This window comes from Rhipicephalus sanguineus, chromosome 1 (genome assembly GCF_013339695.2).
Source record: "Rhipicephalus sanguineus isolate Rsan-2018 chromosome 1, BIME_Rsan_1.4, whole genome shotgun sequence".
NCBI classification, from domain to species: Eukaryota; Metazoa; Arthropoda; class Arachnida; order Ixodida; family Ixodidae; genus Rhipicephalus; species Rhipicephalus sanguineus.
In genome coordinates, this window is record NC_051176.1 from 170,375,820 (window position 1) to 170,519,998 (window position 144,179).

Below are 144,179 nucleotides of genomic sequence, written 5' to 3' on the forward strand. Positions count from 1 at the left end.
GCGTGGCATCGTGATGCGGCCAGCGCTGCAACCACGAGCCGTCAGCAGCTCGCGCGTGCGCACATGATTCAGGAGTGTCCACTCCACGTTTTAGTATTATGGAATACCAACTAGCCCGCTCTCACACCTTGCCACACTGTGAAGGTGGGTGACCAGCGGAGATGACGGCCGCCTCTGCTCTCGTCGCCATTCTTCAAAAGCGCGCTGCTCCTCGGGCGTTCTCACAATGCGCGACCAATTCATACTTGCCACTGACGGCCGTGCCAACGCAGCACCTCAACTCGAGTGACGTGGCTAAACACGTACTGGCTGGTTTTTATCACTTTAATGCATTAGTTCCTCCATCGCTCCCTACATGGCACCAGGAGCTTTATCAGTTTAATGCTTCAAATTCGCATTTACAACATTATAGTAATAAAACTTCTGGCGCCATCTATGGAGCGTTAGAAGAACTATTGTATTAAAGTTAGTTTTTTTTTCACAGCTTTCTAGAGGGTGCTATGGGTTTTTGCATACGGACAGCGACACGAAAAAACCAAAGTGTGTCATATGCAGTTCTGCTGTAAAAATAAAGCAGGACCGAAAACGGTGTCCAATGGCGCTCCAGAAATCGTGGGAGATGTAGAGAAGGAGTATAATTATTTGCGATAACAAACGGTTAGCAGCCTGTTAAAAATATTTTTAAACGAACTTAGAACGAATGGATTTGAACTTTAGGCAGTGATGGTGGATTTCATTGAACGCTTTTTTAATGTGTAAGAACAACCCATCAACAGACATCCAAGGCCGATATTGCTAGTCATGTTAGAGTGGACAGCAAGTAGAGAGAGGTTCACGAAAAGAAAAAGAATATTTTAGAAATCCGTACTGTGTCGGTCATTAAGGAACGCCATAACGTCGGGGGGAAAACGCATCATAGAGGCTACAAGTATTTATAGGGCAGCAAAAAAGAGTCGTTTTTAAGAACTAGAATGATCTTATTCACCTTGAAATCTGCTGGCGCCGAATCAAATAAGAGACTGCTGAAAGATAGCACACAGAATAACACGATGTGCGTTTCGTGTTAACATTTTAGGACTGACTCGTGCATTCCAGTCGATGAAGTCGCTGTTAGCTCTCAATTAGTTCCAGAATAGTGCTGGGCTCGTACAATGTCCCTAGCATGAGAGGGTGATAAGTGTTGGTGAAGTGTGGAAAGGCGCTATATTCACTTTCTTTTTTAATTTTTAAATGCGGAGCATTTCTTAGTCGCACCTGCGGCGTCGGCGGCGCCGTCCACACCCCCACTGCGCATGCTCGGCTCGTCTCGTGCCGGCAGCAAGCCTCTCCTCTCCCTCCCTCTCCTCCTCCCTCCTCTCTGTCCCTCCCTCCTCTCCCTCGAACCCTGGCGGTGTGTATATAAGCGGCGGAGCGCGCGTTCGGAATTGTCAAGGGCGTCTTTACTTGGCTTTCGCTTGACTTGACGCTTTGCTTGACTCGAGTAGATGCGATGGAAGCAACAGTAACAGCGTCCCACCACTCGTTGAAGGCAACGTTACCCCACCGTCACCGTCGTCGGCGTCAACAACAGCAAGCAACGCAGAAGACAAGGCTGCGAAGAGACGAGCATACGACGCTGAACGCAAGCGTTTGAAGCGAGCTGCGGACCCGGAACTTCGTGCACGCTGGAGCCGTTCAAGTCGTACTTGGTGTGCGCATCGTGTAACAATTAAGCATTCCCAAACCATACCCAATTACGTAACATTCACGCGATACCACCACCACTCTGCGACGCATTTACTCGAGTTCCCCCCGTGGGAAGATGCGGGCGACTTTTTCTTTTTTGTAAATACCGAATTGAAAGTATGATTTAGTTTCGACGGAACTACTTTGTCAGGAACGGGAACGTCACTGTCTTTGTTGCATAGTAATGTTGTGGATTTTCCAGAATCGATGCTGATTTATCAGGTAACATGGCAGGAAGGGTAGCTAAAAAGAACAATCCTTGCGCCTTGAAATCCTACTACTCACAGGTTTTGGCAATGGAACTCTATCCTGTAGACGCGATAAACCTTGTACATTAATTGGCAATGCGAAAGAGCCTCGTTCTTGCTGTTTTAGTTAGTATTCGTGAAACCATGGCGTTCCCCGTTCCCCTGTAACAAATGCGGTATAGGGTCTGAGAATATGGGAGCATTTTATTTTTAATATCATCCAAAACTTTTTTTTTTTCACTGAGAGCATAGAAGGGTGTTCAGAGAAGACGATGCTTAAGTGCGATAGTTCATCATTGTTTGCAACGTAATTTTTCTCCTATCGCGAAGAGTTTCCTACGTTCCTGTTTTTTTTCTTCGGACCGGTTAGCTGCGCCTGATATATTCGTTGAATGACAGCTCGATCAGTAATCCCAGGTAGGAATATCAGTGGGGAAAGGTTACCCATGGTGTGGAGCAATTATACACCATCGAAAGCACTGAAACAGTGAAGGTCGGTGCAGTAGCGCGTTTAGGCATTTATTGAGCTATGAGTGATGCGCAACGACTTTTTTTGCGCCGAGTGACCATTAAGCAGCATCACCAATTTTTAGTTCGTATTTGGCAATTTTGAAATGCATGAGTGGCAATTTTTTCATGATTTCTTCTTTGTGTGGCATTCTTTTCGTCCCTTGTTTCAGCAGTTTTTTGCGCTAAAGAAGAAATTGCGAATTACCAACTGGCCCGGACATACACACTGCCAGGCAATTTTCCGTTTCATTGATTTGCCAGGCAGCCTAGTGTTTTGCGAGTACAGTCTAAAGATGATTGGACGATTTGTGGTGTATCTTTGTCACACGACAACAATGTTCACCTGGCTCACCTGCGTTTAACTCGGCGCTTGCCCCTTTATTATCGACAAGTACTGTTGATTGGGCGGGTTGGTGCACCGTATTCTTTTATTGCTTTAGCGCAACTCAGTTGCGCTAAAGAAATACAAAAATATGATGCACCAACTAGCCTAATCAGCAGAGGCTCGTCAGCTTCATTTCTGGTTCAAAGGGCCCTTTTCCTACATTTCGTCAGGACCCTTCATCATTGCTCATTGCCGCTTTAGTTTGCAAAACACGTTCACTGGGCTCCTGCGATCGTTGAAAAATAGTTCCGCATTAAAACGGGGCTCCCTCCCGTGGTTTTTACCCCATCGTCGGGGCACAATGCAAGGGTATGCAAGATCCTGAAAGTTAGCCCTCATCTTGTCGGCTGTCTCATTTCCTTCCTTGGCTATGTCGCTTTTCCGGTATGCCCAAATCGAGTTGCGCTAAAGCAATACAATAACTCTATTATCAAGAATGCCATTCCCGGTCACAGCGCGCGACATGTAATGGTGACATGTAATCGCCGGGCGCGCGGACTTAAAGCAAGGAAATGCACGCGAGATAGAGGGCGATTTTTGTTGTGTGACAAAAAGTCGCCCCAAAGCGTGCAACATTTTTCAGAGCGTATAGTCGAAGGCCAGGCTGAAAGGTGTACATTTCAGCGCACTGATATATAGACGAGTACTTCAAAGAAAAAAAAAAAAAGACGTATCTTCACTTTCGTAAAGGTACAGCTTGAGCAAGGCGATAAATCCAACTCTTCTATGGGCGACATCGTCACTAAACGTAGTTTACACGTCCTTCAGGGCGTATTTTGGACCCGCAACATGTAATCCTCATCTGGAGACAAATGGTGACTAATCCTCATCCAGTAGGCGGAACCAGCTGTAGATATGTAGACCGTGGGTATACACTGCACTCATTCCTATTTACCCGCAGCTTATTACGCGATATAGGCGATATACAAACGCACTGATTATGCATCCTTGGCTCTCTTTCACTCTTTCTTTTGCAGTTGAGGACGCTACCACTACTCGTCTCGCTGCTTCGACCTTCGCACCGACCACCCCCGCCATTTATCCCAGCTATCTCCCGCGCGAGTTTTCGCCGCTTTTCTCTCTCGCGCTGCGCGCGGGGGGAAATCACCGCCTTCAAGGCGCGTGCTCCACCGCGGCGGGACGCCTTCGAGGCACTTTGTCTCTGCCGTCGCCTCCGCACCGTGGGGCGCGAGCAAAAGGCGTCGATTGAGTCACCCTGGGCGTGCCAACGGGGGCGCGTGACTCAATAGCCAACTCATGACACGCGTCGGCGTGGCCTCCAGGGCGTTGATTCCGACGGAAGCGCGTACCCCAGGTGGTTCACTGTGCGCGCCTGTTCTCAGCGGCACCGATAACACGCACGCACTGCCCTTGCGCCCGTTGCTCACTTGGCAACTACGTGCAAGTAAAATAATGCTATATACAAGATAGGATTGTCGAAGGGGGAAGGTCGTCGTATGTTCTCTTTATGCTATGCCTGCTTCTTATTTATACGCCAGTCACTTCTTCGGCGAAATTCAGCTCAAGTATACGTAAGCAGTCCTTACGTGCCAAGTTACAGCTACCAATGGTGTTAAAGAGGAAAAAGTGTAATTAGTGGCGTCCTCACAAGAAAGACCCGCGCCGTAACTCCTTGGACCATCAATAGCGAGAAACCGGACAAATCCAGCATGAACGCGGGCGAAGCCAAGAACTCGCCATGATGTCTCTGCATTTCAGCACCGGTCAATTGCTCGCCGCGTCTCGACAGTACATAGTTACCTGACTACAAGGACCTCAGGCATAGATACACCAAGCAACACGTTAGGATCTCTCAACATTGGACAACATGTCACCAACAACGACAGCCACGCCCGCGCGACGCTGCTGTCCCACGCGAGGCCGGCATTGACCTTCGTCATCTACCCTTTCCTTTTGTAAATCCCACTCCTGTGTGTAGGCCTCTCAGGCACATATTTCTATGTAAAGACGTATACATCTTCACCACTCCTGCACGCAAGGAACTTGCCTTGCTTGTTCACCCACAAGATGCCGCACACTATAGTTGCCAAGAACGACGGCCGTCTATCGATTCGTAAAGTTATGTGTATTCTTGTAGCAAAAAGGGCGCATAAAAGCTTCTGAAGATTCCGAAAAGTTTGCGTGTATTTAGGCTGGTCGTATACGCGGTCTTAGGGTCGATTTATACGCCCCCCTCCCTTTTTTTTATTTTTTCGGAGCCCGGATAACAGAATGCTGCTTTAAATGTTTCCCCGGCGCTACAGCAACTCCCCATTTCTCTACGTGAATTTCCCCTTCGTGTGAACCATAGGTCGGCAAAAAAATTGCGTGCTCACTCAGTTTCACCCAAGAAACACATATTGCTCTGAGGGCTCACTCGGACCCAGACTCACCAAAATTTTCCTCAACCGGACTCACTCGGACTCAGACTCACAAAACTTTTTCCGAACCGGACTCACTCACACTCAAACTCATCAGCATATTACTCAGCTGGACTCCCTCACACTCAGACTCACGCCTTGATCTGAGTCTGAGTGAGCCTGTGTGAGTCGACTCATGAGTTCGATAGCGTAAAATTAGCTTTTTTGATCATGGTGTCAATGCTGTTTAACGCCAATGTCCTCACATAATCGGTGCTCTACGATATGCCTTTTGATCTTGTACCTTCAAATACGAGTTATCAGTGGTTTCAATTCAGTAAGGACATGTTTATGAAATACGCGACTCACACGAGATGTTTTTAATCAAGAACTTCCCGTGAATGAGTTTTCGGGGGAAGGTCGCGGCGACCCCCCCACCCTAACTCACGCCTCTGATCAATAAATAGTGTGTTGGCGCATGAAAGCTAGTGCGTTGAGATAAGCGTAAGCCGATATAAGGCTGATAGTAATGCTGAAGATGAGTATAGGTAGGACCATAGGTCGGCAATAAAAGCTGGAGCTCACTCAGGCTCACTCAAGAATTATATGTTGCGCTGTGGGCTCACTCGGACTGAGACTCACCAATATTTCGCTCAACCGGACTCACTCGGAATCAATCTCACGGCCCGATCTTAGTCTGAGTGAGTCGACTCATGAGTGAGTTCACCGACCTATGGTGTGAACACGAAGCTGGCATGCAAGGGTGCGAACACCCCTGCATGTACTCCCTATTGCACTCCCTATTGCATGTACTCCCTATTGCACTATGTAAATTGCTCGGAAATCTTCATAGCATAGACGACCTTCCACAAAAATCCACAAATGCAACATATCTTCTTTTCATTTAAACAATGACAAATATCATCACTACCAAAATCAACCCAAGAATGCTGACTCCGATGCAAGGCAGAGAATATATGGAACAAAATTGTGAAGGCTGGCTGACTTCAATTACAAAATTGAAAGGTGAAAAGTTTTAACTACACAAAATATGGCAATTAATACCAAAGTTATTTTGGCCAATAAAATAATCGATAATTAATAAGTGACGATTATGACCAAAATTCTAATTTCCAGCTCTTAAAGTTTGATCAGCCTAAAACATAATAGAGAGTTTGAGAATTGGGGCCCCAAAGAGCTTGGGGACCCAAGAAATTTGCGAGCCGCCAGGGCGCATGCGCAGAACCCCAGCCGGTCTTGGGCTCTTGCGCTCGCGTTGACCCAAAACCAAAAATCTAAAACTAGCGTGCGTCCCCAACGCGTCTTGGGTCGCTACACTGTAAACGAAAATTAGCCGAGATGGGAGCTTTTCCAGCATATGAGCCCCTAAAACCCCCATGCCCCAATCATTTACTCCGTGGTAGCGGGGTGAAGTCGGCACATGTCGTCGTAAAACGCCCCTTGCTTAATGAGGGAGTTTATGAACGACATGACCTTGTTAAACTCCCCACGGAGTTTTAGATCACGTGGTTAGAAACTCCCTATGGGAGGTTTAAAAAGTATTTTTGGTCGTGACGTGCGTGTCACGAGGTCAGAAACTCCCTATGGGAGTTTTAGAAACCATTTTTGGTCGTGATGTGCGTGCGTGTGTGAATGTGCGTGTGTGTACGGGCATCTGTTTGCAGCGACGATTTGCAGCGAGGATTTGCAACGGCCGGTTGGTTTGTGTAGACGTGTAGGACTATTTTCTCCACTGAACCGTTCTGGTCAGAGACAAGTTCAACTCGCGCCAGCGTCCGACCGCGAACACATCGAGCTGGCTGTCCTGTGTTTATTCTCCCGTCAAGCGGCAATGCCCATGCACACGAGTGCAAGCCTCCGACACGCCACGGATACCTCGCTTCAACGTGCCGAGTTACGAAGAACTGCGAAGAATAATTTCATCGGTAACAAAAGTAAGCTGTTGCGATCGTCAGCGGGTTGTTTCTGGAGTTTCACTGGCTAAAACTTCGAAGCAGTAAGAAGTAGGCTTCGCTACGTCGTCGGCATCAAACCGGCCGGCGGCCGGTGTGAGAGCTGCGCCGGCGACGCGCTCGCCCCGACCACCGGCAACGCTTGCTTCTCGGAGTGTCACCGAACCGATGTTTCACCGGCTGCAACTTCTAAGCGGTAAGAAGGCTTCGCTACGTCGTCGGTACCAAGCCGGCGGCGCGTAGCGAACTCGCACAGCCACACCGGTCGCCATGACCGGCCACCGGTGAAGCAAAGAATATGTTTCACAGAAAATAAAAGCTGCTGGAATGAGTAAGTTTAAATTGTCTCTTTGTGCCATGCAACCACCGTTGTCAAACGTATAGCGAGAAGGCGAGCGCCGATACGAGATAGATTGAACCAACATGCGGCCGCCGCTGCACTGCGAGCAACAGGAACCGCGACTACGAGCCGTCTCGTTCGTTGTAAGTGCATCGCTCCGTAGCTTAACGCGGATAGCGGACACCTGTTTTTTTATTGTGTGTGTAAAATAACGGCGACGAAAACTGCACAGCAGCAAGCATTTTGTGATCGCGAGCCGCCGTTCGTCGTATAGCCGTGCCGTACTCCTGCGAGAGGCCTAGCGACGCTGTCGGCAACAACGCGGTATACGTGGCGCTGAATGTTAGGCGGGTTTATAGTAAAAGACGGGTCTACCTCAGTAGTATCTATAAGCCCACCGCAAATATACACGTACGCCATGAATGTTTGGTGCATAATTACGCGGAAAAGGAGTGTCCCATCCGAGCTACATTGGAGGTCAAGATGTGGTGCCTATATATACTCGGTGACCAAAGTTTGGTTGTGAAGCGCGGGTGGCGAGCGGTTGTCAGTGTGAGTGTTGTATTACTTTGCGAATGTTGTGTGCATGTTTGTGTACGTGTGATCGAGTTTGCGTGCTTCGATGCTAATTTAATTAAAGATTCTTTGGTGCATGGTGCGACAGCGAAAAGCATTTTTTTTTTCGATGGTTAAAAAATTTACTCCCATACTTACCTGGAAAAGCTCCCCTATGGATGTAAACAAATACTCCCATCAGTCCATCCAAAACCTCCGTCCTTAAGGGGGGTAAATTTTTTACTCCCCTGGAGGGGGTATATAAAAACCCCCATCGGGGCGTGCGCTAGAGGACAAGTCCATTTACTCCCATCTCGGCTTTTTTTTGCTTAGTGTGTATCGAGACGACGCAAACGCAGCGTGGGCGACGACGTTGTATGGCCCGCACATGGTTTTAATTTCGCCACGTGTGGCGCCCCGTGCATTTGACCCAACGCAGCTTGCGTTTGACCCAATTCTCAAACTCTGCTGCTCCTCCGAACGCAAGAGCAGCCTACCCAACGGAGCTTGGGGACCCAGTCTTTTGGGTCCCCAATTCTCAAACTCTCTATTTTGTTTCGGTTCCTCTAATTTTAATTCTTTAAAGGTCGTCGCATACTTACCAACGGCATGTATACTACGTGCAGATATAAATCGTTGAATCTATCCATAGTGCGCAGGGCGGGGCACCCCCCTAGTCACCTAAGAGGGGGGGGGGGCGCAAAGTCTGCCCCATACATTGGAGGGGGGCGCTGCGATGAACCTTCGCCCTCCCCCCCCCCTGCAGAGGAATCCTGCGCACGCCTATGAATCCATGGTAATGACGCAGTATATGATTACAACATTGTTATACGTATATACTGCGCACGAAGTCGAGGGTTCGATTCCATTCCCTGTCGCAGAATGTTCATGATTAATCAACTTTTATTGAGCCCAGACTATATCGGTGGTGCACGCAGGCACCAGACTGGATGGTTCCCTAGCAGGGTGTCGGAACGAAATGTTTTTCGTTTTGGTTTTAGTTTCGTTCCACCGCAAAAAGTTCCGTTCCGTTTCCGGAACGCAAAAAAAAATGTTTCATAACGGTTCGTAACGTTTTTTTTTTCTTCAAAATTTGAAGTTAAGGTAATCATAAAAAAACATTGGATTTGTGATGTAGTTATTTGCCCTCCTCTTAGGAAAGTGAGACAAAGGTTAAAACCCGTTCTTCCTACGCTCTTCGGAGGAGCGGAAGTAACTACACCACGAATTCCTACCAACTAGCACAAACCACTATTAATTTCAAAGTCATAGCATTTATTTTCTCAAAAGACAAATGTGGTTTTTTAATGGGCTCAATGCCTTGTATCAAGGGAGTGAGCACGATCTCAGAAGCAGCACGTCGTTGAGTGTACTCTCTGATATCCGAAACCGATGTTCTGATAAAAGGATCGCCAGGCCTGCGCGGGACACGCAGCAGTCACAGCGAAAGCTGGAAGAGCGGACTTTGCAGAGCCCGTTGCAGAGTCTCTTGGGGCAACTAACACAAGTACACATGCGAGGTACCCACTACGACATAAATCATCGTAATTCTTCTGAAGTAGCGAAGTTCCCACTATGCAATTCTTCGCCATTTTTCGGAGAATCGTGGTACCTGCTACACGTCTGTAAGGCATGCGCACTTTGTGGTGTGGTTGATGATGATGAAGAATTATGGCTGAGCACTTTGCAGTGCGTGGGAGGCAATGTTGCGGAATGGTAGCCTCCATTCCATTCCAATTCCATTCCGGGGAATTAGAACTTGTCGCAATTCCATTTTTTTCAATTCCTCGGAATGAAAAAAAAAAAAAACAGCCCATTCCCACTCCGGGATGGCCGGGCAGGTAAATTCCTTTTCTGTAATTCCTCAAAGTAGGAAAGGCATCTTGATAATTTTATCGAGTTAAGAATGGGCGAGAAGGGGGGGGCGCAAAGTCAGCCCTATACATTGTAGGGGGGGCGATAGGGGGGGCGCAAAGGCAGCCGCATACATTGACATAATAGGGAGGGGGGCGCTGCGACGAACCTTCGCCCCCCCTGAAGGGGAACCCTGCGCACGCTTATGTTTGTTTGTACACTGACTTGTGCTTCGGTTTGTAGTAGGTGCGTTGCTTATAAATGTACCGTGCTTGTAATCAGCAAAGCCATTTTAAAAATACTGCTTTATTGTTAAGTGCGAGGCTCTGACTTACTAATGTTTGAAGTTTGAAAAACAGCACGTAGACGACAATGTGCTCTATTTTCGGAAAAAGACGCAATTCCATACCCATTCGATTCCGTGCAAACTGCGCTTAATTCCCTTCCCATTCCATTCCTCCAAGCGCTGTTCCCATTCCATTCCCATTCCATTCCGGGCTCGCGAAAATGTGAAATGATTTCGGAGTCATTCCAATTCTGGAGTGGCAACTCCGCAACACTGGTGGGAAGCATTAAACCAGACACTTTGCGCTATTAGCATTTTGTGATGACTGGTTGTTATTTTACTCTTCTGCCACGCTATATTACGTATGTTAACACGATTCCTTGCCCGACATGACGCCTGTATAGAGTATTTTTGCGAAGGAGTTACAAACTCCAGCATGGCACACTTTCACCCACGCAGAGGGCGCGGGTTAAAATCCCATTTGATCCTAGAAATTTGTTTCTAGTTTAATCATTTCTTATTTCACGCGATAGCGGTCAAGGACATCGGCGGAGGAGGACACTATATGGCCCCAAAATCAGCTGTTGTGATCCCTTACAGCTTTCGCTGTAACAAACTTCAGCGCCGACAATGCCCTCTCCACTTTGGCCTGCGTGACAGGTTCATAATTTATGGAACTGCACAGCGCGGAATACAGGACGAAACACTTGAAGAAGCATACACGGGCTGTGCAATACATACATTATGAATCACGACCAACTAGCCCGACTTTCCGTATTGTTGCCTGCATGACAGGCGCGCAAACGTCCACTTGCGTTAATATAAACATCTCCGGTTGCCACTGTTTTCGTTTTTCGCACAATTTCAACGTATCTTTGCTTTGGAATTCCCGCCTGAGGTATGCGCTAATACTGTACCCTGAGATATGCCCACACTGCACGAGTTCAGTTGTTCCGGATTGCGAAATTTTCTCGTGAACCGAAAAACGATTGGAAAAATTTCGGTTTCACTCCGGAACGAAATAATATATAAAGTTTCTGTTACGTTTTCGTTCCGGTCAAAAATATCGTTTTTTTCGTTTTTCGTTTTCGGTTTTCGTTCCGTTCCAACACACTGTTCCCTAGTTACGGGACCCGTATGTTCCCAGCAGCTCCTGGCCCCTGCCCGTCAGTGCGAGCTGCCATCCCATGTGGGTGGAATACAAGAACGCTCGTTTGTGTACTTATGAATCCACCAGGATGTTTCTGGGCTGTGCCTGGCAATATCCTGGCGGATTCGCCCCTCCGGCCAGCCGCTTTCGTATTCCGCGCCTCATCCGCATTTCGCCGAATGCATATCGGGCCACCTGCCTCGGGAGAACGAAAACCTCCAGAGCATCAAACGAGGCCTTTGTGGTTGAAACCTCCCTGGCGCGGGGGCGGGGCTGAGAGGAGGTGGCGCTGCGGTATAAGTGTGTCGAGGTTGTACTTACGCCGGCTGTGATAACGTCTTATGGCCGCAACTATATCGCCGCCCGTGTGACTTTTGCTGTTCATCTTGCGACATTTATAAACCTTCTAGGGCCATATTTATCGAAAGAGAACAAAAAGATCGTTGATCCCTCCGTCATAGGAATCGGAATAACACGAAAGTAAAGCGTGTCCTTACAGAAGTAACTGGATGTTTACGGTACATTGATATAAGACAGTTTTTACAATGTATATTGATGTCAGGCAGCTATAGCACCGTTTAACGTGGATGCGCCCACTATGATGATTGGTGGTAAATCTCCATCCCGACGACTAACGCCCATGTTAAATGATTAAACAAACCCTTGTGGTAGCTGTAGTAGTTAACGGTAAAAACGTAATCAGAGAACGAGGTGTGATAGCCGGAAGAGCGTCGCATATTGGACGCAGAACTTGGTCGCCATCCCGCGGCATGTTAAAATGTGATTGAACACCACAGCCGGACTAGAGGGAAACGCAAAGCGCGTCGTGCCGCCCCGGTAGCCCGGTCGCGATTTTTCTCGGGGCGAGCGCGTGAGCGGGGAACGCGGTGTTACAGCCAGGTGAGGCAGACGCACGTCGGAGAGCTATTTTTCGTTTGGACTAGCGTGATGCTATGAGCGAGGCCGACGCTTTTGCGACGCTTGGATTAAGATCGCCACCTCGCGGTGTGTTAAGGCATTGACAAAATTTAACTTCTATTGAAAACGCGCCAAATGGGACGGACGTGTAACGCGTTGCAGGTGCTAATCGCGGAGGCCACAGTAATGACGAATTACTTTACCGCTTCCAGAGGGCAACACCACCCCGCCGACCGGGAGAGTGGTAGATATAAAAGGCGCGTTTGTAAAGCTTCTAGAGTCTGCGACCGTGGCGCAGTGGATAGCGTGCGCGGCATCTGTTCTTGCGGTCCTAGCGGTCATGGGTTCGATGCCCGTTGACGGAACTTTTGCGATTTTTTCGACGTCATTTCCGTGACGGAAATACGTCACTGAAGTCTTGGTGGACCCCGGCATAAAACACTTTCGTGTTAAAAGAGCGTGAACGTGGAACAACAATAATTTATAACAGCGCTAAAAAATTTGCGCAGCTTGCACGAAGTCGCGAAAGGCTGGGTCATAGCAGAGCTGGTGGGCACATTTCAGCTTCTCTTGTTAACCATCTGTGCAGAATGCTTGGGCGTCATTGAGCGCGTGCCGGTTCGTGATGACGATAATTTTCTATCTACGACACACGGCAAACCTCGTACATAACAGCTCTGCTGTAAAATGTAGACAGCTTGCACTAAGTCGCGAAAGGCTGGGTCACAGCAGAGCTGGTGGGCACATTTCAGCTTCTCTTGTTAACCATCTGTACAGAATGCTTGGGCGACATTGAGCGCGTGCCGGTTCGTGATGACGATAATTTTCTATCTACGACACACGGCAAACCTCGAACATAACAGCTCTGCTGTAAAATGTAGACAGCTTGCACTAAGTCGCGAAAGGCTGGGTCACAGCAGAGCTGGTGGGCACATTTCAGCTTCTCTTGTTAACCATCTGTACAGAATGCTTGGGCGACATTGAGCGCGTGCCGGTTCGTGATGACGATAATTTTCTATCTACGACACACGGCAAACCTCGAACATAACAGCTCTGCTGTAAAATGTAGACAGCTTGCACTAAGTCGCGAAAGGCTGGGTCACAGCAGAGCTGGTGGGCACATTTCAGCTTCTCTTGTTAACCATCTGTACAGAATGCTTGGGCGACATTGAGCGCGTGCCGGTTCGTGATGACGATAATTTTTCTATCTACGACACACGGCAAACCTCGAACATAACAGCTCTGCTGTAAAATGTAGACAGCTTGCACTAAGTCGCGAAAGGCTGGGTCACAGCAGAGCTGGTGGGCACATTTCAGCTTCTCTTGTTAACCATCTGTACAGAATGCTTGGGCGACATTGAGCGCGTGCCGGTTCGTGATGACGATAATTTTCTATCTACGACACACGGCAAACCTCGAACATAACAGCTCTGCTGTAAAATGTAGACAGCTTGCACTAAGTCGCGAAAGGCTGGGTCACAGCAGAGCTGGTGGGCACATTTCAGCTTCTCTTGTTAACCATCTGTACAGAATGCTTGGGCGACATTGAGCGCGTGCCGGTTCGTGATGACGATAATTTTCTATCTACGACACACGGCAAACCTCGAACATAACAGCTCTGCTGTAAAATGTAGACAGCTTGCACTAAGTCGCGAAAGGCTGGGTCACAGCAGAGCTGGTGGGCACATTTCAGCTTCTCTTGTTAACCATCTGTACAGAATGCTCTGGCGGTCACTGAGCGCGAGAAAACCACGAAAATTATTTTGAAAAAAAAAAAGCCCAAATATCAAAGTCAATATGTACCGATTTTTAACTTATTGTTTAACTCAGTTTAACTTGTCTGCGGCAATAAATTGGTGAAATACAGGTATTTTGTGCGGTTTGCCATGTTCGTGATTTTTTTTCCTCCGAAGTTCTTCGACAGGTAAGGGAAATAGTATACTCGTAAGGTTGCAGTTCACTTGTTCTTTGACGGGAACAAATATTGTGGCCAGAAAGCGCACTGTTTTTCCCTAGATGCGCTCAATGTTCAGTGTTCAGCGCTCAATTGTAAATGTGATCTACTGCTGTTTTTCTATTTTTTTTGTTATTGTTGGTGCTGTTTTTGCATTTTTGCTTTCTTTTTATCTATCATGTTTTCTTGCCCACCCCTCATGTAATGTCCCTCGGGACCAGGGGCGTAGCCAAGGGGGGGGGGGGTTCGAACCGTCCCCCCCCCCCGAAAATTTTCAATTTTGCTTGCGTATATATACACGCACACATACAAATGCACGCACGAACATACATAAAGTATGGTTGAACCCCCCCCCCCCCCCCCGAAAAAAAATTTCTGGCTACGCCCCTGTTCGGGACCCTTGAGGTACTAATAAACGGATAAACGAAAATTGTGAGATTGGCGGAAAAGTGTTTTTAGCGGCCAAAATTTAGATTTTTTTCTCAGGCGAACAATTTTTTTTCACGAAACTAACTCCCAAACCATTGCTCTGGGCCTAATACCTGAATCTACAGTAAATTTCAGCAAAATCGGGAATGGTGACCGGGACCTCGTGTTCGTTCTTATCTGGACAAACCCGCCTTTCAGATGGGATTAACATACTATTTAGCAAAAAATTCATGACATTCACAAATATATTGATACGTACCTATTTGGGTTATAATATATAGTTACTAAACAAAATTGACAGCAATAAATAAATAAATAAATAAATAAATAAATAAATAAATAAAATACAGGCAGCACTGATGTTTCAACACGTACACCAGTGCTGTAGCTTGCAACATTAGTTCGGCCTATATCTGGTATAAAAATACCTGTAACGCTCCTACATCCTTGTACGCATTCATGTATTTCCTAACGGTGTAGAATAGGTGTCTTGGTAAAGTTATAATTTATTAAAAAGACAAAAGAAAAAACTGCCATACTGATCAATGTGGCAAGGGAGTTATGTACGGCGTTGTATATTCAAAGATGCAAATAATTTTGCAGTGCATCCAGTGTTGTAGGCAGAAATTTTTTCCGGGGGGCCCTTGATTTGACGTGGGGTCCGGGCAGGTAAGTGTGGTCGAGTGTCATTTTGTGTCATTTTGTGTCATTTTTACCGTATCGCGCAATGCGCGGTCTCCGACGAATGAAACACGCTTCATTGTGTGCGCGTCCTTCAATGCTCCGCGCAAAAAGAAAAAAAAAGAAAATCTGGATCTGCGCCTGCGTGCTTACACCCTTGTTTGCTCAAAGCACACTTTATAGTATTCCGTCTAATTTTAATTGAAGATGAGTAGCTAACCTAGAGGAGACTATGTCTAAAGTACCCGAGTTGTTTTAAACAAATTCATTCACCATATTTTTTTTTTTAACGCGATAGCGTTAAAGAGCTCGTATCGCAGAAATTCCGCCGTCGGCGTCGGCCTCGGCACCGTTGGTTGTGAGCGAAAAGTCATCTTGTCCGTGACCGAAAAATCGAAAAAGCTGCAAATAAAATAATAAAAAATGTTCGGTCCGAGCGAGAATCGAACCCAGGCCGTCCGCGTGCCATGCAGGTGTTCTACCGCACAGCCACGCCTCTGCTTCGAGATGTACTGAAAGTACCTTTCATGCTTCCCAAAAATACACGTCCTGTATACAGGTGTCACAGTACAAGATGTAATATCGCAGTAATATTGCGTGGTACAAGCGTACATTGCCATCGGGCGTCACACCATGTCAATATCCTAACGACTTGGTGGTTTAAAGACAGCCACCCATTACAAAAGGCACACACATTACTGCGCGTATTCGCTTAAGGCCACGTAGTGGGTGCATCGCAACTTCAAAGCTACCCATTACATAAGGCACAAACCTTATGCCATCTTCGACAAATCGCACCGGTGCGCACCGGGGCACCCAGGCGCTACGACGATTGGACGAAACGGCGCACCAGGGCGCCCCGGTGCGCACCAGTGCGGTTTGTCGAAGATGCCATTAGTGCGCGCATTCTGTTAAACACACGTAGTGTTCGAAGCGCGCACTAGGGGCAGGATATCGCTATCGCGTTCAACTCTTAAAGGCGAAGCTTAAGCGGCCCCCAATTTTTTGTTCACGATTAATCATTCAGTCGACTTTTGTGCCGTTTGGGTGGAATAAGGTTACTCCAATACACCTAACTGCATATAGTGCATTGTTATGCATTCATCAGGGCCGTAACTAAGGGGGGGTTGAGGGGATTCTGACACCCCCCGAAATTTTTTTCATGCTTTAACTTTTCGGGTGATACTAAAACACTTGCGCGCCTTTACAGCGACCACCAGTTGCCAAAGTTAGCCACTCTACACACAAAAACCCCCCGTAAAAAATTTCTGACATGATCGGAAAAAAAAAAAAAGTAAACCCTGACTTTTCTCTGTTTGCTCGCTGCCGCGCATTGAATAGTTAAAGGCTCAATGACATCTCTCGTAACATGTGTGTTGCATGGGGACGTTAAATTGCATGATTTGATGTGAATTTCACATGCGCGTCTATTGGAAGTGTTTTAGAGAGAACCTATGGCGATCTATATTTCTATCCTCACAATATTGAGGCTATGCGATAATGGAGTGCTGCTAATAATTAAGTTGTTCGTTAAATAAACGCGCTATTACACAGCGCCAAATAAAATAGGAGAGAGAGAGAGAGAGGTGGGGGTGGGGCTTGAGCGGGTGAGTGAATTGCGCTTTGCACATACACAGAGATTATGTGTACAAAAGAGTCAACAGTAATGCATGCGGCAACACATACCAGCGATGTGTCGGCTAAAATCCTGCAAATGCGCCACTGTGACTACTTTTTAAATTCGTTCATGCGAGAAAAAGTGTCACGAAATATGAGGCATTGCACATTTCCTAAACTCATAAACACCACGGAAAGGTGAACACACATTATGTGCACGAAGAGAGCTGCTTTGCAGAACTGCAGTTTCTGCGTAGTGAGATGCAAAGGTAAGCGTGGGGCGCAGGCCCGGCGTTTGAGGCCATGCCATGCGGCGACCGATGCCGCACGCGCATGCCCCCATCCCATGCTGCATCTCTCCCTAGGACGAGAGCGGTTGCCCTTCTCCTCCAGCGATCGGGTCGAGGGTATGCATTCCTGCAGCGGAGCAACCATCGTAGACATGGCGTCCGTCGGCGATTGAATGACGGCGGATCTACTCGTTGGGTCGCGTTGACTTCATTCCGGCCGCCCTGCACGATGAAGATGTAGTTGGCCAGGATCCGCCAGGACTGGGCGGAGTCGTCACCCCCGCAACCGACGTCGGGCTATGGGCGCGCAGCATGGCAAGGAAAACCGTGGAAGCGCGTCATCCGTTGGAAGTAGTAGTCACGGGAACAAGCTGACAAAACATGGCCAGAAACAAAAGGCGAAGGACATCAGGCTTTCCTCTGTGTCGGCGAACATATTCACCGAGCACAGCGGTACGTGTTTTGTTCCCCGATCAGGTAGTTGTGTTTATGCATGAACGAGTTCGGTTGTTTTCGTGGACGAAGCTTAGGCCTAGCTGTTTGACGGATAGATGTTTTTCCGTCATCTCAGTCCGTTCGTATCGAAGCTTTTGCATTTCGTGTTGCATCTTGGACTGATGTACAAGAAGTCTGTACAAACAGTACATGACTTCACTGTCCGTGGATTAGTATGGAAGGCAGTCGTGATTGAATTTCATCACATTTCCTTTTGACAACAAGTAGGGCTCGACTTGCTATCCAGCACGTCCCGGCATGTCACTGATGTCGCCGGTTAGTACTCGTAAGGCTGTTCTGGGGCTGGTTTCCATTTTAGTTCATTTGCATATGCTACTGCAGTGTTAACGGTGTCGGCAGAAGGGGTATTGGGTCTATGTAACAACTTTGTTTGGCAACACGCGCATCCATCGTAGGTGTAGCTCACTTAACTTACATCGCAGAAGAAGAAAAAACTAATAAAAATAAAGAACTTGTGCCTATAACATGTATAAGCCGCCAAGAAATAGCATTAACAAAACACCATCGCATGCTTCCTCGACTGCGCCAGACCCGCGGAAGCCGACGTGAGCAAAGTGATATGACCTCCACATAATGGTGTTTCTCTGGTACGCTGTTACAGCCTTCTCCAAGGCCTGTTGCAGAGAGCGATGGCAAGAAATCATGCCAGTAGACACGCGTGAGCAGTGCTGACATTTTTTCAGACGCATCATTAGTTCATTGCACTGTATGCTATATGCAATTCTCATTAACGTATTAGTAAACAGATGGTTTGTAAATAGCGTTGAAGCTCCCATATTTCACGACCCATCTCGGCGTACTGCTACTTAGTATCGTGAATTATTCCTTTTGTTCTTGCACAAAAAAATAAAAAAAAACGATTACGAATTTTACCTTCATACGTATATTTAAAAGTAAATTGACTACTCTTAATAGAAGCAAGCAGGCCTAATCAATAGAATTGCCAGTGGTAGTTGAAGTGGTTTATATATCAGATTAAGTTATCCTTGTACTGCATGTTTTGGCTCTTATCGATGCCTCGGTGTTGCAAATAGTGCTCTGATATATTGGCTGACTCTGTGGGGACAGTGGAATAGTAATAGTATACTAGGCTTCTTGCAAGCGACACATGTGCTTGTGGGCTCTTTGCATGTGCACATTTAAATGAAGTCTGACCCACATAGGCATACATGCAGTGCTCACAGTGCACATTTGTTTATTGTAGGTGGTTCAGGACGTCACTTAAGTTGATATAGAGCAGCCAATTCAATTTATAGGGCTCAAAATTCAGAGGCCGTTTAACAATTCTCAAGGGGGGGGGGGGGGGGGCTGAGGGGTGACCACCCTATTCCTGTCTTCCCACTTCTGATGCCGCTTATCTTAAATATAGGCCTTTTAGTCCTTGTCGCTTCTCATACTTTGTATACTTGTGTTCAGTTTGTTCGTCTTGTCAATTACATCTAACACAAAGCTCTTGCAAAGAGTGCATCCCTTAAATGGCAATGAAGGGGACTAAGTATATTTGAATCTTTTCCTACGCTCGTCTCACTTTGCACCGTTAGATACACCACGCAAATCCTGTTGAAAACCAGAGCCTGTAGCATCTTATGAGTGTATATCCATTTCTTGGGTGCTTGTGTAACTTGGAAATGCTGCCAGTGAGGCCCCCGTGTCACTCCCAAGACCCTGGTCTGAACATCTTTGTTTTGAAAGGCAGTGCAAGCCATTTAAACGGATTTTCTTGTGATGTGAAACTTGCGAAGGACGTCCTATAGTCTGTGGACTGTGGAACCTCCTCCTGTGCACTTTCCTCTTGCAACAACAATATACAGGGAATATCTTAGAAAATGGGGTATCAGTGAGGTAGAAAACATCATAGGTGCTTGTGCATGTTTTCTTGGTGTGCTAAAAAATCGGCAGTGGAATATCTTGCGTTTTGTTGTACATTGCTTCAAAATATTATTTGTGGACAATTGACAAACACCTTGTGTGTGTATGGAAACTTGATTGAAAAGTTCATGGTGACACCATATGTAACTCAAAACTGGGTTATTTATCCTGCACAGCCAACTCTATATATACACAATCACATAACATGTAAAAATGATTTACTTATGCTTTCATAGTGTGCCAACTGAGCTGTTTAGCGTGAGGTTTTGTTTCTCAAACTCATGATATAGTGTAAGTTTCTTCATAATCATTTGGCTCATAAAAAAAAGTCACAGTTTTGCCGCAAGGGCGAAGCAATGAATGCGATAGCAAGAAAAGCGGCCCGTGATGGATGCGCTGCTACGCTGCAGAAAGATCTGCCCCCCCGGCAGCAACTACCGCGCGAGCAGACAGCAGAAGGGCTAGGTTTTCCCTGTGCAAATATTATAAGAAGCGAGCGAGCTGGCCGACGACTTTTACATGCACCCATTGGCGCTCCTCGCACCATCTTGCTGGTAATGAAGAAATGCTTATAAGCGCCTGCCATCTCCGAGTCCTGCCAGCGGTAAAGGGTGTGTATATAATGCTCGCTGTTAGTTACCTGAAGGATCTGCGCTTTGTGCCGTAGTGGCTAGCGCCACGCGCTGCGGAGCGAGCAGTCGCTGGTTTGATTCTGCGCTTCGGAAGCATTTTTCTGAATTATTTTTCTTTAGGACTTTTATATATATATATATATATATATACATACTTATACATATACGGTGCATGACGGCGCGGCAAAAACCAGCGGAGACTGTCCATTTAATTGTATCGCAATAAAAGAAGTGTTACTGCCAGATGACTGCTTCAATACATTGGACCATTGCCATCATATTGGGGTGGTCTAGGAAAAACTCCATATAATGCACCTTGGGTTCCATTGGGCTGTTGGTGGAAAGGCGTGGTTGTTGTGTTATCAACCATTGGCTGTGGTTAATGCTTGGTGAAGTGGGGATGTCACAGGGTGCTGTTGCACAATATCAAGGAGGTATAGCTTCTTTTCAAGAATTGCATTGCAAACAACTGGAGATATCTGGCTAGCCTGCCTGTCTTCCTTTTGCTTTTCTGTCTCATACCTAGACTCTGTGATGCATTGGGAAAATAGTACTCTTATAGGAAGAGTAGCGTGCAAAGATACTCTTGTACTATGCTTGTGGTGCACATTATGAAACACATTTAGTCAGAGTTAATGAAGAGTCCCTCACTAATACTCCTGTCACACGGCACATGTAATGTCATTTGAAGTGAATGTGATTAGGTGTTAATGCCATTTTTGTTGCTGTTACACGGGTATAGCAAATGGGATTCACAGCTAACGGCATCGAACTCATGCACGTGACGACAGGGCGGTGGGAAAAAATTACAAAATTGATAACTTAAAGGGACCGACAAACAATTTTTATGGTGCCTGTTTTCTTTCTTTAGCGTAATGAAAAGCTTACCGTTGAGGGTGTCTAATCATGGAATGGTAACGTGGAAAACGCCGTGAAACATTTGCAATCACAATTTTTCTATCTACGGGAAATATATGCAAGTGACAACACATGCAAACAGTGAGCGTGAGAGCAGTTCGTGTTGGAGCGCGGCAGTTTGCTGCACATGCGTACACTCCGTGCACATGTGCTGTGCCTCGACATGTTCCACTGGCTACCGTGAAGGCAGCGCCGCTTCTCGCCGTGCAACTCCTTTTACATCATAAGCAGCACAAAATAGAGCGGGGATAGATAATAACGTGCATACTCTAATTTTCAGGACTAATTATGGCTCGCATAATAGCATTAGACTACATGACTATGTACAGCAAAGTGATCGATTCCATAATCCAGCTTCAAAGCTGTTCTGCTAGGCTACGCGACATACCGGTTTTTGGTTACTTTTAAACACAATCTTAAAAAATACAAATCCTATTCACAACGTGAAAAGGATGCTGGAATCTGTCGCTATATTTCACGGTCTTTTCATTTCTACCAGGATCTAATCACACATTCTGGCCAGTTGTTGGTCCCTTTAAAGCAAAATGTAATCACATTTAAGGTTCTTTTTAATGGTTGTTGTTAACTTTTTGGTAACTTTTAGACGTACGTCATGATAGTTGAAACAATTTGTGCAACTATATCCCCTTCAGCGGCGGTGGCTACGTTTGTGTATGCAACTTGTTTATGCTAGTTCTGTCAATCTGTGGCCAAAAGAAAGCAAAGTACAGTCAACCTCAAAAGTTTACAAACCACGCGAGCGCGTGCCAAACTGCATGTCCGCACCATCTACTGTCCACTGCAGCGCTGAGCAGGAAATGGGTTTTCTTGTTATTCACTGGCATATCAATTTTCTACTATCGTGCAGCGCATTGTTAGTTTGTTGTCTTCACGCAACGTGTTTATCTGTGGTACGACTGCCATGCTTCTACTTTTATAGCAGATTCACAGCTATTGCGGTGTGCCATTGGTTAGGTATTAGGTTAGGAACGGTGTGCCGTTGGTTAGGTATCACTTGGTGAGAATGATTACAACTGGTAACAGTTATGCTGATAGACTGCTCTCATGACAGAAGCACGTAGCCACGGCTGCCGAAGAGCTTTCGTGTTAAAAAGAGAAAGGTGGAAAATATTTGGGGCCATTCAGAAAAAAGCCAGGTCGTAGATTAGGGGGGGATGCGTCTTGGGCGTAGCGCTGCCGTCAATCGCTGCTGATGTGGCGGAAATGTCGCAAAGAACCTCCTCGCGTGGTCTGTAAATTTTTGTGGTTGACTGTACGTTGCTCTTTGGATGATTGAACCTTCCGCATAGTCTGTATGACTTGACTCAAGCTCAGTGTGCTGCGTATGAATGTAGCGGATCACTTTGGTGAAGGCACAACGATGTACGATGGGTCGTTTAGCGCGCCCCGTTCCAGGACCAACGTCAAAAGCACTAGTTTTCTTTTTCTCGAAATGAATACAACGAAAAAGTAATTGAGCACATGTTCAGTGCTGATGATTTCAATCTTTTTATGTCAAAATGCCACATGACTGGCTGTATAATAATTAAATATTTAATTTCATGTTCATTACAATTAATTACTGAAACTTACACAGAACAACAAATTATTTCATTTTCTTTCTTGGAATGTAATATCGTGTGCCTTGGAATTATCATATGTGAATTTGACACATTCGTAGACAGTGCATCGTAATTCGTGCGTAAAGGGGATATTTTTTCCGGAGTCCCAACTTGACGACAACGCCTCCTAACGGCCATGTTTACAAATGCTTGTCTGTTCTTTCTTCTTTTTCAATTTCTCCCATGTTTTGGTGAAGTAGTGCCGGAGTAGCTAGGTTGGAATTTCGCCTGCGATATCTATCTGCCAGCCATGGAAGTAAACTGTGCAGTTTCATCAGCGGAGAATAATAAGGATCAAAAAGTGCACTGGAGTGATGACAGATATCGACATCAATTGCGAATGCAATTTTGTATACCCATGTAGACCAGGAACGCAAGACAGCAATGAAATCCTGTATGAATGTAATCTACTGTGAATGACGTTACATGTGCTGCATAAAAGGGGTATAATAATATCTACTGTTGCTTTGGCACATTAAACCCCATTGACCCATGCAACCACTTGCCCTGTCCAACACTTTTCTGAACTGTGCTATTAGGGAGTTTTAGCTTGAACGTATACTTTGTTACCGTGTTACCGGAACTCGAGTTTCAGTAAAGTTTTTAGCTACCCAAACGTAAACCTTTACGTACATAGTAAACGTTTACGTTTGCGCAAACCACTAAATGGCGATAACTGCATTTCAACTACATGTAATTTAGATAATATTGAATTACTGTTGCGGCAAAATCATAAAAGAGGTTTTTAGCGTTTGCAGTATCCCGGTATACACAAAGGGGTGTAGCAATACCGGGTTACCGGACAATGGTGTCGACATCTTGTGACACTTTGTGCAACCACAGTCATGGACACGTTTGTTTTCGCCTAGTGTTTTTGAGGGGAAAAAATCATTAAAAAGGCAACTCATTCATAGTTATGCCGCTGCAAGGTATTTACATTGGAAGTAGAATGCTCGATGTCTCTGCAATAACAATTTTGTGCTTGCCTGGTTCACCCTGGCCCTGCTAGATGGCGCCACCTATCCAGCCTGTCAGAGGCCTTAGGCCTCTCACGTTTGCGGCTTCGGTATTCTAGGTCGCTCTTGCCTCGGTAATCTGGCTGAAAAAAGGTGATCGTAAGTGGCGCTCGCATTTTGTATTATTTTGACTCGGCGGCTGGAGTCTCCGCAAAGCAGATATCGCGAGTAGCCACGAACGAAGGTGGATTTGTGAGATAGGGCTGTAAACGTAAAGCTTAACAGGCTAGTAATTTACGTTCCATAAAGGTTCGTGCACGCGCAGAGGCCACCCGGTATCCGGTAACACGGTAACATAAAGAAGTATACGTACAAGCTAAAAGTCCCTATTATTTTCAGTGCTATTTTCGTTGAAAGGTGACGATCACTGGTGTGATTTCATTAATGCCATCATTATTTAAAGGGGTGGACCACAGTCCAGGGGGGTGATCTTGTTCGTGCTTGGCACGCGTGATTGGTTGAGGCTTGTGCGCAGGTCCCTTGTTTGTGAAGTTTATGCGAGCCTTAACCAGTCGCTTGTAGTGAAAACGAATATTCTACTATAGAATAAGTACAAGATCATGCCCCAAATCATTGAATTTTAGCAGCTATCGCTTGCATGTTGTTCCCAAATTGCTAAACACTGTTCAGAGCACTCCTTTGCTTTGTTTCATTTTTGTGGTGATTGCACCCCCAATAGACCTTGCTCAAGCACACGAGCGCCACCAACGGGCACACAAGCGCTCATGGGAAAAGTGTGTACGCCGCAGCAGTCACTGCACCGAGCGCGCAGGCCTCATGCTTTAGCTTTCCGCTTACGCCATGCCAGCACATGTCAGATCAAGTGAATGCGACAAGGTGTAACATATTACTGCGTAAATCAGTCATGAACTTCTGTGCTAACTACGATGGCCTCTCTACGATTTCTATCTGTCTAGTGTTCCCGCGTATTACTGTCAGACCTCCTGAGCGGTTCCAAAGCGTCATTATTATGATTATCATTATTATTTTGGTGCCAGCATGCCCTACAGCATAAATTAAACAAAAAGATACAACTCGGTTTCCTAGACGAATTCTATGAGTGGTCATTACAATTCGTGAATCGTAGATCCATTCGAAATGAACGCCCACCGACATTGTTGACGAGCACAGTGTCTGCCTCTGATATTTATGATTGCATGAGGCAGTAGGCACTTAGCAAAGTAAGATACATTGATTAGACAGCGTGCGCATCGCTTGTACTGCAGGTAACAAAAGAGAAGCTTTTATTGCCATTCGTTGACACTTACGGCAAATGTTATATTTTACAAACTCCGATTGCGTTTCCGCGTGTTGCCTCACATGTGACCACACTATGGATATGTATAGTCATGCTAGGAACCAATACAAAATTACCTTTTTAAGGCCATAGCGACTAAGTGCAGTTGGCACGCACAAGAGTGTTTATAAATGCTCAAGCAAAAAACTGTCTCTGGCAATACGATGTGTCTCGCTGATATCAGTACATTACAAGTAATCGTTGAATAAACCTGAATTCAATTAGATGGCCGACAACTACATCTTTAACCTACATCTATGTCTTCTAGATGTAGGTTATCCTCGCGTTGCAGTGGCCACTGTCGCTGAACGTTTAAAGAAGTCAGTTTTACTGTTGTAAGAATTCGTGGAAGTTGGAACCACTGTGATGTATTGGCAGTTCGTTTTACGGGTCGATTGATCCCAGGCACACGATATATTTGCGCAGTGGTTCGATACAAACAGTTAACATTTGAGAGTGTGTGTTTTTCTGCATCAAACGTATTTGGAATTGCCAGTGGGGCTAATCCCACGTTCTAGCGAAGCATTGTGTTCTGCTAAGGTTGATTTTTGCTTGGGGTGTGCGAATATTGGAATAGTGAGTGCACGAATTATTGAAATCACAAATGGTATATCTAGTATTCCGTTGTTAGGATATTCGATGTGGAGACTTGCACAGTGCCACAGGTCATGTGCACTGTGGATATGCTCGTGCTCGAGGTTGCCTAACGAGTGTTTCACCTCGTTTTCGGTGCAAAATAAGTGGCGAGTGCGATGTAGACGGGCTGCCCCGGCTGTGGTAGCGGACTTTATGATATGGTGCGCGGTCCTTTGTCTGTCACGTGTTATAAACTTGGAATAGGCCTCCTGTATTCTGAAAGAAAACTGGTCTTTCCAAAAGTATGGCCAAGCTAGCAGCACATGCTTCAGAGAATGTAGAAGCCAAGGTCTCGGCAGCTTCCTCAATTTCAAATAAAAGTGCAGACTTTAAGCAGATTGGTTGTTTCCATTTCAACTGAGAAGATACGAATTTAGTTATCGCTTTTTGTACTTGGAGGGTACAGCAGTATCGCTTTGGAGCATGCCAGTACTATTTAAAATGGTCAATCCAAGTGTTCGAAATCTCTTGGAAGTCTTTAGCAGTGCGAATGTAGTTGCTCCAAGGTGCTCCGAAATGCATATTTAGGTGCTCAAAACTGCTCCAAAATTGACATTTTGCTACTCCGAAAATTGCTCCAAATCTCACTTCATGAGTGGCTCCACTGATTATGGTACCAGTGGGAAGATTGCCACAAAATATTTTATTCTGGCACGATATAATCATTATAGAACAAATTGCATCGAAAACAGTGTGGAAAGTCTCGCAAAGATCACAAGTTTGCAGTGTGGTGAAACACTGCATTGACATAAGTGGTGTGTACCACACGAAATCACGCAAATATATACATGCAGGCAGTCATGCACTGCAAGTCCCCTCCATAGCATTTTCATCATCCAGGTAAAGATACACCACACTCCTCTCCCCCCCACAGCGCTTCCTCCTTGTATAGTCTTCTGACTGCGGTCTTGGAACGAAACCACTCCCATTTCACATCCACGCGGTGAGGTTGCCTGTTCTTGTTTGGGTGATGTTTTTCAAAGTTTCGGAGAACAGGCATTTTGCATTAGTATTTATCTTATTTGTTGTTTATTTCATTTCATTTACATGTACCCTCATGGCCTTCCGGCATTGCAGGGGGGTATATCAGCCACACAAAAATGCACAGTACATATATACGGTACATAAATATGGTAAAGAATTGCAGGGAAAGAACTGAGACAATAACAATAGAAATGAACCACTACATAAGAGATGATGCTGTATAAGCTTGTGTAATACCCTGTCACACAGGCACACGTGTACTCCTTTTAACTCCTCATCTTTATGTCAAAGGAGATGTGTTTCATGTCACATTGTTGCCCTTATGCTAAGGAAGCTTAATGGTGCTTTTTACTAAGGCAGTTTGGTGGTCCTCCTTGATGGCAAAGGGAGTAGTCTCGTATTTGCAACATTACTCCCTTTGCCAGTAGTCACGTGTGAGTAGCTACAGGCAAAGTAAAGTACTTACGTGTGAGTAAGCTGTAGTTATGTGAAATGCTGCAAATGCAGGTCAGCACAACAGGGCTGGGCAAAGATACTTTGAAATTGTATCGGGATACGATACAAGATACTCAGGCAAGAAGTATTTGAGATACAGATACAAGATACTATCGCGATAATTGTATCCGATACGATACTTGCCAATTGTATCTTAAGATACTTCGATACATTCGCAAGTTAGTTATTATATATCCATATGACGCAGTAGCAAACGCCAATGCACAAGATGTCTGCTTGAAGTCCCTTAAAGGGGTCATGAACCACTTTTCCAAGTAATGATCTAATGGCCTCAGTATCGGAGTGTACTGCCTCCCGAATCGATTGCAGCAAAAATTTCTCGGATCCGTCAAGAATCAGCGGAGTTACGGGGGTTTGGCGCACGCTCCCAGCGCTTTCTCTCTTTTCTCGTGCCGACGAGCGCACTGGAAGCTAGACAGGGAGGGATGGCATGGGGGAAAGAAATTACGCCAGCGCGCGTCATGAAACGCGATCGCTCTCCCGCTGTGATTCGCTTGCGCGAGTGCGGCTACCGTGTACTGAGGAGTGCGGCGCCGGCAAGTGGCGGCACCCCGCGGCAAGAAGCGCATCTGATCCGAACGCCGCTCTCGATTTACGTCGGCTATCGGCCAATAAGCATGCTATGTCACTTGCGACATACAGCGGACAGACGCCCCGCCCACCGACGAGAGTGAGAACCGGCCTCTGTTTGAAAAGAGGGTGCCTGGGGAAACGGCAACTTCGCGCTCCGCTTGTGGCCATTACGCGGCGCGGACGACTGTAATATTTGGCAGAGCAGTTCATAGCCGTGTCAGCTTTCCGCAGGATGTGTTTTTTCAATCAGCCCAAGGGGTGCTTCATGACCCCTTTAACTCTGACCAATTTTGTTTCATTTGAATGAAATGTCTTTAGTATCTTAAATGTTTTGTCCGTCTTGCTCAAAGTACATTAGTTCAATTCCTAAACAACTTACCGGGGCTCAATTCCGAAACAACTTACCGGGAAGAACTTCAATAAGAAGCCTTCGTACGAAGGTGCAAATACCGGCGTGGAGTTTAACCTTGTCTGTAAACCACCACTACGCAATACCTGATCACCAGACAGGTGTACAGCAGCAACAAAGCTGGAAGCGAGTTTTGTAACGAATGGTGTATACGTAGGGGACATAAAATCGCAATGGCTGTTCATATTCTACGTATCTGCTAGTGTAAAGCGTTCGTTATCGACTAACGTGCGATCTTTGAACAATTTTTCTTAAACAAAAGAACATCTGCAACCCGGAAACGTCTCAGACGTATTGTATTGTCACGTGGTATAGCGGCGACTAATATGGCGGCAGTCAAATTGGAGAAACGAAACTTTTTACTGAACTAACTTAAGGTAAGACAATAGAAAATTCATTGCCTATGGAAAATTGCCTGAAACGGCTCGTTGGGACGCTCATGAGAAAAGCGGAGCATTTGGTGTATATGTTTCTCGAATCCCTCATCTAAAATCTTCTCGAGGGCCCCCAAGCAACGTCTTTGAGATGGCTCCCAATAATTTCCATTATTATAAAGCAAACTCAACTTCGCTGCCTTATTAAGCGGTAAGCAGAATGTTTGGTACTCTATACTCAAGACCCGCCACGGTGGTCTAATGGTTATGGTGCTCAACTGCTGACACGAAGGTCACGGAATCAAATCCTGGCCGCGGTGGCCGCATTTTCCATGGAGGCAAAAATGCTTGAGGCCCGTGTACTTAGATTTAGGTGCACGTTAAAGAACCCCAGGTGGTCGAAATTTCCGGAGCCCTCCACGGCGTCTCTCATAATCATAACTTGGTTTTGGGACGTTAAATCTCAAATATTAATTTTACTGTATAGTACCAAAGGCACGCCCATATATTTATATATTTGTTTTAAATATCACCTTGGCAGAACAGTAAACTCAAGTGAAGTATAAATGTGTAAACAGGAGAAATAACGCAGACATTTAAAAATAACAATAAAGCTGAGAGCTTATTTTGGCAGCACGTTGCAAAAGAGATATTGCAGCGACCACACCGAAAAAAACAAAGACCTAGGTACGGAATGCAACAGAACAAGTAAGAAAGCATTAGTGCTAATAATCAAATTAGGATTTCAAAAATTCTTTGAATATATAATTAGCACGAAAAGAAATAATATGGTACACCGAGATACCTTTTGTTAGGTAAAGGTTTGTTCTATTAGATCGGGCATCGGTATCCGTGGATCTATTGTCCTTAGAACGTTATTTACATATAGGTCAATGTCATCGCATGTAAGGCAAACTTACATCCACGAGATGCTTCAAATCGCTGATGTGTGAAACCCATGAGATGCAAGGCAACTTCGTTCTTGCATACTTCAGATTTCGTTACGAAGCACCACGCAAGAGAATCATCAATTGCGACACGAAAGCGGCATAATAATTTGCGTAATAGGCGCTGCACTCATTAGAGTATGCGATGCAGGGCCGTGGCTAAGACCAAGTGTCATGGAACTGACACAACTAAAAAGAACAAAAAATCGAGAAAACAAAAGCTACATGGGCTGGACGTAGACATTCGCGCGCTTGTTTGTGTGGAGACCGCGAGCTGCCACATGACTCCACTCCACCAATAGGAATGCGCAGACGTCGTCGCCTGCCCTCAGTAGAAGACTCTGGCGGGAAAATAAAATTATGTTGCCGCCCTTAGTTTTGTTCAGGTGGCTTAGTGGCGCCAGCTTGAGAAGCAGAGTTCAGCCAGCGGTAATTGCTTCGCATAGTGGTGTTGCGATAGCGGTATCTTGTATCTTAAGATACACGATACATTATTTAATGTATCGGAAATACAGATACAGATACTCCTTTTGCGAGATGTATCGTGATACAGATACAAGATACCCGATGAGTATCTAAGATAGTATCTAAGATACATGTATCTTCGATACTGCCCAGCACTGCAGCACAATAAGGAATTCTAGTAACAGTAAATGCTGCTTTCGGTGTATAATCCATTCATAGTGTGTATTTTAAAAAACTATTTACGTGCATGAGTGCACCCACTCTACACCATGCTTTGCAAAAAACTGTCACGATGCCATTTTGAATAAGCATCTGTGTGCACTGCCATTTTTACATCTCTGCATCTCGCTGTGTTCTCATCATAGTGATGTTTATTCTACTTCAACGTTATCAGAAGTCATAGCACTAAGCAAAAGAAGTGCTTCATCGTCCTTGCCATCATACTGTTAGCAAATACAGTGCTTCTCTCTTCGCTAAACCAGTGTATGTGGTTAAGTGAACACACACACATAACAAAACAAAACTGCAGTGTTGCCAGCAACACTGTCTGTATTACTGTCAACTTGCTAATATGCACGTTTCTGTGATAAGAACCAAAACAGTGTTTAAAATTTCCATTTCAGTGAATTATAGATTTTATAAGGGAAGACTGCTGATGTAGAATGTTTTCAGCATGATTACGCAGATGCAAAATTTTGCATCCAGACAGAGGCGCCGCAGCGCATAATAGACCCCTTGCAGCTTCTCATCAGAACTAGTAAAAGTGCTGTGTGACATGGTTTCAACTCCATTGCTTTGGAACTTCTTTATGGAGTTTTACATTTATGGAGTTCAAAGAAATTTGCTGGTGCCCGTGTGACAGGAATAAGGACCACACATATCATTAAGATTTTGATGAGGTAAGGCCCTTACACTAAACTGAACCTTTTGCCCCCTTTTTTTCCGGTTATGAGCGTGCAGTTCACTGTGATCCTCCATGCCCACCAACCACCACAGAAGCAGATGTTGTCCTTTTCATTATAACTTTATTTGTTCATTTATGAATGTCAGCTAAACGGCCGGAGGGGTCCTTCAACGTGGATAGTTAAGAAAGGGCTGGCGATGTGGCTGCAGCACTGGGCATTCTGCTTTTTACTGGACTTTTGTAAAAGTAGAATTTTAGCAAGTTGCTGCAAGGAAGGAACAGATGCACTTGATAGTGACTTGTTAAATATAACTAATATACAGTTGAAACTTGATTTAACGAAGTGATGACCATGCTCAGATTATTTCGTTCAGTCGAGAAGTTTGTAAGACAGAGGATGGGATTTTTTCGGACCTTTTGAAATCTAAAATTGTAACATAGCGACGCCCAAAAGCTACCACTGCATTGTATTTGTTGCTAGGCCATGCCTGTGCATGTGAAAGGTCCACAAGAGCAGCCCAGACAAGGAGCCTCTCATGTCCGGGTGATGCAGGCCGGCTAGATGGTCACGTGAAGCTATGACAGGCTGTTAATATGCATACAAAGACAGGGAGAATGAAAGCAGCGATTGTGCGAGCAGGCTGAGCAATAAAATTGTGAAGAGTCGAACAGTGCAGTTACTACCCTTAGTGAAAATGGATTGAATACTGATAACCGTTAAAAGGCAAATCAAATTGTACAATGATTAGTAATTTTTCATTCATTAGAAAAGTTCTAAAGAACTGGGACAGTCTTATTCTATAAAAATTCTTTTGCTGATTCAGACTTGGCTAACATTTTTCCTTTATTTGATTGAAAAGAGCAGATTTAACAGAATCACTACTGCAGTCTGAGCACTAGTGTCTACTTACACTTTATCACAGACAGAAGATGTCTCTTGCCATCTGTGGCCTTGTTAAGCATTTTGCTTTGGTTAACAGGAATCAATGCTGAACACATCAGCAAATATTTTTGAAAAACAACGCTAAATAATTAAAGTCATTATTAGCACTCAGGTCAACAAAATTATCAGAGGAGCCACTCAGTTTTTTATCTGTAGTCGAGTCATCATCCACACGATCAAATTTGGGGAATGAGTAGGGATGGGCGAGTAGTGAATTTGAGGTTCGAAGCGAATCCGAAGTGAATAGTGATTTGGTCGAATAATTTCGAATTGAATAGTTCGAATAGTATTTACCGCATATTATTAAGAAAAATTAGCATTTTTCTCATGACCCTTGCACAATATTTTTAAGGATTGGAACTAGGCATGAGTGAATGTCACTTGCTTGGTTTTAAATGAAGTGGAAGCAGCCTTGAATAGTATCAAGATTTGAATAGCAGTAGGGTGCAAGTTATAAGCGGTGCAATACGTTACAATTTAAAAATTACTATACTTAGCGCATATAAGCCCATATAACACGCTTTTAAACTTAAAAAAATATGTACATTTAACCTTGAAGTGTGGCTTCGCGGCAGTGCAGATTTCCCCTGGATGGGTTGTTTCACGGCATAGCAACCAGACGCTGCAGTGAAACCACCTTTACAGGGGGTTATGTGCAGTCAAATGTATACATATATATTCGTTCATTTCGAATACTTTGAAATTTTGAATATTTGAAATGCACGAATATTCGCCCAACCCTAGAAATGAGGGGTCTGATATATTTGATGTTGCTACTGGAAGAGAAATATACACAGAAACGGCATTATGAACGATCCGAAACGGCTTCGTGTCATAAATATGCATCCTCTTCAAATTTGCACGTCCTAAAATATTTTTGTGGGTGCATGAAATGAAATGTAGTGTTACGAAGTAAAGTTTCATCTTGCATGATTTGTTTACACTCACACATACATGCATATTTTTGCAGGAGCCCTCAAATTCTTGCAGAGCTGGAAAATGTGTTCCATTGAAATTTGCTGACTAGAATTACTTATTTAAATAATTAAGTGGTTGCATAATTGCATAACATGAAGGCTAGATTGTGTATAACATTTTAAAACATGTTTTAAGAGTTTTCAGCTTGCCACATTGTAGCAATTTTTCTGCTTCAATATGTAAACAGGAATGCGAAAAGAACACGGGCATGCATGCCTTACGTAGTACACAGCAGAAGCACTTAGAAATGGTTTCAACTTTACTGGCTAAATGGCCGTCATTGTTTGCCTGAAATTGACAAGGCAACAGTGTGGAAGCTGCAGTCAAGTTTTTTTTTTTTTGTTCGTTTCAGTTCACTTGTACTCCTTATCACTCTAAGCCAGTGCACACTGATTAGCATACAGCATCGTGCTGCTGTTTACCTATTGCAGTGGTGAGCAGCTGTGCCACTGCCTTGTCGCTTTCTTGCGGCTATCAAGTTGGCCATTGAGTAGAGTTAGCCGCATGGTGAGTTTGAAAGCCCATTTGTAGTGCTACTTTTGTGTATCTTGGCCGCATTCATTCCACAGCCTTGTCCTTTCTGATCACACCTTTGAAAGCAGAAAAAAAAAAAAAACAGGATAAATGTAGTGGGCAGTGGAAACTGTTGAATGCAATGACATTTGAATTTTGCTCACTTATCCAAGTATATACTATTGATGCAGCTTCCATAGCTTGTATTTGTTTAATGGACACTTATTAAAGGCCCTCCTGGCACTGTTTGCAATGCACATTTTTATTTATTTGTCTATAGAGGCGCTCTTGCAGAGCCGTCCCTTGCCAGAGATTCCAGATGGGGATGACCCTGGGTCATTTCGAGGATTTCTGGCTGAAGGAGCCTCCCGCTGGATGTCCAAAGAAAATCTGCTGGCCCAAGAAGATGCTGACCCACACCTTTTTGTGGCCCTTTATGACTTTCAGTCAGGTGGCGAAAACCAGCTTTCTCTCAAAAAAGGTATGTGCTTGACCTTCATTTATTGTTAACTAATCAGTGCAAGAAGTCAATTGTAATAATGTATGAACAGTTAAGTTTTTTCAAGTTGCTTTACATTGCATTTAAAGGGCACTTCAACTGGTCCTAGTTTATCTTGAATGTTCAATAGCAGTTTGTAGAGTGCCCAGTCTGCATTACCTGGGCGGTATATTTTGCTTACGTCTACTTAGGACAAGTAGTGACCGCGGAGCCTAACTATGAGACCGAAGTAACTACAGAGTAAGAATGGGGCGCAGCACATTCGGCAGGCATTCTCAAATCATGAATGGTAGTTTACTGCTATTCCTCAAGAGCTGCTGCATGGTACCGGTACTTGCTTACGGAGCAGAAACCTGGAGGCTTACAATGAGGGCCAACTTAAATTGAGGATGACGCAGCGAGCAATGAATAGGAAAATGATAGGTGTAATCTTAAGGGACAAGAAGAGAGCAGAGTGGGTCAGGGAACAAACGGGTGTTAAGGACAGCTTAGTCGAAATCAAGAAGAAGAAATGGACATGGGCAGGGCATGTAGCACGTAGGCAAGATAACCACTGGTCATTAAGAGTAACAGACTGGATTCCAAGAGAAGGCAAACGTGCGAGGGGGAGACAGAAAGTTAGGTGGGCAGATGAGATTAAGAAGTTCGCGGGTAAACATAGCCGCAGCAAGCACAGGACAGGGTTGATTGGCAGAACATGGAAGAGCCTTTGCCCTGCAGTGGGTGCAGTCAGGCTGATGATGATAATAATATCTTGTTCCTGCGTGACAGATCTTAAGTAATGCACAACCTGACAGCTACAGCTTGCACTTCTTATGAAGAAACATGATTACATCATTGAACCTCCCGGTTCGAGGCTATCTGGCATCGAGAGAACTTTTGTTTTAATAGCTACAATGCTTCAGTAATGTTCTAGGGCAGCTGTACTTCTTTTCGCCAGCTCTGGGAGGTGTGACTGGCATAATGCGGTAATGTTTCACGCTCTGCTTCAACTTTTGCCCATGTCTAGGATTGTTTAGGTGTGCAACATGCCGCAGTTAGCTTTGCTTTCTCCTCTTTGTTTGCTTGGTGTGATTCTTGCTTTTCACCACAGTAATCTACTGAATGAAGTTATACGTATAGTCTGCAAGGATGGTAGGGATTTCATTTCTGCTCCTCGTGTGTGTTTCCATGGTGGCTGATATGTTTTTTCTTGTGTTGGCTTTGCAGGAGAGCAGGTGAAAGTGGTGTCATACAACCGGACGGGCGAGTGGTGTGAGGCGCAAGGCCGCTCAGGGCAGGTGGGCTGGGTACCATCCAACTATGTGACACCAGTCAACAGCTTAGAGAAGCATTCCTGGTACCATGGGCCCATCGCACGTAATGCAGCCGAGTACCTGCTCAGCAGTGGCATCAATGGCAGCTTTCTGGTGCGCGAGTCCGAGTCCAGCCCTGGCCAGCGTTCTATTTCCTTGCGCTGTGAAGGGCGAGTCTACCACTACCGCATCAACGAGGACTCTGAGGGGAAGGTGAGTGTTGTAGTTAATATGCCAGAGACCTTCTTACAGAATGCAGGGATGCAACAGCTGCGCCAGTTGCGCCAATTTGATACAATTCCTTATTTTTGCGCCAAGCTGAGCCAAAACCGTGAAATTGGTTAAAATTGCGCCATGCTGCGCCAAAATGCCCGACCAGCTTAAAATTTTCTCAGTTGCGCAAATTTGAGCGAGAAATGGAGGCCGCGTTGGTCATCTGCAGTGTGGGCATCGTCATCCAATACAGACGCGCAGACCCTAACCCTAACCCTTTGCGAAAGAAAAAAAAAAGCTGTTTCATCGCAAGGACGAAGCAATGAATGCGATAGCTACAAATTGTAATGTTGTACAAAGTGAGGCTGGCAGCAAATTCTTTGGTATCCGATCTTGTGTAACTCTACAAAACATTGGTGTAAGAGAATACGGCCGCTCCAGGGAATGATGCTCTTTCTGCACAGTGTCTTCGCATTGAGAATGCAGCACGTAGCAGGATATATGAGCCGCCCGCTGATGGCTGCTGAGTTAGCGCGCGCGCCAGTGATCGCGACCGCGGCCTTAGAATGAAAGTTCAAAGTTGCTACTCGAGCGACAGCCTCCCCGCCCCCCCCCCCCCCTATGCTTTGATGGCAGGCTTCCCGAGCGGAGTGGTGTTATCGCATGCGCCCTCCGAGCGACGGAGATGGGCTGGCTCGTTTGATATCTGCTTCAGTCGCGTTCGTCGCCCGCATTCGCGCGCTTTTACCCGCGGTAGAACATACTATGCACAGGGATATGTTATCAATTTGGACTTTACACGGGAGGTGACGGGGAAAACTCGTCGAGAGTGTCCATGTATGTATCGCAATAGAAAAGGACAGTAGTTATCAATTTTCCTGATGCTTGTTTTATTGCGTGCAGAACTCTTTTAAGCCACTTTTGCCGCAGTACACTGGTGTCCTGCAGAAAAGCATACTGAGATTTAGAACAGGCTATTAGTACTAGCTGTCAGGGACACAGCACATTTTGTTCCTTAATTACTCATACGTGCACGCGCCGTGTAATTACGAGTACTAATATGATCGCCGACGTCTATAAAATTATTGGCAATCATTTGGAGCTGCTGCGTATGGCGTTTCTGTGGCCTTGAGAAACAGTAGACAAAAGCGTATGCCAGTTTTCTTTTTTCGCTACCCCCACTTGCTCCTGCTTTACGAATCTCCCAAATTTTCATGTTGCCAGGTTCGCAGGTCCACATTAGCATTTCCAGTGCCTGTCGAATTATTCGACAGGTCCTGCAAATGCTAATGTAACTTAGTCATTGTTCGCACTGTGGGGTGGCTCAAAACACTGCTTATATTGAAATAGCGGTGTTCACGTGCACTGTGCACGAATTAGCTGATGTTGAATGGTTTTTACATATTTTTGTTTTCCTTTCTAAAGATAAGCCTTCTTTGTTATACTGCTCCAGATTTGGGATTTCGGGCTAAAAAATTCAGTTTTTTTTTCGTAACCTGCTCCAAATTTGGATTTTTGTGCTCCAAAAGCAACATTTTGCTGCTCCAAAAATTGCTCCAAATCCTATTTTGGCTGTTGCATCCCTGAGAATGGCTGAACCTGAAACCTATGAAGCAGCTTTGCAAAGCAAGGCAATGTTCTCATAGCTTCTTGCTGCTGCTGTTCAGCTGTTCTTACTGCTGCCTCGAGCCAAGCATGAAATTGGAGCCGCAGCACTGCAGTTTGAAATATTCATTGGCACATTTCCTTTTAAACAGGACCCACATGTGCAGATTTTGTTTCTGTTACAACCATTGTTGCCTCTTACCCCAGTAGTGCCCAAATTTCTGTCTTTAGGGAGCACTGCCAACCTTCATAGTGTGCCGAGGAACTCTCCTCCACTAATGTTTTCATGCATTACCTCTACTTGAATAACCTACTTCAGTCGAACCCGTTTATAACGAACTCGAAAGTATCGCGAAAAGTGGTCGCTGTATCAGTAGTTCGTTGTATATGGACTCGCACTTAGAAACGTGCGCTTAGCAGCCAAGCAGTTTTCTTTTTCTTTGCACTTTTATTAAAGTGCTAACAACCCCTTCGGTGACAAGCTAAGCCTTTTCGCGTCGTGAAGCGACGCCCGCTGCGTGCTCACGAGTGAATTAACCGTTTCACCAAAGCGCGGTACTGCCACGTGGAGCCGATCATCCCTGGCTAGTTGCGTGCAGTGCGTCACCTACTCTGCTCGCGGAGTCAGTCACTGCCGGGCCGCTTGCTGTATGCCGTATGCGCGCGCTTGTACGTTCTTCGTGCTTGCTTCACTCCGGACCGTGCACGGGTACGGCGACTAGCCTCTTCGTTCAACGCGGCGAAAACAAGCATTTTGCAAGCAACGCGCACTCTACGTCTCCGCGATGCTCTCGCGGCCCTGCACGACGATGCGCGGCGCACTTGAATCGTCACCTAGTCAAACACACAGTATACACTCGCTGTCAGTGCATCGACGTTTCTCGGTGGCTGCGCCAAGAGCGAGCTACTTTCGTTTCTACAAAGCGATGCGCACTTTAAAGCGGTCTCGCACGACGCGGCGGCGGCGAACTTGCGAACGGCAGCATGGCGCGCTCGTACCGCCGTCAATCCGCAGCGTACGGCGTACGCCACACGCACAGCCGAGCAGATTTCTACAGATGACTGTGATAAGGTTGTCGGCTATAAGTCATAATGGGACGTTCATCGACGGCCGCCACCTCGCCTTCGTTCTTTTCTGATGCTTATCCGCGAAGGTATCGCCGCAATCGCGCGGAAGTCGTAATCACCGATCGGCCGGTCTCTGCCGTTACCGAAAAGACTTACGGCACATTGTGGCGACGACGAGTTTAGGGACGCAGTGAACCTTTATGCGATGGAAAGTTATCGCGGTTATCACTTCTTGCATTTATGCCTCCTTGCGTTCCAAGGCATTGTTTGATTCATCGGAGGCGGTCGTAGCTGCAGAGAGGAAAGGTCACCGTGCGAAGGCTGACCGCAAGGCTTCATGCTGCCTACTATCTTTTTTTTTTTTTCATGACTGCCATTCTGCCACTGAAGAAAAAGGCTGGAGAGTGAGCGACCTCGCTCGTAGCGTCTGAAATCTGCGTGCGGTGCTCGCCGATCTGGGATATCTTAGTCGCGAGTAAACTGGAGCGGGGCACGCGCGAGCGCGCGCCCCTCTCACGCTTTAGAAGGCCTGTTTTAACTTTTTTTCGCTTCGTATGCGCCATACTTTTACCGCGACCGTGTCTGAAGTGTTCGTTGTAAAGTAGGAGGCCTTGAAAAATGTTCGCTATATGTGGACGCTATATGTGGACGCAGCTTCAATGGTTAGCATAGGAAAATCGTAAGTGCACCCAAATATGGTCGTTATAACCGATAGATCGTTATATATGGGATCGTTATAAGTGGGTTCGACTGTATTGCCCACCACCACAAAAGCGAACTGTCTTTTTCATAATGAATTTATTCATTCTTTTATGGAAGCCACGCAATTGCCAGTTCAGTTTCGCTATCGCTGCCATGGCGGCCTATGCTTGGTGTGCTCTCACATTTGTGGATGAAGTTATATTTCGTGCAATCTGTGGCGTTTTATTGCATTGTTATTTTAAATCTCTTAACACAGAAATCCTTTACCGTATTTACTCGAATCTAGGCCAGCCCCGATTCTAAGCAGACCCCCAAAATTCGCAAGGCCAGAAAAAAAAACCAAAAAAACTTAATCATTGTACTCGAATCTAAGCCGACCCCCCCCCCCCCCAGTTTCGCACATGGTTTTTTCGGAAAAAACATCGGCTTGATTCGAGTAAATACGGTATTTAAATATGTCGTTAATTGAAAGACATTCATTGATATTTCTGTGCGTCGATGTTTTGTTCTTTGAATTTGAGGAGGGGGAGAGGGTGGGGCTGCCAATTTGCGGGTGCATCCCTTTCACGGATGTATGTATGTGTATCATATTCACGAAATAATTTACATTTGTAACAACTTGATGGTTGCTTGGCTAAATACTTCAAATACAGTAGAATCTCGGAACCTGAAGGGACCAGGAAAATCTGTTCCATTTAACAGATTTTCGTTTACTGAGAGTCTACTGTAGTAGTTACTTTTTGTTTAGGCTGAAAGTGTTTTTCTTTTAGGACCCACTTGCAGTGCTTTTTTTTTTTGTTATTGTAAAGTTGTTGACCAGATGAAATTTTGGGATGCAGGTGTATGTCACATCAGACTGGCGATTCAACACCCTGGCTGAGTTGGTGCACCATCATTCACTGCATGCTGATGGCCTTATTACTCAGCTGCTGTACCCGGCACCTAAGCGCAACAAGCCAGCAGTGTTTGCGCTCAGTCCAGAGCCAGATGAATGGGAGATTGACAGAACCGACATAGTCATGAAGCATAGGCTAGGTGGTGGTCAATATGGGGATGTGTATGAAGCTCTCTGGAAGCGTTACAACCTTACAGTGGCGGTTAAGACACTCAAGGAGGACACCATGGCTCTCAAGGACTTCCTGGAAGAAGCGGCCATCATGAAAGAAATGAAGCACCCTAATCTTGTACAACTGATTGGTAAGCACTTGTAACCAATTGAGCAAATAGCAACTGTTTTAAGCTTATGGAGGCTGTTTGGCATCTGTATGTTTTAGATTAATTCTTATGTGCCCTTGAACCCATTGTACACAACTTCAGTGGTTTATAATAAGGAAGTTATGTCTCCTCACATTCAATTTACACAGAATTCACAATAGGGAAAAAATTAACTTGCCCTCGACTTTCGCCATCAGAAAAGTATAATGGAACATGCAGAAGAAATGTTCGGAGAATGTAAACTTATTCACAGTAAATGCCCATGCCCTCCATGGCATTCACAACCATAGGTCGGCAAGAAATGTGGAGCTCACTCAGACTTACTCACGAAACATATCTTACCCTCAGGGCTCACTCGGACTCAGACTCACCAAACTTTTCCTCATCCGGACTCACTCGGACTCAGACTCACTGTAATTTTTCTCAACCGGACTCACTCGGACTCAGACTCACCAAAATTTTATTCACTCGAACTCTCTCAGACTCAGACTCACGGCTCGATCTGAGTCTGAGTGAGTCGACTCATGAGTCCGTTAGCATTTAATTATCCTTTTTCTACCATAATGTCAATGCTCCTTAACACCAATATCTCGCATAATCGCTGCGCTACTTAGCACCTTTTGATCTCGTACCTTCAAATACGAGTTATCTGAGTTTGCAGTTCAATAAGGACCTTTTTATTAAAAGTCAGGACTCACACGAGATATTTTTATCAGTAACTTCCCGTGAAAAAGTTTGTGGGGGGAGGTCAAGGCACCTCCTCCCCCTCTCCCTCCTCAATTCACGCCTCTGATCAATAAATATTGAGCTGACGTATGAACGGTAGCGCGTTGAAGTATGCGGGAGTATAAACATGGAGCTGACATAGGGCTGACAGTGATGCTAAAGTTGAGTAGATAGGACCATAGGTCGGCAAAAAATATGGAGCTCACTCACTCACCAAAATTTTACTCAACCGGATTCACTCGGACTCAGACTCACCAAAATTTTTCCCAACCGAACACACTCGGACTCAGACTCACAAAAACTTTACTCACTCGGACTCTCTCAGACTCAGACTCACGTCTCGATCTGAGTCTGAGTGAGTCGACTCATGAGTGAGTTTGCCGACCTATGTTCACAACAACTGATATGTACTACAACCACCTTCCATTAACCTGATGGAACTATTGGGATTGATTGAAATATCCAGTGGGTTAACTTAGAAGAGGAACAAAAACAAAAGATATGCACATGCAAACAAGCCTCCCTTATTTCAGTACATTTCAACCATTTTAAATGGTACAGCTGGCCAGCATGCTTGAGCGGCGACTTTTCTGTACCTGAGCGCCATATTATTGAGCCAAGTTTTAAGCAGGGCAAGGGTAAGTGCATTCCCACAAAGCGTGCTCAGCTGGGTCCATCGTCTGCAAGGCTGTTCCTTCTTAAGGGTGTCATCCTGTATCAGCGCACTTCAAACAGGCAGTGTGAGTTGGCAAGTGGGTTTGCTTGTATTTGGTGTTCCGAATATGAACATTGCAGTAAGCAACCAAGGGAAAAAAAAATTAAGATATGCCACGCGGCCCCTATCATGAGAGGAGCCGAAGACCATAGTTCGTCTGAAGTATGGTAATATAGAGTGTCGTCCTTAAGTAGGAACAGGCTAGCAGATGATGGGCCCAGCTGAATGTGCTTTGTCATGTGGTGCTGACGCACAGAAAGGTCGCCGCTTGTGCACGCTAAGTAAAGATTTGGGCGCCTGTACATTCTACGAAATTTAGCATTTTTGACAGATGAAAGAAATCCAAGCCAGCAATACAGCCTGTGGTAATCACCAAACATTGCTCATAAAGCAGTGCACAGCCAGCTTGCCACACTCAAATTGGGTGCCAGCGGAAGGAACCGCATTAACATATGTAATGTAGCATGGTGGAAGAGTAAAATGACAACCAAGTGTCACACAACGCAAATTCTGTAACCAGGCGTCTCACAATGCGACTTGCGCAACGAGTGGGTTGTTGAATGCTTCCAACCCATTACAAAGGGCTCTGGCATGATTCCTCATCAGCCACAGAATCAACAAAGTGCACATAATGCATTACCTACATGTTTTTAGTGGGTACCACGGTTCTCTGCAGAATGACGAAAAATTCCATAGTGGCTGCTTCCCTACTTCACAAAAATTATGATGATTTATGGCGTAGTGGGTTCCTCGCAAGTGCGCTTCTATTGGTTGCTAAGGAGGCCCATAAGGCCCCCATGATCCATTTCCTCAGGGTTTCAATAAAGTCCCCCCCCCCCTCTCTCTCACACGTTAACATATGTTATATAGCGTGGTCGGGCAAGTGAAATAACGACCGGGGGTCACACAATGCGAATTACATAACTAGTGGGTCATAACTAGCTTCCAACCCATCACAAAGGGCTCAGCCATAATTCTTCATCGTCATCAGCCATCGCATCAACAAAGTGCACAAAATGCCTTACAGATGGTACCTCGCTTCTCCGAAGAATGACGAATAATGGCGTAGTGGGTACGTTGCTAGTGTATTTGTCCCAAGAGAGTTTATAACGGGCTCTAGAAGTTTCGAAGTTTCAAAGTTTATTGCCACATAGTTACAAAACATGTATACACAGCAAGGATGGTGGGATAAAAGCTGCTTATAGGCAGCTTGACTGGTCCCACCTCCCCGTACAATAACAGCAGCAACACAAACAGAATTCCCACTTGTTGCAGTATGCCCCTGACAGCAAAATTTTTGTTGGTGACTTTTTTACTGTAATTTGTAGCTTTGTGTCTGGTAATCCCTAAGTTAAATTGTAAATGCTCTAGCGTATCGTATAACTAATTCTAGCGTAGTTAATTGTGAACATTTTAGCGTCACTTCAAAACGCCCGCCTAAAAACCACAAGAAACTAGCGCCCCATGCAGGGGAGCGTCAGAGACCACGTGCACTCAAGCTGTGGTGACGTTGAAAGCGCGGTTTTCAAATCGGGGCCCCGCGTGCGGTAGAGATTGAAAGTGTGTGGGTGCCTCGGTATGGGTTAAACCTGTTAAGCGCGTGTCCCCTCACGAAAACTACCTTGAGAGCCGATAACAAAGCGAGAGGGGTGCGGAACAATAGGCCTCACCGGGTGCCAGTCGTCGTCCTCAAACCTTTGGCGATGTCCACAATACTTGCTTTACTCTATCTACGCGAGGTGCAGCCAACTCAAATGAGCACTCACGCTTACTTTTAAAACCAAATTAAGATATCTTAAAGGCAACGTTCGTCACTAATAATCAGTCAGATGTGTCCCCGTATACAGGAAAGTCAAACAACAAAAACATCTCGAGGTTTCAATTTTGGTGTCAGGGGTCCTTTAAAATAAAAATACACAAAGCAAGGAAATGCCGCTCTTCCAGCTTTCGCTGTGACTGTGCTGCGCTTTCCACACAGGCTTGGCGTTTTTTTCTTTTTCTATTAAAATACATATGTTAGTCTGGACTACTTGTGCTGTTTGAATTATTTGTGAATTCAAATGAAGAGGTTCTTAATTATTGTGATTATACTGTATAGTAGAAGAGTAAGGATGTTTGTGTACGAACTGCTGTAGTTTATGTCGCCTCCCTTATTTTCTCAATAATTCTCCTATAGGGGTGTGCACACGAGAGCCACCCTTCTACATCATCACAGAGTTCATGGCCCATGGGAACCTCTTGGAGTACCTACGCAACTGCTCACGAGAAGAAATTACAGCTGTAGTGCTAATGTACATGGCAACTCAAATTGCTTCTGCTATGTCTTACCTGGAAGCCCGAAGCTTCATTCATCGGGATTTGGCAGCACGTAACTGCCTTGTAGGAGACTGTCACCTTGTGAAAGTAAGTGCCTTATGTGTTTTTGTTTTTGTTTTTGTGTGTGTGTGTTTTCTAAATTAGTTCAGGATTATCCATACCAAAGGTCAAACTTTCTGGCCTTTGGGAACTCGAACAGCTTTTCTGGAGTGCCACAGAACTCCTACCCTCTCCCTCTTTTCACCTAGTACTGTACAGACTTACCGTACATGTTACCATGTTAACGTCGGAAAAACTTGAATTTGTTCTAGTTTGACCATATGTAAACCGGCTGCACAGCTTAGCTTTCTGGCAGATTGGACATGCACGAGTGTTGCACAGTACATCTTGCTCCATTCTCGGCCATGTCAGTGAGCAATGCTTCTGGTATATTTTTGAACCTGAAAAATGGCCAACTGTTGCACTTGTGTAGTGTACGCTTGAACCTCGTTCAAACAGAGTTCAAGTGAGAGCTTAAATCGCTTCGTTGTGGGGTTCAAGTATATTATTTTCACAAAGCGGATAACCATGATAGAGACAAAGCCCAAAGGTGCACACACTCTCTTGATAGCTTTCATTTGGATGCACTCGTAGGTCACTGGTGGCGACCTTGAACGCAGCTCCCTGATAAACTGCAACCTTTGTTCTGAGCTCTTGATGTGCTGTAGTCCAGCCCCGAAGTAGTTTCCTGTTGATTGCTGCGTGTTGTTACGCACTGTTTTTCTGGATCCACCAGTAGAGCAAATGCTTTTCTCGGACACTCCGGGGGCATGTCGGAACTTGCACTGTGCTGACAAGTTCCTACATGCCTGCACAAATTTGATAGCTTTTTACTTGAATACTATGGTGAATTGTCATAAGCTTCTGTTCATTTTCACAGAAAAGTAGGGAAAAAAAGTAGCACAGACCCCAAATAGATTCACAAGAGAACAAAAAAATGCAAAGATATTAATAGCAAGGCAATGCTAATGATGGGGAGGGCCAGTGAAGTGGTTGATTTAGTCACCCGTAGTTTTTCTGCCAATGACGGGTATATAAGATATGAACGGTCTTCGGGTACGATTAAGACTCTCTAAGTGTGACATCAAACTGTAAATGCTGTCACTGGCTCCCAGGTTCAGCAAAATTTATTTTTCCCCTTTGTTATTGAAATGATTTTTTTTTTTCCGTGTTCTCTTACTTGGACATCTCTTGGGGCACCTTCCATGTAGAAAAGAACTATTTGTCGGCGACTACTCTGTGCATAAGAGACAGAATTTCAGTATAACAATATTTGGTATAAAGAAGTAAATTGCCAATTTGACTGGCTTTGTTATAGTTTTGAGATTTAAAGGGGCCCTGCAACGCTTTTCCAAGTAATAATCAAATGACCTCGCTATCGGAGTTTGTTGCCTCACGAATCGACTGCCACAAAAATTTTTAGAATCCATCAAGTACGAGCGGAGTTACAGGGATTTGTCGCATGCCTTAAGCGCTTTCTCTCTCTCCTTTCGTACCAGCGAGCGCACTGGAAAGCCTTAGAGAAGGGGATGAGAAGGGCAGGGGTGAGACAGCTGCGCATATTGCGCACTTTTGGTACGATTCCGTTTTCCTGCACCAAGCTGCTCCAAAAGCATAAAATCACAGAAATTGCGCCAAACTGCTCCAAAACAGCCTCAAGAGTAAAACTTTTGATGCTCATGTGAGCTTCGGTGGGGAAAAAAAAAAAAACGCTGAGTTGACATGACTTTCCAAACAGCGCTAGGAATACCAAGGAAATAAGAAGTTCACAGAACACATTAGACGCGCCCAAGCGTGTTTCTTCTGTGCACCTTTCTAATGAAAGCTACCATAGCACAGCCATAATCTCCTCTGGACTGTTGTAAATACACGTGATGCCGCAAAATTGTGCTGCCGTGCCCTGAGCGTGCTGCTTACTTGCTAGGCTGTGTGTTCTGGTGCTACTGTCGCTTAGCGAAAACTACCGAGTGGCATGTGTGGCGGGGTTGAATCTCATGTTCTTTGTTGTGCTTAGCGTGTTCTTCCGGTCGCTGCGGTTTTCGTGTCGATTCTGCTGCGTGTGGTCACCTACGCACGCATTTGCCATGGGCGAGTATCCTGTTGCTTCAACGCAGCGTCAGTTAGCTTCCTGCATGTGACATGTCTCCGCGATGCTCTAGCGCATGGGTTTTCACACTGGGTTTCGTGGAACCGAGGAGTTTCGTGAAAGACGTCATAGGGTTCCGCGAGTGGCCAGAACGAATGCAACCCGCTCCCGTTTTACCCCCATCAGCAGTTAGTTTATTTACTTAGACTAGGAAGCTTGCATTGCATTTTGCACTTAACGAAGCCATCACACACCACATCCACGTGGTAGCAGTACTAAAGACTCGTCTTCTAGTGTGTGCCATGAAACTTGCACGATTTGTGGACCCGGGGCGATGGAACGCGCGGAGCGCTGGTAATTCATGCTCGTGAGTGTTCAAACCAGTTTAAACGACATTAATGGGCACTTCAGCGCTTTATTCGTAGCTCATGACGCATCGGCAATCGCGTGGCAGTTTTCATACATGGTAATATTTCGGTTTTGTAATCAAAACATGCAACGAGTGCTTTGATACACGTAAGAGGCGTCGCTTTGTGTCGGCTGTGGGCCACATGAGCATTTAGGCTTAGCTTTACGACTGGGGTAGCGGTTGACGGCCGTTTCGCTGTGAGGCTGAATATGTACTTGTCCCCCCAAGTTGCTACAAATTTGTTTTTTCAAGCTCCTAGGACGACATAATAAATGCCATTAACCGCTCCAAGTCAAGGTTCTTTTGCTCCGAAATTGAAATTTTGCTGCTCCAAAAACTGCTCCCTATTTAGTTTCAGCCGTTTCACCCCTGCAAGGGGGCAAGAAGCTACGTCCATTTGTCAGCATGCGTCATTATATTGAGCTCTTTCTTCTCTCCTTTCTTTTTTTTTTTCTTTAAATGCACAGCTCACTTTCAGTGTGATTGCGAGCGCGCGTCCGTGCACTATGCAGCTCACAATGCTCAAATCAGCCGATGGCCATGGATTTTGGGTTTCTGGCAAGGTCATTTGGGTTTATGGCATCATTTGTCGAAAGAAGACGAGCGATTTCTTGCTGACTGGGAATTATAAATTCCAGGCCGCATACTACAGTGTAATGTTTGGCTTGCATGTTCTCAGGAGCCTTGACTACTGATCGGCAGTGTTTTTTGACCATACCGAAAAAGTGTTGCAGGCCCCCTTTAATTGTACATTTTTTTTTTGTCAGAGGGCTGTGAGTGTTAAAAATATTGTCCCTGAAGCTTGTTTAGTTTCCTTTAATTGACAAAGGTGTGTGAAAGTAACAAATGACCAAAGCACATTCACATTACATGTAGTGCCATTTCTAATGCATACGTGTTACCTTCTGCATTTTCAGGTTGCTGATTTTGGCCTTGCCCGGCTGATGAGAGATGACACATACACCGCTCATGCAGGCGCTAAATTTCCTATCAAGTGGACTGCCCCTGAAGGCCTTGCCTACAACAAATTTTCTACTAAGTCAGACGTTTGGGGTAAGCCAGCAGTTTGCTTTGATTTTCGTGAGGATCTTTGTGACCATACTTCTATTGCTGATGAAATACACAGAATAACTTTTGCTTGGTGGCCATTTGTTGGAATTTTAATGGGATGGAATAAGATTTGTTCAGACCACTCGCAAGTTATTTGTGGAGTTCCTGGGATCTATGAAATGCAGTTTGAAAGCTCCTGTTTTAGATAAGTGTATTCAAAATTTTAATTAGGCTTGCTCGCTTCTTTAGTTTTGCAACTTTGGTTGTTCTTTAGTGAAGCGTTTAATTATGGAAAGGTGATCTGGTTCCACGTACAAACTTTAGTACTGGATGATTTGAACTTGTGGGCTTATGAATTATGGGCTTGTGCGAGTCTGCATTCTGGCTGCTCTGGCCTCTCACCTGACTGTTATCACTTGCGATTATGCAGCTTTTGGCATCCTGCTGTGGGAGATCGCTACTTACGGAATGTCGCCCTATCCCGGTGTGGACCTAACAGATGTTTACCACATGCTTGAGTCTGGCTATAGAATGGAGTGTCCTCCTGGTTGCCCAGCCAGAGTGTATGAGCTCATGCGTCAATGTAAGTGTTGTTTTCCAAGGCTTTTAATTTTTTGCATTGTTTTGGTGAGAAAACTTTTTCAGCTGTGAATTTACAGTTCCAAATGTTTCAAGCCCATATTAGTAAGTTACCCAACTAGTAATGGGCAAGCATGTGACATTCCCTTTCTGTGTCACTGATTCTTCAACAATGCTTCTATACAATCGGCACCTTACAGAGAGTGATTAAAGATGGGAAATGGAGGACACACCGTTCAGCACTACCAAAGCTATAGGGTGCAAGCAAGTCACATGCTTGCACAGCAAAATATAGTTCCAGATATAATTACCTTACATTTCGCAGGGTTGAGACATTTGCGCTTGTTTAGCACCTGTTACATCACATCAATGCGCGATATGTTTATTCTTCATCGCATTTACGTTGTATTTCTTTGTTGTATCTGTAACCGCCGGTAACTGTGGTTACAAATCAACATGGCAGCGCCCATGCAGACGCGACCGCCCGCTTGGCTCCGAAGTTGCGCTTGTTACTTGCCCACAGCGCAAGAAATAAATGTGAAATGAGCCATCGCTTTGTGCCATCTCACGATGAGGAGAAAGCATCAGGTATGTTTTGTCGTTACTGGCGAGATCAGACTTGTTTATCCACGCCTGCTAAGCCTATTGTGCCGAGCATTTGATAACGGTTCATGAAAATAGCGCAATGTAGTCACGAATACATTGCTTTCGAAGCGTCAGGAAATGAACGTAAAGCAGATACAAGCATCAATTTGGAACTTACGGGCCACACAGTGCACAACCATGACGTGATGAATTCGAGGCGGATGGCACCAGCGTCGATGGGTGCAGCCATGTTCTCTTTTATTGCCGTCTGCTCGCTTTACACACCTAACACGTGTGCGCAGACGCCATGGGGACGCTTAGCAGATGACGCGGCGCAGATGAATACATCGCAAGGGATTTTCGCCCTTCCTATTGTCTAAGGGGCACTGTAGCTTCCACAGTGCTGAAGGGAACTTCTGAGATGGAGTATAGTTGCCTGATGTGGCCCTTAGCTTTTGCTGCCCTGCACCAAGTTGCTGAGAGTATACAGCCAGGAGAGGCCACTCTTGTGGAGAGTAGCAATGGCGAGTGAGAAAATACTGCATAGTCATCACTGTTGCTATGTAGTGGTCTTGTTGCTGAATTTGGGGACTTTTTTATCTGTTTAGCTACAATTTTTTTTATTCAGTAACCTGCAATATTTTAGTAAATAGGTTGCCACCATAGATGACATTTCAGTGGTTTTGAAGTTGAAGGAAGTTTTACCGACGGCTTTATGACAGCTTTCAGTCTACTAAGTGTTGCGTGCAGTCTTATCGATTACCGATAACCACCCATACAAACATAGTGGCAAGCCTTCCACAATAGTTTATGCCAGGCAGAGCACAGCCTCTTGTTCCAGATGCCATATGTAGGTGCACGTCAGTTTCTTGTAGCTTTGAAGAAATCACATCAATAGCTTTGGATTTATACATGGTGGGAGCAAGAATTTCGTACGGCTATCTTAAATGTCAGCTAATACAAGAAAGAGGGAGTAGCTTAGTTGCATACCAAAAAAAAAAACACATTCCACACCGCAACCAAACTGAGGTGTAATCTCTGCTGGCACACTAATTTGATGTTAAAAAAAAAAGGAATGATGTACTGCGTGCGTATCTTGACTCCTAATTAGTAAAGGTACTGATAAATAGCAGCATTCTTGTTGCACAATGAGAGTAGACTCTTAACCAATTAGCACCCGGCGTACTTTACAAAGTACACTTCATTTTTTTGGAATTGAAAATGCACTATCCAATATTCTAATTTTTCTGATTAACATTTTTTACGCTAGAGGTTGCAGCAAGACACTCCTAATCGAACATATTGACACAGGTCCATTTTTTTCTGTGCTACGAGTTGTTAAACTTCTGGAAAACGAGCGCACGTCAAACGCTTGTGACGACTACTACGTTTTCTCAATTAATTTAAGGTTACACACTGTATATATTGAAAAAACAGATTTATTGTGCTTCAGAAAGAACAATATAATCACGGCGAAGCGCAAGAATCAGCTGTAGTGCACAGTTTTGCTCTGAGGGGTAATCAAATGTTGGTGTACTTTTCGTAGTACACTGGGCCTTTGTGAGAGCTTACATGTGCATTGCGTTGTAGGTTGCCTCAGAGATCGAACCAGGTATTTTCTTCGGAAGAGTGCCGTTTTTTCGGTCATTTGAGTCTCGGCAGACTGCAGCAGATGCCGGCAAGAATATACGAGAGCCTCTTGGTGAAGTAATTGTCAGGAGGGGGAAGACGGCTGTGCGAATGAATGCCTTCTGCCTGATGGAACGAAATAAATCTGGAAGACTGCTTCTGTTTTGATCCGGGAAACTAGTTTCTTTTCGTAAAGGGCAAAGACAATAGCATAGTTACTATGGAAATGAACTATGACACAGTCGAGGCACTACGCTCTGTAAGCAGATGATCATCAACTCAAAAGACAAACGTAGTGCCACCACGAAACATCGTCAGCAGCTAGAGAAATATTGGCATGGGAGAGATTCACCTCCACAATCAAGCTGCGTATAACTACACAATTTTCATTCGTGGGAAAAAGTGATGGAAGGCCCTATTTATGCAGATCATCAGCATTGCTGCACTGAATGCATAGAGGATCTGCCAACCTACTGGAGGTTAGCAGACCCTCTATGCGTCGACTGCTGTCATTCACCTGCATACTTGCAAGACACTACCTGTGCCGTGTACACAATAGACCTATCAAGAGGTCTTCCTTGTCCAGTGGGCCTGCTAGTCCCCTCCATCCATATGGGCATTTTCACAAGAAGATTGAAAAAGGGTTGAAGTGCACTGTCTGTAATAAATAGAAATTATGCTGCGAAAAGTATGGTGCAATGCTTTGCATGATGCGTCCCTGCTTCGACAAGTTGCATGTGCCAAAACAACTTTGGTATTAGTATGGCAAGGGCCAAGCATGCTTGCTATTCTTGTGCCGAGCCAGCCTGCATTGCTATCGCAAGAGCCCAGCGTACTTTCTAATGTACAGTATCATAACTTCTGAAGGACTAGATGTAACTCTATGAAAATTGCCAGATGTTGTTGTCTACTGTAGTTATATAAGTGCGCGAAATTTCAAATAAATTCAACAAATAGGTTTTGCTTCGGCCTTAATGGGTTAAGCATGTTGCATCTGGTTTTCTTATACAAAATTTGTAAGCATTGAACAGTGTTAAACTTTCTCATATTTGATGTTCAATTCAATATTTGGCTCTTTCTTCTTGATTTGGTTTAATTCAGAATTCACCATTCAGTACATTCACAGCCCTGCAGGATTCAAGAATACAGTCGAACCTCGCTACAACGAAACTGATGGGACCTGCGAAAAATTTCGTTGAAGCGGAAATTTCGTTGTGGCAATATCTGCCCCAGAACACTGTCACATTTGACTACACACTTCACAAACATAATTTATTTTCGAAAGAAGTCTGTCAGCTTCGTTTGCCGCCTTCCTTTGGACATCAGTGCTGTGGTGCGACGCTCGTACTCGGCCAGCAGCTGCATCGCGACGTCGTCATCGGGGGCGCCAATGAAGTTGCGAATGACATCAAATGCGTCTATCACACTCAACGCAGAAGGCAGCGCCAAAGCGTCTTGTGCGTCACTCTCATCGTCCGACGACACATCGTCATGGTGAACCTCTTCAGTTATGGCCTCGTTGGTTAGCTCTTCATGAGCAAAAACATCCGCGTCAACGGCGATACAGTGGAACCTCGTTAATGCGTACCTGCCGGGAACGCCGCATAACTACGCACTAAACGGTAGTACGCATTGACCACCAAGTACAAATTTGCATCTCCTCGCGTACGCCATCGCCGCCAGCAAAGAAATAAATACAGTGCCACAGCAAATGTTGCCTAAAGTACTCATTGCAAAGCCTTTTCTTTCTCTTTGCCAAAGTGGAGAAAAGATTCTGATACTCTCGCACGACTGTCCGATAGCGCACGGTGGCGACGCCAAGGAGCATTTCGGAACTATTACAGGGTCCGGTATACGCAGTGACCGACATAGCGACAGAACGGACAGTGTCAGCTTTCCGTGATATATGTGCGTGTGTCTGTACCGTGATCTGCTCCTAAACGAAAACTGACGCAGTTCCAGTGAAATGCGGTACGGCTGTGTGGAGCCGATCGTCTCCTGGCTAGTTGCGTGCAGCGCATCGCCTTCCCGGCTCACACCGTCACTGCAGGGCTGCTTGCTGTACCGCTTGCGCGCATTTGTCGTGGGAGTGTTCTTCGTACCCACTTCGCTCCAGACCGTGCACAGATGCGGCTAGTTGCTCGTTCGGTTGACGCAGCCATGATGAACTTCCTGCAAGCGATACGCACTTCGTGACGCTCTAGCGGTCCTGGCAGTGGACGGAAGCGCGTTTGGGTGGTCGCCCAATAAAAGTGTGCAGTATGGTTACAACAGCGCTACGCTTGCTGAGCCGTACGCTTGCGTTTAGCGTGATAGCATCAGTGCAAAGAGGTTTCGCGTCGACCGCGACCAGCAACGCTCAACTCTGCAGCAGCGAGCTGCTTTCATTTTTACAAAGTGGCGCGCGCTTGAACACAGCCCCGCACAACGACGCGGCAGGGATCGGTGGCCCAGCGCATGCAGGTTGTCGCCTATTAAAGGCGTGCAGTAGGCTTGAAGTAGTGCTGCGCCGCACGCGTGCCCGAGCAGATACTATCTGAAGATACCTATTGTGATAAGGTTGCCGGTGATAAGTCATGCTGGCGCATTCGTCAGTGGCCGCCGCCTCACCTTTGTTCTTTCCCGATGCTTACCCGCAAAGGTGTCGCTGCAATCGCGTGCAAGTCGGAATCAGTGATCGACCAATCTATGCACTTCTCGAAAAGACAGAAAACCTTTGGCGGCACATTATGGCATCCGGAAGTTCAGTGGCACAGCAAAATTTTATGCCACAAAAACTTATCGCGGTACGCAGGGCATGCACTAACCGGTTGGTGTAGGACGAAGCACTACAGCTTAAGCGGTCAACGAATGCATTAGGCTCTACGAGACTCGGTCGGGGATTCATCGCAACTACGTTTTAACCGTTAGTACGCTTAAAGCGGGTACATATTAACAAGGTTTGATTGTATATTCGTCCATGCTCACGTCTGTTGGCACATTTCCCGTGTCCCGAAGGGCTGCTGAGGCCGCAGTAGCTTCTGTTGAAGGTGGCTCCACTCTGCACCGGTTGTCATCTTCATTTGTTGACGAGTTGGCTGTCGCTTTTGCGTCGGCTTAAAGCCGGCGTGCACAAAGCAGTTTTCTATAATACTTCGCCGGGTCGCTGTTCACGCCGCAGCAACCATTTGTAGGGCCATGAATAAATCCACTTTCGTTTGGTGCCCTGTGTCCACATTCTGCAACAGTCGCTGAATGAGTCGCTGTCGATAAGTGTTTTTTATGCTGTGGATCAAAGCTGTGCAGTTAGGCGGGAAAAAGCGCAAGTCCGCATTGTCCAGCTCAACGTCATCAACATTATGAGCCGAGCAATTATCAATTAGCAAGCATACCTTGCGGTTTTGGGCCTTCAGGTCGTGGTCGAACACTTTGATCCAATCACGGAAGCACTTTGATCCAATCACGGAAGATGGCCCATGTCATCCATGATTTTCTGTTAGCCAAATACTTTACTGGCAAGCTCTTGCTGCCTTTGAAGCATCGAGGCCTCAAGTTATTGCCGATGACAAGCGGGCAGCGCTTGTCCGAGCTATCCATGTTGGTGCAGAGAAGAGTCACACGCTTTTTGCTGTGTTTGCCTCCACTGCATGGTTGGCCCTTAATATCCAGTGTCTTTTTGGGTAGCAGTTCATAAAAAAGTCCCGTCTCATCTGCATTATAAATGCCAGATGAGGCATAGTCTTTCATTATGTCCGGCAAAACAGATGACGCCCAAGTCGCTGCACCATTGGCGTCTGAAGCCCCAGACTTGCTGCACAACACTTTTCCAACGATGTCATGCCGGGCCTTGAAACGAGTCAGCCAACCAGTGCTTGCCTTAAAGCTATTGATGCCTAGAATGCAAGAATCGTTCAACGCCTTTTGTTGCAACATGCTTCCACTGATAGGCATTTTCTTGGCACACATGTCAAGGAACCACGTGAACAATGAATGCCTTCTCAAGAGCCTCGTGGGCCAATGGCGTCAACTTCTTGCGCTTTGTAGACGTCCCCAAAGAAAAGGGCACTGGTGATTGCATCCTTCGCCTTCACAATTGTGGACAGTGTGCTGTTGGAGATGCCAAATTCTGCTGCGACGTCTCCTTTTTTTCTGCCGCTTGAAGCCTCGCTGATGATTCGCGCCTTCACCTCAAGAGAAAGGAACTTGCATTTTGTCGCCATGATGTGCATAGTCCAACGAACGCGAGCGCACAGGCACAAATGACATGCTTCAGTCGCTTCGGCAGCTTCAGTCGGTTTGATGAATGCTGTGATCACATGATCTAGGATGGATACGGATTGGCTGTGGCTCTGCCTTGTCAAAGCAGGCCTGCACCTTGTTGCAAGGCAGCCAGACATATCGTCATCACCACCGCATAGTGGCACTCTCCTACGAGTTTGTTTACAGGTGGTGAAATGGTCGTGCATTTTCGGTGAAACAAACCATTGTCAATTTATGAAAAGTTACATGGTTGGCGATATGCTTACTTTATCATAAAACAAATCTTCAAGCCAAGACCTGCCGAGCGGAAGTTTCATTGACGCGAGAACAAGCTCGAAAAATGGTTCGTTGTGGCGAGAACATTGACGCATTGACTTCTATGGCAAGCTGACGAGGAATAAGAAATACTTCGTTGAAGAGGAAATTTCGTAGTGGGGTTCGACTGTACAATCATTAGAGAATGCTTGAGAGACGAAGTCGTGCTTGTTTCTGTTATTTTGGGACGTAAATACTTTCATCTACACCATATTAACATATGTTTTAGGCAGAAGTTCTTGGTCTCTTGATTTCACGTTGAAAACAGTTCTTATTTTAACTTGTTACTTCCTGTTTTGAATAGGATGTAGGTACTCCTCTCCACTTCCCAGTGTGCTTATTGTTCCTGTCTAATGTCTCTATACGCTTATAACAGGCTGGCAATGGGAGACCACGGACCGTCCAACATTCCAGGAAATACACAACACATTAGAAAACATGTTCCAGAATTCAAGCATTACTGAAGGTTAGTGCTCTGAATATTTAGTAGACTTGTGTGAATAGTAAATTTTAGATGCGAAGCGAATAGTGATTTGGTCGAATAATTTCGAATTGAATTAAATAGTATATATCGCTTATTATAAAGAAAAATGAGCATGTTTGTCATGACCCAACTAACCTGCAGAATATATTTTTAAAATTGAAACAAGGCATGCACAAATACAGTGAAATCTCAGTATAACGAACTTCAGGGGACCGCGGAAAAATGTTCGTTATTCTGAAAGGTCGTTATAGTGAAAGCCCAAAAATTTACCATAACAATAGAATTTCAGTAACGCAAACGTTCTACCTTTGCAACGGTACGTCCTTGAACTCGTTTCTCACAACAATGCACACGTGAACGTCAGACAAGGCACGTTTATTTGAAATAGTCCGTGATCGTTTTTTTGACGAGTGCAGCACAAACTCTGCGTCACGAACGATTCTAGACCGTTCGCATTTTTATCCGCCACTTCGGTCGCTGTTCCGCTTTTTTCTATGAATATGCGGAGTTTCCTCAAGTAGTCCAACGCATCTGTGGCCGACACGGACTCGTCGCGATCTTCGGGTGCTACCGTGACATCGTCCATGTCATCGCTGCAGTCCTTTAAGGCCCAACTGCATGCACGCGAGTTTTGAGCGACGGCCGACAGGATTTGCTGCCGCGGAGGGCCATCCATCGCCGTCGCTTGTCGCAGGGGTGCAATCGCGAAACGATGCTATTTCCGATTCCACACGGCTGGCTGATCGCGCTGATAACGCGGACGGACCGTCGTTCTGACCACTGGCCAAGCGCGAAAAGCACGAAAGGCATTGGAATCTGAAATAGAATCGTTCCGCAATAGCATCCCAGGTTTCTGGAAAGCCAGAAAACATCGCTTGTCGCCCGGAAGTGAGCATGACGATATCCAACAACATGGCAGCATCTCTGACCCTTGCTTCGGTTGCAATTTGCTCGTGATGCTTCCAATCGGCGCGTACTTCAAGGAATGCAAGTTATAGACTACCTTATTTACAGCCCCATCTCACGCGGAGAGCGAGGCAGCGGCCGTATTTTGTCGTTATTTATGATCGACGGTTCGTTTTGATGTTTCGGTGGTAGCTTGCTGCAGTGGTGGTAGCTTGCTGCAATGTCAACATCGTCGTCGTGTGAGGTAGCCCTTCTCCCTGCGAAGCAACGACGTGAGGCGCTGCGGCTTTTCTTAAACGTTCTAAGACAGCAAGAGGAAACGTCGAAATGCGCCTCGTGGACTAACCCCAACATAACGCAGTTTGCAAAGTGCGACGTAGCGTAGGCAGCGTACGCTTCCGGGCGCCCCATGGGATCACAGCAGATACTACTGCCGCGGTTAAACATAAGATTGCGAAAAAAGGAAGTCCCGAAACGCTTTTATGGCATCTTTATCTCAAACAAGACAATAATAAATTTGGCATGTTGTCATTCATCTACTCTGTAATTCTTTTTCGTAATTTGCCTGCGTGCGCGCAATAGTTTTCAATCGAGCAGCGCGACGGAGCCCGTTTGTCGCAGTCGCCTTCGCTCGAAAGTCACGTGCTATGCATGTGGTTGGGCCTTTACAAAACCTGATGCGTTGTCGCCTCCGCAACGAAGGGAAAAAAAAAAAAGTTCTCCGCCCGCGTCTTTCTCCTCCCGTGCCATCTCAGGTTTTAGCGGGAGGGCGTCCGCTCTTCGCGCTGCGTCGTCTGCTACCTTACAGCTCCGACTGCCATGACCGATACACTGAAATCTAAGAATCCTCGCATTTCGGGATATAAGTTCGTAGTACTGAGGTGTTGTTAAGATTACACGGGAATTAAATAACGATCGTTATTCTGAAATGTTCGTTATTCTGAAGTTCGTAGTAGTGAAATATTTTTACATTGAAACTATAAGCAGTCGGCACGGGATTTCTTAAAAGTTCGTTAATTTGAAATGTTCGTTAATGTGGTGTTCGTTGTAACGAGATTTGACTGTATCATTCTTTTTGATTCAAAGGAAGGGGAAGCAACTGCAAAATATATGACAGGGATTTCTCCCCGTCGAATTTTCTTCCCCAGCTAGGTCGCACTACACGTGCAAAGCGTCGCCATGTTGAATGCCTGAAATTTCTTTACACTCTAATCAATTCTCCCCGCCTCAACACAGACAGTTATCTTACGTTTTCCAGACCTTGACCTACGCGGAGCGACCACGCCCTTAACATAACTATTTTCACCCGCACTGACATGTTCAAATACAGCTTTTTTCCTTCAAATATAGAAGCCTGGAAATTATTGCCTGGAACTGTCCGTTCCTTATCACTTAAAAATTTCTGGAAGCCTGTTCATGAATGTTCATTTGCTGCTGTTGTTTTCTTTTCCCACTCCTGCAATAGCCTCATTGAGGCTGCAGTGTCTAAAAAAAAACAATTCAAAAATAATAGTACAGGATTTCACTTTTGGTAGAATGCAAGTGATAACCTGTAAAATATGTTACGTTTTAAAATTCACTATACTTAGAGCATATAAGGTATAACAAGCTTTTAAACTTGAAAAATTATGAATCGATGTGCGGGTAATGTGTTCATTTAACCTTGAAGTGGGGCTTTGCGGCAGTGCGGATTTTTCCTGGAAAGGTGTATTCAGTAGTTTTCAAAAGTCTTCAAAGGTCATAACACACGCTGACATAACTTCTTTCCCCTGTGCCCTTCCACCCTATGTACCTTCCATCGCGCTCATTGGGATGAGAGAAGAGAGAAAGCGCTTAAAGCGCGCTACAAATCCCTGTAACTCTAATCATTCTTGACGGATTCTAGAAAATTTTACGGCAATCGATTTATGAGGCAATAAACTCCGATGCTGGGGTCATTTGATGATTACTTAGAAAAGCATTTCAGGACTCCTTTAAAGCCAGAAAACTGGATCATAGGATAGAAACTGCCAGGAAAATTTCACATTCTGTGAAGGTGACTTGTGCTTGTCTTCATTACTTTTTTTCTCTCTGATCATCAACATAAGGGCATGCCATAATAAACCTTTATAAAGGATGAAGAATAGCGTAAGAGCATCAGAAGGAACGAGGACATGTGGACACTCTTGTGCTACTCATAATCCTTTACTATAATGTAACAACAGGCCCAATCTGCTGCTGTAGTGGGTATATGCCATATTTTTGTTTTTAGAAATCTGGTAGCATTACGTTTAGGTGCATTTCTGCTTTGAACTCTTAAAAATTGAGTGTTTTTTAGTTTGAGGGCTCACTTGATTCAAGTATATTAGTAGTCAGAGTTGTGGAATAATGAATTCGATAAAATTGAGGAGCCATTCAGTAAAGTAAAAAGTTGGGCGAGTTGGTTATTTATTCATGATGACTGAAGGGCGCGAGAAAACGGCACACAACGAACTGTGTAGTTCTTTTCGTTGTGTGCAGTTTTCTCGCGCCCCTCAGTCATCATGAGGAGCCATTCCATTCCAGAAGGTGGATGACCAGCGAAGCTGTTTTAGCACAGGGCACAGGGGCGACACGGTGAAAGCAAGTTTGGTTGAAAGGCCAGGTTGTGAACAAGCCCATCAAAAAAAAAAACACACTGACGACTACACAGGTATCAAGGTTATGAGTAGGCTTCACTGCAATACTGAATGTGGGAAAGCCAGCTTATACAGACCAAGCCTATGCCCATCCCCTTCAAGTCTGCTTCACATCTAAACACAAGTGCATTGCTGGGAATATATTTACCCAGAGGCAATATAAGCCATCATATCAAAATATGAATTCCCTTGGATGTTCATATGGTTCAGATATATTCACATTTTGTAAGCGTGGGTGTGGATCCTAGTGGTTAAGTCATTTTCCTTCAGAGTGTGGGGGCACGGGTCCGAACCCCTGCAGCAGTATCAAAATTTTTTCCACTGCAATGCATTAGTTTCCTTCGCCATTCCACAGAGGGCGCCAGGGGTTTTCCGTGCGCAGGTATACAACTGGCCTAGTTAAATACAGCTTTGCTGTACAAGAGCAGTTGTAAAATAGAGCCTTTTATGTTGTTCGCAAGGATTGGATGAGTGAGGAATGTACTTAGCTGCATTGCAACATGTGCTTCTTTTATTTATTTATTTATTTTATTTAGAGGTGGAGCGACAGCTGGAAAAGCAGTCACCAGCTATGGCATACAAAAAGCATCCAGGGAGCTCACCAACAATTGGAACCATGACTGATGATGATCAAGAAAACAAAGCGCCAGAAATAAGTAAGTTTGCTTAGTACATGTGACCACCTAGACACTTTAGATAACATTAGTGGTTTTGAAGCAGGCTTTCATTACTAAGGCATTCTAGATTACTAGCTAGCATGACCTTGTGCACAGCAAGTTACAGGAGTTCAGAAGGCATTGGGGAATACTGCAAGAGAAGTGTATTGCTGGTGTGCGTGGAGATTGCTTAGGCAGTGAAGAAGCCTTTGTTCTGGCTGCTTGCCTGCAGTGTGCACTCTGCATTAAACATGTGCACGTTGTCGCTGTTTGGCTTTTCAGATTTTGCGAAACGTAAATAGCTTTTTACGACTCCAGCATCGTGTAAACAAGTGTTTCTAGAATATGACTATGCTGTACTACATCATTTGAAATTTCATAATGATCAAGGTCGTGGACATGTTTCATTCGTCTGCCATGATGCACGTACTCACAGAGTGCATATATTGCGCTTGTGACCTTCACTCTGCTGTCAGTTTATTCACAAATTTAAATGAAGCTTTCAGACTTAATGTCCACATCTAGTGAAAACAAAAATACTGTTTGCCGCAACTGTTTTGGATGAAAGCTAGGTTGTGGATAATGTAATCATGGGTGACAACCACGCAGCTGTGAAAACGTGCACACACGGCCATAGTGTGCTGAGGGAAAACAATGCTGCTGCTTGCTGAAGCCTTTGCAGATGAAACAATGGTCACTATCAATATTAGTAGCGTCCATGCATTTTTTACAGCAGGCGCATGGCCGTCACGCACATAGTCAAAATTAAACTACTGTTTGCTGCAACTGCTGCGGATGAACCCTAGGTTGAAAACAATGCAATCATGTAGGTGGTGACCACACAGTTCTGAAGGCATGCAACCAACGCATTGTCTTATGGGTAGAGCTGTGCGAATAACAAAATTTTGAGTGTGAAGCGAATTCGAATATCAAAGTTTGTGTGCAAATCGAATTGAATTTTAAAGTCTGAGTGTGAATCGAGTAGAATATTAGTTTTGAGTGCGAATAGAATATTTTTGTAATGCTTCGAAGCGAAATTACAGAAAAGTTGCAGAGAATCCCTAAGCATATTCTTATGAGATAGCAACATGAAAGCATTTCTCTTGGATAGGTTGGTGAAGCACTGGAGAGGTGGTGTTCCCAGCTGTCTTATCAAAAATGAGGCAATGTAGAGGCCGAATTATATTTATTTACATGATTTGGTGCAACAAATGTGGTGTCAACAACACTTTACATGTGAAAGGAAAAGGCGCTAGTTCCTCAACCTCTCCTCCCCTTTCAACTTCTGTGGAGGCCCAACTGATGTGGTGGACAAGGACACACTCCCTTTGAGTCCAGAGTTCCTAATCAGCCCCATGTAGATGTCAATGTATAAGAACATCTGAAATTTCGGACGCTGAAACTCTTCAGCATCTAGTTTTTCCGACTTTCTGCCCAAATTTCAGGTCCGAAACGGCATTAAAGCCACCACCTCTGCCACGTCTATCATCTTGTTGGTTCAAACCGCCGTTCGTGCTGCCTCTTTATGCGAGACCGCTAAGTGTGCCGCGTAGATTTGTTTGTTGCCTTCACGAACGTAAGCAGCTCGCCATCGCCGCACCCGTTTGCGGTCAGGAACGGAGTGGCCATCACGAACACTTCCATGAAAAACGCATGTGCACGGTACAGCAAGTGCCCCGGCAGTGATGGCATCAGCTTAGTTGGCGATGTGCTGCACACAACTAGGAACCATCAGCTTCAGGCGGCAGCAAATGCTGCATATCGGCGGAGATTTGGTGATGCTGTGTGCATCATTTATGTGCGCACATGCATCAGGGAAAGCCGGACGAGTCGTCCGCTCTTCCGCCACAGTCTTTGTGTTCAGTGTCATCATTTCCAAACACTCCATGCGAGAGACCCGTAATTTATTTCGCTCTTTGCTGGTATTGGCGGCGCTCATCATGAGACGCAAATTTGCATTTGGCAGTTGGCACGTAGTTAAGTGAGGTTTGCGGCAGGTACCGAACGTATTCACGAGAGCCTGGGCGCGTACCAAAATGCCTGATAAGTATACTGGCAGGCATTGAAGCTATTTCGGATGTGGCTGTGGCGATTTGAATGCTTGAGCATTCCAAAAAAAGTGTGAATTCGTTTTTTCGCACTGCCCGATTTTTCGGACGATTTCACGGTCCCTAGGGAGTCTGAAAAAAAAAAAAAACTGACGTTGACGGTATTTATCTTTCGGAAGTTCGAATACTTCTAATAGACAAATTCCAGTGAGATGGAATCGAATAGCAAACACTATTAAAAAAATATTTGAGAGTTCGAATATTCATGCACCCCTACTTATGTGGTAAACGCAAATACAGTCGCCGAGCGTTTCTTCGGACTCTGTAGGAACCACCAATCGAAAGTCCGAAAAAATAGGTTCAGCAGAAGAAAGGCACCTTTACTGGCCCAGTGATCGGAAAAACTTGTCAGTGTGCATCTGCACGCATGCACGCTTACGTGCGACCAAGTCGGCCTGCATTTCAGTCAGTGTTTGGCCATCACTAAATCCGCATTTAATGGCTGTGGTGTGGGCAGCGCGTCATCATCGGAGTCACTGTCCACCAGCGCTGGTTCAAGGACCTGACGGACTATCTCATCGTCATCCAACTCGGCGAACACTCCCCCTGAGCAACTCCATATTGTGGTTGGCTGTTTTGCACCTGGTGCTTTTTCGCCGCTTTTTTCGCTGCTTTTTTCGCCATCGTCAGTGTCTTGTAGTTGTCGTGTTTCTTCATTAGTCTCGACGGCGCAGATAGAACAGGTGCCATCGGAGCCATTTCAGCAGGATCCAGGCCTGTCTCCAAGCAATAAACAAGATAGCGGCAGTGCGAGACACAGATCAGGCCTAACCACAGAAACAACTGACAACGGAAACAAGACAAAGCCTCAAGCGCCACACCGAGCTGACTCCGAGTGTGGCTTGGCTTTGCCTGCAGTTTGGCTGTAGTTGACATTCAATGGATACTTGACTGTCTAAACCCAAAATGCAACCATTACATGTAGCCGGCATACATAGCCTTCAAGATCTGCAATTGTAATTTCTGTGTGGATTTTGACACTGGCACGACTTCCAGCCATAGTCAATGCAGCCTTTCAGTGCTGGCAACCTAACAAAAACATTGTAAACATTGCCGACAGCTTGTGATGGCATTTGACGTCGCACTCAAACTCGATCAGCCAACCGGAGTCCGAAAAAATCGAACTGCACACTGTGGGGCGTTCGCATTTTTGGTCATGAGTTTACATTACTTCAGTGGAGTAAGTGGTGGTGCTGCAGAGGTGTTTGAATAAACGAGCATGTCTGAATTTTGTGGAGATAGGTTTGCGAGACGCTTACCCTACGAGGCGACCGGCAAGGGACGCGACGTTCTCCACTTCCGCAGCGAACAAAGACGCTACGGCCGGGTTCGTCGATTCTCCGGCACGGCGCAGAAAAGGCACTCGAGGCAGGAGGTCAACAAACAACACGGGTTTATTAATCCAAGATGCAGCACAGTACGACAGTCACGGGCTTGCAGGCCGTAAAGGGAACTCCGCAAGACCGATCGAGTACGCTTGCCAGCGGCGCTACGACTATCACACAAAGGGCAGCAGTCGAGCACGCGAACGAGAAGCCGCCTGCTAGAGCAGCGCGTCAACCTCTCGTGCCGGCCTGAGAGCATCTCCCGCGGGCAAGCCCGCGCCAGCCAGAAGCGAGCTCAAGGGGGAAGGGGGTTGTCACTGGCGGCCAATGAGGACAGGCGTTGCGCAGTGACGTAAGCTAGCTTGGTGGCGTGAGCATGTCAAGGCATGCCCGGACACGTGCCCGCGCGCCGGGAAGTCGACGCACGGCTCGCACCAGACAAAGAGGCCTGGCGCTGCCGATTAACGGCGGTCCCCGGCGCTCGAGCCGCGCGGGGCCAACACACGCGCTAGCTGGGGAACGAGGCGCCAAAGGGGAGGGCGCGCTCGATTCCCACAATTTTCAGCATCCAAAAAAACAGTAGGTGACTGTAAACTAGTGATGCAGAACTATCGATAGCACTAGCGATAATACCGATGGTTCAGTTACTATCGAACTAGCGATGGTAAAAAAGACTATCGATAGTGCTAAGGATAGTTAGATAGTACTGTCGATAGTATAGAATCTACCGCACGAACTCATTGCAGCATAAACTTGGTTTCCCGAATGCATGGTATATAGATAGAGCTGGAGGAGCATGTTGAAAGGCAAGAATGCTTGGCTGACACGTACAGTGAAATCTCGGTATAACGAACTTCAGGGGACCGCGAAAAATTGTTCGTTATTCTGAAAGGTCATTATAGTGAAAGCCCAAAAATTTACCATAACAATAGAATTTCAGTAACGCAAACGTCCTACCTTTGCAACGGTACGTCCTTGAACTCGTTTCTCACAACAATGCACACGTGAACGTCAGACAAGGCACGTTTATTATTTGAAATAGTCCGTGATCGTTTTTTTGACGGGTGCAGCACAAACTCTGCGTCACGAACGATTCTAGACCGTCCGCATTTTTATCCGCCGCTTCGGTCGCTGTTCCGCTTTTTTCTATGAATATGCGGAGTTTCCTCAAGTAGTCCAACGCATCTGTGGCCGACACGGACTCGCCGCGATCTTCGAGTGCTACCGTGACATCGTCGTCCATGTCATCGCTGCAATCCTTTAAGGCCCAACTGCATGCACGCGAGTTTTGAGCGACGGCCGACAGGATTTGCTGTCGCGGAGGGCCATCCATCGCCGTCGCTTGTCGCAGGGGTGCAATCGCGAAACGATGCTATTTCCGATTCCACACGGCTGGCTGATCGCGCTGATAACGCGGACGGACCGTCGTTCTGACCACTGGCCAAGCGCGAAAAGCACGAAAGGCATTGGAATCTGAAATAGAATCGTTCCGCGATAGCATCCCAGGTTTCTGGAAAGCCAGAAAACATCGCTTGTCGCCCGGAAGTGAGCATGACGATATCCAACAACATGGCAGCATCTCTGACCCTTGCTTCGGTTGCAATTTGCTCGTGATGCTTCCAATCGGCGCGTACTTCAAGGAATGCAAGTTATAGACTACCTTATTTACAGCCCCATCTCACGCGGAGAGCGAGGCAGCGGCCGTATTTTGTCGTTATTTATGATCGACGGTTCGTTTTGATCTTTCGGTGGTAGCTTGCTGCAGTGGTGGTAGCTTGCTGCAATGTCAACATCGTCGTCGTGTGAGGTAGCCCTTCTCCCTGCGAAGCAACGACGTGAGGCGCTGCGGCTTTTCTTAAACGTTCTATGACAGCAAGAGGAAACGTTGTCGAAATGCGCCTCGTGGACTAACCCAAACATAACGCAGTTTGCAAAGTGCGACGTAGCGTAGGCAGCGTACGCTTCCGGGCGCCCCATGGGATCACAGCGATACTACTGCCGCGGTTAAACATAAGATTGCGAAAAAAGGAAGTCCCGAAACGCTTTTATGGCATCTTTATCTCAAACAAGACAAAAATAAATTTGGCATGTTGTCATTCATCTACTCTGTAATTCTTTTTCGTAATTTGCCTGCGTGCGCGCAATAGTTTTCAATCGAGCAGCACGACAGCGCCCGTTTGTCGCAGTCGCCTTCGCTCGAAAGTCGCGTGCTATGCATGCGGTTGGGCCTTTACAAAACCTGATGCGTTGTCGCCTCCGCAACGAAGGGAAAAAAAAAAAAGTTCTCCGCCCGCGTCTTTCTCCTCCCGTGCCATCTCAGGTTTTAGCGGGAGGGCGTCCGCTCTTCGCGCTGCGTCGTCTGCTACCTTACAGCTCCGACTGCCATGACCGATACACTGAAATCTAAGAATCCTCGCATTTCGGGATATAAGTTCGTAGTACTGAGGCGTTGTTAAGATTACACGGGAATTAAATAACGATCGTTATTCTGAAATGTTCGTTAATCTGAAGTTCGTAGTAGTGAAATACTTTTACATTGAAACTATAAGCAGTCGGCACGGGATTTCTTAAAAGTTCGTTCATTTGAAATGTTCGTTAATGTGGTGTTCGTTGTAACGAGATTTGACTGTAATTGAGTTGAACTGTTCATCTGTATCAGAAAGGGTGCCGTTACATATGTCGGAACTACAAGGCTTCAAATTTATATTGCATTTTGTGATTTCAAAATAAAAATATCAAGTTACAACTGGGTTTTTGCATCCCAACATAAAAATATCAAGAACTAAGTTTGTTAATTGTAAGATGTGACTGGTTACTTTTGAAGGTGATTTTTTATGGACATATTCCGGCATTTCCTCTGCGGAAATAGTTTATTTCTTTTGCTGAAGTATTGCTCATAAGTTAAACGAATTGAGTATTGCTGATAGTAGGCTATCACAAATGTTTTGCCCATATCACCTGCCAACAACACCGTAATTATTCACAGCACTGTCGATAGTATTATCGGTAGTAAATAATACCGATAATACTATCGATTGCACTATTGATAATACTATTTATAGATCATCAATAGTAGTACTATCGATAGTTCCTTTACACTATCGATAATTTTGCGTCACTACTGTAAACACCAAGTCTTCTGGATTTCCTGTAATTACCATACAGTACCCAGTGATTCCACTCCCGCACCAAAGGGCGCCAAATTTTGTATTTACTGTGCCATCCTGATAATATCGATGAAATTTACGCCAAACTGCGCCAGAGTCTCTGGTTTGGGGACATCTATCACCGGCAATTGCACCGCCGGCACGTCAAAACATGTGCAGCTTGACCTTGGGGCCATCACAGTTACAACCACGAACCAAGAATTATTCCGCTGAATAAACAGCGCTCGCGCATGCTTGCCGAGTAAGCCATGACGCCATGCACGGTGCCGACGCAGCTTCTGTTCTGCAAGTTGGCTCGACAGCAAAACGCGCTCTCCGCAGAGGGTCGTGACATCTAGGCCAATCGGAGCATGAAAGTGTGGTGGCGATTCATCGGCGGACGTCGTGTGTGTTATGTCAACGCCATGTGTTGCATAGACAGGAGTGCGGCATAGCCCACGGCTGGCCGACAGAGAGGCCTAACGACGGGAGGCGCTCAGAGTAACGGGATGGTCACGAAGCATTCGGGCAAGACTGGAGAGTGTCCCCCAGCGTTTATTGCACGACATTTTAAAGGAAGGGGGCAGAGGCGATTGGCCAGCATGACACGGGTCACATGACTTAGATGGCCACGCCGGGTTGGCTCAAGAATTCAAAAAAGAGAACACCACAGAGACATCGCTCCATCCGGTGGTACTGACAGGAAACACAGTGCAAACTGGTATGTTGATGTAACACCAGAGGTCGCACAACACAACAGTCTGTTCCAGAAACGCTGCTGATAGCTCGTTTCATGCGTCGCACGGCTCGTAATGAAAGCAGTGTTCAGTAATAACTACACGCGTGCTGCTAAAGTGTCTGTCACTTCTGTTTCTGGACATCTTGGAATGAAATCTGGGATCGCTAGCAATAGATATATGGAACAATATTGAATATTCCATGCTTCGCGTATGGAAGAGCACGTGAACGGTGGGAACGCAGCTAAGATATACTTTATCCGTGGATATTCATCCAGCAGAGCTTTTTCATAATTCCTTCCACCAGCACATCTGGGTTTGTAATCACTCTGCGGTAGATACCCCCTAAAAGGCCCTGCCCTTTCGAGCTCATGAGTGCTAGGGTTCCAATTCGAATTTTTTGCTTGCTTTTTTAAAAATGTCATCTCATTAATAAAAGCATGCCTCCTGGTCGCAGCAGCCGCAATTGCGTTTTAATATTCGCAGCTTGCAGTAGCGGGACCGTCGCTGACGGCCCACGGTGAAGCGCTACGCCATGTTACATGTCCACCCCCTGCTTTCCAGGGTCAATAGGTGACGGTTAAAAAAACTGTTTTGCTTAAGGGCGAAGCAGTGAATGCAATATCAACAAACTGTATTTTTATATGAAGTAAGGCTAGCAGCTAACTCTTTTAGATACGATCTCGCGTAACTCAACAAAATGCTGGTTTAAGGGAATATGGCCGCTCCAGGAACCGAAGCGGTTTTCGTGCTGTGAGTTCTCTAAACGTGAAGTAATCGTTGAGAGCACAGCAAGTTTACGAGCCGTCTCCTGATGCCTCGAGATGCCAAAGGATGCGCCAGTGACTGCATCCTTGGAGCGATGCAGTCCCCCCTTTCCCTCCCCTGGCGTCCCTTCATGCTCCTTACGAAAGACGGGCAGGGCGCTTCCTCTGTGTTTGATGAGAAATCAACGGCAGGCCCGCACGCGGGAAGATGTTATCGCATGCGCTGTCCGTGCGACGGAGACGGCCGGCTCATTTAATCTTCGCTTGAGCCGCGTTTGTCGACAGCGCTCACGAGCTTTTACCCAAGTGTAGAATGCGTGTGGTGATGTTATCAATTTAGACTTTATATGGAACATTACGGCAATGGCAACGGCGACGGCTAAAACCCGTCGACATGTCCATATAATTGCTATCACAATAAAAGTTTTAAAAATTGAGGAGCCATTCCACCCTGTGAAGTTGATGGTAAGCGAAGCTGTTTCGCGCATGCCACAGAGGTGACATGGTGGAGGACAGTTTGGTATGAGGCTAGGTTGTTAACAGCCAGGGTATTAACGTTCAATACGCAGTATTAATGCGAAAGCCTTAGATGCTTCATCAAACAAGAAAATTGACCGGTGGTGGCGTCGATCAATTGCGTCAAAAAAATAATCACGTGATGGCGTCATCATGACGTCAGAGATCGTCAAAACTTGTGACGTCATCATGGCATCATATATCGTGATGTCACGTGATGGCGTCATCACATGACATCGTCGCTTTACACTGCTTCTGTGATCGGTGTGCCGATCATCGAGAGTGTGCAAAACCAGATGAGGTGCAGAAAGCTTGCAGAGAGGAAGGGGGAGGAACAACACATTGATCAAGAAGAAAAAGAACCTGGCTTTTGCCTTGGAGTTGTCTTAGGGGAATGCATTAGGGACAGTGTGACTCTTTGGCATGAGGCACTGTTGTACGTCACGGCGTTTGTCTAACACGTCTGCTGATAACCACATAGATGTATTTAGTGTTATTTCATAAAGTACAATTTTATTAATCCGGTATTCTGTTTATTTGCTAGTGTCGAAAATAAGCACCGAAGAGGTTAATCCAGAACACTCAACTGCATGAGCTCTTATTTTTGCATTATCGAGTGAAATATGGAGTTCTCCTGAGATGATTTTTTCCATGAAATTTGCAATGAAGTCGAAATATTTCTAGCTCTTCATAAGAGCCTCATAATAATTATGTGCTTGAATGTTAATGCGATTCGCTTCTCTAGTGCACCCCAGGATGTAAAATTAGCTGCTCCAGAGTGCTCCCAGACGCAAAATTATCTGCTCCAAAGTGCTCCAAAATGGAAATCTTGCTGCTCCAAAAATTGCTCCATATCAGAAGTCCTCGGTAGCATCACTGAGTACCTGCAGGTGACTGTGCTGCTTCATTTCATTTGGACACTGGTGCCATTCTTGCCATTTGCTATTTGCTATTCTTGCTATTTGTTGTGCTTCGGGCTCAGCATTCTTTGAGGATTGTAGGAGGGTCATTCCACGCCAACTGTCCCAACCTTGGCACTCAACCCACGAACTGACGGGCTTGGCTTTTGATGAAAAGGCTAGAAAGTTGATATTTTTGGCAATTTTTTATGTCTTGTCGATACCTGCTTCTCTTATGATACAGTCACCAACCATTCATTTGAATGCTGAAAATTCGGACATGCTCATTTATTTGGACACCTTCATAGCACTGCCACTCGTCCCATTGAAGTAATGTAAAGTCACGACCAAAAATTCGGACGCCCCCCAGTGCTCCGTTCTTTTTTTTTTGGACTCCGGCTGGCTGATCGGGTGCGCTGTCAAATGCCATGATGCGCTGTTAGCGATGTTTGCAATATTTTCGCTAGGTTGCCAGCATTGAAAGGTTGCACTGGCTATGGCTGGAGGTCGTGCCAGTGTCAAACTACACAGAAATTACGATTGCCGATCTCTAAGGCTGTGTTTGTTGGCTACACTTAATGATTGCCTTTTGACTTTAGCCGGTCAAGTATCCATAGAATGTCTCATTAGTAGCTCACCTCTGCTGCGGCTGCCCCCCAAACAAATCATCGCTGAACCACTGCCCACTGATTGAAACAGCAGCTCTTTCATCAATGATTGACACTTCAAAAATGGCATGCACAGCTTTTATGGGAGTGTCGATCATAGATGGCAAAGCCGCTATTCCAATCAGCAGCGGCACTCCTGATGGTAAAGAGCAGCTTAGCAAAAGTTGAAAAAGAAAAAAAAAACTTTTTATTTTCTTTTGTTTACTCCAAAACAAGCACGCAGAATAATTATATGCTATAGGTAGAGCGAGAAGGCAAACATAACCACACCACGGCATTGCTGATTTCTCGTTTGTCTGGGCATTACTGGTGCTGCTAGTTTCGGTTTCAATTGTAAGTCAACCCTCCAACTTCGGATTTCAAATTTAGATAGATTAAGTTGACCTACAATGGTGTAAATATGGTGCTTCATTCTGTCAGAGATACTGTTATATTCAAGTTTTTTATATCATGGTTTACCGTATTACTCGATTCTACCGCATCCTTGATTGTAAGGCTCATCTGTTTTCCGTGACCAAAAAAGAAAAAAAAGTGTGACATAAATTGTAACACGCACCCATTTTCCATGACAGAAAAAAAAAATGTCCTTTGGTGTCAACCTTCTCACATTAAGAAAAACAAATATTTAGTTTTATTGCACTACAGTTGCGATAAACAAACACACAAAAGCAAACAGTGTATCTTGCCGCAAAGATTGTCACCACTATGGTGATACGAGTCGTGTGAGGAATTGGTCGTCGTCGCTATCAACAGCCCAAAGCGTTTCATCCTCAATGCCATTCATGGCATTCAAGATACCACACTTCTTGAAGGCCTTGATGACCATGGCAGACAGAATCGTGCACCACGTATCCTTCACCCATCCAGCAAAGTCTTCCAGTGAGGCACACTTCACTGTGTTGCTGGGCGTGTGCCTGCCATTAATCAGCCAGTCTGAATTTTGTCTTTTTTCCGCTTGTTAGGCTGACATCAAGCGGTTGAAGCTGCGATGTCGTGCGGTGTCGCAAATTAGCGCGTAATAAAGTGCGCGCGAGGCCGCTTTCAGACGGCTGCGCGACAGAACGGCGCGAGCCGCGCGCCCAAGAAGCGCCAACGACGAAAAAACGAGCATCAAAAGACGCCGGCGCACCGCATCCTTTTCACCCACTCGAGCCAGAAGCAGACAACGCGATCAAACTCCCAGCAATGCCTGGAAACATCTAGAAGGAAAGGGTGACGCATCGCCGATCATGCCACCGCAGTTCGAACATACGAGAAAGCTCTCGCCCTTTCTCTAGCCTTAGCTGTACTGCACGCCGAAGAACCCTCCCGACGCTTCTAGAAACTGGGGGAGAAGGGATAAAAGCGTGCAAGCGACGACGGTCAGGGGTAGTGCAGACAGGAGACAGTCAGCGAAGGAGTGAGCGAGTCAGTCGGCCCGGTGATGGTGAAGTTATGTGAAGTGTGGCTCCGTTAGCCAAAGAAGACGTGTTTATGATGGTGTTCGGTCAGTCGATCGTCAATCTGGAAGAATTGGATAACGACGCCGCGTGAGCCGTGACAAGTTGCGACGACGGTTGAGCTACGACGATCAACGCTGGAGCTGGCGTGAGTGTTTCCTTGAAGAGAAGCATTCGATTACCGTCCAAGTATTGTGGACTGGATACGCCATTGTTTATTCAGGACTTTAATGGTCATTGAATAGTTGTAATGCATGCGATTGCATTTGTAGCGTGTGATCTGTTTGTTTAGCTCCCGTTGTGTAAACACCATCTGAATTGTATTGTGAAGTTGTAACTGGTACCAGCCGAGTGTGCATGTGTTTGTGTTATTTGTGTTGCCTTAACTGAGAATATATTTCGTTTTCGTTTGTGTTGTCGACTCTCGGCTCTGACTCGGTCTTTGGACCACAACCGGCGTTCGCTGGCGCACCAAAGGACCAACTCTAAATTGTCCGCGCTTTCGTGGTGCGTTTTCGGAGGGCCGTGACGCCAGCCCTTAGAATCCGCCCGGCGATTGCCAACCCGATTAACGGGATCTGGGACAATTATTCTGGCGTCCACGACACAGGACCTTTTTGGTGCAAAAGTGTGTCCAAAGTAGGGAGAAAGAGCCTTGAGACGTTGATAGTGCTTGCGAACGATTTTTGAGTGTTGCACCGTGTTCTCGCTAACCTGTGTGCAGAGAGTGTTTTGGTATTCGAAGTTAGGCAGAGGTTTTGTGCACGCGGCTAGGTTTTGTTTGACGGGCATCGTGGATCTCGAGAAATTAGTTGCCCTTGGTGAGAAGATGGGTCTGTCTGGGGCCGAACTACGAAAGTGGGTCAGCCAAAAGGAAAAAGAAGAAAGAGAACGAGCTAAGGAAGAAAGAGAGATGAAGGAACAACAGCTGAAAGCAGAGCTTGAAAGAGAGAAGTTGGCGGTTGAGAGGGCCAACAATGAAAGAGAAGCAGAACTTGAAAAAGAGAGGTTGGCAGCTGGGAGGGTCAAGGAAGAGAGAGCAGCAGAGCTGGAGAGAGAGAGGCTAGCGGCTGAAAGGGAGAAAGAAGAAAGAGAGGCGCAGATGGCTGAGAGAGAAAGGCAACGGCAGCACGAGATAGAACTCGAACGGCTCCGTTTGCAGCAGCGCACAGAGACTCCCGTCCAGGCTAGAGCCGAGAGCAGTGAAAGGGAAGATCATAGCTTCCGTTTGAACCCAAGCAAACTGCTTGTGGCATTTGATGAAAGGAAAGATGACCTTGATGCATACCTGCACAGGTTTGAGACTATAGCTAGAAGCCAAAATTGGCCGGAACAGCAATGGGCAACGGCTTTGAGCACTTGTTTGAGTGGAGAAGCGCTCAGTGTGTCCGGTAGGCTGACACCTACCGATGCAGCTAATTACGGAAGAGTAAAAGCTGCTTTGCTGAAGCGATTTCGATTCACCGTGGAAGGCTTCCGAGATCGGTTCCGTACAGGAAAGCCAGCTGGTGGCGAGACGGCAACGCAGTATGCCGCGCGGCTCAGCCATTATTTTGACAGGCGGATCAAACTTTCAGAGACGGCACAGGAGTACGGTGAGCTTAGAGAGCTTTTAATCAGAGAGCAATTTCTCACCAGTTGCCACCCGAGCCTGTCGCTGTATCTGAAAGAGAGGAAAGCTAAATCGCTTGGGGACATGCTTGAGTTGGCCGATCAATTCTTAGAAGCGCAAGGTGGCACGAATTTGGCCAAAGTAAAAAAGGAGGGTCACGAGGAGTCGAAGAAATCTGCACCTGAAGAAAAGAAGCATGCACCGGCGAGTGTTCCGCGATGCTTTCTGTGTAACCGAGTGGGTCATCGCGCTAGTAGTTGTCGGACCTACTTCTCACGCCCCAGTGTGATGAAGTGTTTTAAATGTGGACAAACGGGGCACAAAGCAGACGCATGTCGAAGCGATGCGAGTAAAGTCCACCAAGAGCTTGTGCGTATGCCCCGCCAAACGAGGAAGCAAAAGCGACCAATGATGAATTGGCCGAGCTGAAAAGCGGGAAGAAGATGCATTTCATTGGTGCCGCGATGACGACAGACACAACGAAAGGAATGCCGACACTTAAGGGGAAGGTTGGTGGAAAGGAAGTCGCGGTATTAAGAGATAGTGGGTGCACCACTGTTATCGTACGAAAGAAATTGGTCCGAGAGAGCGAATTCACAGGCAATACCCAACCGGTTCGCCTGCTTGATAGTTCCGTTCGAATGCTTCCTGAAGCCAAGATTGAGGTTGAGACCCCTTACTTCAGCGGGAGTGTTACTGCCCTGTGCATGGATAACCCCCTGTTCGACCTAATCGTGGGAAACATCGACGGAGCTCGAGGGCCATACGATCCTGAACCTTCGGGAGAAGCCCTGAAGATGGAGGCCTCGTCAGTTCAGGAACCGCGACAGAAAGGAACCGCGGAAGAGAACCCCAGGAAAGATGTCGCCCGAGCTCAAATGGAAGCCGAGGTGTCACTCAATGGCAACAATGAGGCACCAACGGTCGCTGTACCGCCGGTGAAGACGCGCCGAGCAGGTGACATTGCAACTGAGCGGCCACCATCATCTGCGGCTCAGAAGATGACGAAGGTGGTCGTCCAAACAAAACACCACGACGCGCAGAAATTGGCGAAGCACCGCGAACGTTCTAATAACGCGACCACGCCTTGCCGGTGTCGAATGTGTCGACGGCAGCAGAGACGCCCCCTCTGGCACCGTCAAATGGAACGGCTCGCAAGAAGAAGAGGAACAAAAAGAGAGTGAGCGAGCACCGAAAGAAGGGGTGCAAGCGTGACACAATTTAAACAGGACAGGGTGTTGGAGTTCAATTTGTTTGAATTGTTTTTGAGTTTGAATGTGTTGTATTATTATATCCTGTGGGAAGTGTGTCTGGCTAGTAAGCCCAAGTGTCGTTTGCGTAACATTGTGTGTACAATGTTATGGATATAATTGTATAAGCGTTGTAAATGAAGAGCTGTGTTTTGTGCGTTCACATTGTTTATATGAAATGTATGATAGTGTGGTGTACGTATTGTAATTGAGTTTATCTTTTGTATACGGTGACATTGAAATGCCCTGTGAATTGTATTGATATTTCTAGTGTGAATGTGACACGCATTGTGTGAAGGACTGAGTTATGGACTCTATATGTGGGACATTTCTAGTTGTGTGTATGTGCGCGCTCATTTGTGTTGTTTGAATATTATGAGGTAATATTCTTGAAGTGGGGGGCAGTGTCACAAATTAGCGCGTAATAAAGCACGCGCGAGACCGCTTTCAAACGGCTGCGCGACAGAACGGCGCGAGCCGCGCGCCCAAGAAGCGCGAACGACGAAAAAACAAGCATCAAAAGACGCCGGCGGGCCGCATCCTTCTCACCCACTCGAGCCAGAAGCAGACAACGCGATCAAACTCCCAGCAGTGCCTGGAAACATTAGAAGGAAAGGGTGACGCATCGCCGATCATGCCACCGCGGTTCGAACATACGAGAAAGCTCTCGCCCTTTCTCTAGCCTTTGCTGTACTGCACGCCGAAGAACCCTCCCGACGCTTCTAGAAACCGGGGGAGAAGGGATAAAAGCGTGCAAGCGACGACGGTCAGGGGTAGTGCAGACAGGAGATAGTCAGCGAATGAGTGAGCGAGTCAGTCGGCCCGGTGATGGTGAAGTTATGCGAAGTGTGGCTCCGTTGGCCAAAGAAGACGTGTTTATGATGGTGTTCGGTCAGTCGATCGTCAATCTGGAAGAATTGGATGACGACGACGCGTGAGCCGTGACAAGTTGCGACGACGGTTGAGTTACGACGATCAACGCTGGAGCTGGCGTGAGTGTTTCCTTGAAGAGAAGCATTCGATTACCGTCCAAGTATTGTGGACTGGATACGCCATTGTTTATTCAGGACTTTAACGGTCATTGAATAGTTGTAATGCATGCGATTGCATTTGTAGCGTGTGATCTGTTTGTTTAGCTCCCGTTGTGTAAACACCATCTGAATTGTATTGTGAAGTTGTAACTGGTACCAGCCGAGTGTGCATGTGTTTGTGTTATTTGTGTTGCCTTAACTGAGAATATATTTCGTTTTCGTTTGTGTTGTCGACTCTCGGCTCTGACTCGGTCTTTGGACCACAACCGGCGTTCGCTGGCGCACCAAAGGACCAACTCTAAATTGTCCGCGCTTTCGTGGTGCGTTTTCGGAGGGCCGTGACGCCAGCCCTTAGAATCCGCCCGGCGATTGCCAACCCGATTAACGGGAGAAATGACATGCAGCAAGCTTTTTCTTGATGCGCTTGTCAAGATGGCACCTGAACGTGTCCAGCACAGCATCGCTCGCACACCCAGACCGGCGTCAGAGTCCTCCGCCAGACGTGGTCAATCCAGTCTGCAACTATAGTCGGATACAACTTAAGAAGGCAGGAGAGGCCCCACCGAGACGACCGAAGCGCGTCAGCCAATCGCCTCCGTGGCTAAAGAAATAGCACCGCTCATGCACGCGCCGATGTTCTCCGAAGGCGGAGCCCCCGGTCGTCCCGCTCATGACGTCAGTCCCGAGTGCGCGCCCATTGGTGCAGGCTTGTGTTCATCCGCCTTTGAGGAGGAAATGCCACTGCCTTTTAAAGTTGTACCCAACTATAGGTCCGTCATCCAGCCTTTTTCGTTCACGCGCACAACCACGCCACTCAGAAAAACGACTCCTTTCGGGAGCGTCTTCCGTACAAAAATGTGGTACGGGGGAAGCTTGTGCCCATCTGAAGTGCAACAAGGCATTGCAGTCACTCTGGTTTTTTCATGGCCGAATGATAACATGCACACTTGCTTTGCCCCCTTATTTTCAACGGTTGTGGTGCCAGGCATGTCGAACTAGAGCGGCGTCTGGTCGGCATTCCCGATTTGACCAAGCTGACAGCCATTGCTGCGGTGCAAGTTCACTACGTACTTCTGAAAACTGTGCAGTTTTTTTCTTCTCACTCTTCTGGCAAGATCTTGGCATATGCCCGTGTGTGTTCGAAGGGAAACGCTTTTTTTTTTTTTTCATGAAATTTCAGAGCCAGCACCTCCTTGCTTTAAGATCACTCCGCGTTAGCCCTTTTTCGAAGGCATAACTGCATTGCCCGGACCTAGAGCAGATCGGTTGTCACGGGCTGCTGTGCCGCTCGCTGCTCAAGCACATATTTGGTGAGCAGCTCTTTGATTTCGAGGAACCGGCCCTGCTGCGGTCTACAGAAACCTTTTAGATGTGAAGCATCTTATAGCAGAGTTCAATCCGATGGTGGTGTTGGTGGTGGTGTGCGGCGTGACCACCCTTACTGCGCATGCACAAGCCTTCTCCACACACCTCCTTCCCCTCTACCCCTTTCCCATCCCCTCTCTCATTTCCCTCTCCCCTCCCTTTCCCCTGTCCCCTCTCCCATTTCCCTCTCTCCCCTCCGCTTTCACCCTCCCTCCCCTTTCATTCTATCCCCTCTCCCTCTCCCCCTTGCCTCTCCCCCCTTCCTTTTCCACCCTCCTCTGAAACGCGGGCTCTACATGCCAAAACGCTGCTTCGCATCACCGCATGGTCCCCTTTAGCGGGAGATGGTGTGATTTTTTCGTGAAGCTTTGCTGTAAAAAATCTTATTTCTGTTTGCTCCAGTCCTGCACGTACGTTTCTGAAACTTCGAACGACCATGATGTGGCATCATGGTGCATTCGTCGAGTCTTTGGAGTCTGCACTTCCATGCTGATGAAGCGAATGCAGATCGGGATGACAGGCGGTACACAAACTCCTGAGCACACGTACGGACTGTGGCACATGAAAGAAACAATGGCAGAAATGGCAGCTAGGCCTGAGGCATGTAGCAGGCAGCCATTTTTTTAAATGCCAGTGGCGATATGGTAACAGAGGGTTTTTTTTTTATAGTGGCTACATTCCTACTGAACTATGATTTATGGCATAGTGGGTATCTTGTGTACATTATGGTACTTTATGGGTACCTTATGGCATAGTCAGTACTTGTAGTAGTCGCCCAAGAGAGTTTACAACGGGGTCTGGAAACGCTGCTCCTGCAGCTTTTGCTGTGACTGCTGCATGTTCTGCACAGGCCTGGCGTTTATAAAGCAGCTTTCGTTATCATCTCACATGAATGTAATCAAGACATACTGCAGGATGACTGCAATGCTTTTAAAAGAAGGTGACTGGCTCTTAGCAACTACAGCAGACTCTCAGTAAACGGTAATCTCTTAAACGGAACTGCTGCGTAAACGGAACTGTCTATAACATTGGTTCCGTACTTGGATTCTGCAACACCTGTTCATCTCTCAGTAAACGGAACTCCTGTTAAACGGAACACATTTTCCTGGTCCCTTCAGGTTTCGTTTAACGAGAGTCTACTATATTAAATGTGATGGCAGCACCAAAGTACCTTTATTCCTTTAAATTGCACAGATGACAAGCTGTCCATTCAAAGCTGCCTGTTCTTTTGGAATTGTGAGGAAGATAACCTGGATGCTGGCACGCCCAGGTAACCAGGCTGTGGTGCCAAGCAAGCCAAGCCAAGGCCTGCTGCAGGTGAAATCGAGCACAGTACAACTGCGCCGGCCGGGTCCTCGCAGCAAGCAAGCCCCTGTTCCTCCAAAACGCACCAGCTCATTTCGTGACAGCACCTACCAAGACCGCAATCCTGATGATGAAGATGGGGATGATGAAGAACTTAACAATGGAGGCCTGGAGCGGGTGTTTGAAACAGCAGGTGACTGCAGTGGGCCTGAGGCGAAACACTCAACACCTGACACGGAGGAGTCTGAGCTGCATTCTACAACAAGTGTGCCAGACGTCTCCCAGCAGCTGCTCAACAGCAAGCCACAAAAGCTGAGGAAAGCACGCACTTATCCTCCCAACTTGCAGCCACAGAGGACTGGGAAAGATGCAAATGTTGCCTTGTCTACGAAGCAGGCCAAAAAGGTAAAACTATTCTAGCAGTGAAGGTTTCCAGTTCATTGGACTTAATTCTTTAGAAAACAGTCCTGACATGCAAGCATGCAGCAATGTCTTTTTTTCTTTTTCTTTTCTGTATTTCACTGTATTTCCTCAGGGCACAGGTAGCTCATGGAAAATATAAAAAGCCAGGGGAATAATTCAAGTGTACAGCTTGTAACTCAAACAATATTTTTTTTTTAATTTTACAATTGAAGTTAACAAAATATACAATGCCATTAAAGAATTAAAAAAAAAGCTGGCCTAACTCAAGGCTGCTATGAGCAGTTTGTCATTAGTCTCATTTACTGATGGTACCCAGTGGAACAAAGCTGGCAACAATGAACACGTCAAACGTGGAGGAATGGTGCTTAATGTTGCTGCTGCGAACCGCATCCCGAGAAGCGCGCCGACTACGATAATAAAAAACAAGGCCGACACTAGGACTTCAGGCACCTGACGAGTACACACAGTTACATATGAAGATGTTGATGTGCTATTTATGTTAATACCGTATTTTTTTGCTTATAACCCGCCCGTGCATAACCCCCAACTGCAAACCATGGAAAAATGAAAAAAGAAAAAAACATGCATATTGTCGTGAAGCCACCTTTCTTGCATTATTGTGAGGCAGTTACGTGAAGTCAACTTGTGCACTGTAAATACGGTGAATTCTTTAAAAGATTTTAATAGAATTGTGCGATATATCAAACTAATTCCTGTTTTCCTTGCGAGTTAGGAGTTTGACTGTAATGTAATCCACAGCCTTTTTGTAAGAACTCATTGTTACCTTGAGGCTATAATGTAAAATGCCAAGCAAGTGCCCCCATCCGAGCAAGCGCCCCTCTCCCTTTTTCGGGAGATCTGCAATAGGCGCCAGTGGCCAAGCAAGCGCCCTCCCCCTCCTCCCCTGCGGCCACTTTTTTTCAAGACGAGCATCGCTTGTGTAAAGAGAACCACAAGAACGAGTACAATGAACGCGTATCTAATGTTGTTTATGAAATTCCGTTGTCATGTGGCCGGTTGTTTAATGGTCATACCGGTTGCTGCTAATGGTTTGAAAGTGACGAGGGGAAATAAAAACTAAACAAAGAAAGCATTTCATTAGGAACATAGATGGGCATTTTTGTTTTTAGCGGCTCTCCCACCGCCATCTTGAATTTCGGTCCGGGACCGAGCGAGCGCCCCCCCCCCCTCCAAATCTGGTCGGATTATCCTTCACCGTAGGGGGGCCGCTTGCTCGGTATTTTACGGTAGTGAAAATGTTCTGTCAACCAAACAACCAAATGATTTATCAAACAAGCCATAAATATTAATGAAATTGGATGCTTTTTCCAGTGATTCCACTCCTGCGCCAAACTGCGCCAGAGTCTCGGGGTATCTTGGGGGTATCTATCACTGGCAATTGCACCACCGGTGCGTCAAAGCATGTGCAGCTTGGTCTTGGGGCCGCCAAAGTCGCAACCACAGACCAAGAATTAGTCCGCTGAATGAACAGCGCTCGCGTGTGTGTCCCGATTCATGACGCCATGATCGGTGCCGATGCATCTTCCAGTGTGCTAGTCGGCTCAACGGCAAAATGTGTCCTCCGCAGAAGCTAGTGACGCCTAGGCCAATTGGTAGCATGAAAGTGAGGCGGCGACTCATCGGCGGACGTCGTCTGTTCCAGAAACGCTGCTGATAGCTCGTTTCAGGAGTCGCACGGCATGTAATTGAAGCAATGTTTAGTAATAATGACACGCATGCCGCTAGAATGTCTGTCACTTCTGTTTCTGGACATCGCGGAATGAAATCGGGGAAAACTAGAGCAATGTCAAATTTTCCATACTTCACATCCATGGAAGGGCACGTTAGTGGGAACGCATTGTCACTTTTCATCAAATATACTTTATTCATGAATCTTCATCCAGGTTAGTAATCGCTCTTGCGGTAATACCCCCTGAATGGCCCTGCCCTTCTGAGCTCGTGAGTGTTAGGACCCCAATTCGAATATTTTGTTTGTTGTTTTTTTTTTTCGAATGTCATCTCATTAATAAAAGAATGCCTCCAGGTCAGAGCAGCCGCAAATCTTTTAATTTGCACTGCTGTCAGTAGCGGGCCCATCGCTGACGGCCCTGGCGTCGGAAGGCCCACTGTGAAGCGGCTACGCTATGTTATATGTCCGCCCCTCGCTTTCCAGGGTCAGTAGCTGATGGTTAAAAAAAATTAGTTTCCTTAAAGGTGAAGCAGTGAATGCGATAGCAACAAATTGTATTGTTATACGTAGTAAGGCTAGCAGCTAACTCTTTTGGATCTGATCTCGCGTAACTCAACAGAACGCAGATTTTAAAGAATACGGCTGCTTCAGAGACCGAAGTGGTTGTCGTGCTTTCAGTTCTCTATACGTGAAGTAAGCGTTGCGAGCACTGTAAGTTTACGACCAGTCTCCTGATGCCTATCGAGATAACCGCACCGCACCCTTCGAGCGAGGCAGCAACCCCTCCCCCCTCCACTCTCGTCACCCAGTGATTCCACTCCTGCGCCAACTGCGCCAAAGTGCGCCAAATTGTATTTACTGCGCCATCCTGATAATATCGACGAAATCTGCGCCAAACTGCGCCAAAGTCTCTGGTTTGGGGGCGTCTATCACCGGCAATCGCACCGCCGGCGTGCCAGAACATGTGCAGCTCGATCTTGGGGCTGCCAATAAAGTCGCAATCATGGACCAGGAATTATTCCGCTGAATAAATAGCGCTCGCGCGTGCGTTCCGAGTAAGCCACGATGCCATGCACGGTGCCGACGCAGCTTCTGTTCTGCAAGTCGGCTCGACAGCAAAACGCGCTCTCCGCAGAGGCTCGTGACGTCTAGGCCTATCGGTAGCGAGAAAGTGCGACGGCGATTCATCGGCGGACGTCGTCTGTTCCAGAAACGCTGCTGATAGCTCGTTTCAAGCGTCGCACGGCACGCAATGAAAGCAATGTTCAGTAATAACTACATGAGTGCCGCTAAAATGTCTGTCACGTCTGTTTCCGGACATCGCGGAATGAAATCTGGGATCGCTCGCAGTAGATATATGGGACAATATCGAATTTTTCTTGCTTCGCGTTTATGGAAGAGCACGGGAACGGTGGAAACGCGTTGACACTTTTCCTCAGATATACTTTATCCATGGATCTTCATCCAGAACAGCTTTTTCGTAATTCCTTCCGCCAGCACGTCCGAGTTTGTAATCACTCTGCGGTAAATACCCCCTAAAAGGCCCTGCCCTTTCGAGCTCACGTGCTAGGGTTCCAATTCGAATTTTTTGCTTGCTTTTTTTAAAATGTCATCTCATTAGTAAAATCATATCTCCTGGTCAGAGCAGCCGCAAATGCGCAGCTGTCAGTAGCGGGCCCGTCGCTGACGGCCCACAGTGAAGCGGCTACGCCATGTTACACGTCCGCCCCTCGCTTTCGGGGGTCAATAGCTAACGGTTAAAAAAACTCAGTTTCGCTTAAGAGCGAAGCAATGAATGCGATACCAAAAAATTGTATTGTGAAACCAAGTAAGACTAGCAGCTAACTCTTTTGGATCCGATCTCGCGTAACTCAACAAAACGCTGGTTTAAGGGAATATGACCCCTCCAGGAACCGAAGCGTTTTCTTGCTCTGAGTTCTCTAAACGCGAAGTAAGCGTCTGAGTTCTCTAAACGCGAAGTAAGTAAACGCAGCTAACTCTTTTGGATCCGATCTCGCGTAACGCTGGTGTAAGGGAATATGGCCCCTCGAGGAACCGAATCGTTTTCTTGCTCTGAGTTCTCTAAACACGAAGTAAGCGTTGAGAGCACAGCAAGTTTACGAGCCGTCTCCTGATGCCTCGAGATAGCACGCGCGCAAGCGACTGCGCCCTTCGAAAGATGCGGCCCCCCCCCTTCCGCTCCCCTGGCGTCCCTTCATGCTCCTTACGAAAGACGGGCGGGGCGTTTCTCTCTGTTTGATGAGCAATCGACGGCAGTCCCGCACGCGGGAAGATGTTATCTCATGCGCTGTCCGTTCGGCGGAGACGGCCGGCCGGGTAGTTTAATCTCCGCTTCAGCCGCGTTCGTCGCCAGCGCTCGCGAGCTTTTACCCGCGGCTAGAATGCGCGTGGTGATGTTATTAATTTGGACTTTATACGGAAAATTACGGCAACGGCGATGGCAAAAATCCGCCGAGAGTGTCCATATAATTCCTGTCGCAAGGGTCAATGTATGGGGCAGATTTTGCGCCCCCCCCCCCCCTCTTAGTGATTAGGAGGGGGGGTCGGCCGCCCCCCCTGTGCGCACGCCTATGCTCCTGAGATGATTTTTTCCATGAGATTTGCAATCAATCGAAATATTTCTAGCCTTCATAAGAGCCCCATAATAATACTCAGGTGCTTGAATGTTAATGCAATATGCTTCTGTATTGCACTCCAGGATGTAAGATTCGCTGCTCCAAAGTGCTCCCAGTTGCAAAATTATCTGCTCCAAAGTGCTCCAAGATGAAAATTTTGCGGCTCCAAAGTGCTCCAAAACGGAAATTTTGCTGCTCCAAAAATTGCTCCAAATCAGAAGTCCTCGGTAGCATCACTGAATGTGAGAAATCGCAAATAGCGACAGTGGTGAACGGCGAGTACCGCAGTGCAACCTAAGCACAGCAGCCACACATTGTTTGCCAGGCTTTGTCGCTCTGCACGAGAAAATGCTGGGGTGTCAATTGCGTTGGTTACACGATAGATTTTTCACCGCTCGTCGCTCTCCCGCCCGGTCTCTGGATCCGCACCGTGCGGATCATGTGGCGGATCGAGTGGCCCGCGCTACAAGCACTCGTGTAAACGGAGTAGCATGCGTTAGGCGGACAGGTGCAAAGGGCGGCGCGATAGACGCCCGCCTGAGCAGACGACAGCAACGAGCAGGGCTGTGCCAGTCAGCCAAACACCACCTGAGATAGAAGTTAAGCATCCAAATTGTGTTTCACCTTGATGCGATCACTGTCCTACGCTCTGAAGGTGGCTACGGGTAGGCGTTATAGCCATGACCGAGATTTTGTACGGACTGCCTCATGGTGCACAAAAAGAAAATTCCGCTGCAGCGGAATTTTCGTTATGTAGAAGATATCGTATCGAGTCTCTTTTGCGGAGGGTCATGAAGTAGGATGCGCGCTCAATTCAAGAGGGAGACCAGATCTGCCAGCACTGCTTCAAGACATACAAGGAGATGCAAAAAAAAGCAGATGCAATGCAAACAAAACGTGTTTTGTCCGTGGTCAGAACTGCTGCCACCAATCTACACGCAATCGATTCTTTTTAAACTCTGCATTGATCACATAAGGTTTCACAACGTACACATTTGGGCCAACAAAAACCAAACCTCTTGGCGACCGCTCTCCAGAAATTCATTTCCATTCATGAAGAGACCTTGCCTTTTATACCAATCTCTCAATTCTGGCACAGCACAACATCGTAAGATACGAATGGAGGGAATGCGTTCTTTAGCATGCAAGATATGAATTATGCCCAACTGGAATAGGTGAAAGAAAAGGAGGCTACAACTGAAAGTGCCTACTGTGATGTCTAACAGTGGCGTGAAGTCGCAAGCCACGCAAGTGCATTTAATTGGAAACATCTTTTTCTTTACAAAACAGTTCCCACTTTCCGGCAATATATCATTACTGTTGTTTAGCGAAGCTCAGAGAAGAAAAAAGACGTGTTACTGTATTTTCTTGTTACTAGAGATATCCTTTACGCAGTAGCCACCATGCTCTGGAAACACAATGTTTGGCATTTTCTGCTTTTGTTCCAATAAAAATGATGCAACATGTTTTTTCATAATATCATTCTTCAGTCCTTTGAGAACATTTTGGGGGACTTTGAACAAAATTGAGATTGGGTTTTTTTTATTATAGATTTTTTAATCGAGGAGCACTTTTCTCTTTTTGGTGTTTCGAGCATGAAAATTTACTACTTTGAAAATTATTAGAGAAATGCAAATGCAGAGGTTCATTATTCACATAGAGGCCTATTCATGCTGCAAATATGAACAAGCTAAGATGTTCACAGAAGTAGCCATAGCGTCCCAAATTTGACTGATTTTCAAAAACGCAGCGTTTTTCGTGAATTTTTAAAAATACATAATTTGCTCAGAATTCCATGAAATCATAAGAGCTATTTCCTCTTTACTTCTACTTCCGCCAAAAAGAAAGATATTTGTAATATATAGCTTCAGTAGCTGCCAGCATGATCGCGAATTTACGAAAACGCACTCTTCGTAAACTGGTCGTCGTCAACCGGCGACACTTGTCGAATTTTCCTGTTATGAAAAAAATTTTTATTTGAAAACGAACTGCGATTTCGTGCTGTGCAGACATATGTGCACAACATACAAAAATTATCAGGAAAATCGGAAACATCATATATACACACTTTTTTGATCTTTCGTGGAATCGACCATTTGAAGATTGACTTTTTTCATGCTTGCAGTGTATGCCAAGGTAAAGATAAATGTTCAGGTTGGCAAGTTAAGCATTGTTGCTAGGTTCTCATATATTCTTATAGTTATCTATTTTATTTGTTATAATGTTTAGATGCAGTTGTAGACATGAAACATGGTGATCTTTCTTTTCTACAGGTCCAAGTGGCAGCCTTGGAAGTGCAGAATGTAAAGCGTGCCATCAATAGGTATGGAACATTGCCTAAGGGAGCCCGTATTGGTGCCTATCTAGAATCATTAAGACAGCACGGATTGCACACTGGGACATCCTACCAAGAGCCTGTTGTAGAGGATGGACATGTTCACTACCAGATGGGAAATGTGCTTTCTGTTGGTACAGGAGCTCGGATGACTGCCGGGGCTGATTACGGTCACGCACGTTGCAAGGTTGGAGAGGTCACACCACCACATGCAATATTGCAGCGCCAAAAGTCTGACTTGACACACACTAAAGTGAGTGATGCTTTTGAGACTGGTTCTATTCCTGAGACAAGGAGGCCAGGGACCAAGCAAGGGCCATCTCCCAGGCTAGCAAGGCATCACAGGTTTGATGGCAAGTCTACAACACCTGGACGGGATGTGCCTAATGATGGCTTACAAGATGTAGTAAGTGAGAGTGAGGCTCAGGTGGGAGTCACACAAAAAAGGGAGTCATTTGAATCCCTTGCCTTGCAGTCACAGGATGGAAAAGTCGCACCAGCAACAGTGTCACCAGTTGCACTCTTTGGATCATCTGTTGTGCGCAGAACTCTCAAGCGTCGACCAAAGGACCGACCGCCTAGCCCTCCAAAGCACCCCCTTGTGAAGAGCGGCTCTGTTGATGACCAGCTGAGCCGTCACTCGGGAAACTCTAATGCTGCTACAAAAGCAGCTTCAGACAGTAACCAGAGCCCTGTGATGCCAGAAGCTCCTGATGGCAGCCCTATTTCTTACAGTGATGAAGGGTTCCCTCCGCCACCAGAGTTCAGTAATCCTGACCAGCAGACCCTTGAGTGCCAGGATGTTCACTCTTCACCATTAGCAGAAATATCAGCAAGGAACTCTGCTGCGCAGGTGGTATCAGAGCTGTTTGAGAACCTTAAGATGAAGGCTCGTCGAAAAGCTGCGGAAACGGGAGAAGCATGTGCTCAAACAACTGGAGATTCCTGCCGTGGAGTGAGCCCTGTTGAAAAGAATGCTACCGATGTACTAGCTAAAGCTGCCGCTCCCCAGAAAAAAGCTTCTGTAGAGGACAGCAAAAAGCGGGAGTCAGAGCGATTGCAATCGCCTACACAGCCTCTAGAGTTGTCAGCACAAGGAGAAGAAGAGAAGCGGCAAAGCTCTGGAAGCATTAGCAGCTTGAAGAAGCTTTGGGAGAAAGAGACTGGCGGTGGCAAAGTGAGCCCTAAGATTGGTGCCAAGCGGCCAGAGTCATTACGCCTATCAAAAAATGATGGGGGAGAAAGCAAAAAAGCAAGCCCTCCGTCGCCACCAACAGTTACTGCCCCACCAAGAACACCAGATGATGCTCCCGACCCCCAGCAGCAACAGCAGCAACAATTTACGTCAAAGCCTGTTGTTCCGACAAAGCCTGCCCTTAAGCCAGCCCCCAAGCTCTCCTGCAGCACAACCAACAAGTTTCTAAAGTCGTCTTCATCATCAGGCGCACCCAGCAGTCAGCCTAAACCCCCTGTGGTGCCCCGCAATCAGCCGAGCACCTCTCCTCAGTCCAAGAAAGGTGCACAAAAGGATGAGGACCGGTTGGCCGACAGCAAGAGCTCCATCCTGGAGATCTCAAGTGCACTGGAGAGTGGCATTGTGGCACTTAAGGCGGCTGTGCCAGGCTCCCTGAGCAGTGTCAGCGTAATGCAACTGTCTGACAAGGTGCAGCTCTTGTGTTCCTCCTGCAGCAGCTATGCCGAGAGTGTGCCGCCGCATGGCCGTTTCCGTTTCCGGGAGCTGTTGTCACGCCTTGAAACACAGGGCGACCAGCTGCGGACATGCTCCAGCAACAACAGCGCTGCCAGTGCCAAGCTGTTCACGGACCTGCACAACACAGTCAGGGATCTGGTGAATGTGGTGCAGCGGTGAGCTTTTGCTCGAAGCCTCTGTACATACTCTGTTTCACTGCAACTGTGATTACACTTCACGATGCTCCTCCGTTTTTTTTTTTTTTTTAATCATTCTAGTCCCTTTTAGAGACCATGTGTGTGAGGGTGCTCACCTGCATTCAAGCTCATCACGAGAACCATTGTCAGACTCCCGTGTTTGTCAGGTGACGGAAGATTGCTGAATGTCCTTTGTAGACGGAGTGAAAAATAACTCGAGTGAAAAATAACTGTTCTGGTCTTTTATCATCGGGTAATCATAGTAACTGTAATGCTGATGGTATTTATATCACTTTTTAGGATGCTGCAACTTTTTTTTTAATGAACTTGTCAGACCAAAGCCTATGACTTCAATGCTTTTATTGAAATAGCTTGTCTGTCATATTTTAATTGACTTCAAACTTCGATGAATGGACTTAGTTTTGCGTGTGTGGTGATTGTGCAATTTTCTATGCATCTGTAAATTTTTTGAGTATGGTTACTGTAACAGAAGCAGACATACCTTTTAAATTATTCAAAATAAAATAGTAAAAAAAAGTTTGTGTGTTCGTGTCCTATAGCAATATAAAATGGGGAGAGGGGGTACAAGTTTTGCCCATTCATGGCATGCAAACCCTTGTGCATATGCTAGTCACATTATCTGCCCATTTGCAGCACAACCTGAACAATGTAAATGTCATTGCAGTGCTTTGTTTGCTTGCTTGGAATTACGTTACGGAACACAGTGTTCGGGGTTTGATTTCAATAGCTGCCACTTCCCAAAGTGATGATTTACCATGTAGAGATATCTAGATCTGTTAAAAGCAACACCGTACAGATTTCTTTTTTTTGCAATTCCAGTACTCTACACCATCCCATTCTAGAGATAAAAAAAATTGCTTCTCACAGAGGCAGGAAGTTTGTGAATTAAGTGTGCAGTTTCCCAACCATTAAATAACAAGTACTTCTTGTTGCTGCTACCTGTTCCAAGGCTTGTGCTAATGTCGACTCCAAGGTGCATGGCTGAGCGCTGCCTTTAATTGGAGGCTGGGAAAATTGTATTTGCTTCCTTCAAAAACTTGCACGAGAATGCAGCTTTGCACACTATTCTTGCGTAACCACAGCCTGTGCAATGGTTGGAAGATTCATGATAAAAGAGGATAACAATATCGTAAAAGAGGATAAGCGCGCAGACACGAACACCAAAGAAGAGATCAAGACAATACAAAGGCTCAGTGTTTGTGTTGTATTGATCTAGTCTCTTGCATCCATGTATGCATGCCTTACCTTTTTCATGATGATTCTGTACCAATTAGCTCAAGTTTCTATGGTTGGAAGAATTCAAGACAGCATATCTACATCTCAGTTTCAATGCATTTTAAAGAGCTTTGAGCAGTCAAAATTATTGTTCAGGGTTTGTAGCGGTCCTTTCAGCCCTTCGAAAACCATTGAAAGCAAGCAGATATTGTCTAGAACTTGAAAGCCCTGAAAAGGAGACCCGACCTCTCAAAAATGTGTGTGTGTGTGCGTGCGTGCGTGTGTGTGCAGAGCGACCGTGCGTTCTCTTCCGGTAAAGCGCGTGCTACACGCAGTAGAGTTTTCTCGATAGAAAGCATGACATATTGCAGGATTGGACCGCTTGGTATACATTGTTCTAATGTCGTCGAGAGCGACAAGAGTCTTGAAAGCATGAAACTGCATATTCAAAGGAAATCCGCAGATGAAACCAGCGCCGAGCTGTACGCAGATTCATCATTTTTACAGCGAAGCTGTTTACATCTAGCTAAAGGTGAAATTTGGGCTAGTTAGTCTTGACTTAAGTACATAATATAGCGGAACAAGACAAGGACAGAGAAAGATTCACACAGGACGACCGCTAGACTTCAGCTGAAAATTTTACTCTGGACATGTGACATATAAGGTGTAAAAAACATCTAAACTGATAGGAACGCCACCGTTCTGCCTTCAAAGCAAGCTGCACTTGCCAAGCTACGCGTCGCGCATGCGCCCTTCCAAGTAGCCAAGCTCCTTTTTCGTAAGGGTAATTGAGGGCACACTTACACACCTACCCGTCTCCCTGTGTGTATACATGGCCTCGCAGATTTCACGTCGTATCTGGTCATGACCCCTTCCCAACACCCGACTTGCGATGCTAAGAGAGCATCGAACAGCGGTTTCATCGCTTGCCGCGGGGCCCCACTTGGCCGATCATTGTAAGCGGTGTGGGTGCGTCCCAGCATCTTTCACGGTGGCTCATCTGGCCTTGAATTTCCATCGAAAGAAACGAAACGTTTTATTTCACGCCCAGCACTTTATTTCTGAATATTTTATTTGCTCGCTTTTCTAGTTATCACCACCGCGGAAAGAGCATTGATCGTCTGGCAGTCGCTGAATAAAGGTATTTTATGGAGTCTACACAGACCCAGCCTGTTAAAGCTGCAGTTTACAACAGCGCGACCCACTTGCGTGGAATCATGGAATGAGCTCAGTACCGGAATTTACTGCTTCACGAATCGATTCCCGCACAAATTTCTCGAATCCGTCAAAAACGAGCGGAGTTACAGGGACTATCGTCTAGAGGAGCGCGCTGGAAGCTATACAGCGCGCGCGTCGACCTTGAGCAGAAATTGAGCGTGAGCGCGCGTGATTAAACGGATGAAACCAACACCCTCTAGACTCTAGAGGGTGTTGAAACGCGATCGCTCCTTCCCCTTCCCGTTGGAAATCCTGTGCGCGAGTGTGGCTGACTGTAACGTTTGCAGACTATGAAGCACAGCGTCGGCACGTGGCGACGTCAAGACGCGCATGTGATACAACACGGCCGGCCCGGCCAGATCTGAGAAAATGGAAACTTCGCGCTACGCTTCTAAACTACCCTTGCCACGCACGAGTGCACTATTTGGCTGAACAACTTTATTTATGCATGTTATTCCGTACCAGGGTGTTCCGAACTAAACTTCGCTGCCTCCGTTTTGGGACATTGCCACAGGGATGCCTTTGATGCGGTTTGTAATTTTACTCAAGCTACTCGTATCCCATTTTAATCTTTACTTTAATAAATATTCGTAAAGTAATTAAAAATTTGTTAAAGTCTAACATATCCATTCAAAATTGTTCTGGTCAGATTAATCAGCTCTCTTGTCTGCTCGAAATTGCATAATTTCGTTGATATATTAGCTGTTATTTCCTGTTTCTGATTATTTTTTAAAATAAGCATTCTTCAAGTTACCATCGAAAGGTTAGATACGCACTCTTGACCAATCCCCCAGGGTGTGTATGTGCCATAGTGTTGAGAATAGAAACAAACAAGCATGTGTGGTGACTGGTGCATATGGGTGGAACCCCTGTTCCAGGGCCTCACTGGCTTCTGCGCCTCGCCGGACCTGGTCGTGGGCTGCCAGCTGGCTTCACAAGTCCAGTTAGGAGAGTTGGGCCACATTTTGTGTAGGTGTTCTGTGGTCGCGCTGTGGTCGCGCCTCCCACGACCAATTTGCGAGTGAATCCTTGACTAGCTGTGAAATGGCGTTCGCTGGGCGCCTCTGCCATTCGTATGGGATGTGTTGGAGTATTGGTGTGTCTTCACACCAAGGGCATTTGTTTTCATGTCTGTCGGGGTACATCTTGTGTAGTATTTGCAGGTGAGGGAATTTGTTTGCCTGTAGTCGGCGCCAGTCCCGCGCCTGGCTCCTATTGAGCTTGGGATGGGGAGGAGCCTTTGATCGTCGTCCAAACCTTTGCATGTCTCGAATTTCTCGTGGCGTGTCGGGTGTGGGGACGTTCGTTAGGGCGGAGTGATCCGCCGCTCGGCCTGCCTGTCATGTCTCGAGCCAGGCGGTCCACCCGTTCGTTGCCGCCCACTCCGGCATGTGCCGAGCACCAGGTGATTCATTGGTCCTGTATGAGTTTTGGCCCAAGGATGCGCAGGACGCTGCCGGCAAAACTACGACGCCATGCTGGGCTGCGCGCGGGAGTACAAAAGATGACGTCATGCCTCGGCAGAGCATTTTTGGGGGGTCACGACTATTTAGCGCAGCTCAGAAAGGATTATGGCGGCTCCCATGGAGCTGTCTGTGAAAATGTCTATACATGGTTTGCACCTACGTCACACGACGTCACATCTCGGAGCGAGTTGCACCGGCGAGTTTCTCACTCCACTATGCTTATATGCACAGTTGTATAGGCTGCTATAATCGTAGAGACAGTTGCGGAAGAAAGAAGCAGCCCACTAGTATGAGGTTCTTTCGAATACCAAAGGTTATTGAAGGCTAGTGTGAGCGTGCGAAAATGCTCAGTGCCAACCGTCGGAGGACCTTGCTGGCGCGCCTAAGAAAACCCCAACGTTCGTGTGTGTAGCGCACTTCGTAGCAGGCAAGCGAAAAATAGTAGATATGAAGACATTAGTTAACGAGGATGCTCCTGTGTTCGTAAGAAAGCCGCCGTTCGACGAGATGAACCCAGACTGGGCGCCGTCTCTACAACTCGGCTACAGCTTCAGGCATGCAGGCGCTGCGCGACATGAGCGCGCGGAAACATCGTCACGAAAAGTGGCAAGCGGAGGCCGAACGGCGCCGAGCACAGGCCGATGCGTGTTGATGAAGCCGAATGCGGCTCGCTCTCGATTACAGACCGCATGCAGTGACAAAACCCTCAGCACTACGTTCCCACACACGTACTACATACATACATCCCTCTATGTTTATGACGAAACTGACAGCAATGGGGGACGCGCGCGATTGAAAATCGCGCTGCCGCGTGAGCATCTCGCTGCACTCGCATGAGAACTAAGCGCAAACATCACCATTTGTTGATTTAGCAGCGTTCGTGCATCGCTATTTGAGAACTCGGGGCTGGCGAATGGGTCAATTTGATGAACCATTTAACTTACCTCTGCATGCGCGATCAAATTTACGGTCGCGAAGCTCCTTTGCAGACAGGCTCTTTACCCAGCCGCTGGTGAAGTGGTTGTGCGATTCCATTGACTTATACGCCTTTATTTCGCCCACAGTAACAAGGTTAGTGCTGAAAACCAAATAGTTCACGATGCCGCCGTGCGACACTTCTGGGAAGGCAGAGATCTTCGATGTCGTGGCCGTTCCGGGTCGAAGCGTGTAGGGATCCACTTCGTCGCACAAGGATGTTCTCTGGCACAACCAGGGGCGTAGCCAAGGGGGGGGGGGGTTCAACCCCCCCCCCCCCTTCCCGAAATTTTTCAGTTTTGCTTGCGTATATAGGCATGCACACATACAAACGCACGCACGAGCGTACATAAAGTATGGTTGAACCCCCCCCCCCCCCCCCCCCCCGAAAAAAATTTCTGGCTACGCCCCTGGGCACAACCGCACCTTTTGCTCATAGCGAGTGCACGCTTGCCTTATCGGTTCTGAATAGTACGCCGCATTTAACGGCTGCCTTGTGCCAACTGGCGGCATGATGCACAATATATGGCTCGCGAAAAAGAAAGTGACCGTGGCAATGCGGCTCCGTCAGCGCCGTCGTACTGAACACTGCAGTCGTACGGCTTGTCTGTGCGACTGTTCACCAATATGGCCGCCGTAGTAGGATCGCAGCAATGGTGACGTCACGTGTAAGCCATGTATAGGCGGCATGCGTCCTGTGAGTCTGTCAGTATGTGTGCCGATTGGTCCTTTGCTTCGGCGTCTCGTATGGCTAGGGCGATAGCCGATGCCTCCGCCGTTGCGTTCCCATGTTTTTTCGCGACCGTCACGAAAGCGCGGCTCAGTGCTGTTGTGCGCGGATGAAGACTTGCGTTCGCGAAACACGTGTCCGGGTGGTCCTGCCTCCTGAGCAGAGCTGTCGCCTTGGCTCGTCTTCGTCCTGCGTGGTATTTCGGGTGCATGTTGCGTGGAATGGGATCTACATGCAGCCGTGTTCGCAGTGCGTAAGGTATAGGGGTGTGCGAATAGTGAATTTTGGAACCGAATCGAATACGAATCGAATAATGATCACACCGAATCGAATACGAATACTAATCGAATAGTTTTCGAATAGTAAGACAACCATTATCAAAACGGTCCTAGAACTCCGCAGCGTTTTTTTTTCTTTTTTTGAAAGAAATATTCACGAACTTTCACCAAAGAGCGTTGCGCTTACTTCGTTTAACAGACTCAAAATACCACAGTTATGAAATCTGAGGTAAGCTCGTATACAGCAGCGACCACAACCTTCGAAATATTTCTAACTGTAAGCTGAAATAAAGCAGTGACTGCAGATACTTTGTCGCCTGCTTTAAAATAAAACTGAGACATAAAATCTAAACAATTTTGAACCAAAGACTATGCATACAGCTAAGGCGGTAATGAAACGCATAAACCTGCCATCGCAACATGGTCCTCGGCACTGAAGGCATGTACACATCGGTGTTGAAAGCTGTATCTGCAAGAACAATTTACGCAAACACAACCCTTCCATCTATTGCAATTCATGAAGCTGAATGCAGGTGCACCTTCAGTTCTTACAAGATGAAGACAGGAACTGATTAATGCGATGCAGAGGCAGCATAGTAAAAACTGAACGAGTATGGAGCTTTCATAAAAAAAAACGCCTTCATCCGGTAATCAATATAGCGTCGGTAGTTTCGTAAAAGCTTGCGCTGCATGCATACTGGTAATTTAGTGATTAAAAGAAGAAAAATGGCCTTTAACTATTCCAAAGTTTCATTGTTTTGGGGTTCTCCCGTCGGCGCTAATTATTCGAAAAATATTCGGTATTTCGAGTATGTACTATTCGATTCGAGTACCGAATCGAATAGAATGCTATTCGATTCGTTATTCGAAATTTTCGAATATTCGCACACCCCTAGTAAGGTAGCATGTCAGCCTCGTCCCCGCGAAACTGCGGCGCAAGGGGGGAGTGCAGGCGTCTCGACAACTAGAATTACTGTATATGCTACCTTTAGGTAGCAGAGTTGCGCATCTGTTTTCCAACGCCGCTAGCAACCATGCATTGCGGAGAAGCTGACGCTCGGGCCAATTTTTGTATTTCTCGACGCCGCCGCTGCAGCTCACTCAATTAACACTAGTCATCGACAGCCAATGTTTATCGCCGGCCTTCGACACGCGAGACATGTTTATCGGCGACGCGGTAGGCATGTCGCCTGCAAAAATGGAGTGCGACTTCACCGCATAGCTGTGGTTGCTAGCCGGACCTATGCGCTACTGTGCTACCTAAAGGTAGCATATACAGTGACTCTATAGACGTCAGACTCTGGAGTTTCCAAGACATGTGGCGCCACCTGTCGGAGAAGTATTGAGTAGTGCATAGACCGACTCTCTCGCACAGTTTGCTATGGGACCAGGTGCAACTAGCGAGTGCGAAACAACGATTGAGCTTAATATCGCGTGTGTTTGCGCATTTAACACAGAACGAAAGCTGTGAATTGCTCTCCGCTAGTCGGACGCGCCACCGTACCGTCGTGAAGTTCTTGCTGGATCACTCGCCAGAACGACGGCGAAAACAGCAGCAGACGAGACCCCTCCGCACGCTACGAAGAAACGCTGCAAAAGACGCACTGTTGCGTTGTGAATTGCCACGGACGTAAAAAACTGAATAACAACGTTCAGTTTTACCGATTTCCATAGTTGTCGTACGAAGAAGAAAGGCGAGAGCGCTGGATATGGGATGCTGCGAGCGTGTTCGGTAAGCGAAGTATCCGCGTTCTCCACAGCCGGTCGCATGAGAAAGTGTGATAAAGTGGCTGTGCTGTTTTGCGTAGCCCTGATGGAGAACCATGGTAACCTTGACTATGAAGCTCAGCAGAGGCTCTGACAGCGGTGCTTGTCGTGTAACACGAAGTGGGCAGCTAGAGGCAGTCATACGCACACCGCAACGAGTTGGTCGTCACAACACGTCATCGCGGACGTACGTTTTGAAGGCTCGGAGTTCTGGTTCTAACTAGCTAACACGTGCGTCATACAAATAAATCGCAGAATGTTGGTCGTGACCACCTACAGGTTTGTTTCGCCCGTGCCCTCTGCGGTTGCCGTAGCTATCTCGGAGGCCACGGTTTTGCCTTTCGTTGTACCCCGCGAAAGTGGACGCAGGTATCCCCATTTACAGTACACACAAGCGGAAGACGACCATCAAGAGACCATTTCATGATGCGTAATAAAACAGTCCAATGCAGAGGAAGCGAGAGATGAATTAACGGAGAACGCAACTGCAAAGGCGAAATTCACCGGGCCCATTCGTCCCTGATGAACGGAGTTTTGTACCACTGATCGTAAGATGTATAGCTAAGTAAATTGATCGTGTATGTACTTTATCGCTGTGGCAAACGTATATACCCGATTTTAACGCATTTAGGCGCCAGAGAACGGATGTCGGAGGGCTTGCCTCGAATTCGATGTCGTGTGATGCTCGCTTGTACTTGCGAGTTGCAGCGCGCGGGAATAACTAAAACTTATTTTGCATTGTACTCGCAGTTCGCTTTGATCAGTTTCCTTTGTTTCTGAAGCGTGGATTGGCGGAAGAAGCTTTCCAGGTCCTTGATTTTCAGGAAACGGCGCCTCGACACCAACGAAAGAGGAGGGATATATTGTGGCCTATGCACATTCGCTTGCGGACGGCTCTCTTTGCACTACCCAGTTAGTGCCAGGGCTGCGATGAGGGCGCTGGTGGCGGTGTTTTTCGTAGCGCCGCCTGGGCAGAGTCTGACGTCTATCGACAACGTCCCTGGGGCGTCGCGTTAAGGCGCTCTCTCTGAGCGATGATCGTGGCTGCGGCGAGCTCTTCATAGGTGGTGTTCATCCCCAGCTCCAGCAGGCGTTCCGTGCTGGTGTTCTTCGGAAGGCCGAGCGACGCTTTACAGGCTATTCGAATTAATTTGTCCACCTGGTCGGTCTCGGTGCGGCGTGTGGCTTGAAAGGGTAGTGCGTAAGTCATGCGACTGATGACCATAAGGCATGCACCATTCGCAAGGTGTCTGCCTCCGTCATTACTTCTTTGCCGCGCTTGATTCTGTTGAGTCCGGTGCTGCTGCGTGCCGTGCGCTTGAGTTTGGAAAGCGGGATGTAGACGCTACACATTTCTTGCACGTGCATCTCGAGAACCCGATTATTCGGTGTCCTCTTGACGGGTTCCCCATCGAGAAAGAGTTGTAGGGTCGGTGCTCTATTTGCCTGTGTGTTCTTTGGTCTCATGGCGTCAAAAGATGGCGTCAAATGCTTTTGTAGCGTTAGCTACACTTGCCTAGCCGCAGCCGATTTCGCGTGGTTCCTCATGAGCCGTGCTGCGCATGCGCGAGGATCAGTGCGGAGCCGACATCTCACGCGCCCTCCGCCACCGCCGCGCGTGGCGCGCCGCTGCTGGTGGCGGAGAGCGGGAGGAGTGGCGTCGTAGCCGGGCAGACAGACTGGCGCCGGCGCGCGCGACTCGCCGCTGCTGCTCTGCGCATTCGAGAGGGGTGACGTCGTAGCCATGGCGCGCGCAGCTATTCGCCTTCGCTGTGCAGTCGCCGTCTGACAATGCGCTGGAGCCGCTTGATAGGGCCTCTGACTGGCGTTTGCATGTGGGTAATGCCCAAGGAGGTTTAAATAAAACTTGCTGTAGTGGAGGCCGCCTATACCTTACCAATGGGCCGCAGTGAAGCCGCGCCGCGCACGCGGCGGCCATCTTGCCATAGGCAAGAAACGGGAGCCAAAGCGCGCCCGCCGCGCTGACCGCGTCTTTCCGCCGTGGTTTTTAATGGTTATAATGGCGAACATTAAGGGAGAAGTTGTCAAGAATAAGAAGCGAAATCGCAGATAAGAATGAGGTCAGTTTTATTCTGTTTCTTTTGGCGTTTAATATTTCCTTGCAAGCATGCACACCGAAGGGCCTGTATCACTGTTTTTTTTTAATAATTATCCTCGTAAGAGCAGACCTCACTTCTCGGCATTCATTTTCCTGTTTATTTCGTTCGTCATGTGACGGAGTCTTATGCATATATGGAGTTCGGCCACTTTCTTTGAGCGGAATATAAATGTGGGTCCAAAGCACCACACTCGATATGCTCATCGAGAAGGATATATATTCGTCAAGGCTTGAAAGCCATCTCTTTTCTCAAGACAAGCTCAAAATCTCCAAAAAGAATAATTTTGGCTTTGCATGGACGTGCTTCAAGGGCATTCAGCTTGCAGTCGACATTATTTCAATAGATACAGCTTTTTCGATACTATTTCGTAGACTCAGCGGCTCTCTCTTACTCTGTCAATGAATCAATTAAAAAACGCCCAAGTGGCATACGTCATAAGTTTAAGCCAACGATCATAGTCTGTCATCATGTATTCCAGTCCCAAAGTCCGCATATCTAACCGTTTAGTCGCCCACAATCTCAACATGTTTTCTCATTTGCCATCAACAATCAAAGTACAGTAGAGTTTTTGTGCGGCATTGGGCTAGCTTTTTCGAGACAGTGACTCATATGTGAAGCCAGCATTTCCTTTGATGGAATTCTGTACACCGTTCTCGTACAGAGCGCTCTGCTAACAGTGCGCGATTAAACTTCGTGCGTATATACATACTCGTAAGCTGATGGAGAATAGAAGTGCAGCGTTAACGCAAACGCCCGCAGCTCGGATGGAATACGTGCCTTTCTGGTCTTTTCGTGCCCTAGGGGTTGCTGTATGTATGGGGGAAGGCTGCAGTGAACATCGCCCTGCCCTACTCAGACATGAGCTTTTGATCCTTGATCTCCTTTATTATTGCTTGAGGATCGAGCCTCGCTCTTTTTGGTTAGTGTGCAATTTTTCTGCTGCTGAATTTTCATCTTGAGCTGTTTTTATGTCTTCTTGGGAAAGATGAAGCATTTCTTCGTAATGCTGCCGTATAGGTGATGCAACTGTCACATCTTCAACAACTTTTTTCAATTTGAACGCATCTAACGGCCGGAGTACCCCTGGGCGATCGGTTAGGTCGCTTTATTTGCAGCTGGAAAGAGCACTGCACAGTTCAGACCTGCTGGTTTTACTCGATCGCTGCACTGCATAAAGCAAATACAAATATAACGAAAAAAATGCACGAATGTAAGAAAAAACAGGTCCTTGTATATTGCCCAAATGACGTTACTTAACCTCGTAGTTGCGAGCTACCCTTTTATAGCACGAACAGGGCAACCGATAACGAAATCTCGCTTATTTATATAATTTCAATGAATACCAAGCGGTGCGTTATTTCCCTATTCGCGCTCCGCACCAGTGGTATCAACAAGCACAAGAATGTGTATCACTGTTTTTTCCAAGTGTTTTACAAATGCGTCAAGCACAGCTAGTCGAAGAACTCCCAAGTCGCAGCCTAGTCCGGTCGAAACAATTTGGCGAAAAGTGCCTCTAACATATGCGATCTCCGTCTTTTGGCTTCCAGACTTCAGTCAAACAGTCTGCCCCGACGTGCTTCGAACATTTGAGTCCTTACGAAACCGGTTAGGAAAAAAGAATGACCGTCAGATGTGAAACTAGAGACAGATTGCGGGCTGTCAGCATATCTTCCGGCATATAGAGAAGTTTTCATCGAGCTCGAAATGTTCTGCTTACAACTGAAACTTCATCCCAGAGTACCTTTTCGCTCGATTTATACAGCCGTACGCAACGCACAATGTATCCAACAACGTCCGGACGCCACCACGCCAGAGAACAGCTAGAACATCTTTGCGGCCGCTGCAGCATGCGTTGCGGAAGGCGCGCTTTCTGCCTATGGCAAGATGGCGGCGCGCGGCTTCAGCTGAGGGGCGCCCTTCCACTCCAGCAAATTTTATTTTAACCTCCTTGGTAATGCCATGGAGGAGGAGAGCGCAAATGCTGCTCAACGGCGCAGAAGAGCCGAGAAGCTTATGTTATCGGCAGGGGCGTAGCCAAGGGGGGGGGGGGGGGGGGTTCACCCCCCCCCCCCCCCGAAATTTTTCAGTTTTGCTTGCGTATATATACACGCACACATACAAACGCACGCACGAACATACATAAAGTATGGTTGAACCCCCCCCCCCCCCCCGAAAAAAATTTCTGGCTACGCCCCTGGTCATCGGATCCCGAAGTAGTTGCCTGGCAATTAGCGGTTCAGCGTACGAAGAATGAAGAAGCAACCTGACGTTGAGCAAAAATAAATATGCATGTGCCACATAATACGTATACCGTGTGTGTGTCATTGGAGCAGCAGTAAGCATGACAATCAAGCTAATCCCATACAATCTGGAAAGCTGATGTCAAACGCGGAACTCTTACGTCGGTTGAAAGAGTGAATTTTCCCTCCTCCTCTCTAACTTTCCTTCCCCCTCCCCCCTTCCCCAGTGCAGGGTAGCCTACCGGGCTCAGCCCTGGTTAACCTCCCCGCCTTTCTTTTATTCTTATTCTGTCTCTCACAGAATAATCAGCTGAACCTTTGCTAACGCTACGTATATCCTGGCATAGCCGAGCTAAGCCACTGCAAATTTTTTTGAATGTCGAGTGCGATCAAGATTCTGTCCGGACATCCCGGTGGTGGATTCAGGACTTCGCCTCTCAGCAGTAGGAAGACGTCTTGGGACGATACCCCTCTCCTGGAGCCGAACATTGTGTACGGAAGCAGGTCGTTTTGCCCTGTGTGTGGTCTGTAGTCTGTTAAGGACTACTCGTTCGAAAAGTTTGCCATGACATGATGTGAGTGAGATGGGCCGTAATTGTAGTTCGCGTGGTTTACCCGGCTTCGGTATTAGAATTATGTTCGTAGTTTTTCATTCCGAGGGTAGTCGACCACTGGGTTTCGATACCGTGTCGTTAAAGAACTCGGTTAACTGCTGGATGGCCGCATCACTCAGGTTTCTCAGCATCGCCTTGGTGATCCGATCGGGGCCTGGCGGCGTGTTTTTCTTGAATGTCTGAGCAGCGGCATAGTTCTGCTAAATTTATGGGGACATACAGTTCTCCGTTTTCTTGGCCGTGATAGCCTGGCGCTGGGTGAGGGCGCCTATGCTTCTCCAGTGTAGGTATTTGTAAGCAGTTGGATGAGCTCGTCTTCCGTACATGGGTATTCTCCCATGACCAGGACTGGGGGATATGTGCACGTAGCGTCTTCTCTCGTCGGTGACAATGGTGGCCTGTCGCAACTGAATGGAAAATAAGCGAAAAAAATCATATCTGACAAAAAAAGCTAGTTAGCAAAAAGGACTCCCGGTTCTATACAACAGATACATATTTGAACATTCTGGTAAAATTAGTGTCGTACTACAAACCGCTTGACTTCCCAGAATGTTTAACATTTTACAATGGGGCCCCATGTGTTTCTAAGAGGCGGTGTTCAATTGTCCTGCGGAGCCACACGCTTTATATTGCGATACTGCAATTTTACCAAAATGTTCCAGTGGTTCTTTTCTGCATATAAGCTGGACGAGTCCTTTTTGGTAACTAGTCTTTTCGTCAGATATGATTTCTTTTCTCACCTATACATAACTTGTAACTACGTCACACCGCGGAACTCTGGGATATGATTTCGCGGCATGCGCCGCCATTACCGAGCACATGGCAGCAGACGACACCGACTCAAGCTATGCGGCTCTCGCATTTCCCGTCAACGCTGCACATCGCAACGGCGATTTCTGAGATATTTGGCTGCTGTAAGAGAAGTGTAAATCAATAATAATAAAGAAAAATACCAGACGCGGGGACGTACAGTGTGGCAAACGTGATCACAAACCCGTGCGACCACACGAAAGAGCTGCCCCGAGAAGCGGAGTACATGGCTTATGCGCGCGTAAATAGGAAGGACCTCAGACGTTGCACAGCGTTTGTGTGTGCGGGTGTCACTTCGTAACAGGCAGTTATGCTTCCGAATCTCCTCACCTTTTCGCCGAGTGTATCACGACTGAGTTATGCGCGAGGTCAATTTTTGTCGAAACGTGAAGCACAGAATTGAACACAGCGATCGCGCCTTGGTTTTCGGGAGGCCCTCTTAGCTCTTCGGTGAAACGAACCCCGACCGGACGCCAAACATGTTATTGGGCCATGGTTTTATGCAGCAATCAGCGACGAAATCTGTGCAGTTTGAGCGCCGCAAAATGCAGGCGCGAAAAGCGCCGCTGTAGGTGACTCGTGCGAAGTTGTTTCAACCATTACGTGCGACACCACTGACGACACTGCAGGCTGCATGGTGTCCTGAACGATTCTTGTTCGTCATAAGCGCAAGGCAAACGATCAAAACACTCGCACTACGCTGAACAATCCGCACACGAAAGTAGACACAGCGCGGTCACTGAGACGTATGTGCTCGGTGATGGCGGACGGAAGACAGGAACTGATGTCACTTGCAAGTTATGTATTTCCCATTCATTATGGCGGAACGCCGTTGCTGCCGCCGAGAGATGGCGCCACGTACAGATGTCCCCGAATCCTGGGAATGGAGTTTCCTCATGACGTTATTTGTTTCCGTGCGCGTGCTGGACGGGTCTAGCATGCAACGAAAGATAAGCTGAGCTGTTTATAGCGGTGTCTGCTTTCCGCAGGATGTGTTTTTTCACCAAGCCCAAGGGATGTTTCATGGCCTGCACCCATCGGGCTCGTCGGAAAAAATCACACAGCATATACGTTGCCACAAAAAGTGGAACCGGTCGTTTTGGAATGACCTCTACAACGTAACGAGACGCACTTGACCCTAAAGTTAATATCAAAATTTTGCATAATTGATTTTAATTAACCAATTAAGTGCAATATAAAAAAACCTTAGCGAGTGCTACATGACGCAGTTGCATATGTCGTTGCTTTCATTCATCATCATCATCAGCAGCAGCAGCAGCCTGTCTACGCCCACTGCAGGGCAAAGGCCTCTCCCATGTTCCGCCAATCAACCCGGTCCTGTGCTTTCTGCTGCCACGTTATACCTACAAACTTCTTAATCTCATCTACCCACCTAATTTTCTGTCTCCCCCTCACGCGTTTGCCATCTCTTGGAATCCAGTCAGTTACCCTTAATGACCACCGGTTATCCTGCCGACGTGGTACGTGCCCGGCCCATATCCATTTCTTCTTGATTTCAACTATGATGTCCTTAACCCCCGTTTGTTCCCTGACCCACTCTGCTCTCTTCCTGTCTCTTAAGGTTACACATATCATTTTCCTTTCCATCACTCGCTGCGTCGTCCTCAATTTAAGTTGAACCCTCTTTGTAAGTCTCCAGGTTTCTGCTCCGTAGGTAAGTACCGGTAAGATGCAGCTGTTATATACCTTCCTCTTGAGGGATAATGGTAGATTGCCATTCATGATTTGATAATGCTTGCCGAATGAGCTCCATCCCATCCTTATTCTTCTAGTTATTTCCCTCTCATGGTTCGGCTCCGCGGTTACTACCTGTCCTAAGTAGACGTACTCCTTTACAACTTCCAGTGTCTCGCCACATATCGCAAAGCGCTGTTCTCTGCCAAGATTGTTCCACATTACTTTAGTTTTATGCATATTAATTTTCAGACCTACTCTTCTACTTTCCGTATCCAGTTCAGTAATCATGAGCTGTAATTCATCTCCCGCGTTACTCATCAATGCAATGTCATCAGCGAATCGTAGGTTACTGAGATACTCTCCATTAACTCTTATCCCTAGCTCTTCCCAATCTAGGGCCCTGAAAACCTCCTGTAAACACGCGGTGAATAACATTGGAGAGATCGTGTCTCCCTGCCGTACGCCCTTCTTTATTGGGATTCTGTCGCTTTCTTTATGGAGGACTATAGTGGCTGTGGATCCGCTGTAGATTTCTTCCATTATGTTTATATAGGCTTCGTCGATGCCTTGATTCCGCAGTGCCTGCATGACTGCTGATGTCTCCACCGAATCGAATGCCTTCTCGTAATCTATGAAGGCTATATATAGGGGTTGGTTGTATTCCGCGCATTTCTCTATCACCTGATTGATAGTATGAATATGGTCTATTGTTGAGAATCCTGTACGAAATCCTGCCTGGTCCCTTGGTTGATTGAACTCTAATGTCGTATTAATTCTGTTAGCAATTACTTTTGTAAATAGCTTGTAGACAACGGACAGTAAGCTTATGGGCCTTGTTATGACTGGCAGTCGGTGGCGAGGCGCTGACCATGAGAATCTGCGGGCGAGGCGTTCTCACACTGCTAGAACACCTGCATCCTTCCACGAAACGGAATTTCTGGGACGACGAGTGACCAACAATGGGCAGAATCTCGGCCTCAAAGTCTGGGACGGCAAAGCCGGAGACAATGGGCCACCTGGGCTTGGCTTGGTACGCCGCCGAAGCCACCTGACGGGTATGTTTGGACGGGAGCCTCCGCAAACCTTTTGCTGCCTTCGGGGAAAGAACTGCAGGAGCAGGCACGTTCTGCCCTTCGGGGAGGAGCAAGCACGTTTTGCCTTCGGGGAAAGAACTGCAGGAGCAAGCCCGAGGAACCTGTTGTCCTGCTTCCCCCACCTGCGTGCCGTCAACCGCCGGACCCTTGCTGCTTCAAGTGTGTAACGACCCCTCAGCGACAGTGAAATGGACTGTGCCATGGTGGGAGGTGTCGTGTGTGTGATTGGTGGTCATCAAGAAGGAGGAGCCAAACTGAGGGGTTAAAACGACGGTGCTGAGTGAGAAATGGGGCTCTGAGCCCTCGGTAACAGGCTCATCCAATTCGCTCGACGCTGAACTCTGACCTTGTCACGGTGTAATTGAGTGTACGAAAAGTGCCAGTAAACTTGTTATTGTTTTCCCATCTTGCTAGCATCAGTTCCTCAACCCGGAGACTCGACTACGCTACCAAACGGAGTCCGGGTACGACGCTGCCCTATCGTAGCAACAGCATGGTTGCCGAGGAGGGATGGATCCAAATACCCAGGCACGACAGCCTGTAATTTTTCAGGTCCTTGACGTCCCCTTTCTTATGGATCAAGATGATGTTGGCATTCTTCCAAGATTCTGGTATCCTCCCCGTCGAGAGGCACTTCGTATACAGGGTGGCCAGTTTCTCTAACATAATCTCTCCACCGTCTTTCAACAGGTCTGATGTTACCTGATCCTCACCAGCTGCTTTGCCTCTTTACATTCACTTTAGGGCTTTCTTTACTTAATTCTTCTGTCAATACTGGTGGGATGTCAGATTCCTCTGCGCTATTACTCCTCCTTACGTTATCATCCTGAATGCCTCGGCTGCTGTACAGATCTCTGTAGAACTCTTCCGCTACCTCAACTATTCTATCCATATTGTTTGTGACCTTGCCTTCCTTGTCCCTTAATGCATACATCTGATTTTTGCCTATGCACAGTTTTGTCTTCATAGCTTTGAGGCTTCTTCCGTTCTTTAGAACATGCTCAATTCTCTCCATATTACACACTAAACAAAAATAACCAGAAACGGGAGTAAACTGCTTGTCCTCTAGCGCACAACCTTTTCTGGGTTTTTTTTTACACGTACCAGTCGCGGTAAAAATTTACTCTCACGATAACAGAGTTTTTGAACGTAGCAACGGTAGTAATTTTTTACCCCCGCTGAGGTTTTCAGCGAGTATAGTAAGAGTAATTTTTTACTGCCTTTACAATGTTTTCCCGGTGATTTCTGAGAGTTATTTCTCGGTCGACACTCGACAGTTTCTTGTGGCTGATGTAGTAGTATTTATTTACTCCCCTAACTCAGTTTCCGCGGCTATTTCTGACGGTTAAAAAAAAAAAAAAGGAGCGCGATTGCACCATGATCCATCGAAATTCGAATTTAATCAACGTAGAAAACACAGTATCCATGACATATATAGAGATAAACACATACACAACACACGCACACACACACAACCAATGCAGAATAAAACACCACTTCAACCGACTGCTCCGCTGTACAAACGTACTCCGGCCATCTTGACCCGCCATGTAGTGCAGGTAGGAGACTTATGTTTTGCTTGCTTGAACAATAAAGATTCACAGCGCACGCGTAAACTTTTAAGTTTGGTGGCAAGTCGCCATGAGACACACCGACCTTTTTAGTATAAACCCGCCTTATCTCACCTTTTTGATTATCCAATTATTCGCTGGCACTCCGTGTTGGCCGCACTCCCGTTAGCAGTGCTGATACACAAACCCGCAAAATATACCTAAGCACACACAAACCACGGCCACTCAACAATTTTTTCATTGCGCAGCGCTACACAAACACAGTAGCAGCACATATCCAGGAACGCTGGCGAAGTAGAGCGGCGCCGTGCCTGTACCAGGTTCTAACGACGGCCTCGCCAGGCCTTTTCGAGGAGCACGGCTATGCGATAAACGACAGCTGGCGATCTCCTCTGCAATTTTCGTCGTCGTTATTTTAGAGACAAATTAAAAATAGGTGTCCGCTATTCGAGGAGTCTTACGGAGCGATGCACGTACAACGAACGAGACCGCTCGCATGCAGGCCCGGTTTTCACCGTGCTCGTACTCGCAGTGCACCGTCGGCCGCCCGTTGGTTCCGTCTGCCTCGATCGGGGCTCGCCTTCGCGCTAGATGTTTCACAGCGGCGGCCGCATGGAGTGAAATACACAGTTTGGACTATACACAGTTGTATACAGGACTGTACACAATCTATGCGACGCTTGTTTCACCTGCTCCGGCGAGGCACTCACACCGGCCGCTGGCCGGCTCGGTGCCGACGACGTAGTGAAGCCTTTTTCTTATAGTTGTAGCCGGTCACTCTCCAGGAAGCAACCACGGACGATCACACCAGCTTGACTTTGTTGCCGCTGGGAGTGTTCTTCGTAGCTCTTCGCGATTCGGCACGGAAGTGAGGTATCCACGGCGTCCAGGCTCGGAGCCTTGCGCTCGTAAGCGCACGGTCGCTCGATGATAGATAGAAGAAGCACCTCAGATCCAGCCCGCTGTGCGCAGCCGCTTGCCATCACCGCCACCAAACATATACAGCGCAAGCTTCTTACACTCGTCCCACAGGCGCTGAGCCGTGCCCCCATCTGGGAGGCAGAAAGCGTCTTTTCCGAAGAACCACTCAACAACAACTCGCCTGTCTCCAGGGCCGATATCTGCAGTACGGCTTTCCAGCAGGCTTTTTTCTTCGAGCAAGTCCGTTCGTTCACAGGCTGCTTTTCTCGCTCGTTGTGCTTCTGCAGATGAAGTGCCTGAGGCGCGACAATGCCCAGCTTTGAAAAAACAAAAAAAACTTCAAGGGGCACTCATCGTCGGACAAAAGCCGCCGAAGCGGGGCGAGCGGGAGGATCTTGAGGTCACATGGTGATAAACTCTCAAACGGGGGTTAAAAATCACGTGACAGAATACTCCCCAGGTAGTAAAATTGGATTATGACATCCTTTTACTACGTTCCTCAGAGGTGGAGGTAAAACTATGTCATGTGCCACTTTTACTCCAACGTGAGGTAGTAATTTTAGAAGCGAGGGAGTTTTCAGAGGTAATGAGCCGCAAAAACCCCAATCTCGGCTAACTTCGGCTACTTTACGCCTATTGATTAACTTCGAAAGCTCCGCCAGCTCTATTTTGTCTGTTGCATTTGAGGCTTTCATAGCTTGACGTTTCTTAATGAGGTTTTTCGTCTCTTGGGATAGCTTACCATGCAGTGTCCTGTCTAACGACTGTACCCCCGACTTCCACTGCACACTCCTTAATGATACTAGTCAGATTATCATTGATTGCGTCAACGCTAAGGTCGGTTTCCTCGGTTAAAGCCGCGCACCTATTCTGAAGTGAAACTCTGAATTCCTGTACTTTCCCTCTCAGAGCTAGTTCATTAATCGGCTTCTTGCGTATCAGTTTCTGCCGTTCCTTCCTCACGTCTAGTTGAATTCTAGATCTTACCATTCTATGGTCACTGCATCGGATCTTGTTAACTACTTCCACATCCTGTACAATGCCCGGGTGACCGCACATTATGAAGTCTATTTCATTTTTAGTTTCGCCATTAGGACTCCTCCACGTCCACTTACTGCTTTCATTCAGTTGCTGTTAACCACTTTTTCAAATTGTTTCTATTTATGTGAACCACCCTGCATAGATATCGCTCTTGTTCGGCGCTCGGTTGGCCCCGTACTTCACTTCTTTTGTTTCTCTGTAATAACGCGCGTGCTGCCTGGACTTGGCGTCGGTGAAGATGCTTTCATGTCGATCTCGTGGCACTCTGCTGGCCACACTGCGTAGTGCATACATGGCCTGCATTTGTGGAATTTGTGGCCACGATTAGTTTTCACTTTCAAGCATACTGTTTTTCACAATGGTGCCACCTTTGAGAAAGATGAGGGTGGCAGGATTTTCAGCAGTGCTTTCGTGCATCGTTGTCATATGTGTTCTTCATGTTACTTCAGGATTTATGTTTGTAACCCAGGTTGCATTCAATTTGACTTTAAAGGACCTCTGACAGCGAAGTCTTTGTGACTTTTTTATTGTAATTCGTAGCTTTGTGTCTCGTAATCTCGAAATTGAATCGTAGATGTTCTAACGCATCGTATAATTAACGCTAACGTCGTTAACTGTGACCAATTCTAGCGTCACTTCGAAACGCCCGCCTAAACTCATAAGAAACTACACCTGGCGACAACTTTCTGGGGCAGCACAGCCAAGGCTACGGAACCGAAGCACACACTTCTTTAGTACGCTTCTGCATGCAGTCCGCGAACGCTAACTTTTGTAGACTACCGTGGCATAAAAGAAAACATAAAAAGAAAAGAAATAGCTATTATGTTGAAGATTGTTTCCATTTTAAGTAAGAAAGCTTATCCCATGCAGGATTTCCGTTTTTTTGCTCTTTCTAGCTTTCTGGTGTCTATTTCACGATTTTCTGCCCCTGTAAACAGTGATGGCGTCGCTCGGTTGCAGCCAACGGTTATAGTACAGTGCACTAGTACACTGTAGTTATAGCTCTAGAAATGTTGGTTGCAGCCACGGAGGAAAGGAAAACTCAGGAGGGGCCCTGACGTCACTCTCTGTGAAGCCTCGGTGAAGCCGGAAGTCGGCCGTATTGACTTGGCAGTTTCTCCTCGTTCTCCTCTCATGTCTACAAAAGCGAACAGCGAAGTAAGAGGCACGTCTCTCTCTCCGACTCGAAAACCACGTGGGCCGCGCGACGCGCGTCCTATGCCGATCCGAAACCAGCGGAACGGAACTCAACACACAGGGCCACCGCGATATCGTTGGCGAAATCATTGCGTACGAGTATTCTGCTCTTGCACTGATAGAAGTTTATACGAACATTGTAAACTGTACCGTAAGATCTTGCTTTTATTAGCTTATGTGAAAATAATTCTTTTTTATCGGATCAGCCAAATAATGGCAATAAAACAGCTACATGGTATATTTTTCGATATAAAAAGGCCTTTGATACTGCCGTCCATGGCATATTATTGAATGAATTAAAATGTTATGGTTTTCGTGGAAGGTGCCTACATTTCTTCAAAGTTACCTATTAAACCGAATGAAAAATCCGTGAACAGGAGGTGGGTGCTCGAGCCGACGTTTCGACAAGTCCACTCGAGCACCCACCCCCCTGTTTACGGATTTTTCCATCGCAAGCTTCCGTCTTCCCCTTCCTGCCGTTTTCTGGACTATTAAACCGGAAACAGACAGTAGAAATAGCCTATACCCTGACTGTGTTTTATGCAATAGCTACAGCTTTGTTTTATGAAATAACGACAGCTTAGCTCAGTACCTGGACCAATATCCTTCACATTATATACTAGCCACTTTTCTCGTGCAGTGAAAAAAAAAAAAGTTCGATTATTTATGTATGCTGAAGACACCGCTGTGATATGCTTCCCAGACTCACCGGTGCAAATGCTAATTTGTGCGAATTATGAGCACAAAGACGTCCATAAATCGTTCTGTTCAAACAAGCTAGCGCTAAATACAGAAAAAATTTGGCTGTGGTTTAACTCTTGTAAACCTAGTTATCAAGAGCGAAAGGCATGTTTGGCTTCGTTTTCCAAAGAATATTGCTTTTCCCCTTTTTATCTCCTCTACGGAAGAGAGCCGACTTTATCGCTGGACACAATCATTCCTACCTCCACCTCGTCCACCAGCGAGTATGCCCGAGACGCAATCGCGCGAGCCGACGAAGCCCGACAGCTGGCCCGCGCTCGGCTGACGTCGTCGCAAACCAAACAACGACGCCGGTACGATGCTTCTCATCGAGACGCACATTTCGTTCCCGGTGCCCTTGTGCTACTCTGGTCCCCTCATCGTCGGGTGGGCCTATCCGAAAAACTTTTGTCTCGTTACACGGGACCGTACCGTGTACTGCGTCAAGTAACACCTGTTACCTATGAGATTGGCCCCATCTGTCCATCGCCATCTGTTCGGTCCAGCGATATTGTTCACGTTTCACGGCTCAAGCCCTATAACACCGCTTCCGAAAACGACCTTTAAAGCTCCGCGACGGTGCTTCGGCCGCCGGGGGTAATGCTACGTATACCAGCGGCATAGCGGCCAAGGAGACGAAGAGAAGGACGAAACAGACAGACTGGCGCGTGCTGTTCGCGTCGGTTGTGCTGCTCGCCTAAGCTGTAAACAATACAAGGATACGTATCCCTCTGAGTTGGTGTCTTTTTCCCTAACAATATACACGCAGTGTTTCACTAAAGTTAGGCTTCTTCTTTTGCTTGTTCGCGTTGATTAACCAGGGCGGCTGCAGTTGCTTTGGTCTTGCACAATTCTGCGCTTGATAAGCTTCTCTGCAACGGGCTAATCTGACCTCCCTTTGCCCTGATGTTTCAGCAGGCAACTGTGCCTTTGCTTGAGATTCCACAGCCTGCCGTGTAGCTCTGTCTAATTGATGGCTGGATTCGCTTCCGCGCAAGCGCATCCACAGACGGTCCAGCCGGCGTGCAGTTCACAGCGAGACTGAGCGACCAGAAACAACGAACCGGTTTAGATTGATAAATTGTACTTTGAGAACTATAATATCGTTCATTTCACCGTCATAGGTGTATTAATAAAGGAGTAAATGAAGTTCAAAGTTTCATTTTAAAATTTCGCGCCAAAATTTCCACGCGTGACGTCACGGATTTCAAAGTGTGCTTATCGTATTTTGGCGCCATTGGCTCAAGAAAATTCCCTCAAACTTGGTATGTTAACTCGATGGCCCTCTCAGAGGACAGTGTACTTTATTTTTACCGTTAAGGAACTACGTAGGCCCTATATAGTAGGCGCCGTCAAAACATGTGGCGTCGCCACACACATTTTCTTTTTGCGCGATTTCTCTCTTACTAAGCGTCTTCTCGCGGCAAGCGTGGTGTTTTTGGTATCGTCAAAGAGTAGTTTACTAATACGACAAAAATCGTTTTGCTCTTTAGTGTCCCTTTAAACTTGTCACGTATAGTACCGTAGCAGCGAGGCACCGAGCGAGCGGAGTTGCGATGCCTCTGCTTAGCGTATCACGTGGCGTAACGCCACGCCTGCCTCGCTAGCAACCCGCGGACCCAGGGCATAGAGTTTCCTAATAATACCCTAGAGGGAAATCTGATGCTAGTGTCTATGGGAGCTGCAAGGCATGGCGCTTCAGAGTTTTCTGCAATTGTCTAGAGGGAACTCTGGCGCTGCGACCGTTCAGCCACCATGGGAATAATGGGTAGTACGCGGATTTGCCTAATCTTCGTGCATGTCTTAAAGGCAACGTTCTCCACTAATAATCGGTCAGAAGCATAGGTCGGCAAAAAATGGGGAGCTCACTCAGACTCACTCATGATATATATATTTTTTTAGCCCTTAGAGCTCACTCGGAATCAGACTCAGCAAAATTTCCCTCAGCTGGACTCACTCAGACTCACTCACTAAAATTTTTCTCAGCCGGACTCACTCGGACTCAAACTCACCAAAATATTACTCACCTGGACTCACTCAGACTCACGGCACTATCTGAGTCTGAGTGAGTCGACTCATGAGTCCGTTAAGGTATAATTGTCTTTCTGACCATGGTGTCAATGCTGTTTAACACCAATATTTCTTATATTTGGTGCTCTACTTGGCGCCTTTTGATCTCGAACCTTATAATATGAGTTATGAGTGGTTGCAATTCAGTAAGGTCATTTTTATTGAAACTGGTGACTCACACCAGATATTTTTATCAAGAACTTCCTACGAAAGAGTTTGCGGGGTTGAGGTCAACCTACCCCCCCCCCCCCTCATTGTACGTAACTCACGCATCTGATTTAATAATTACTGAGCTGGCGTATGAACGCTAGTGCTTTGAAGTATGTGTGAGTCAGACTCACTCAAGAAATATATTTTGCGCTTAAGGCTCACTCGGACACAGACTCACCAAAATTTCCCTCTGCCGGACTCACTCGGACACAGACTCACTAAAAGTTTTCTCAACCGGACTCACTAGTACTCAAGCTCACCAAAATATTAATCAACCGGACTCACTCAGACTCACAGCTCGATCTGAGTCTGAGTGAGTCTGAGTGAGTCGACTCTTGAGTGAGTTTGTTGAGTGAGTTTGTTGGTTATAATAGGTTATAATAGCTTGTTTTTTTTATTTCTAAAGGCATTACAGCAAAATCACGAAAACGTCTAAAAACGTCTTAGTTTGATCTTGTCAAGACGTTTTTCTAGGTGCGAAGCACCTTAAGACCTAGCTTTGTCGTCGATTCTCACTGTCCGCAGTCACGGTATATATAAAACCGTTGCTATAGTCGAAACAAATGTTTGTATGTTGCAATTACGATTATAAAACCTCAGGTAAAACTCATATGCAGCACTCAAAACACTGCTGAAATATCTTAATAAAAAAGCCGGCAGATCCCACGCGTTCTGGGAATCGATGTAATGCGAAGCAGCCAGCAAAGAGCTGCATACATCGTCTTGTATGTCACTGAGGAAAATGCGTGTCATGGTTTTCATGTTAACTCCTATTATTTATGTCCGTCACACAGTAACGTCGCGCAATACCAACTTCGGGGTCGATCAAGCTAGAGAAACGGCCGCCAGCACCTCATGAGCGTGGCACGTAAGTCATGCTGTACATGACATACGTGTCATGACTTTCATGTTAACTCGTGTTATTTATGTTCCTCACACGGTCACGTCGCAAGATACCAATTTTGGTGTATATCAAGCTAGCGAAACGGCCGCCAGCATCCCATACCCAGGAATTCGGGACATCGCTTTTAGTTCACCTTTTTTCACACCACGTGGCGTACGGACCTTCAACGTTCAAAATTCGCGCGATGACGCTTGCCGTAGTCGCGCGAATCGAGAAAACCACAATACATAAAAAAAGAAGCACGACGACGATATCCGCTACAAGCAGCGAGCGCGAACCTAAATCGACGACTGATAACCGCAGCGCATGCAACGAGCGGCCGGTTGGGCTGCTCGACCGTGAATCAGCAGTTCTGTTGCAATGAAAGGAGGCTTACATGTCGCTTGGCTGCGCTTGATAACGACGAACTCGCGAAAGAGCGTGCTGCCCTTCTTCGCATCCCCTGCCTCTTCAATATATTTCGTCCGATTATATTGTTGTTGGCTCCCACGGGTTTCTTAAAAGTTCTAAAGCAAGAACGTCCTTTAGCGCTGCTGTTTTTGTAGTGTGAAAAAAGCTAAATTCCAGAATACAATACAAGCTTGTGAGGTGGTGATGACGATCGCGGGTTTCAAAATGTGCAGACAGACGCTTGCCGTCCCTAATTTCAGTTGGCCTCAATTTATGAATTCAATATTTTGCGCTTTTACAAGACGTCTTGCCGTGTTATATTCGCTGCCCACAGACATTTTTCTTTAAAGCTCAATTACCAGCAGAGGTAAAGCAGCAATACCTTTGCAAGCACAATATTGTTCAATGATCTTTTTAAAAAGAATCATTTTAATAGTCACCTTAGTTTCAACAGCGCCCCTAACAAGCTCTCGCGGCTATGCGTCCGTGTGTCTGAGAAAAACAATAAGGCCGCTTGTGACATACAGCATGTAAAACCGTATTGCCCATGCGTAGTTGGGGTGGTTTACGAAATACCCCTCAGCTGTGGTAGGACATACATCGGCCACACTGGTCGATGTTTAAATATCCGATTAATGGAACATGAAGCCTCCCTTAACAATGTATCTGGTTTACACTTGCCTTCGCACTGCAAGTCCTGCGCATGCGCGCCCCGGTTTTTCGAAACCACGGTGTTTGGGAAAATTCGAAACCAGGTGGCCAGAGAATTGTTGGAGGCTTTTTGCATAAATGAGAAGAGTGCCCAATGTGTTAGTGTGCCTTCCTTGAATTTACATCGCAACGAATTGCACTTTTTAGACAAGTCTTGATAACTCAAAGTAGGTTGTCATTCTGTTACCGTGATTGTCAATGCGACTCGCCCATGCGCGTGAAGCTACCTGGAATGCAATGTTCTTTCCAATAAAACAGTTTTTAGTTTGGCACCACTCCTGTCATTTCTTGTCCTCGTTCCTTTGTGCCTCCAAATTTTTGTCAGACCATGCACCAACTAGCCCAAGAACACGTTTTAGTGGATAACTAAAGACGCCGGAAAGCACCGACTTCATTATGCTCATGACATGCTACCCAGGCCGCGTTTTCCTCTCCGCTAAGTGTTGGTGAAAGAGGGCTGAAACAGATTAGACTGATATAAGGTATCGTGAAACCCGCCTTCTTGTTTGACTGCCTATGCTGATCTGCAACCCTTCAGGGTGGCCTAGTGAATAAGGTGCTCGACTGCTGACCCGCTGGTCGCGGGATCGAATACCGGCCGCGGCGGCCATATTTTCAATGGAGACGAAAACGCAAGAGGCACGTGTACTTAGATTTAGGTGTATGTTAAAGAACCCCAGGTGGTCGAAATTTCCGGAGCCCTCCACTACGGCGTCTCTCAGAATCATATCGGGGTTTTGGGACGCAAAACCCCAACAATTATTATTATTATATTATGCTGGTCTGTAGAATTGCAGGAGGTCGCGGCTTGAAACCCGGTTCTTGCGGCCAGTTTTATTCTGGACAAAATAGCTTGTTTCTATTTTTACATGGTAAAGTTCGTTAAAAAGTCTCTCGTCAGGGCCCATTTAATATTTTTACTACGAGTTGAAATCTTTTGCTTATGTGCGCAAGTGACGTGGAAGGTGCTCGAAAAGCCGTTTTATGTTTATTCTCTGTGTCGTGCCTTTGTTTACCGATAGACAACGTAGCACCTCACGAGGCGATGTTTCTCAAATAGTTACACTGAAAGTTGTTAAAGGCAAGCTGAGCAACCTTCCACGAATATCTTTATTTTTTTTTAGTCAATTAGTTCACTGTTGAGCGTGAAAAAGCGCGCCGAGAGGGGACAGAAAACGAAAAGAAGCACACATACACACATCGCTAGTGTGCGTGCAACACTTACAATAGCGGGGTGTACCCACTATTATAACAGTTGCAAGGCATTGAACTGCCCTGTTACCGTGCTGCCAGAAGGTAAATATTGCTGTCAACGCAGACCTTGTCCGCCTCGGTGGAGCAGTAAATATGGTGCTCGGCTGCTAACCGGAAGGTCGCGAGTTCGATCCTGGCCGCGGCGGTCGCATTTCGATGAATGCAAAATGCTAGGGGCCCGTGTACTGTGCGATGTTAGTGCGTGCATGTTAAAGAACACCGGATGGTCAAGTATTCCGGAGCACTCCACTACGGCGTCTCTCATAATCATATCGTGGTTTTGGGACGTTAAATCCCGGATATTACTAACGCAGGCCTTACCTATACCACGGCGATGGTCTGCAAGTCTGCAAGCGGAGTTCTTTCCCTGCATTTCATTACGTACCGTAGGCAATGTACTACATGCTCTGTTTTTCTTACGTGATGAGCCCCACTTTTTTTCTGTGTTGGTTCGTGGCGCTTCTAGAGTGGCCGCATTGAGCTTCTCGCAATGGGAGCTTAACTGAAGCCACGTGCTGCAGTCGATGACGCTGAAATCAGTGTGTTGCAGTGCGCGACTCACATCTCGCAGAAAGTGTGACCCCCCTCTTAAAGGCATGGCCTACTTTTTTGATTATTTTCATACTTAGTAGACACGATATTCGCCTGCTAAGTGACGGACCGAATTTGTCAGAAATCTTACGTGATGAAATTCTTCGGTTTCCTCGCATCACTCATTGCCATCGTCTCAATCGTACAGTAATGCCAATAAACACTAGAGGGTGCTAAGTAATATCATTAATTAAGAGTGCAGTGTTGTATGGCTTGTGATTTTCAAAGCTCCTAGTGACCCGGTGAGCTTGGAAGCGTGGGCTCGTGCCATACCAAGGAAAGATCGAAAGCGCACGCCTCGTGACTACGTTTGCGAGAAGTACTTCTCGTAGACTAAGGCCGATCATTCGTATAAAAAAAAAACGCACTGGGCCCCTTATGCATTAGACTAAGACGACTCGAAGGTGAAAGTTTTCTTCTTGTCGTCATTCGATGTGTCTGTTCTGCCCCACCCTCGTGCAAAAGCTTTCCGCACCTAACGTGGTTTTGCACTGCCTCCGTGATTGGCCAACCGATCACAGAGGCAGTGCAATGCGACAATGTCATGTGATGAAGTCACGTTATGTGACGTCATCATGCCGTCATAATTACGTGATTTTGGGAATGTGTGACGTCATAATAACGTCCCATCGTGATGCCATCACGAGATTAATTTTTGTTGACGCCGCCAACGCCGTGGAAGCAATTGGCTGATAAAGTGTGGCGCTGCTGAGTAGCGAGGTCGCGTGTTCTATTCCCTGCCACGGCGGTCGTATTCTGGCGGGGACGAAATGCAAGAACACATGCTTACTTAGGTCTGTTAGATGCACTTTCTAGACCCCCGGGTGTTTAAAGCTATCACAGAATCTCCCACTGCGGCTTGGCGATAATGACAATGGGGTTATGGCACGTAAAGACCCTTAAATTAATATTGTTTACGTAGGCCGCTTGGGCGCAACAAAAATAAAGCATGAAAAACAACTTCTTACACACGCGTCATCATTAATGCGGGAGTGTCACGCACAGAGTTCTGCCTAAATTAATATTCTGCATGCTCCATCACAAGCATCTGCCTATCAATAATTCGGAAGTATCCATGTGAATGCGCACATGGATACTTCGGAATTACGCATGCTCTTGCCGTAGGATAAACACCTCCCCGAAGGGAATCGTGAAGAAATGCGAATGCATTTCTTGCGCCGAGAGTACACGGCGTAGTAATTATAATGGCGTAAAGCTGGACACATCGACGCGCTCAAGTGTATCCCTTTTGGGCGCCTCTTTCAACGAACGCTTCCTACGTGCGTTCGTAATCACCTCCGGGATGTTGCCCCCGCCTTCAATGCAGCACAAACGCGTTTAGAACGCGCTGTTTTCAGGCTGTGCCAAGGCAGCACAAACGCTACAAACGCGTTTCAAACGCCCTCCATTGAGGCGGTGGCGCAGGGAGGAGAGAGAGCGAACGGCGAGAGGAGCGGCGAAGCACTGCACCTACCCTCTCCTACACTCTCTCCACACACGCGGGAGCTCCCGCGATGCGAGCGCGCTCCTCCTCTCCACTCACTCTCCGTTACTCCGCCCGCACCCCCTGCTCCGGTTGCTAGGGGCGAGGATAAGCGCGCGCGCCCGCAGCTGTTGCTATGGGAGGGGTGTGAGAGCGGAGAGGCGCGCGGACAACGCCGGACGCCTCACATAGCCCGACTAAGAAATGCATTCGCATTTAAAAAAATCGAGATATAAAGGGAGAAGGCTATGATATTCCTCTAGTCTTGCTTGCTTTATTCGCTAGGCCATCTTCTGGGGCTGCTGTCGCATCCGAAAAGCTACAGCGCAGTGTGTCCGTATTTTGGCGGTGTCTGTATTCTGGCGGTGTACAAGTAAAGAAATGGCTCCTCCTAGTCTCTGTATATATATTTATTTGCAGTGAGATTGCAAGTGGTGATATCCACAACCCGACTAGACGCTTAATACGAGTGCGGTTTAAACCGATGCACCGTGGAGAAAACAATAAAACAGGTTGAATATAAATGCTTCAAGCTTTCATTTGTGGTAATTCAATTTACATAAACCAACACTCTACCAGTTTCACGCCTTAGTAATACTACTACTACTACTACTACTACTACTACTACTACTACTACTACTAATACTAATAATAATAATAATAATAATAATAATAATAATAATACAAATTCGGCAGATCCCACGCATTTTGGGAATCGGTTTCATGCGAAGCAGTGAGCGAGTAGTTCCAAGCTGCATTTTTTTTTTGCTTTGAGCCAAGCGTTACAAGTTGGATGGACGTGTTTTTGTAAGTGTAGTAGTCGTGTGCACACCGTGGGCTTACTAGGCACGTTGACAACACTGACGTTTGAAGGATATACTTATGGTCTGACGTAACGACGTACACCAGTATTATCGAAAAGTGCACTTTACGGTGCGATGATGTGAATATCATACGTAACTTTCGTTAATATATTCCTCCGCAGTCGAGCAATGATTCAATATAGCTTGCTGAATCATAGGAATACAAATGTAATGTTTATTAGACTGCTCTAAAAGCGGAGCCAACACTGGAACCACAGACGTTAATCTGATAGGATACCTGTATCGTAGGAGTACAGATCGTAGGAGTATCATGTAGTGTTTATTGCTTTCTTGTAAAATTAGATAGCAAGCACAACAACCACAATTGACGTTGCACCGCTATTACGCCTGCGTAGGCTGTTTTTCCAAAGCAGTTTATAGATTTGGCGGGGCTCAGTGGTAGAATACCTGATTGGCACGCAGAATGCTTGGGTTCGATTCCTGCTGGGGTCCTAATTTTCATTCTTTCCATCCGTCGAGTCAGCGCTCCCAATGTTCGTTTTTCTTAACGCTCTAGAATTTAGGTTACCAATGTCAGTTCTCGCCGTTCCTGGGTAGACACAAACTGCCAATCACCTGTGGCACATACCCGTACACTGCTGCCCGTGGTAAACGGGTATGTGCCACACGTGTCTAGTGGAAAGGGTTTGACGACGTACGCGACAGGATTTTTACGTTATTCATGTCATGACCCTACAATCATATTCGTCAAATCCTCTTACCCTCCCATGCCAATTTTGGGCTACACCAAGTTAAGGAGGCGATCATGAGAGCACCCAGACGTAGGCGGCTAGATAGATAGATAGATAGATGGATAGATACGTAGATAGAAACGCTCAAAGTGCCAAAGGTTCGCTAAGAAATGCTTCGCATTTAATAATAATAATAATAATAATAATAATAATTGTTATTATTGTTATTAGTAGTAGTAGTACTAGTGGCGTTTAATGTCCCAAAACAACGATATGATTATGTGGGATGCCGTATTGGAGTGCTGCAGAATTATTGACCACTTAGGGTTCTTTAACGTGCAACTAAATCTAAGATTTCTTCCAGTATTTTTATATACGGTTCGTTGACGCCCTGATTCCGTTGTGCCTGAATGACTGCTGCCATCTCGACCGAATCAAATACCTTCTCGTAATCTCTGACGGCTATATCGGGGTTGGTTATATTCCGCGATTTTGTCTATCACTTGATCGTGTGAATGTGTTTATTGTCGAGTAGCCTGTACGGAATCTTGCTATATTTTTAAATCGCTTGTAAACAACGGACAGTAAGCAGATCGGCATGTAATATTTCAAGCCCTTGACGTCGTCTTTGATGTGAATTAAGGTGATTTTAATATTATTCCAAGATTCTCGTACCTTCGTCGTCAAGAGACACTTTCTATACATGGTGGCCAGTTTTTCTAAATCAATATGTCCCCCGTCTTTCAACAGATCTGATGTTACCTGATCCTAACCAGCGGCAATTGCCTCTAAGGATTTCTTTACTTCCCATGTCATTACTGGTGGGTTGTCCGATTCCTCTGGCCTACTAATATACTTCTTACGTTATCGTCCTCGTTCTCCTGGCAACTGTACAGATATTTGTAAAGCTCCTCAGCTATTTTAACATTCCTATCCATATTGACAGTGACTTTGCCTTCCTCATCCCTTAGTGCATACGTCCGGTTTTTGCTTGTGCGCAGTTTCCTCTTGACCCCTTTGAGGCTTCGTCCGTTCTAGAGATGACCGATAAAAGGATGGGACGAAGTCAGTCACGTGCGAGTCACGTTTGAGACCCCAGCCCAGCAGCAAAAATTAAATAAAACGATACAACGTGGCTTCCTAGATGAAGTCCAGGAGCGGTCTATACAATTCGCGCATCCACTTGGAATCAACGTCCATCGGCACTGTCGACGAGCGCAAGGTGAGGTTGTGATATTTACAGAGTACTCGAGAGACTGGTTAGACCGCGTGCGCGTCGCTCGCACCGCATATACATGTATATAACAAACGATAAGATTCTAGCGCCCTTCGTTGATACTAACTGCAGTTGTTGCATTTTAGAAACGCTGGTTGTACTTTCACGTGTTTGCTCGCAGGTGAATGCATGCCGCAGATATGTGTAGTCGTGCGCAAGATGAGTCTCTAACACTGAAATTATCGTTAAAATACGCCATAACGACTAAACGCAGTGAGCAAGCGCAAAAGTGTTCATGACACAAAATGCTGAGGCGGAAAATTCTATGGCATTTCAATAGGATACATTCGCATTAGTACCTTCCAAGTATTCATATACTAAACATGAATTCGGTGTTCCGTTCACATTATAGACAAACGAACGTCGTGACGGCATCGGCACGCGATAACGCACATATCAATTAACTGCTACGTCCGATATACATACGCTCGGCAATACCTACACTGACTGTGTTATTCCTTTCACATTTCATGCGTAGTTATACAGGCAGATGCGTTTGGATAATTGTAGTCTTTTACGATGTAAGAATATTCAACAAGCCACGACGTGTACGTTCCTTTCGTTTCGTGCTCCCACGGCACCAACGAGCCGCGGGCGACCGAACGGCCGGCTCGCTCGATGTACAAACTTTTCCCATAGTGCGCCATGCTCCCGCGGGGCTTTCTGGGATTGCTTGAAAAGGTTCATTAGCAAGAATCTCGCAATGCATTCACCCTCTCTCTTTAGACTATCATCTGATGCTTTGCAATCATATGCCTCAATTTATTTTTATCATATATCTGCACTTAAGTATTAATTTCTTAAAACTATCAGTAGATTTAATAACTCCTTTAAATTGCAGAAGGGTGTCTTGAAGGGTCAGTTGGTACATGTTACTGCGTTTCAAACAGCGAAAAAACGGGGCGAAGGCTTAGGAACAAACAACAGAAGCGCTGTTCTTTTGTTCGTTAGCCTTCGTGCCGCTTTCGCGCGGTTTTGAGTGCAGTAAACTGGCCCTTGAAGACACCCTTCTGCAATTTGTTTCTCTTACACCAGGCTCTTCTTCACCCAGTGTTTTGCATAACTCATCAATGTGCGAGCGCTTGTGTTGGTGTTTTTTCCTAAGCCTTCGTCCAATTTTCGCGCCGTGTTCAACGCAGTACTCCTTTAAATCGTCATCTCTCGTAAAAGTTTCTCTTGACACTTGTCGGTGATAGATGGTATCTATAGTAAACGAATAATTATAATTGATTACGAATTAATGATATTTATGACTGCTAATAATCATTGATGTTCTACTACTTCCCACCATTGTACTGTAACTGCATAGATTGAGATATATAGCTGCATAGATTAGATACTATCTATCTATTTTACTGATGTCCTACACTGACAGCTTTCACCCCTAAATTGAACATATTTTGAATTCATTGTCACCATTCATTAGTAATGCACTGTGTACCAAGGTGCGAATGTAGATCAACATTAGTAAGATACTCTTACCGTGAATTCTGCTTAGCTGACCTAATTTTAAAAATTTGCGCAGCTTGCACTGAGTCGCGCAAACCTGGGCTAGAGCAGAGCTGGTCGGCACTTGGCTGGTCTTGGCTTGACTGGACACACGTGCATTCACACGCCGATGCACGAAGTGTTCACGGGGTCACATTGGTAATCACGAGTATAGACTAGGCGTTGATCGGGTTCGATTGGGTATCGCTCGGCAGTCACAACACCAAATAGGTTAATTAGCTTAATCAGATTAATTGGAATAATTAGCGTAATAGGTCTAATTTGCACACTTGGAACTTGGTCTAGCTTAACTTGCATCCCTAGTCAAGCTAGCATTAATTATGTATTAATCAGCTTAACTACGCTAATGAGCTTAATTAGTATAATCTACATACTCGAGGCTTCATCTCGACGAGCTTTCACAGCAAGTCAGTCTAGACCCAATGAGTTAATTAACGTAATTAATACTAATTAGGCCCATTCATAATTAATATATATATATATATATATATATATATATATATATATATATATATATATATATATATATATATATATATATATATATATATACATATATATATATATATATATTATGAATGAACGATACCGATATATCGGTATCGCTCGGCATCTCTTGCCGAGCTCGGCATGACTACGCAGACTAGAATCTCAACTCGGCTTAATTAGGGCTAATTAGCCTACTGGCTGTATTATGCTTGGCTAATTAGTTTTCATCGTGCTCAACAAAACTTAATTACAATTGGCTATGATTAACATGGCTTAACTAGGCAGAGCTATGCTGAGTGCGCCGGCATAATGATGATTGTGTTTTGTCTACCTCGCGAGTAGTACAAAGCGTGGACATAACCCTGCTGTAAAAAAATATTAATATTAATTACGCTGCAGAGCCCCTAAATGCCAATTAGCAAACATTCCAAATGTATTCAGCCTCTTCCTATATGCTTTCATTTGATGCATTACTATGTTGTCGACCTATTAATTTATTGACCATATACCCGCACTTGGCAACTGCCTACAACGATCACTAATAAACTATAATCGTCATCTTTGGCATATCTTTTATTTGATAGCTTTAATTGCTAGGTTCCATAGATTTTCCCCAAATTATCCCTGATTACTAATTATCGATAACTATCACTAAAGATAATTGCATGTTGTTACTATCTATCTCGGATGGTAATTTCATACGTTGAATACCCATATTTAGCATGTACATATCCTTCTATACTGAAAGACTTCTATTATAACCTTAAAATTGGTGAATTCATTACAAGTGATTACTTATGTGGTCAGGGTGCAAATGTGCATAATGTTGCTGAGTAAATCTCACTCAGTGTGAATTCTTGGGGGTCATTGTCAACTCTGTTGATTTTCCATAGTAATTAAGCTGAAAGACCCCTAATCACTAATTAGCAACCTAAGATTCTTATATCTTTGATCCTCTTCGTCTCCACTTCCATGTGATACATTACAACGCAATCCTCCGATTAGTTGATTCGTATTTACCCCTTTTCTATTTACCTCAAAGTGTAAGTATTAATAATGACAGAGTACAATTACCATATCTCTTACACCTTTGGTTACTAATTAGCTATAACAGTATCTACTGCTAGTTACTTGCATGCGACAGCCATGTAATATTAATGGCATGCATTGCAATACTATATCTAAATATATATATAATATACATGTCCTTCTATACTAACCGCCTTCACCAATAAGCTTTAATTTTTTAAATTTAATTTAATTTAATTTTTAATTTATTTTTTAGTAAATTCATTAGTACCCTTGATTACTTACACCCAGTGGAGCAAAATTCGTATTCGTATCAATATATCTTGTCAATTCTTACCTACTTTGAATTACGAGGAGCTATTCTCATTTTTGACCATCTGCTCTAATTAACGTAAGACTTCTCATTGCTAATTAACAACTTAAGACCTCCACAGTATTCATACCCTCCATATCTTTAGCAGCTTCAAGAAAAACAAGCTTATATAAAAACACTGACATTTTCACCTGTTTTAAGGCAACCGTAAACACTATGAAGCGTATGCACCCCTATAAGGTGGTTTCGCTGCAATGCACCTCAGACAAAAGTTCCCGTCGAACCTCAGAAACTTCGCCGACATCCACTAAACTTCACAGGTACGAATATTGACTCATCGAGATTGGGTCCCTTCAGTGATTTAAGCAGGTGAGGGCGCATTGTTTTTATATAAATTTTTAAATTATCTCCTATGGAGTTTCACATAGCACATAAAAGTGGCTCTCGAACCCAGGAAGTTAATGGGAATAAAGCAAAACTTCTCGCACTGTGGCATAATGACTCCCATATTGTATGGACGAAGTGATTTAAGCGTATATTGAAGCGTTACACTACAATAAATGTTTAAAGGTCGGTTCCCATTGAGTGACGCTGCCACTCAGCAGCCAACGCAACAGATGGCGCTAGTTGTCGATGTCCCGAATTCCTGGACATGCATGAGCGTGGCACGTAAGTCATGCTGTACATGACATGCGTGTCATGATTTTCATGTCAACTCGTGTTTTTATGTTCGTCACACAGTCACGTCGCGCAAAACCAATTCCGGGGCAGATCAAGCTAGCGAAACGGCCGCCAGCGCGCCATGATCGTGGCACGTAAGTCATGCTGTACATGACATGCGTGTCATTATTTTCATGTTAACTCGTGTTATTATGTTCGTCACATAGACACGTCGCGCAATATAAATTTCGGGGTAGATCAAGCTAGCGAAACGGCCGCCAGCGCCCCATGAGCGTGGCACGTAAGTCATGCTGTGCATGACATGCGTGTCATGATTGTCATGTTAACTCGTGTTATTTATGTTCGTTAGACAGTCACGTCACAAGATACCAATTTTGGTGTATATAAATCTAGCGAAACCGCCGCCAGCGCCCCATGAGCGTGGCACGTAAGTCATGCTGTACATGACATGCATGTCATGATTTTCATGTTAACTCGTGTTATTTATGTTCGTTACACAGTCACGTCGCGCAATACCAATTTCGAGGTAGATCAAGCTAGCGAAACCGCCGCCAGCGCCCCATGAGCGTGGCACGTAAGTCATGCTGTACATGACATGCGTGTCATGATTTTCATGTTAACATCGCGTTATTATGGTCGTCACATAGTCACGTCGCGCAATACCAATTTCGGGGTAGATCAAGCTAGCGAAACGGCCGCCAGCGCTCCATGAGCGTGGCACGTAAGTCATGCTGTACATGACATGCGTTTCATTATTTTCATGTTAACTCGTGTTATTATGTTCGTCACATAGTCACGTCGCGCAATACCAATTTCGGGGTAGATCAAGCTAGCGAAACGGCCGCCAGCGCGCCATGATCGTGGCACGTAAGTCATGCTGTACATGACATGCGTGTCATTATTTTCATGTTAACTCGCGTTATTGTGTTCGTCACATAGTCACGTCGCGCAATACAAATTTCGGGGTAGATCAAGCTAGGGAAACGGCCGCCAGCGCCCCATGAGCGTGGCACGTAAGTCACGCTGTACATGACATGCGTGTCATTATTTTCATGTTAACTCGTGTTATTATGTTCGTCACATAGTCACGTCGCGCAATACCAATTTTGGGGTAGATCAAGCTAGCGAAATTTTCATGTTAACTCGCGTTATTATGTTCGTCACATAGTCACGTCGCGCAATACCAATTTTGGGGTAGATCAAGCTAGCGAAACGGCCGCCAGCGCCCCATGAGCGTGGCACGTAAGTCATGCTGTACATGACATGCGTGTCTTTATTTTCATGTTAGCTCGTGTTGTTATGTTCGTCACATAGTCACGTCGCGCAAAACCAATTTCGGGGTAGATCAAGCTAGCGAAACGGCCGCCAGCGCGCCATGATCGTGGCACGTAAGTCATGCCGTACATGACATGCGTGTCATTATTTTCATGTTAACTCGCGTTATTGTGTTCGTCACATAGTCACGTCGCGCAATACAAATTCCGGGGTAGATCAAGCTAGCGAAACGGCCGCCAGCGCCCCATGAGCGTGGCACGTAAGTCATGCTGTACATGACATGCGTGTCTTTATTTTCATGTTAACTCGTGTTATTATGTTCGTCACATAGTCACGTCGCGCAATACCAATTTCGGGGTAGATCAAGCTAGCGAAACGGCCGCCAGCGCCCCATGAGCGTGGCACGTAAGTCATGCTGTACATGACATGCGTGTCATGATTGTCATGTTAACTCGTGTTATTTATGTTCGTTACACAGTCACGTCACAAGATACCAATTTTGGTGTACGTAAATCTAGCGAAACCGCCACCAGCGCCCCATGAGCGTGGCACGTAAGTCATGCTGTACATGACATGCATGTCATGATTTTCATGTTCACTCGTGTTATTTATGTTCGTTACACAGTCACGTCGCGCAATACCAATTTCGGGGTAGATCAAGCTAGCGAAACCGCCGCCAGCGCCCCATGAGCGTGGCACGTAATTAAGTCATGCTGTACATGACATGCGTGTCATGATTTTCATGTTAACTCGCGTTATTATGTTCGTCACATAGTCACGTCGCGCAATACCAATTTCGGGGTAGATCAAGCTAGCGAACGGCCGCCACCGCTCCATGAGCGTGGCACGTAAGTCATGCTGTACATGACATGCGTTTCATAATTTTCACGTTAACTCGTGTTATTTATGTTCATTGCACTGTCACGTCGCAAGATACCAATTTTGGTGTATATAAATCTAGCGAAACGGCCGCCAGCGCCCCATGAGCGTGGCACGTAAGTCATGCCGTACATGACATGCGTCTCATGATTGGCATGTTAACTCGTGTTTTTATGTTCGTCACACAGTCACGTCGCGCAATACCAATTTCGGGGTAGATCAAGCTAGCGAAACGGCCGCCAGCGCTCCATGAGCGTGGCACGTATGTCATGTTGTACATGTCATGCGTGTCATGATTTTCATGTTAACTCGTGCTTTTATGTTCGTCACACAGTCACGTCGCGCAATACCGATGTCGGGGTAGATCAAGCTAGCGAAAATGCCGCCAGCGCTCCATGAGCGTGGCACGTAAGTCATGCTGTACATGACATGCGTGTCATGATTTTCATGTTAACTCGTGTTATTTATGTTCGTCACACAGTCATGTGGCAAGATACCAATTTTGGTGTATATCAAACTAGCGAAACGGCCGCCAGCGCACCATGAGCGTAGCATGTAAATCATGCTGTACATGACATGCGTGTCATGATTTTCATGTTATGACTTGTCATTTATGTTCGTCATACAGTCATGTTACGCCATACCAGTTTTGGTGCACATTCGATGAACCAAGCGACCAGGAGAGCACAAAGTCGTAGGCGGCTAGATAGATAGATAGATAGACAGATACGCTCAAAGTCGCAGAAGTTCGCTAAGAAATGCTTCGCATTTAAAAAAGTGACTGTTTCGCCGCAACGGCGACGCAATGAATGCGATAGCAATCAATTGGAATGTAACGCGAAGAACGGAGAGCAGCTCGAAATTGCCAGCGCGTCGCTCGAGCCCAAAGGGCGCACGAAAAGAACGCACACAGGACGAGCGCGAACGATCATGCGTCACAGCTTGACACTTGAAGCGCACTGCTCAAACATAAAGCAGGACGCACGAAACGAACGAACAGGTACACACAGTACGAGCGCGAACTGTCACAGTTGTTGCTTATTTCTGTTTGAACAGCGCGCTCCTTTCGCAAACGCGGCCGCTGCAGCGAGCGAAGTGACCTTCGTACACTCTGTGACTTCGGCGCGGACATCGCGGGGCAAGCACAAGACATACAACCCCCCGCTCCACCCCCCCCGGCCGCCCCCTTCTTTCCTCGAGATAAGCGCACGAAGGCGACCACGCCCTGTAGGGCGAAGAGCAGCGGCGGTCGCAGGAAAGAGGCGACGATCTCTAAAGCGCGCCACCTATGTCTTGACTAAGAAAGCATGCTGAAGTAAATGGTGTATATAAATAGCTCGCCGTTAGCAGGCTGAAAGACGGTACTGTTCGTGGCCTAACCGCCTAACGCCGCGCGCTGCGAAGCGAGAGGTCACCCGTCCGATGCCGCGCGCCGGAAAGTTTTTCTGAATTATTTTTCTTTGTGGCTTATATATATATATATATATATATATATATATATATATATATATATATATATATATATATAATAATTAAAGGCACTATGCTTCCGAAATCTACAAATCTGGCTATCACAATTCTGAAGGATGTGCACAGTGGGATGTAGAAGGTTTCGTGCCTGACAGAGTGTCTTCAACGAGAAACGCTGAAGAAATGCTTTCGTAAGAGCTTGAGTCGGAGACAACTTTAGAAGTCCGCGGCATTTCCTCCTCAAAGGCGAAACATATGTGTGTATGTTGCGATTACGATTATGAAACAAAGTACAAGCATTGTACTTTATTGGAACCATTCGCTCTGGAGAACCATTGGCTCTCCATTTCACAGACCACAAAGCAGTGATTATGAAAGGAAAACGGAATATCAGGGCTCAAGACGATATACGAATTATAACAAGAGGATTAAAATAGAGGAGCATTAAAGAGGAACCAAATAAATACATTTGTATATATATATATTTATATATATATCACTCAGACTCACCAAATGTTTCTCATCCGGACTCACTCGGACTCAGACTCACTGAAATTTTTATCGACTGGGCTCACTCGGACTCAAACTCACCACAATATTGCTCGCTCAGACTCACCTTACTCAGACTCCCGGCTGGATCTGAGTCTGAGTCAGTCGACTCATGAGTCCATCAGCATATAATTTACTTTATCGACCATAGTGTCAATGCTCTTTAACGTTAATATCTCATATAACTGGTGTTCTACTTGGCGCGTTTTGATCTCATACCTTCAAATAGGAGTTATCAATGGTTACAATGCAGTAAGGACATTTTTATCGAAAGAGATGACTCACATGAGATATTTTATCAAGAACTTCCCATGAAAGATTTTGCCAGAGGGAGGCCGTATCCTCCTCACCTCGCCGCCCTCCGAAACTCACGCCTCTGATCAATAAATATTGAGATGGCGTATGAACGCTGGTGCTTTGAAGTATGTGTGAGTAGACGTGAGTATAAACATGAGTCATCATATGGCTGATAGTAATGCTGAAGTTGAGTAGATAGGAAACTTTCATGGGTCGGCAAAAAAATGTGGAGCTCACTCAGACTCACTCATGAAATATATTTTGCCCTTAGGGCTCACTCGGACTCAGGCTCACCTAAATTTTCCCCATTCGGACTCACTCGGACTCAGACTCACTGAAATTTTTCTCAACCGGACTCACTCGGACTCAGACTCACGAAAATATTATTCAGCCTGACTCACCCAGATTCAGACTCACGGCTCGATCTGAGTCTGAGTGAGGATGAGTGAGTCGACTCATGAGTGAGTTTGCCGACCTATGCTCAATTTACATTCGCAGTGGCAACGCGCGGGTGACATATACGGTGACGTACCGATATGATACCCAGTGCTTCGCCGTTCGTAATGATTCACATTAGTGGAGATGCGGTGATTTTTTAGACAACTTTTAGCGTCGCATTAGTACGGCTATCCGACGTCGGATAGCCGTCTACGGCTACCGAATGTCTTGACAAAGACATCTATCAGCCCTTTCAGCTAGCCGTTCAAGGCGTTTTTTAGACGTGAAATAGCTTCTTTTGTGTTTCGTGGGTTGGCTGCGGAACGACGGCGAAACCAAGTGGATACACCGTCACGCACCGCTTAATCGGATTTACAGCGGAGCCACTTTGGCCGACGTCCTGCGTTGTTTGACACACTCCTTTCTTCGGCTGCGCCATTGTCTACTGAATACGACGGCGACGTCGTTGCTCGGGCTCGTACAGCTCGTCAGCTTGCCGATAACCGACTCTCCTTGTCGCAAGAATACGAAAAAGATCGATATGACAGTTGGCATAGAAGCATGTACTTCAAACAGGGCTCTTTGATCCCCCTATGGTCACCATGCCGCCACGTCTGCTTATCAGAGAAGCTTCTCTCCCGTTACACCGGGCCCAATAAAGCGTTACACCAACTCAGTGGCGTCAACTATGAGATCACACCTCTGGACTCTTCGACCTCGCTGCAGATGGACGCTGTGCTGCAGCGCAGAAAGACGAATACTTGGAGAAAGAAAAGCACAGGACAGCGTCCGTCCTGTACTTTCCTGTCTTTCAGGGCTGCATCACCCATGTCCATATTCCAACTAGCCCAACTTTCTATTTTATTGAAACCGTATTGCTCGGCAAGTTCCTCGACGTCATACCAAGCGCAGTGAGGGCGCTTCCGCCGCGGGAGAGTGATGTTACGGAGCGATACGAACATGAGCTATAGTGCGGTGCTCCCCAAAGACGACGAGTGTGCTTGAAGCGTTTGCGCATGGGGCTCGTCAGCCATCTTAGTTGGCTGCCGCGATACTCTTGTAAATACCCATTAAATCAACCTCTCACCTCTGTCACAATATTATCTTTCATTCACATCCTTTGCACCGAATGTGCCGTTTTTGCTTCTTTAACTTTCTTTCTTTTGACACGTGGTTGCCTGTTTACACTTTCGAATACCCTGTACTTGGCTGCCAATTTTGCTGACTTTTTCCTCCATACCGTGTCCACGCTTTTCAGGTGCAGGCATTTGTGTACTCTTGGTGCACATTTATTTTCGTCCATTTTCTTAAGTGTTTCTTAAAAACTAATTTTTCTCTACCCTTCTTTCACTTCAAACGAAATCTATAGCGTAAACGGCCCAATGATCTTTGGGTAACTTTCAACCCTGGCAATGCCTCCGATATAATATGCATTCACGAACGCTGGCGCCGGTACCATTACTTCTTCCCGAATTCCACACACCAATGCACTGTAACCTCAATGCGTTTTGTGTTTCATTATTATTGAATTTCGCTTGGCCTTTATTCTGACATTATTTTTGTGGATGCTTACATAGGTCTTTCCATCATTTATGTATACACCTGGGCACCAGGTATAATGCTCGACTCTGGGAATGGCTTGCTGTCGGATTGATATCACATCAGTACTCATTTATTTGTGATATGATGATTCCCGATGTATCTGCGCTGAACTTGAGACCTTGATATACCGCCTCAGTGCCACACGTACTTGTAACTTCGTGTAAATCTCTTGCGCTGTCTTCTAGTAAAACTGTGTAAGCCGCTTACATCAGCCCAGCAAATCGTGTCACAATTTTTTGCTCCATACGTGAGATACATCAAAAGCTAAGTCACCCTCAGTACCCCTCCCCCAGGCAAACAGGGAAACCTACGCCTTTGCTCCAGAACCTTTTATTAAGGGATTCCTCATAGTTATATTGTAGCTTTTGGACGTACAACCAAGTTAATTATTCCTTATCCTGCTATTTTGTTCGTTATTGCCTCACTCTTTGGTGCTAAGCTAAAAATTTACAAGTACGTGCGGCACTGAGGTGGCATATCAAGGTGTGAAGTTTTTGCAGAGACAAGGCGGGAATCATATTGCGAATGAATGGGTACTGATGTGATATCGTTGGTGATGGTTGTTTTTGAATATTGATGAGACGGAGCAAATACTTTTCTTAAGCACATAAAAGTTGGATGAACAAATATGCGATGACTGTCTTTATGAAACCACCATCTGGAATCGACGCTGTAGGAGCAAATTTGTCCTCGACCAGCTGGACTACTGGGCTTCATCTAGGAGTTGGCAACTAAAAATATCTTTGTATTGCGAATTCATACTATCTACACTGGCGATTACGCATTTCAAGACAAACCAGCGTAACACATTCACGACGTGTTTAATATATTAATATATCCACCTCAGCACCTGAACAGATTCTTATGGGCGTCCTTCGTATACGTACGCCTGCAGTCTACTGTAGGTGCCTATTGGCATTACCATCGCGAATAACAAACCCACCAGTACGTCAAGTTCATTATTTACGGTGACCTATCGATCATATGTTGAAACAGTTGACTCTTTAATGATGCACTTTCCGCGATTTTTTTAGAGGAATTCTGAATCACTTATCCAAGTAATCATCAAACTACTTCCGTATCGGAGTTTATTGCCTCATGTATCGATCACAGCAAAAATTGTTTTTTGATTTCGTCAAGAACGAGCGGGCGCACGCTTTAAGCGCTGCTCTCTTCTTTCGTCCCGTCGAGCGCGCTGGAAACCGCAAAGGGGGGATGACAAAGGGGGAAAGAAGCTACCTCAGCGCGTGTGATGGCTTTGAGCGTGCGTCTGCGTCACGAAACGCGATCGAATTCTTCCCGCGTATGGTTCCGGTGTGAAGTAGTGCTGCTACTGTGCAATTTTAGCACACCATAGAGCACGGCGTCGGCACATGGAGGCAGCCGGTAGCAAGAAGCGCATCTGGTCCAGACGCCGCTCTCGATTTATGTTAGCTCTCGGCCAATACCAGCAATCTGCTGTTTGACGCCATACAGCCGCCGTCGGCAGCTCCGAAGAGAGTGAGGACGGGGCCTTTTTATGAAGAGAGTGCGTTGAGAAAGTGGCAAATCGGTGCTCTGCTCGTAAACTCTCCTCGTCGCGCACGACTGCAAGATTTGGCTGGTGCGTTGAGAGCAGCGTCTGCTTTCCACTGTAGTACGTGTTTTTTCACCAAGCGTAAAGGGTGGTTCAAGACCCCTTTGAATAACTACGATCGAGCATACGAAGGCGATGCTATAGGTAACGGCTGCACATATTTCTGCGACTGATTAGACGTAAAACGAGTGCTCAAGAAATGCTAGTGCGACTTTCCCCAACATGCCTTGCTCTGCGACTAACATTAATGAGAACTAACAGACAATAATGCCACAGAAAGCATAGAGGATGTTATTTGTAGTAATTAGGATATAAATGTGAAGAAAGTAAAGTGGACGAAAAGATAACTTGCCGCCGGCAGGGACCGAACCTGCGACCTTCGAATAACGCGTCCGATGCTCTACGACTGAGCTAAGGCGGCGGTCATCCTCTCGTCCACTTTATGGGGTATGTGTATGTAAACCTAGGAGTGTTAGTCAGCGCCGATCGCAGCCATGGCGGCGAGTGTGGAACACTCTTTTTTTTTTGTGCCTGTTGGCGTCACGGATCACGTGATCTTTCACGAGCCGGCAGCTGACCAATAATCCCTCGCATACTACCGGAAGGCATCAAGTCTGCCAGAACGAGACCCTCGCTATGAATGAAGGAAAGAAGATTATTTTTGAGGGCTTGTTTTTCGTCAGACAAGAATATAGGCTAAATAATTGGTCATTATTCTAGAGCAGTTGTTTTCATTGGCGTAGCTGGAAGTAAAAATTTATTTCGTTTTTTTTTCGGGCGGGGGGGGGGGGTTGCACCACCCTTCCAATAAATTTTTACATTTTGTGCATGCACACATGGGGGGTCAACCCTTCCCGAAGTAAATTTCCGCGACTGCGCGTTCCTGATTGTTATTGCTGCCTTACTGTAAATTGGAGTTCGGGGTAGGTTGTGTCATTTGGCGTACTTCAACGTCTAACCTGGAACTTCGATGCTTGAAGCAGCACACTTTTTCGTTGGGTGGTGGACACCACAGGCGTTGGAAATTATACGGCGTTGAGTCTTTGGAATCTGTAGACGCGGCGCGGCAATGACTTCCCTAAGAAGACACGTGGGTTGTTGCCATTTGTGTGGCGTAAAAGCCCCTCTGTTCATGCAAAATTTGACGACACCTAATAGCTTTTTTCTTTAAATCTGGGGTTTAACGTCTCAAAACCACGATACGATTATGAGAGACGCCGTAGTCGAGGGCTCTGGAAATTTCGACCACCTGGGGTTCTTTAACGTGCACCTAAATCTAAGTACACGGGCCTCAAACATGTTCGCCTCCATCGAAAATGCAGCCGCCGCGGCCGGGATAATAGTTTACATGATAGAAAAATAATGTCCTTATATAACGACCTTGATGTTATGGTATAGCTAGTGAAGAGTTCGTTAAATTGCGTTTAACAGAATTCGCTAAACGCTGGCCCTGTGACACGCTCATGTAGAAATCGCCATGTAATTTCAGTAACTGCTTGCCTACTATAGTCTCACAAGAGCATGCATGTCGCATCTCTTCGTTACAAGATAAGAGCAGAGTCCGGTTCAGTGGCAATAAAGTTATCTCGCCTGTGTCAGCATTGTAAAGAGTAGACTTTGCAGTGTGAAACGATAAGAAGGGTTTAGAATCGAGTCGCGCTTTGATAGCGAATAGATTTATCGCCAGGTGTTTCGAGAATAGAACTTCTAACTTGCACAATTCACGCGCTTCCGCTAAATTAAGGAGCAGAGAATGAAGCTAATTTATTCCATCACAGCTTGAGATTGTATTCCACACTAATTTTTCCCAGCTTCATGAAAGACTACGTCGTTTGTTTTTTGAAGAGTTTGACGTGTAGCTATGTCGTCCGTTTAAGATTGCGCGATGAGACCTTACCTTGTTTTTGTGGAAGGGCCACACACACGCGTTTTCTCTTGCACATGGCCTGCCGACGCTTACCGTCAGCTTGAGAAACAGCGGCATGTATTTTGTTGTTGTAGCTACTGTACTAATTTTAGCAAGTGCGACTTTTTTAAAGAAGGTTATAATTTTGTTTGCATTGTGTTTCCATTGGCTATTTTGAACAGCCGTGTAATGTACTTATGTTGAAGAAGGCGTATTATTCGCCGCTCTCCCGTGCCACTTACCGGGCTATGGGGCCTCGCTCTGCGAGCTCTATTTATCAGGCCCGTTGTGGCAATTGTGCATACCGTGCAAAGCAGTACACGACACGCCTGGTGCAACAGAGACTACGACACGACACATACACCAGCACAAACATCACAGCTGCAAGCCACGGTGCCCATCAAGCCTGGGACCGGCCCCTGTGAGAACGCTTCCCGTAATCACTTTAACCTAATAGTGAATGAGGGAACACGGAAGGGTGCCCATTCTTGAAGGCCAACGTGCAAACTTTAGGCCCGATTTCTTAGCAAGCGCAGTTTTCTTAATGCGGATTTAATCCCTGCGCTAAACGAACGATGCGACTTTGTTTTACATTGGAAGTCAGAGCTGTCGTCCACGGGAGCACACATGCAGACGAATGATGGACGAATTACTCTAGCTGCAGAAAGCCACTACATGACTGTTGCCTGTGCCTATAAGCTTAGCAAGTGAAACCCAAACATGTTAGAGCAAGGTTCGCGGGGATTCCGTATATCTGCGAAAGTGCACGCCTCCCCGAATGATGCACTTTGAGTACAAGCTCTTTTGAACTGGAGCCAAAATGGTCGTATTAAACTGAGCCAAGTAGAGAGAGATGGGGGGGGGGGGGGGGGATAAGGGGAAACGATGACAATGGTACGTTAAGCGGCTATGAACATTGCTGGTTAACGGCTACGTTGCATTAGGGAATGGCACGTCGATGATGTATCGCCTATAGTAAGAATCGTCAGCTTCGATTACTTGTCTATGCGCTGAACCGGCTGATAGAATGTTTTTGCTGTGGTGGCGTTACTGCCAGAGCGCTTTATTGTGCATCGCACTAAGTTACAAAGATACACAAAGCGCCGCCACTGAAGCACATATTATTTTTCTGGCTTGTGAGGACGCATGTGTAAAAGAAAACGAAAACAGCAATGCATGTACGAAAATTATGGACAGATGCAGAGGCGTACGGGACTTTTGCATAGGGCATTAAAAGGAGAATAGCCGATTACGCGGCGAACCTAGTGGTCAGAGATTTTAGCATTATCATCTGTTCAAAGTTTCTCTGTATTTCAAGATTTCCAAAATGATTTACTCAGAACTGAGAAAGAAGGCGTCCGAGCCTGGATACTCACGTTACCTGAAAAAGCCTCGAGTTATTTTGAAACTCAGTGCTGCTTCAGTAACATTTTAGTAAGTTGTTGCGACTGAAAGATATCGTGTTAATTAAGTTTCGAAATACCTTTAGGCACTCTATTTAAGAAAAAAGACCAAGACTTAGCTGAGCTGAGGCAAAAGCGCTAATACGCTCAAGGCAGCGGAGCTTGTCGCAACTTAATTAAATATGGCGCTAATTAGGGCGCAGTTAAAAAGTAGCAGAAAGGGGAAAAAACGAATGTTTCAATCTACTAAACCGTTAATGATGGCCTGTCAATTAAACGTGCAGGGGTTAGCTGTCCCAAGAGCTCGGCACCGAGAGTGTAAAGAGAGAAAGAAAAATCTGCGCGTTGTACTTATGAACGCAGCAGCTACAGAGGACTCGGTTGCATGTCTACGTATGATGTGAAATATACGCAAGCACAGTGCGCTAAGGGGGAAAGTGGGAGGGCGGGGAAGGGGGGGGGGAATAAATTTTGCCGCTCCAGCGCACACTTTGTCCGCGAAAGGGACATCTTTATGAAATGTTGACGGCCGTCTTACGGAGCTCACGCGGTGTTCTGTTTACGCCTGGCGCGTGTATCCCGGCAGGCACGTAGTACACAGTGACCGAATGCATTCTCTCTGCTGGCTTTCTATTCCTTCTTGCGAATGGCGCAACACATATTTAGTGCTGCGTGGGAGGCTTGTTTCGGAGCGCGGGGCGGGTGCTCGCGGGGCGGGAAGTGCCGGTCCAGGTGTGAAGCAAGCTCTAATATGTTGCTTCCAACAAAGGCACACAGACACGCACAGAAATAAATCATAATGCTGTACAATCATGCAAAATGACGACGGTAAACCAACATTTATTGCGAGTACAACTTAAGACAAGTACAGTGAAGGAGCAACAAAACGGCATGAGGCTGCAAGTGTACTATAGAGGTACATCGAATGCAAGAGAGAGAGACGCAGACAGCACATGAAAGGAAAGATGCAGAGTGATAGTGTGAAAGAATAATTACAGGAGAGACGTTGCTATCGCGTAAGTTCTTTACAAGAAGAAGAAACGAAACAAAACTGTAGAGGCGAGGACATCGAGAGAGAAGTGTGGTAAGTGGCAGACATGTGGCTGAAAAAACTTGAGGCCATTGCGTGCACAATGTGTTCTCCACCTGACTGGGCCGGTGTCCTCGTGTGCAAAGGCTGACCTAAGTTCCCAATTGCTGGTGTTGGGAATCCAAGTCGAGCCTGTGGTGGTGGTGGTGGTGGTGGTGTAGGCTTTAACGCAGTGAAAGGACAAACTCAAACAAATGCACAACACACCATCTAGCACACAAACATGGGAAAATGCTTCCTTTCATGTTTATGCACTCATTATCACATGCACCGTCAATGCAGCATCGCACAGTGGTCTATACTATATGCATACGCTTGGTTCTGTGACGCACTCTCAGACGCGCACAAAGCGCCAGTTGGTTCGAATTGGGCCGCTAAGTTTGGCGGAAATGCCCTGTTTCCGCTTCTGTGAAGGGATCTTAATTGGTGGTGCTAAACAGAAGCGGAACCGGGGTTCGGTTCGTTGTCAAATCTCTCTTTTCCACCTCGTGAACAAAAGTGAAGGGTCCCAGTGCAATGATAGGTATTAAACGCGTGAAAAATGCGGTTGGTGCCCAGTCAGGTGAAGACAGCTTACGTGCTTCGCATCTCAAAGGGGACGCATGTCTGCTACTTACGATAATAATAAAAAAAAGAGAGAAGAGGAAAAGAGAGAGATTTCACAACTGATTTGGCGCTCTCTCTCTTTTGTTTTCGTGGTCAAAGTGCGTCACAGTCACAAAGTAGTTTTCAGGCCACCATACTTGGTGTGGTATGCTTATGTACACTTCTGAGAGCTGCAGGTCTGAAGTAGCGAACGAGAGCTAAGCCAAGCGGGCCCCGAGTAGAACGGGGTTCAACGTTAAACACTACGTAGACCCGCCGGCAAGGTGTGAGAAAAAGAGCAAGAGAAACGGGGAACATTCACACTGACATACACACCACGACTCTAGAAAACAAAGGCGAGGCAGCATGCTACAGCGGCACACAACAGGCAAACAACCAACCAACAAACAACGGCAACAACAACACGAAGAAAAAAAAAGATTGTGACTCACAAACATTTAAATGCAGATGTTTATTATGCTCGTGGGAGAAACATTTACAAGATGAGTAATCGAGCTAACATTTTTGGGCCTTGCAGTTTAGTGGGGAAACAAATTTAAGCGGGCACTGGTAATCCTCGGGCTGAGAAACAAACATCAGTAAAGTGAGAACCCTCTGGCCTAAAACGAAATGAACAGAATTAAGTACTGTCCCGAGCATATTGTATTCAGTGATCGTTACTTCCCCGCCGCCTAATAAACGTCTGTGCGGAGAGCGCCCGAAGGGAGATTGAAACACACGCAACTGAAGACAGGATGCTCCTAGTAGTCTGCGCTCGGTGCCTGTAGCTGTCAGTCAGCAGGCACGCACAATTGGTGGTCTCTGTCGCTGCAATGCACTTAACTGCAATAGTCGATGCCCATTATATTTAGCCACGCAATGATGGCCCTCGATATACATGCATGTGCGCACGCACACACGGCACGGCGGTAATAATGACCTCATAGACTATAACGCCTTGTTCGTGATCGCAACAATAGCAGCGCCAGATAACGGACAATTGACGGTCGTTCTGCGCCCTAACCACAATCGGGCACTGCTATGAGAGGTAAGCTCGATGGAGGTAAATGGTGCCTACGTCATCGCACTGCGCTTCAAGGCGCCGCGTAGCTAATCGTGAGAACAGCGTGTGGTGCGCATAAGTCGCCGACCGTTGATTAAATACAATGAAAAGAACCAACGTGTGTCTTTCGTTTGTTTTTCTTGGCTCAAGATATCGATGTCGACAAGGCTTCGTAGACGAAACTAAATTTCAGTTATCGGCCACCACAGTCGTGTTTGAAGGCGTTATGCTGCTACACAGCGTGAAGAGTAGTTCACCATAAATAAGCTATAAGCATAAGACCGCCAATCTTGAACTGATACGACTGTTGGTGACCGTTAGCATCGGGACGCCTTTTTCGGCCTTTATCCGCGACAACTCGGAGTGTTCAGTGTCTGCGGATGCGACTTGTCTACGTTACAATGCTTCCCAGGACAGAAAAAAAAAATAGAATATGGTGCGATTTTTTTTTTCTACAGCGTCACTGCCGCTGGAGAACTCCGTAATTCGTGAATTGCAGTGACACTCAGGTATACAGTTACACTTCATGGGCCGCGCGTTCGTTGAGTGCATTCCGGTATACTGTCAAAACTTCGCGCTTCCTCACTGACAAAATCATTTTGCGCAGTCAGTATTGGCCCTCGAATTTGCGGGGTGATGTCGCGAATTTGAATATTCGTTGATTCACTTGCATGACGACCCCTCGATCACGATGCCTCGCCGAGTGATGGAGCGTCTCTGTGCAGCGGGGCTGTTGCACGCGGTGACATACTCTCGGGAAGAGATAACGCGTGTGCGCGGAGGCTTAAGGAAAAAAGGAATGACAAATAAACGAGGCTTCGGGGTCGCCGCCGTCTCTTCACTATTCAAGTGGCCACAACGCCTGCGATTCACTACGCTTTAACTATTCAAGACGCTGACGTATACTTATCGCATCAAGCTCACTGCGTCACAGCAGATAACGACGAAGCAACAATGCTGTGAAAGCGAACACGTGTGCACGACAGGCAATGCGTCACCAGGTTCCATTTAAAAAACAACGAAATGCCGTCTGTGGGCAGTTGTAGTCAACCGACAATTCCTTTAAGCTTACATGCAGCAGCAGCAGCAACAGCAGAAGCAGCAGCAGATAGGCCACCAACGTCCAGTGCACACGCATGATAAAGTAACAAAGGTAATGGCAACAAAATACCGCTGGCTCAGTTTTAGCAAGCAAAATCTCCACAAAGTTAGCCAAGAGTGAGCATGCACACACAGGTGAAATCGGTTAGCCCAAGTAGTGGAAAATGAAGGCGCCACAAACACGGCGCAGAAAACGACACAAAGCACACAAATTAAATATATAGAGAAAGCGACCCTTGCTGCTCAAGTTTTGACACACTGTCAACGAGAAGTCTGCGCGATTCCTGGCGCCACAACTCCTCGCTTCACAAAGTTCCGAACGACTTTCCGCTGGGGCATCCACGCGACGGGATAAATGAGCCCCCTCGTGTGTAATGAGAATAAAAAAGAGTTTGCAACATAGTTTCGTTCAATGAAAAATCACAACATGCATGGATTGTCTAGTGTCTGTGTTTATACCGCAGAGACATGTTCTGTCTTTTTCAGCGCTGCGCTGCGCAGTGCCCTACGCAGCTACTGATAGGAAATGACTTGCCCCTCACGTACCCTCCCTCGCAGCAACAACGAGGAAAAAAAAAAGTAGAGTGAAACGTCAGCAGCCTTTTTTTAAGTTTTTTTTTTCGTGTTGGGGATTTTATTTCGAGGCGGAAAGGGGGAGCCCAAATCGAATGTCCCGATTGCAACGGGGGACGGTCGCTGAGATGGCCAGCGAAAACCACGCATTGACCGTTCAAACTCCACGGCCGGCGGCCTCCGGAGCGGTGCTGGCAAGAGCCACTCGAGTATCTACGCTTTGTTGTACATTCAGTTGGTCGTTGGCCGTGCACGCCGCCCGTCCGCGGGAGGGGGGCTTGCTGAGTGGAGCACTGCGTCGTAGTAACTACACAGTATAGCACGTGATCTCGTCGGTGTGACCTTGAGCTAACATTGATGCGAACGTGAAACCGAAGGTTGAAAAATGTAAGGCTCCATGGAGAAAAAACAGACCACAGTCACCGAGTGACGCCTCTCGCTTCGGGCCGAATGCACACCCGGGTCAAGGCCCGCTGCCGTGCTTATGTACACTTCTATACACAAAAAGTTATGTTACACATTGTTAAGCTTCCATCATAGTGTTCAGCATTAACTTGCTCACTTTACAACACTACTGTACAGCACGTGCTTCCGCTTGGAAACAATGCAACTAAACAGATTTCAACAATCTTTGACTCGTACATAAAATATGAACCCTTTCGTACAAAGAGCGTGACGCCGCGGTCGCGTCAGGACGTATGTCAAATGTACAAGCTTTTAACACAAAACAAACACTTGTTGTATTGCAGAGAGTCGGGAACAGAGCAGGACAGAGAAGTAGACATGCAGAGCGAGTGTTGAAACGAGACGTTCGTCCCAAGTCTTGTTTCATGTGTGCTGCGAAAGCAGCGTTGCACTTTGCACGTTTTCAGGCATTTCCAATGCATTCGTTAACCGTGTAGCGACCTCAACAGACGACCCTTGAGTTTTCCTCCTGTGTGCATGCGTGTGTATGTGTGTGTGTGTGTGTGAATGTGTGTGCATTGCCTGGCATCGCGAACGATGGGCACTGCCGACACCACGTGCTGCGTAGTGTGTCCGCTTCATTAAGTGGCGAATTGCGTGAGATGCCCCTAGGTTCCTAGAAGATACTTTGAAGATACCTGCCCCCTTGTGCCGCCGGCGACGAGTGACAAGGAAGCAGCGGGCCTGACAGGTTTCTGTCAGCTTTGCATGTTGTCGTATAAGATTCTTTGTTTCTGGTACTCTCGGGGAACACCTGCAGAGTTCGGGGCGGCCTTTCTTTGCCCTGGGAGGCCCTTACGCAGTTCGATCAAGAGGCCGAAGGCCCACTCGCGGCTGCCCAGAGCTCGCACGCGGCAGGTTCCTCCACAGGGCTGCTTAAGATTTTCGTTGTTCCAAAGTCGACAGCTCGAAAGAAAAGGAACAGAGAGAAGCCTCCCCCACAGTGTAATGCCTAACTAAGCTACAAGGCCACTTCTGTGCGTCATTCGGGGCATCAATGAGAAAGCCAAGAAAAGCCCCCACTTCAGAAGCCTCTGCAACGAGTGCTCCTCTAGGATATGTGCGCGGCGTTCGCTGTAGTGTGCAGTTTGGGTGTACGGTGTCTCTTTGTCCCATCTCCGTCCACACCGTGGGAGGCAAGCAGCAGGGTAGTAGAGTGTTGTCTGTTTTAGATGAAGGAGTAAGGCCCGTCAGTCAAAGCGCTACACAGCAGGAGTCAAGAGTTGTCGTCCTTTGGCTCCTCGGCCCGGTTGGGCTTGTACTCTAGCCCGGGGTCAAACTGCAGCAGGACGAACACCTGCAGGAACAAAAGAGATATTTCGAGCACCACCGCGTCATGTGTCGCGTTCAGTCGTTTATGTGAGCAGGCGTCCCCTATCTCCTTCTCACGTTAGCTTATCGTGTAATCTTACTTTTAGAGAGCTGCTCATGGTTGGCGGTTTATCGTCTACGTGGTCATGAAGTTCTCTCTCTCTCTCTCTCTCTCTCTCTCTCTCTCTATATATATATATATATATATATATATATATATATATATATATATATATATATATATATATATATATATATATAACAAGTTACACGCCCGTAAAGTGTGTAGCGTTTTTAGCACGAGCGTAAATCATTTAAAAACACAGTGTGATCAATGTCTTCGATATAGCACGTACGAGACCAGACGAGCGCCGTGGCATCACGCTATAGAGGACTGGCAACCCATATAATTGTGATGCTTCAGATTCAGATTTTGTGCCCCGGGGTTCGGCAGGTGAAACATTAGACCACTGACGCGTTGGTACGGACTTGATCGTTAACGTGTTGTATCGGAGGCGCTTATATGAGCAAGACAGCCAGTGATCGGACAGAATAAAAAGGCTTGCCGTTATAAATATAGTCAGTCGAATATCTTAGGCACGTTGGGAACGTTAAGTATGCCTGAAGCTGGAATAACGCTGCTTTGACAGGTGTTAATTTTGCTACATGCCCTGCAGTAAGCATATGCCGAAGCGCGCACTCCGTTCACCGAATGTGTAGTGATTGGCAGCTCGTGGCGTCACCAATTCTTTGACACTCTGTCGCAGCTGCCATCGTAAAAGTGGCGACGAGTGTCACAAATAAATACGAAAGGCCACAGGGCTGCCACTAGAAGTTCGCAAAAGTCGACTGAATGAGAAACTAGTAAAATTACGATGCTCGCCTGCCGAGTCTAGCTCCTTTCGCCAATCGAATGTAGTACTTCTACGCTTCATTGGCGGAAAAGTTTCTTGCACGAAACTTTTGATCAGCCCGCGATCGCGCCTTCTTTTATTTTTGTGGGTTTTTCTTTTCTTTTCATCAGCCGACTGTTATACTTTGCCTTGCGAACGTAACTTCTGTGGGAGACCTTGGGCCTACTCACCAGATCACCGAGGCGGCTACTCACCATGTCCGTCGGCAGCAGGGTGAAGTCTGCAGGGGGGTTGGTGATGACATACCGTTTCGAGGACGCCTCGCCAGAGGAGCTCGTGTCCCGAAACCTGTACAGGCCCACGCAGAGCATTCCGTAGCTCCTCAGAGCCGCTACGAAGAGGTCGCCGTATTTGCCGCCCTCCTGCGACGCCCAGAGTATTTTCACGTCATGGGAGAGGCAGTGCAACGCTTTCGTATGGTTATAGCTCTGTTGAAGTTGTAACTTATAAGCTACTCCAAGATACTTCAGAAATAAGGAACACTTGGTGCACTGGCGGATCCAAATGGTGAGCCTTGTGTGTAAGGTAATGTAACGGTAAAAAAGTATTTTATTGTGGCAGAACAGTGCAGAAAACGGGACGAAGAGCACACAGAACACAGCGCTGACTATCAACTGGTTTCTTTATTGGAAAGAGAATATATAGGCAGGCGAACAATGACGAACGAAAAAGCGAAAAATGGCAGAAACGCTATCGAGTGACTCGGCCGGCCGGCATAACTATCAATTTAGATAAGGGTTTACATCCTGCAGGGTAGAGCAGATTTCATGGATGACAGATGACAAATGACAAGCGGTTTTCATGCAGTGTGTTGTCTCAACGCGAAGCGGTGAGAGCCCAGCATGTAGAAGGGCATACGAGCCGTTTGGTGATGTCTGCGAGACAGCGCTCGGGACCGCGCCTTTATGGTCAAAGCTCACACTTGCTGCTCGAGCGACGCAGCACCCCCCTCCCCCTGGCGCAGCGTTTCCTCTCTGCTTGAGGAACAATCAACGGCAGGCCTCGCCCGCGGGATTGTGTTACCGCATGCGCCCTCCGTGCGACGTAAATGGCCCGCTCGTTTCGTCTCTGCTTCAGCCGCGTTCGTCGCCCCCGCTCGCGTGCTTATTCCGCCGATAGAAAATACGATGCCCGGGGTGATGTTATCGATTTGGACTTTATACGGAACACGACGGAGACAGCAAAAACCAGTCTAGAGTGTCTATGTAATTGCTATCGCAATAAAAACGAATTGGGGCAGCTACGCACTAGTGGTGCGAAGACTCTGGCAACAGCGGATCTGGTGGCCCCACCCTCATATCATTCCTAGCCCTCGCTTTCCTTTCCCACATCCTTGCCCTACCGTAGGATACATGACTACATGCTTAGGACAGCAGCGCTCACAAAAAGGACAAAGAACAGAAACGCGATATACACGGCTATGCTAGGATTTACCCTCCCATCATCCTTTCCCCCCCTCCTTACCATCACTTCCCTTTCACACTCCCTTCTATCCTCCTCACCTTCACTTCCCTTAGCCCCCCCTTGCCACGAATGGCTATGCTATGCTTTCTTTCTCTCCCTTTTTCTTTACATATCTATATTTCTTTCTCTCGCTCCGTTTCTCTTTCCTTCTGTCTTTCATTCTTTATATCTTTTTCTCGTTCTCTCATATCACAAACGCTTGTTCTGCAGCCGTGCTTGGATAACCGAGTGGTTACGATGCTCACCTTCGGACCGCGGGTACCCGGGTTCGAATCCAGCTTCGCCAAGAAATTTTATTCATTCTAATTCGTCTCCTCTCTACTTCTCATCTCCTCCTCTTTTCCTTCCTCCTTTCCACTTCGCCGAGCAGTTTTCGCTTCACGCTCGCCTCCCTCCTCCTCCCGACTCCTTGCTTGAGCACTCCTCGTTTCATTAGGCTTCACTCACTCCCACCCCGGGCTCCAACCTCCTTCTCCATCGCTCTCCTTTGCTCCGCTGTCTCCAGGAAAGAGCGGTCCCTCCTCCTCGCACTGCGGACAGGCTCCGTCTGGCCTGCTGAGCGCCGGCACCGCCTCCGCGGTGCGCCCTCGCCCCTCTGCAGTGACTGCGGAGAGAGGGAAACCGTGGCGCATCTCTTCCTTTCCTGCTCCGCCCTCTCCACCCACCGCGAAGCGCTCGCTCGTGCCTTCAAGCAGCTAGGACTTCCGTCTGCCACGGTGGATGATATTCTGCACCCGGTAGGATCAGCCCATCGCGTGCGCCCTGCCCTGCGCGCGGTCCTCAACTACATCGAGACCGCGCAACTGGCCGACCGTCTTCTCTGAACCACGCCGACCAAGCCCCCAACAAACGGAACTTCCGTGTTTTTTTCTCTTCCCCCAGTCATGTGTTTAACGCGTGTTCCCTTTTTTTTTCTTCTTTTCCCCCTCTCCCCCCAGTGATGTGTTTAACTCCCCCAGGCCTCCTCCTCCACTCTAACTCTAACTTCTCCTATACTTTTCTCCCCTTTCCCCCCAGGTGTCGCGGTTGTGGTGTCCTCGCCTGAGAGACAGTTACTGCGTCATTTACCCCCACTATTCACCTAATTTTCCCAATTAAAGAATCTCTTCTCTCCCTCTGATGTCCTCGCTTTCTCTCGCACCTGCCGTACTCGGTAGCGGGACTTGCCCAATTCCTGTGGCGCACACCCGCCCAAGTTTCATCGAACGGAACGGCCCAACCTCAAGCTTAAGCAGCGCCGCTGTTAAAATGCGTATTGTGAATATTTCCCGACTGCGGTTACATTCGCAGACTGCATAATAAAAACATGCTCACTGCAGTAGAGAAACGGTTTTATGACCCCAACGCAGGCGTGTATCCAAATTTAGGTGATCTTTTATACAATTTATTGTACGCTTCCTGACTTTGAAATTATTCTGCGAACCAAGCAAAACTGCTAGTCGGCCTAGTTGGAACGAATGCATCTTTTAGCACTTTTGCGCTCGTTTGTTGCGTGCTAAAGAGCTAAAAGAAGGTATTCTGC

General features: G+C 46.5%; 2 protein-coding genes across 3 annotated transcripts in view; one reads left to right on the forward strand and one right to left on the reverse strand.

Moving 5' to 3' along the window:
* Positions 1–17,374: 17,374 nt before the first annotated feature.
* LOC119402160 (tyrosine-protein kinase Abl) lies at positions 17,375–87,056 on the forward strand. The gene is made up of 11 exons (XM_037669284.2): positions 17,375–17,728; positions 33,668–33,868; positions 35,096–35,394; positions 39,609–39,966; positions 43,602–43,828; positions 47,193–47,328; positions 47,756–47,908; positions 55,049–55,138; positions 59,256–59,375; positions 77,509–77,948; positions 84,566–87,056. The coding sequence occupies exons 1-11, from the start codon at positions 17,575–17,577 to the stop codon at positions 86,495–86,497; spliced, it is 4,110 nt and encodes a 1,369-aa protein (XP_037525212.1). The 5' UTR covers positions 17,375–17,574; the 3' UTR covers positions 86,498–87,056.
* Positions 87,057–134,911: 47,855 nt separating this feature from the next.
* Positions 134,912–144,179, reverse strand: part of LOC119402170 (calcium-activated potassium channel slowpoke) — a 189,056-nt gene continuing 179,788 nt past the window's right edge. For both annotated transcript variants that reach the window (XM_049417707.1, XM_049417706.1), the window contains 2 exons: positions 141,388–141,555; positions 134,912–140,265 (listed from right to left, as the gene is read on the reverse strand). In XM_049417707.1, the coding sequence (XP_049273664.1) occupies positions 140,185–140,265; positions 141,388–141,555 (249 nt within the window). In that variant the 3' untranslated portion in view covers positions 134,912–140,184. The remainder of the gene's footprint in view (positions 140,266–141,387; positions 141,556–144,179) is intronic.

Coding starts and splice junctions, on each gene's coding strand:
- LOC119402160 (XM_037669284.2), top strand. CDS start 17,575: ATGGGCGCGCAGCATGGCAAGGAAAACCGTGGAAGCGCGTCATCCGTT. Junction 33,869..35,095: donor CCAGCTTTCTCTCAAAAAAG/GTATGTGCTTGA, acceptor TTGGCTTTGCAG/GAGAGCAGGTGAAAGTGGTG. Junction 59,376..77,508: donor AAACAAAGCGCCAGAAATAA/GTAAGTTTGCTT, acceptor TGGCACGCCCAG/GTAACCAGGCTGTGGTGCCA.